Below are 144,179 nucleotides of genomic sequence, written 5' to 3' on the forward strand. Positions count from 1 at the left end.
ATTCCGAATGATCCCCTCTGGGAAAAGTTTATTCTTTTCCCGGCAGAAAACTTTGCAACGAGAGAATTGAAATGTTCTGCAGCATTATTGTTAACGTCAAGGATCAAGCTGCTATCATTGTTTGCCAAACGACTCATCGCTACAAGGATTTCATTGAAAAGTCTGCATTTCCTTAGCTCTGGGACGTGATTGACTTCCCCTTCTTTTGTACCACTGCAAAAGTAACCCGCACATTTTGCGTGGTCGCTGAACACATGGAGTGGCCCATTACGGATATCAGCCACCAGGTTCCGAATCTGATCTTGTTTGCTGAACTGAGCCTGCTCTTTGCGATAGTGAATTGTTGCCTAGCAACTCGAACTCTTAGTCGAACAGCATTATCCAGAAGTAGCTTCTTCAGCGATGGGGGAATGGGGGTTGTTCTCTTTGCCAAAGCAACATCTCGAAGACGACTTACATAGTTTCGAAGAAGGTGGTTGCGACATTCTATGTTCTGAACTACCTGATGCTGGTACGGTGCAGCTTCAAGAATTGACTTGTATGTGCTCGAATCACCGTCAGCGATCAACTGCAAGTACTTTACCCCGTGCAACTCAATGCTGCGCCTGAAGCCTTCCACGACGATATCCTTCTCCATACTGGTAGAGCTGCTGTCCCAGTTCTTGAAGCACAGATGCTTTTTTGGGCTCGACCCTGCCTTGCAACTTGCGCACAGTGTACAAAATTTGTTCCGGCCGCCTAGGAACAGTACTTTCTTTGTGCGGTAAACAACAATTACAGCCTGCAAAAACGAAAAAATATGAGGATTGTATTCCACAAAACTCTACCCGCAATGACAATGTTTCCAGGAATTATGCATCTGTATGCGTATCGTACAAACTCATGCCACAGGACGTATACCACTCTAGTAAGTGTGTTTACCAAATGACAGCAGTGCCACTAATAGCACCAGAGGGGTCAACTTTTTCCTCCAAATAAATGCTCATAGTGTTCTTTCCGCAAATGGTGGGCACAGACTTCCTGTATATCCCGTACGTCTGCCAAGCGGTGTGCAAGATAAATCCTCCGTCTTCGGGCACCTTTATTTAGAGTAGATAAAAATATTTACTTACCAAGCCAGAAAGAGCGTCGTACTTGTTCTTGTATGAACGTTTGCACCAAGCACCATCGGCAACGACCGTAATTATAGGAAAACCGTCAGCATCGACGTCCCCAGCCTCCCTAGCTAACCGAGCTTCCTCAATGCCTGCTTTTCTTATTTCTTCCCAAGCTGTTTTATCGATTCCTTTAGCATCAATATCCTGATACTTACTGTACGTGCTACTAGCCATGCCGGGTATGTCCAGAGCACCTAGGAGCTCGAGAAGGCCTGAGAAACCAGAACCTATAGACACGATACCGTTCACTGCTGAGGAATTGACGTCCATGCGTTGTTGAACAAGTTGATCAACTGGTGCCTCCGTTATGACTACATCTTTCCTCAGACACAACCTGCACTTCAAACTGAAAGAGCTACACAGACCTCGCCGATGTTCTGATACAATTTCCATGCCAGCCAGGCCGCAACCAAACGGACTATGTACCGACAAACTTTGCAAAGACAAGAAGAAGTGATCAATCTCCACTATACGCCGACCATTCACACTGCTTGTGCGCTGACTCTGTGTCTGGTGAACATTGCCAGTATCGAAAGATGGAGATCGACGGGGTGTAACAGCGGCAGTGGTTGCAACGGGACTTGCTCTGGAACCGGCAAGCTCGTCACAACCTGAACTGCAGGGGACTACATTATCTACCTCAGGCGAATCAGCAAATGACGAATTTGAAGGACGAATTTCGCTTGTGCTCGAAGCGAAACAAGCATTCCGACCGGCATCACTTACAGTTTGAGGAACAACACTACCACCAAAGGTTGAGCCTACAACGGTATCTGCGCGATGTGGAGTCGTCGAAGTGCAACGAGCACTCGGAACAGCACGGCTGGAGCATCCTGCATTACCAAAATCTCTCAAATCCGCAGGTTCCGTCACATGCCTGCCTCTACCACGTAAATTCGCAAAGTCCTTCTTCTTACGTTTCCGTTGTCCGTAGAGGTGACTTCGAGGCATAATGGGTAAATACTATGAACACGCAGAAAACACAGAAGGACAGACAGCAAATGAACAGGACAATAAAGTGAAAAAAAACGCGTAACTTAGCCACAAATTGGTCACTCCAGGACGAACCGAAACCACGGACGCCGATCAGCTGCTGCGCAATACGCGGAGGTGTACAGGCGGACTACGTTCGGGCGCTGCGAGCGGGCGCTGCGAGTGGACGGCGCCATCTTCCGGAATCAGTGGTAAACGCCTGGGATGCATGCCTGTACTCACTTTTAATTCTTTTTCGGAAAAACAGAATGCTAAACACACACAAAAAACGCGTAATTTGAATCCTGAAACATGTCCCCGGTTAACCTCAGAAGCGGATTGTTTTTATTTGCTTTCATTTATTTATTTTGAAGCTGGTAGCGACAAAATTCGTTTCTTTTTCTTTTAAAAAAACATTACAACGCTAGAGAGATATTTCAGTTCCCAGAGTTAAGAGATCTTGACGTCACCTTTCCAATGAAAGTTTCCGCATTCCGATCTGTCTCGTAGTTCAGCCACAAAACCTATGCAAAGTTCACATAGAAAACAGGGGGTGGTATGTCCTCTTAATCAGCTTCGCAGCAACAATTGAGAGTAAGTCATCTGGTACCACATGAAAGAGACTGGGATGATTGCGATCGGCCGATCGCGTCAATTGGTACGCCGTAATGGGCGCAGTAACTGCCGCGATTAACTGTAGAAGGTCCTGTACCCGCTAAATAAAATACAGATCCCCTTACTACCGTGCCCTATGCACAAAAACGGCGCTAGAATCCCCGGTTGATGGTCTGAAGATAGGAGACTCGCGACAATACATACGTGCCACTCGAAGTGATCGGCAGCAGCTTTCCGCATAAAATAAAGCCGAACAAAAAACGATTATTCCGTTATAGTTGCTGCAACGTAGCAGGAAGCCATCGCAACAAATCATTTTGTCGTAGGATGTTTGGAAAAGCGCAAAAACAACACTGCATCTGGCGTTCCCATGACTGGCCCGAGCGGGCGATTCTACCAGTGCCACCACCCGGCTCCCGTTGTCCCTAGGCCAACTTTTTGACGGAGCTGCATGACCAGAAAGTTATCACGGGACCGTGCTAGTATTCAGGCACCCTAAATCTATGGCTTCGGCGCCATAGACGACTTGATCAATCATGAATGATTGATTACGTAACGCCACCGCGCAAAGCATGCGGGTGGGTTCTATCCGCTTTATCAGTCTATCAGCCGTATGGAACCTCACGTATATGGAACATCAACCGTGATTTGTGACCCACTAATTTCTGTGAAGAGAGCCACATATGGCCAAAACCTAGTGGATAACACAACATTAAATCGGTGGATAATTACGATTCAGTCTAACTCATGTTACGATTCATGATCGTAAGCTGCAACATCAGATCTAGTCTGTTTGTTTGCAAGGAAAAAAACAGGCCGAATTGAACTCGTCTCCAGGCTTGTTCTGCTACTCCTAACATAACTTCTCACCCCACCCCCCACGCCTCACCCCAAATTAATTCTCATATGCTCTACTCGCAAGTTCTGCATTATGAATAAAATTTTAATTTCCTTGTCGCTTTCACACTGCGGCTATATTGACATCATGGATAACGGCTTTTCCGGACGAAGCATTGCGTTCCCAATCTGTTTATCAAGATCGGGAACTGTATGTGATTCATCTGCCATCAAATATACGCATTAGGGCCAGTTGTCACTTGGCGACGCCCGACGCGGCGTCGTGAGCGGGCGGCGGAAGTAGAGGTGCATTTCCCCCGCACCGTCAGCTCGCACGATTTTCATGTTCCCATCACAGTGCCATTCCGTTGTCCAAAGCAGACGAAAAATCAGGGGGCGTGGCCTTCCTGTGTCACCTAATTGGTCGCCAGCTGTCGTTCTCGGCAGCTCTCGCCGACGTCGTGAAAGAAGGTCGGCATGGCAGTTTTTTGGCTCGACGTCTCTCCTCTCCCGACTCCGGAAATGCGCGTCTCTTTCCGCCATAGAGTTAATATAGGAAGACTCTAGAGAACGTACTTCGCGCGCCGTCAATGGGATTCTCCTATTCCCGAGCGTGACCGCCCAGGCGCAGCCATCCGTTGGTCATGGGCAGTGTTAGCGGACGAATTTCAGCCCCCTAACTACAGCGGAGCTCCCCCGTTTGTTGCCAACACTATGCCGTCACGTGGGATGACAAACTGTGGAACGAGCCGATGGAGGCAACGGCGTCCACCGTAGGAAGCGAGGCGGTGGGGCCCGCCGTGTAATTGCGTTGAGAACGCACGAATCTTCGGGATACGTACAGAATTGAGTAGTGCTATCGCAATCACAAGGTAAACGTTGCCATATCAAACGTGAATCATATCTTATCTATGAGATTACCTGCAACACCGCCAACCCTTTGCTTTCCACCGACACGGATGAAGATGTTTACCGCCTATGACGTGTTGAAGTGGCGTTTGTATGCTTTGCGAGCGAATCGTCACCCATCGTAACAAATGTAGGCATGTATTTCCGAAGGCAACAGAATTCCAAAGATGAATACACACAGTAAACCGCCATTTTCATGCTGCTCTGCAAACCAACGGGAACCGGAAATGGCAAAACCGAAACCACCCGCCAGTCCACGCTCTGGTCTGTCGAGTTTCGTGATAATAAAGTGGTGAATGAACGGCAGCACACAAGCAAGTGATGTAGTTGGAAAATATCCCCTGCTTATTTGCTTAACGAATACATATGAGATACGCCCATAGTACGCGGAATTTAGATAGCAAGTGATGAATTTTGGAAAAGGAGCACGTCAAATTTAGCGGGATGAAGCAGCCAACGGAAGGCAACACCTTCCATGACCAACGGATGGCAGCTCCCGTATGGTCACGCTCTTTTGAGCGAGTCCGACCCCCCTGATTTCCGCCGCCCGCTCACGACGCCGCGTCGGGCGCGGCCAAGTGGGAACTGGCCCTAAGGAAGAGATATGCTCAGACGAACACCGCCCCCGCATGACGTTCAGTCTTGATCAAGGCTACAAACACCTTTTGTTATCAAGTAACTCCCTTGTACATTTCTGTGTGCGATCCTTTACATTATCGCGTGAGTGCACTAATAAATCGTAACCGATATTGCGTGTGTTTTCGTTTCTTGATTTTGTGATCGTGAAAGTGCGATCAGTCATAATCACTCATGTGAGATCCGTCTGGCGGCGGCGTTGTCTACGATCAGCAGCTTTTATCAACTCGATTCGTTTCATAATATTAAGCTGCTCAAAATATTGTGATCATGAATACGATATGCAGGGCGCGATATCGACGTTCGCCTGAGTTCACAGTGAGAGTGAGGTCGATACGCCTTATCAGATTATTGTGATCGTGAGTTATCTTGAGCCAAAATGCCGACCTCAGTCTTATAGCTGGCAGTGGCGATTATAACTGAGGTAGCGCTGCACATACTGTCCGTATCTTACAGTGATGCTGAACGAAGAGATAGAAAGCAAGCTATAGGTTATAATTTATTCCTATAATAAGAATTATATGTCAGTTTGATAGATTTGACACGAAAAACAAATATCTGAATCGGGCAACAGCACACAGGTCGCTGCAGACTATGGAAGTTGAACTTGGAAGAAATAAAGAAGTCAAGTAAAATGAAACGGAATAAAGCAATATTAAAACATTTCAAAACTAGTTTTCATGCAGAGCTGCACTTCATCATGTGACAAATCACCGTTACACTGTTTGAAACCACAAGTTTTCACCGGATGAACTGCAGACGGACCAGGAAAGCGTGTTATAATCTTTTGGGAGTGTTTTATTGGTACTTTGTCCGTTTTTATTTATATTCAAATTCAAATTCGTTTATTTACCATTGTACAATGAACGGAGCCACGGAAAAAAGCTGCATAAAGCAACTTGACGTGTCCATGGCCCCCGAAGTTGGTGGCGGTTGTGTCAAGAGGAAAACAAGTATAGACTATACATACAAGGCAGTATAACAATTCCAATAAGAAACGAATAAAAATCTGTCCAATTAACAAACAATATCAATATCAATAATGAAACAATCATATCAATATCAATCAACATATCACATCAATATCACAACAATCATATCAATATCAATCAATGAAACAATATCAATGGGCGTATCTATACATTTCTATGCAATAAACCACTCACCACTATAAACCAACAAACACTGAAGCTGACATAATGAATAACAGCATAGCGGAAGATTACCATAATAAGCATTAAATTTCACTAAACAAGTTTATATTAAACACACTTTAGCTTTTAGCTGTTGAAAGGAAATTCGAAATAAATCAACATTAAGGGTGGCTAGCCTATTTAGAGCGCGAGGCAACGTGTTACTTATACTATGCAGCCCGTATGAAGTACGAGGGGTTAGTACCTTCCAGTGTTCCGCGTACCTGCTGGGGTATGCGTCTATTTTAGGTAGAAGACCAGCTAGCATGCACAAATTGTCAGCATTCTATAAAATTTCTTTCCTATAACACTGCAAAAGCCGCATGTTATATAAATCTGATATTCTAATTGTATTGTATTTCGGGAAGAGCTCACTTGTGTGGTCTGTATAGCTCACACTACATATGGCACGTACAGCCCTTTTTTGTAAACCAAGGATAGTGTCGACGTTATGTTAAGTGGTCGTGCCCCACACCAATCTACCATAACTCAAATACGAAAGAAACAGAGTATTATAGAGCAACAACTTAACTCCAACAGGTAGCAGATAACGGTAACGACTTATAATTCCGGCAACCCGAGCCAGCTTAGTAGCCAGCGATGGTCGTCCCAGCTCAGCTGACTATTAAAAATAATGCCTAATACCTTGATATTTTGAACAAACTCAATCTTGTCAGGGCCTAAATTCAGGTTTTGTGGCACTACTACCCGTTTTTTTTTTTAAACATGATAGCCGTTGTTTTTGTGGCATTGACTTTCAACTGATTGACTAGCGACCAACACTGCAAATCAGCGAGTGCAGTATTTGCCTGTTCAACTACATCATCAACTCGGTGATTCGACATTCAGAATGCACATTCAACACGTGGATTTTCGTCACATTCCTTTGTTTCGTCTGCTCTTCTAGCAATTGGAGTTATATATTATCATGAATTATAGGTTGGAGGAAAACCTATCGCAGAAACTGAGGTGTTGTTTCTTACTCGATGGTTTGCGCTGTCCGTGGGCGTAACAAAAGCGTCGACTAAAAGCTGAACGGCATGGAGCAATTTTTCCCGCGCAAAAACGCGACTTGCGATAAACTCCGTCCCCAACGCGACCCGGTACTCCCGCATGCAACAAGAGAAAAACGACGTGCTCGGCGTGCTCCCAGTGTTCCATGAACACAGGGGCGTCAGTGTGCGCACCGATGTTACATCCGAAAATATAACGAGATGACCGCCAAAGTAACAAATACATACTTAAAGCAACCTTTGCAGGTGATAGCCAATGTGATACGTATTTTGGGGGTTGACTATTACGGTCTCGATACGATAAACTTGTTTCCGTACACGAAACGGCATGCCCAAATGAACTGTGTCGGATCAGACCTCTGGCTAGCATTTTTTATGGTCATCCGAACGAACCTCTCAAAACACTCCTTTTGGTATCATGAGGACAAATCAGAATCCCGGAAGAACAGGGAAGGTCATCGCTGGCCTGGCCGAGAACTGGCATGTTTTTCTCCATCTATGCGTCCATCAGCAATTGTCGGCATGCACTTCGGTCTACTCCACCAGGCAAGATGGCTCTTCGAATCACGTGGTCGTTCTACTAGCTCTCATTGCAAAAGAGTCTTCCCAACTTCCGGAGACGTCGTGATGCCGAGCGTTTTTTTCTTTTTTTTTTATGTTCTCTTCTTCGTAGCGCATATACTGCGAAAATCTGGCGCGGGTCAAAACATTGTCACGCCGATGCATGCAACTCACGAACAAAAACGTTTCGTGCAGATCTTGTTTGAGATAGTGGCATAATCGTGAGAGAATCGACATATGCTCTACACACACATATTCTTTGGGGAAAGTGCCGCTACACACACTGCACCTGCAGAATGTTTCATAACGTAAATCGTACATCGAGCGCTCACTTTCAACAACTTTACTGACATGAGACATGGAAGGTGCTTATAATCATTGCAACAGGAACTCACTTTCCCGTTCAGATAACAAAATACTTTCCGAGCTAACACACGTGTTGCCCGCTTTCTTTCTTCTTGTGTTTGTCCTGTTTTTAGCGCTTTTACGTTATGAAAGTGTGTCACCAACAAGCCCATAGGGATGTTTTAATGCAGAATGTTGTTTAGCGTCTTGCACGATTTGGACCTCAGGGAGTTTTTTTTTTATCTGTAAAACTGGAGAAGCGCTCAGCATCTAGTGCACCAGCAGGTGCACTCCACTCAAAGGGACAAAGGTTGGTAAGAAAGAATTCCCTGACGTCCAACTTGTGCAGGACGCCAGACAACATTCTGTGATTGACATTAATTCGCATTCTGTGTTTCATATTGATTTAAATTGTGTCACTGCTCCAATGAACACCTGTAATAGCTGATATAACTCTGATACTCACCATTTACCGTTTTCCTTGTACCCGAGCGAGAACTCTGTGGGGAACATTGTCCCATACGGACGAGCAACTTCATACAAACAGGATTTTCGATCTTTGTACGTCGATTTCATGAGATAAAACTTCCCGCCGGTGGGTACAATGACGCTCTAAATTAGAGATCAAGGACAAAAGTGAGCGAAACACATCCCTTTACCAGGTCCAAGCAACACAGTAAGCAAAAACGTTATCACGTCAACGGTAATGTCTTCAAACTAGACGACAGCGCTCTAACTAGAGAATAATATCTTTCCAAGGGCTCAGCAACTATGCTAACCTAGAAACTGTGACATGCATTAGCATACATCCTGGGCTCTACTCACATGGACAAAGTCTTGCGTTTAGTTCGCATAGATCAGATTGCTCCTGTTTGTATGCCTGCAATGAACCTAAACGCAGACGAGATCAGGTTCCCGTTGCCCAGATATTATCGCCTTTGAGTCAGAAAGCAGTTTAGCTAGTAGTGAGTGACACTACCGTTTGTAGGAATTTGTAAAAAGCTATGTTGTCTCCAAAGCTTTCAAGATGTAGTAAAGTATCTTCGAATGAGTCTTTAAGCTGAGCACAAGTCATGCCGCGAAGTCCGAGCTTCTACCGACAGTCATCAATAATAATAACCTTCTCTGAAGAACAGTCGCTTTTCGCAATATACGTTCTCTGCCTGAGGCTCTGCCCGTGAATAAGCAGCGTAAGATAAATTATCCAGTATTGGTCGACCGTCGGTCCATCGTCCATAATGGTCCGGCGTTGTGGTGTCTTTTGTCTCTCGTCCGTGTTTTACCGCTGGTTCTTTACCTTCCATGTACCAACAAGACCAACTACGCACCATTCTCTGAAAAATTATCCGCTTTTGGCGTCCGCGCTTTGTGCAAAAAGTCGGATGTGTTCTCGCGCAAGTAGGATGATCCCAGCAGCTGTAGCGCGCGTGAGAGGACTTCATTCTGTGCACACTCTAGAAAGTCCTTCCCTTCTTCAAGGAGCACGCAAGTGAATGGGCACGTTAAGTAGCAGCTCCAGAGTACTGGGAGTGCGGTCCTTCTTTACTATACGGCGTCACTCGTTCTCCGCGAGGTGGCCCTCTTAATTAACTCTAACACTCCAGCTTGCATGTCGAAGCGGCCATGGAGGAAGGAAACACAGGAGCGGCCCTTCCAACTTTTTTTTTTCCATTGGGACGAGCGTGCCAGCCTTGGCATTGCATTCTGGGATACTCTTGTCCACCACGTGACCGTTCACGTGACCCCAAGAGCATGCGCACGCCAGCTGCCAAAGCAGACGACGGGAGTCTTGGTTCTCTTGGAGTGGAGTCATGGTTTATTCTTGGTTTACTCTATCTATTACAAGACCAGTCACGGTCTGCAGGACAAGCACGGAGAACTAGCGAGATCATTCAGCGACGTTTGTGTGACGGCCTGGCCACGTTTTGTGTGTCTCTTGCTGAAGTGCTAATGAATGCCATTAATCAAACTTGTACAACGTTGGAAGAAATCAAATGAACCTGAAGCTGTAGCACAGCGCCAGCACGCAAACGAACGATTCAAGATGTCCCTCACACACACTGGGGGCACTAAACAACCGATCAAGTACGAACGTACGAATGAAACGTTATTCCCGTGACAGAGCTGCTTTCCGTTGAACGACAGCCACAGCCGTGGTAAGAACACGTTAACACAACGTTGTTTCCGCAATGGTGCTCACATTTTAAACGTAGATGACTTTGGAAAGACATAAACGCGCGGAAAGCAGCGCGAGCAACAAAGCGTTGCTAAATCGATACCTTAGAGAGGATCACGTGGTGAAGAGGAAGTGATGACGGTTTTGACACGAGCGAGCGCCAGAGGGGTCCCAAGGAAATCTGTTCGAAACAGCCGCTGCTGTGCTTTCTTCCTCCATGGAGCGGCTATGTGCTGCTCCTGCTGCGTGACGTATGGAGTAAGCGGAGGCCAGAAAACCAATGAGCGGCCTTGGGGAGTTCGCTGCGCGCGTATCGCTCTCGTGGCTCTGAAAGACAGTTTAGTAGACGCACCGGAGTACGACTGACAGAGTAGACTGAGCGCTTTGGTGGAGCCCCTAATTACCGCGACCAATGAATGATGCTGATATTACTTTATGACGTAGAGTGTCTGCCGCAACTAGCGGCACGCCTTGTTCGTAGCAGACGAATTTCCCTTGCGAAATTAAACCTCGCGGCTGCGCGCTACAGTGCTGTTACGTTATACGGAGAGTGTTTGGTTTGGACACACGGATAATGCTTGACAGTCAGGTTGTAGGGCAGTTCTGCGAAGGCAGCCTTGTACAGTAACGGTAAATGAGCTAGGGCACAGGCCTAGCTACATAATCCAAACGATAAAAACCCGAGACAAGGAAGGAAAAGTCAAGGATGCCACGTTCGCTGATAGAGCTGAACATTTGATGACAGTACACGACTACATAGACAATAATCTCTGGGTAGGTGGTAAGGCAGAAACGGACGGAAGAGTGACACAATTGGACAGTAACTTGAGTAGAGTATTTAAGTTACATATCATAAATACTTCTGCGAGCGACTTGGAACCTTGCAAATACTTTCAAAGGTCAGTATCTAACTAAAATACTTTTTGAATAACTCCTACTAATTTTCCAAGTTACCTTGAAGATACGTACTTCTCTGTGCGTGACACGGAGCGAGTAGTAAAGGGGAACTTAGTAGTAGTAAGTTTCGTAGAGTAGAGAAGTTGGGAAGAGTAGAGAAGTAGTAAAGGGACAGCCTGAAGAGTGTTTTGCTCATGCGATAGTACCCGGTTTAGCTGTACTGTGCATGTCCTGACATGCCCAGGTCTGTCGCCATTATGATGCCCCTTAAACGTAGTCTTTGCTCTGTCTTAAGAATCTACGTGCTCAGGTGTCTTGCCTGCGCATGCTTTCCTTTATTGACACGTCTAGCACCCTCATTGTTCTAGCTTTGCAGCGTATTTACCTAGCCTTTGCTGTATTTTCCTGCCCGCGCCTATAAGTGTAGTAATTACTGTGTTTTCTGCACTTGCATGGACGCTATGAGAAGTGTGTTTTTGACGTTTGTTTAACCTACATGTCGGACGTTTTTCGTTATTGTTGAGCGTTGCAATTCTTCTGCGTGCATGGCCGTACATGCACCCCCCCCCCCCCGCTAGCATTTCGTGTGTGTGTGTGTTCCATGAAAGCATGATTGCCGCTATGATGCAGAGCCATTTATAGGGAGAGTTTGGCCATTCTCTAATCTTTTGCCGCCTCATGGGTGGAGCCTATTTTGACGTCAGAGTCGTCGTTGCGCCGCCCTAACAGCATGAATCTAAGGAGTATCCACTTATCAGCCATCTGATGCGCGCCCATTTTGACGCTGTCCGCCAGCTGGTCGACAGCTTTGTTGTCTCAGTGAATGTAATCTACAGGAATAACCGGCTTCTGACCCACAGCCGCCTGTGATAAGAGGGGCCTTGTTGCCAAACTGAAAGAGTTCAAGGACGAAGGGCTTTCGAAGGACGATGTACGCACGTGTCATCCCTCCTTGCATCGTAAACAACGATCAACGTCAATATGGCGTCGGCGACCGGTTGACGACGGGACAACAATAGAGCACGGCGGGGGAGGTCGCTCAGCCGTGACGTCGCATGACGCGCTTCAAGTTAGGCTCCTCCTATTGGCCAAACTCTCCCTATAAACGGCTCTGAGATGACGAGGATGCTGCCTGATGGTGGCGCCGATTCCGGGAAGGGAGTGCTGCTACTACTGGGTCATTAATGAGTTAAGTGTAGGATAATAATTACACGAATCATTAAATGAGTTTCGAAACTGCATTCTCGTGTACGTGCATTTTACGTGTATTTCAAATGTCACTTCCAACTATATAATTGGAGTATTTGGAGATGCATAATGGTGTGCTATTAATGGATTAATAGGCAACTGCAATAGTCGTCCGGAGACGTTTTAGAATGCGTGAGAACAGAAAAAATCCGAATTTTTTTCATTGGAATTTTTCTGAAATTCCCAATTAATTTTACCGAATATAAATTCAGCACGCCCAATTGCTGCCACGATATAATTGGCCGCCTACTACTACTGCTTCATTATTAGTAAGCTCGCGAGGAATGCACCTTTGGCCAATACGTCAATTGACCTAAATCTAGGGGCGGCTTGGGGGACAGGAAGAAAGGAAAAGTAACCCGATTACACCCGATTGCATCAATAACATTCATTTCGAACCGAATTTATGATTTTAAAAGAGGCCATACACATGCTAGGCGCAACGATGGAATAAAAACGGCGTTCCGTTTAACTTTCACTGAATTGTGGTAGTTGTTGTTAACGGGGTAATACCGACACATTAGTGATGCGTGAATGAACAAGACGCGTCGAAACTGCAGAGAAAACTAGCCATTGATTTCCACATGCAAATAACTGAAGTCATTTGAGACCTGATCTTGTTTTTGCTGACAAGTAGAGATGGGACGAATCCAGAATTTTAGAAGTCGAGTCCGAATCCAAGGAAGGCTCTGCGTATCCATGAATCGTTCGAATACTTTCTTAAAACATAGTTTTGAAACTCTTTTTTTTTTTAACGGATCCCTGGAAAGCCAGGGAAAAAGCACTTCTACTGCAAAGTGTTTTGAAGCAGAATTGGATATCTTTGTTTAATGAAAAACAAATTACAAAACAGTCCACTTTCAAGAGAAAATGCACCCATATAGTTGTTCCTAGGTGTAAATTATTTAACATGTTGTTCATCGACTACAGGAACTACATAAACTCTCGATTCTGAATTCTTTCCAGGAAACTAAGAAACGATCAAAAGCAAAGCCGTGTTACTTTTAAGCCTGCAATGTCGGAGCTTTACGCTGTGATTTTGGAGCTCGAGCTTGGTGCGATTTTGGCCCGCCGGCCAATCAGGGTTTCGGCGGAGACTGGGGGCACCGAATTTAAAAATAAACAGACAAACGTGGTTACTGGATTTGAAAGATTCGATTCGCTGTTTTCAGCACTGGGATTCTGATTCGCGTATTCCGTTCGCCCATCCCAATTGAAAAGCCACTAAGATCGCAGGAACGCCAGACAGCTCGCCGACTTACTTTCTTGGCGTCGAAAGGGGCCCATCTTACAACCAGCAGCACGAGCTGTTGCCACAAAACAGCAGCCAATGAGGAAAACTGCAAGTTGAGGCATCTGGTGCGTTCTTGTTGGTCGATGATTGTAGAACCTGGGGCCTCACTACACTCTTAGAAATGAACTTCACCACCATGCACGCTCCTAGCCAACCATCACCCCGAATGACAACGTTCTCGCCCCAGATTTGTTGAAAACGGGAGGAGGAGCCTATTTTGTGCCGTGCATAATGGCCACAAAATAGGCTCCTCCTCCCGTTTTCAACAAATCAGGGGTAAGAACGTTGTCATTCGGGGTGATGGTTGGCTAGGAGCGTGCTATGTGGTGAAGTTCATTTTTAAGAGTGTAGTAATACTGACTGCACCGATAAACAAAGCCTTATTTACCGTGTCATGACAATGGGTTCCCACCTCAGTTGGTATTAAGCGAAAATAGTTAATCTCATAAGGCGTTCGATTACGCTGTCGGACCAAAAAGAAAATTACATGACGCTGTGGGAAACGATTATGGTAAACGAAACTCCAGACGGGTTCATTTGGTTTCCTACTTTGCCGCCTATCAACAGATGGCTCACGTCTGAGAAATAGTTTTCGTCTAGACAGTCAGCATTGTGACGATTGTGATGATACCCATGTCAGACGGCGCATTAAATGTCCGTTAAGAAACTGACATTTCGTAAGTGTCTAACTGCCGTTTCCAACGTTTGTTTGAACGTTTGCTTTGACAACTTGTTAGAACAGGAGTATAACGATGAATTACCGGTTAGGTTGACTATCCCCGCACGTAGCCCATGTCGCGGTGGTTCACTAACCCACCAGGTTGTTCGCAAAATTTCGGCAGGAATATAGCAGTCAACCAAGTCTGCTACCTTGGCCTAAGTAATTTAAAGGGACCATGAAATGATTTTCGCGAATTCCGAGTGATCTGCAAGAAACGGTTCTCATGATCCCTCACACACGTCGACTTTTAACCGTATTCGGTGCAAAGGAGACGCAGTTGCCACGCAAAAATAGCGGGCCATGACCGCCGAATCCATCCCTTTGAGTCGGGCTTACGTCATCAGCGTCCAGTCCCCTCCGCGAAAGGACGACCTGGACGACCGGAAGCACACACCCCGCGGGAGCACGAGGGTGCAAGGTTTTCGGTTTGGACAACAGCGACGCCGTATACCTACCGTCGAACTCGGTAGAAATCTGGCGAAAAGCAAATTGTCACTGATGGAGGAAGAGATTATTCGACGCACACAACATCAAATTAAAAAAAAAAAAAATTAAAACACAGTTCATGGCGAAGTTTGCAAGCTTGCTTGAAAATTTTGCAATTCGCTCGCAAAAGACCGTCCGCGAGTCGTCAATATACCCTGCGTGTAATATGACGGCCAGTTCGCCTCGCAGGTGGGTCTTAGCAGACGCCGTTCACGGCCGTGGGTAATATCGAATGTTTTCCCTATTTGAACGAATTTGAACTTCATAATTCACAGGGTGAAAGCGTAATTACGGAGGAACAAATTGAAAAAGATTGTAGGCCTGTCAAATATCATTTCATGGTGGCTTTAAGTCATTGAAATTATTGGTTAGCAGTCAGGAGGCGCGGATACATATTGATCAGAAAATGACGCTTGAGACTAATCGGATTGGAATGGTGCGATTTTGAGCTCTGGGTCTTTATACAAAAGCCGCTTTAATGTGTCATCACTGGCCGCCGCAATTTTGCCATGTCGCCGTTAAAGTGAAGTGTCCGTGGAACAGTGACAGAGTAAGCGCAAACAGAGACTTCGCTTATGTAAGTTGACACACGCATGTTGGGAGGTTAGCCTGCAGCGTCGTACACACGGACGCATGCTGTAGTTGAGCTCAGATAGTTTGCTTTCGCAATGCATTGTACAAAAAAGAACAGAGGAAGGAAAAACAAAACGAAGAATAGAAAATTGGAAAGACCGAAAGTACACAGCTGACGACATATCCATCGGTTGGTCCGCGTACTCGCATTTATACGGTGTGTCTCACTTAATTCCCCGGGGCTAAATAATTCGCGAACGGGTGCACCAATCAAATAGATTTCTGTTTTACAAGTATCTGTCCGATACCACCTACAAGTTGTGCACTCTGTGAATGAGTGGAAGGCGCTCATTATTTAATAAAGATTCAAATGTATTTCATGAAAAAAACGTAACTTCTAAAGCAAGCCGCCGTCGGCATTAAAAGGGGTGCTACCCCTTTTGGGACCTTCAGTGGACACCTTTTAGGGAAAAATCGAAGCGTGTAATTTGTTGCAGTAATTTATTGATCCCGGTTTACATATGTTTATCACGGCTGGTCGTGGCAAAGCGCAAAAGGACGTAATTCATTGGTGGGTAATGGAGTGGAAGAGCGTCCTTTTGCGCTTCACCGCCACCAGCCGCGACAAAAATTTGCGCACTCGTTCGCGAATAGAGATGCGAAGCCCCGGCAAAAAAAAAAACGTAAATTTTGGGGGAAAAAAAGTTTTTTTTCGGTTTTCCGGAAAAATTGACCAAAATTTCCAGTTGACAAAATTCAAAAATGTAAATTTCCGTGCATTCGATGCGTTCCTGCCCGCCAACAGTGCCTTAGGTGCCTCTAACCCGCCAACAACCACCAACTTAGAGCTCCCTCTGGCTGCTCCAAGCGATCGCCATCGCGTTTACATAATGTCGGAATTCTGGTCGGAGTGGATGGATTGTTCCAATTACCTATCGCTAAGTAGACAGCAGTCTCACGGGATGCTCTGCTCTGCGTTTATGCCTCGAAGTCGTCACAGATGGACAGATCGACAGATGGAGAGAGGACAGCAGGAAGGAGTGGGGGAGAGGAGGGTTAGTGTGCGTCCTGGGCCTACTTCAGGGGGAACTGTGCCGACATTCGTCTGGAAAGTCCTCGGAAAACCCAGGGAAAACCTCGGACAGCACAGCCGGTGACAGGATACGAACCCATGTCACCTCCTATATTTTTCTGTTGAGCCGTTTTTTTTTTTTTTTACAAAGGTCAAGTTACGAGTACACGTTACGTGACGCACGCTGTATGTCACTTCATGAATGGTACCCAAAACTGTCGTTGATCCCTAATTCTTATACAGGGTGTCCCAGAAATCATTCACTATCCCAGATCCCAGAAATGTCACTGAATTATAATTAAAAAAAACTACACCACTTAGAGTCATGCGGTCAACGGCATTTGTTCTTACTGGGTTTTTACCACCTCCTGATGTGAGTGTCGTGTTATGTAAGTTTAATTATGTAAATTTTTGCGAGCTTAAGAAGGAAATTTGCCAACTAAAGGTCACTTTTTCACCCCACCAATGTGAAGAGTGTGTCTAATTTACTGAAATAATGATAATTGACAGGGATATTCACGAGCTATGTCATCGGAAATAATAGCCGAACATCATGCTCTATGCGGAGCTCCCGCAGGATAGCGCACAATGATTTTTTTTTTTTTGCGCAATCTTTGTCAGTCCGAGGAAACGAGGTCGGAAACCCAGCCCACCCTGGCATCGCAAAAAGAGATAACGCAGGCATGGCTTATCGCGTCCGACTTTCGCTGGGATAGTGCTTTCCCTCTCCCAATTTTAGGAGAGCTCTGTTACTTTTTCCACTATCACTCTGTGGGCTGGCTTGGGAACCTCCATTCGTCGGACTGGGAGCGATTGCGCTCAAAAAGTCATCGCGCGTTCTGATCCGGTGCTCCGAAAAGCATGATGTTCGGCTATATTTTCCGGTGGGATAGCTCGTGAATATCACTCCCAATTATCACGAATTTGAGTGAATTCGGCACGCTCTTCATATTGGTGTGGTAAAAAGTGACCTTTACTTTGCACATTTCCGAGTTCAGTTCGCAAATATTTACATAATTAAACTTACGATACATGACATTCACATCGGGGGTGGCAAAAACGTAATAAAAACAAATGCCGTTAACCGCATGATTCTAGGTGGCGTAGTTTTTTTTATTATAATTCAACGACACGTTTTCTGAGACACCCTGTATACAGGGTGTTCATGAAAATCCCCCAGTAATAACTCGAAAACGGCAACACCTTATAGGGAAACTTTTTTTAGGTTAGTATCCTTGATGCGCCGGCCAAAAACTAGTCGTTCAGTTTCTCAATTGCGAGCGCTGTTAATTAAATAAACATCCTGACTTTTTTTTTTTACTTCGCTGGGCTTTAGTACCTGCGCCGTAGCAATGGTCATCCTGGGACAGTGCCAATCCAGTAAAAAATAGCTTCGACTTTTAGTGATTTTTTCGAGTAATTAACTGGTTTCGGTTTACGAATTTCTTGCGCGGAGCAGTGCAGGAAGGCGCTCTTTCACTGAACTATCCTGCGCTCAAATTCGTGTTGATCCGCTTCCATTGTTTGCGGGGGAACCGCAAGATAAGGACCAGCCACGAGTGAGCGTTTCATATGGCTTCTCGTTTTCTACTGAACTCGTAAACAGGATTGCGGTCGTGTCATTCGACGGGGCAGACAGTTCGTCTTTATTGCAATAATGACAAGCACTTGCCAATGATTGAGTTGATCCAGAATAGAAGCTCGAGCGTAAGCTTCCAGCGTGTTGCAGTCACGAGCGATGTCCTTGGTTTCTTCCTCTTAGTATATCTGTGACGTTGTCTTTTCTTTTTATAAATTCACCTATAAAGTTGTTTGATAATCTCTAAAAACGCATAAGTCACGACTGGAAATGCTAGGCCGGGCTCTATTCGCTCAGTCAACGGGCCGGGCCGGGCTCGACTGAATTGGCCACCGGGTCAGGCTGGGCCGCATAAAAACAGGAAGGCGCTCGCCCGGGCCGTTCAGAGCTCTAATGTGAGTACAGTTCAACCTGAAGTCGGCCCAGGGGGCGTACTAACACCCTGCTCTCCTATGAACTCCTGCTGTCCTCTCTACACCTGCCCACGTCTCTACGTCGCTTATAGCCACAGTTGCTTCGCTGCGCTAACACGGAATTTAATATACATATATATATATATATATATATATGTTTACAATTTGATCGTGCCCTCCCAGCCAAGGACAGCTGTTTCGGTCTACTTGGACCTCGTCAGCCTGGCGCAGGAAAGTGACACGATCTTGGATCGGCGCAACAGTGCGTCTCGTCGAGACGTCAATGTTCCACGGTGACGGCGTCACCTGTGGAGGCCGCAGTGCAAGCCAGCAAGTACATATACAAAGGAAAAATAGCCGAAGCTCTGTAGCTGCACGTTGAGCACATGTTTACAATTTGATCGTGCCCTCCCAGCCAAGGACAGCTGTTTCGGTCTACTTGGACCTCGTCAGCCTGGCGCAGGGAAGTGACACGATCTTGGATCGGCGCAACAGTGCGTCTCGTCGAGACGTCAATGTTCCACGGGTGACGCCGTCAATGTTCCACAGGTGACGCCGTCACCGTGGAACATTGACGTCTCGACGAGACGCACTATTGCGCCGATCCAAGATCGTGTCACTTCCCTGCGCTAGGCTGACGAGGTCCAAGTGGACCGAAACAGCTGTCCTTGGCTGGGAGGGCACGATCAAATTCTAAACATGTGCTCAACGTGCAGCTACAGAGCTTCGGCTATTTTTCCTTTGTATATGTACTTGCTGGCTTGCACTGCGGCCTCCACAGGTGACGCCGTCACCGTGGAACATTGACGTCTCGACGAGACGCACTGTTGCGCCGATCCAAGATCGTGTCACTTCCCTGCGCCAGGCTGACGAGGTCCAAGTAGACCGAAACAGCTGTCCTTGGCTGGGAGGGCACGATCAAATTGTAAACGTGCAACTACAGAGCTTCGGCTATTTTTCCTTTGTATATGTACTTGCTGGCTTGCACTGCGGCCTCCACAGGTGACGCCGTCACCGTGGAACATTGACGTCTCGACGAGACGCACTGTTGCGCCGATCCAAGATCGTGTCACTTCCCTGCGCCAGGCTGACGAGGTCCAAGTAGACCGAAACAGCTGTCCCTGGCTGGGAGGGCACGATCAAATTGTAAACATGTGCTCAACGTGCAGCTACAGAGCTTCGGCTATTTTTCCTTTGTATATGTACTTGCTGGCTTGCACTGCGGCCTCCACAGGTGACGCCGTCACCGTGGAACATTGACGTCTCGACGAGACGCACTGTTGCGCCGATCCAAGATCGTGTCACTTCCCTGCGCCAGGCTGACGAGGTCCAAGTAGACCGAAACAGCTGTCCTTGGCTGGGAGGGCACGATCAAATTGTAAACATGTGCTCAACGTGCAGCTACAGAGCTTCGGCTATTTTTCCTTTGTATATGTACTTGCTGGCTTGCACTGCGGCCTCCACAGGTGACGCCGTCATCGTGGAACATTGACGTCTCGACGAGACGCACTGTTGCGCCGATCCAAGATCGTGTCACTTCCCTGCGCCAGGCTGACGAGGTCCAAGTAGACCGAAACAGCTGTCCCTGGCTGGGAGGGCACGATCAAATTGTAAACATGTGCTCAACGTGCAGCTACAGAGCTTCGGCTATTTTTCCTTTGTATATGTACTTGCTGGCTTGCACTGCGGCCTCCACAGGTGACGCCGTCACCGTGGAACATTGACGTCTCGACGAGACGCACTGTTGCGCCGATCCAAGATCGTGTCACTTCCCTGCGCTAGGCTGACGAGGTCCAAGTAGACCGAAACAGCTGTCCTTGGCTGGGAGGGCACGATCAAATTGTAAACATGTGCTCAACGTGCAGCTACAGAGCTTTGGCTATTTTTCCTTTGTATATGTACTTGCTGGCTTGCACTGCGGCCTCCACAGGTGACGCCGTCACCGTGGAACATTGACGTCTCGACGAGACGCACTGTTGCGCCGATCCAAGATCGTGTCACTTCCCTGCGCCAGGCTGACGAGGTCCAAGTAGACCGAAACAGCTGTCCTTGGCTGGGAGGGCACGATCAAATTGTAAACATGTGCTCAACGTGCAGCTACAGAGCTTCGGCTATTTTTCCTTTGTATATGTACTTGCTGGCTTGCACTGCGGCCTCCACAGGTGACGCCGTCACCGTGGAACTTTGACGTCTCGACGAGACGCACTGTTGCGCCGATCCAAGATCGTGTCACTTCCCTGCGCCAGGCTGACGAGGTCCAAGTAGACCGAAACAGCTGTCCCTGGCTGGGAGGGCACGATCAAATTGTAAACATGTGCTCAACGTGCAGCTACAGAGCTTCGGCTATTTTTCCTTTGTATATGTACTTGCTGGCTTGCACTGCGGCCTCCACAGGTGACGCCGTCACCGTGGAACATTGACGTCTCGACGAGACGCACTGTTGCGCCGATCCAAGATCGTGTCACTTCCCTGCGCCAGGCTGACGAGGTCCAAGTAGACCGAAACAGCTGTCCTTGGCTGGGAGGGCACGATCAAATTGTAAACATGTGCTCAACGTGCAGCTACAGAGCTTCGGCTATTTTTCCTTTGTATATGTACTTGCTGGCTTGCACTGCGGCCTCCACAGGTGACGCCGTCACCGTGGAACATTGACGTCTCGACGAGACGCACTGTTGCGCCGATCCAAGATCGTGTCACTTCCCTGCGCCAGGCTGACGAGGTCCAAGTAGACCGAAACAGCTGTCCCTGGCTGGGAGGGCACGATCAAATTGTAAACATGTGCTCAACGTGCAGCTACAGAGCTTCGGCTATTTTTCCTTTGTATATGTACTTGCTGGCTTGCACTGCGGCCTCCACAGGTGACGCCGTCACCGTGGAACATTGACGTCTCGACGAGACGCACTGTTGCGCCGATCCAAGATCGTGTCACTTCCCTGCGCCAGGCTGACGAGGTCCAAGTAGACCGAAACAGCTGTCCTTGGCTGGGAGGGCACGATCAAATTGTAAACATGTGCTCAACGTGCAGCTACAGAGCTTCGGCTATTTTTCCTTTGTATATGTACTTGCTGGCTTGCACTGCGGCCTCCACAGGTGACGCCGTCACCGTGGAACATTGACGTCTCGACGAGACGCACTGTTGCGCCGATCCAAGATCGTGTCACTTCCCTGCGCCAGGCTGACGAGGTCCAAGTAGACCGAAACAGCTGTCCTTGGCTGGGAGGGCACGATCAAATTGTAAACATGTGCTCAACGTGCAGCTACAGAGCTTCGGCTATTTTTCCTTTGTATATGTACTTGCTGGCTTGCACTGCGGCCTCCACAGGTGACGCCGTCACCGTGGAACATTGACGTCTCGACGAGACGCACTGTTGCGCCGATCCAAGATCGTGTCACTTCCCTGCGCCAGGCTGACGAGGTCCAAGTAGACCGAAACAGCTGTCCTTGGCTGGGAGGGCACGATCAAATTGTAAACATGTGCTCAACGTGCAGCTACAGAGCTTCGGCTATTTTTCCTTTGTATATGTACTTGCTGGCTTGCACTGCGGCCTCCACAGGTGACGCCGTCACCGTGGAACATTGACGTCTCGACGAGACGCACTGTTGCGCCGATCCAAGATCGTGTCACTTCCCTGCGTCAGGCTGACGAGGTCCAAGCAGACCGAAACAGCTGTCCTTGGCTGGGAGGGCACGATCAAATTGTAAACATGTGCTCAACGTGCAGCTACAGAGCTTCGGCTATTTTTCCTTTGTATATGTACTTGCTGGCTTGCACTGCGGCCTCCACAGGTGACGCCGTCACCGTGGAATATTGACGTCTCGACGAGACGCACTGTTGCGCCGATCCAAGATCGTGTCACTTCCCTGCGCCAGGCTGACGAGGTCCAAGTAGACCGAAACAGCTGTCCTTGGCTGGGAGGGCACGATCAAATTGTAAACATGTGCTCAACGTGCAGCTACAGAGCTTTGGCTATTTTTCCTTTGTATATGTACTTGCTGGCTTGCACTGCGGCCTCCACAGGTGACGCCGTCACCGTGGAACATTGACGTCTCGACGAGACGCACTGTTGCGCCGATCCAAGATCGTGTCACTTCCCTGCGCCAGGCTGACGAGGTCCAAGTAGACCGAAACAGCTGTCCTTGGCTGGGAGGGCACGATCAAATTGTAAACATGTGCTCAACGTGCAGCTACAGAGCTTCGGCTATTTTTCCTTTGTATATGTACTTGCTGGCTTGCACTGCGGCCTCCACAGGTGACGCCGTCACCGTGGAACATTGACGTCTCGACGAGACGCACTGTTGCGCCGATCCAAGATCGTGTCACTTCCCTGCGTCAGGCTGACGAGGTCCAAGCAGACCGAAACAGCTGTCCTTGGCTGGGAGGGCACGATCAAATTGTAAACATGTGCTCAACGTGCAGCTACAGAGCTTCGGCTATTTTTCCTTTGTATATGTACTTGCTGGCTTGCACTGCGGCCTCCACAGGTGACGCCGTCACCGTGGAATATTGACGTCTCGACGAGACGCACTGTTGCGCCGATCCAAGATCGTGTCACTTCCCTGCGCCAGGCTGACGAGGTCCAAGTAGACCGAAACAGCTGTCCTTGGCTGGGAGGGCACGATCAAATTGTAAACATGTGCTCAACGTGCAGCTACAGAGCTTTGGCTATTTTTCCTTTGTATATGTACTTGCTGGCTTGCACTGCGGCCTCCACAGGTGACGCCGTCACCGTGGAACATTGACGTCTCGACGAGACGCACTGTTGCGCCGATCCAAGATCGTGTCACTTCCCTGCGCCAGGCTGACGAGGTCCAAGTAGACCGAAACAGCTGTCCTTGGCTGGGAGGGCACGATCAAATTGTAAACATGTGCTCAACGTGCAGCTACAGAGCTTCGGCTATTTTTCCTTTGTATATGTACTTGCTGGCTTGCACTGCGACCTCCACAGGTGACGCCGTCACCGTGGAACATTGACGTCTCGACGAGACGCACTGTTGCGCCGATCCAAGATCGTGTCACTTCCCTGCGCCAGGCTGACGAGGTCCAAGTAGACCAAAACAGCTGTCCTTGGCTGGGAGGGCACGATCAAATTGTAAACATGTGCTCAACGTGCAGCTACAGAGCTTCGGCTATTTTTCCTTTGTATATGTATTTGCTGGCTTGCACTGCGGCCTCCACAGGTGACGCCGTCACCGTGGAACTTTGACGTCTCGGCGAGACGCACTGTTGCGCCGATCCAAGATCGTGTCACTTCCCTGCGCCAGGCTGACGAGGTCCAAGTAGACCGAAACAGCTGTCCCTGGCTGGGAGGGCACGATCAAATTGTAAACATGTGCTCAACGTGCAGCTACAGAGCTTCGGCTATTTTTCCTTTGTATATGTACTTGCTGGCTTGCACTGCGGCCTCCACAGGTGACGCCGTCCCCGTGGAACATTAACGTCTCGACGAGACGCACTGTTGCGCCGATCCAAGATCGTGTCACTTCCCTGCGCCAGGCTGACGAGGTCCAAGTAGACCGAAACAGCTGTCCCTGGCTGGGAGGGCACGATCAAATTGTAAACATGTGCTCAACGTGCAGCTACAGAGCTTCGGCTATTTTTCCTTTGTATATGTACTTGCTGGCTTGCACTGCGGCCTCCACAGGTGACGCCGTCACCGTGGAACATTGACGTCTCGACGAGACGCACTGTTGCGCCGATCCAAGATCGTGTCACTTCCCTGCGCCAGGCTGACGAGGTCCAAGTAGACCGAAACAGCTGTCCTTGGCTGGGAGGGCACGATCAAATTGTAAACATGTGCTCAACGTGCAGCTACAGAGCTTCGGCTATTTTTCCTTTGTATATGTACCTGCTGGCTTGCACTGCGGCCTCCACAGGTGACGCCGTCACCGTGGAACATTGACGTCTCGACGAGACGCACTGTTGCGCCGATCCAAGATCGTGTCACTTTCCTGCGCCAGGCTGACGAGGTCCAAGTAGACCGAAACAGCTGTCCTTGGCTGGGAGGGCACGATCAAATTGTAAACATGTGCTCAACGTGCAGCTACAGAGCTTCGGCTATTTTTCCTTTGTATATGTACTTGCTGGCTTGCACTGCGGCCTCCACAGGTGACGCCGTCACCGTGGAACATTGACGTCTCGACGAGACGCACTGTTGCGCCGATCCAAGATCGTGTCACTTCCCTGCGCCAGGCTGACGAGGTCCAAGTAGACCGAAACAGCTGTCCTTGGCTGGGAGGGCACGATCAAATTGTAAACATGTGCTCAACGTGCAGCTACAGAGCTTCGGCTATTTTTCCTTTGTATATGTACTTGCTGGCTTGCACTGCGGCCTCCACAGGTGACGCCGTCACCGTGGAACATTGACGTCTCGACGAGACGCACTGTTGCGCCGATCCAAGATCGTGTCACTTCCCTGCGCCAGGCTGACGAAGTCCAAGTAGACCGAAACAGCTGTCCTTGGCTGGGAGGGCACGATCAAATTGTAAACATGTGCTCAACGTGCAGCTACAGAGCTTCGGCTATTTTTCCTTTGTATATGTACTTGCTGGCTTGCACTGCGGCCTCCACAGGTGACGCCGTCACCGTGGAACATTGACGTCTCGACGAGACGCACTGTTGCGCCGATCCAAGATCGTGTCACTTCCCTGCGCCAGGCTGACGAGGTCCAAGTAGACCGAAACAGCTGTCCTTGGCTGGGAGGGCACGATCAAATTGTAAACATGTGCTCAACGTGCAGCTACAGAGCTTCGGCTATTTTTCCTTTGTATATGTACTTGCTGGCTTGCACTGCGGCCTCCACAGGTGACGCCGTCACCGTGGAACATTGACGTCTCGACGAGACGCACTGTTGCGCCGATCCAAGATCGTGTCACTTCCCTGCGCCAGGCTGACGAGGTCCAAGTAGACCGAAACAGCTGTCCTTGGCTGGGAGGGCACGATCAAATTGTAAACATGTGCTCAACGTGCAGCTACAGAGCTTCGGCTCTTTTTCCTTTGTATATGTACTTGCTGGCTTGCACTGCGGCCTCCACAGGTGACGCCGTCACCGTGGAACATTGACGTCTCGACGAGACGCACTGTTGCGCCGATCCAAGATCGTGTCACTTCCCTGCGTCAGGCTGACGAGGTCCAAGCAGACCGAAACAGCTGTCCTTGGCTGGGAGGGCACGATCAAATTGTAAACATGTGCTCAACGTGCAGCTACAGAGCTTCGGCTATTTTTCCTTTGTATATGTACTTGCTGGCTTGCACTGCGGCCTCCACAGGTGACGCCGTCACCGTGGAACATTGACGTCTCGACGAGACGCACTGTTGCGCCGATCCAAGATCGTGTCACTTCCCTGCGCCAGGCTGACGAGGTCCAAGTAGACCGAAACAGCTGTCCTTGGCTGGGAGGGCACGATCAAATTGTAAACATGTGCTCAACGTGCAGCTACAGAGCTTTGGCTATTTTTCCTTTGTATATGTACTTGCTGGCTTGCACTGCGGCCTCCACAGGTGACGCCGTCACCGTGGAACATTGACGTCTCGACGAGACGCACTGTTGCGCCGATCCAAGATCGTGTCACTTCCCTGCGCCAGGCTGACGAGGTCCAAGTAGACCGAAACAGCTGTCCTTGGCTGGGAGGGCACGATCAAATTGTAAACATGTGCTCAACGTGCAGCTACAGAGCTTCGGCTATTTTTCCTTTGTATATGTACTTGCTGGCTTGCACTGCGGCCTCCACAGGTGACGCCGTCACCGTGGAACATTGACGTCTCGACGAGACGCACTGTTGCGCCGATCCAAGATCGTGTCACTTCCCTGCGCCAGGCTGACGAGGTCCAAGTAGACCGAAACAGCTGTCCTTGGCTGGGAGGGCACGATCAAATTGTAAACATGTGCTCAACGTGCAGCTACAGAGCTTCGGCTATTTTTCCTTTGTATATGTACTTGCTGGCTTGCACTGCGGCCTCCACAGGTGACGCCGTCACCGTGGAACTTTGACGTCTCGACGAGACGCACTGTTGCGCCGATCCAGGATCGTGTCACTTCCCTGCGCCAGGCTGACGAGGTCCAAGTAGACCGAAACAGCTGTCCCTGGCTGGGAGGGCACGATCAAATTGTAAACATGTGCTCAACGTACAGCTACAGAGCTTCGGCTATTTTTCCTTTGTATATGTACTTGCTGGCTTGCACTGCGGCCTCCACAGGTGACGCCGTCCCCGTGGAACATTGACGTCTCGACGAGACGCACTGTTGCGCCGATCCAAGATCGTGTCACTTCCCTGCGCCAGGCTGACGAGGTCCAAGTAGACCGAAACAGCTGTCCCTGGCTGGGAGGGCACGATCAAATTGTAAACATGTGCTCAACGTGCAGCTACAGAGCTTCGGCTATTTTTCCTTTGTATATGTACTTGCTGGCTTGCACTGCGGCCTCCACAGGTGACGCCGTCACCGTGGAACATTGACGTCTCGACGAGACGCACTGTTGCGCCGATCCAAGATCGTGTCACTTCCCTGCGCTAGGCTGACGAGGTCCAAGTAGACCGAAACAGCTGTCCTTGGCTGGGAGGGCACGATCAAATTGTAAACATGTGCTCAACGTGCAGCTACAGAGCTTTGGCTATTTTTCCTTTGTATATGTACTTGCTGGCTTGCACTGCGGCCTCCACAGGTGACGCCGTCACCGTGGAACATTGACGTCTCGACGAGACGCACTGTTGCGCCGATCCAAGATCGTGTCACTTCCCTGCGCCAGGCTGACGAGGTCCAAGTAGACCGAAACAGCTGTCCTTGGCTGGGAGGGCACGATCAAATTGTAAACATGTGCTCAACGTGCAGCTACAGAGCTTCGGCTATTTTTCCTTTGTATATGTACTTGCTGGCTTGCACTGCGGCCTCCACAGGTGACGCCGTCACCGTGGAACTTTGACGTCTCGACGAGACGCACTGTTGCGCCGATCCAAGATCGTGTCACTTCCCTGCGCCAGGCTGACGAGGTCCAAGTAGACCGAAACAGCTGTCCCTGGCTGGGAGGGCACGATCAAATTGTAAACATGTGCTCAACGTGCAGCTACAGAGCTTCGGCTATTTTTCCTTTGTATATGTACTTGCTGGCTTGCACTGCGGCCTCCACAGGTGACGCCGTCACCGTGGAACATTGACGTCTCGACGAGACGCACTGTTGCGCCGATCCAAGATCGTGTCACTTCCCTGCGCCAGGCTGACGAGGTCCAAGTAGACCGAAACAGCTGTCCTTGGCTGGGAGGGCACGATCAAATTGTAAACATGTGCTCAACGTGCAGCTACAGAGCTTCGGCTATTTTTCCTTTGTATATGTACTTGCTGGCTTGCACTGCGGCCTCCACAGGTGACGCCGTCACCGTGGAACATTGACGTCTCGACGAGACGCACTGTTGCGCCGATCCAAGATCGTGTCACTTCCCTGCGCCAGGCTGACGAGGTCCAAGTAGACCGAAACAGCTGTCCCTGGCTGGGAGGGCACGATCAAATTGTAAACATGTGCTCAACGTGCAGCTACAGAGCTTCGGCTATTTTTCCTTTGTATATGTACTTGCTGGCTTGCACTGCGGCCTCCACAGGTGACGCCGTCACCGTGGAACATTGACGTCTCGACGAGACGCACTCTTGCGCCGATCCAAGATCGTGTCACTTCCCTGCGCCAGGCTGACGAGGTCCAAGTAGACCGAAACAGCTGTCCTTGGCTGGGAGGGCACGATCAAATTGTAAACATGTGCTCAACGTGCAGCTACAGAGCTTCGGCTATTTTTCCTTTGTATATGTACTTGCTGGCTTGCACTGCGGCCTCCACAGGTGACGCCGTCACCGTGGAACATTGACGTCTCGACGAGACGCACTGTTGCGCCGATCCAAGATCGTGTCACTTCCCTGCGCCAGGCTGACGAGGTCCAAGTAGACCGAAACAGCTGTCCTTGGCTGGGAGGGCACGATCAAATTGTAAACATGTGCTCAACGTGCAGCTACAGAGCTTCGGCTATTTTTCCTTTGTATATGTACTTGCTGGCTTGCACTGCGGCCTCCACAGGTGACGCCGTCACCGTGGAACATTGACGTCTCGACGAGACGCACTGTTGCGCCGATCCAAGATCGTGTCACTTCCCTGCGCCAGGCTGACGAGGTCCAAGTAGACCGAAACAGCTGTCCCTGGCTGGGAGGGCACGATCAAATTGTAAACATGTGCTCAACGTGCAGCTACAGAGCTTCGGCTATTTTTCCTTTGTATATGTACTTGCTGGCTTGCACTGCGGCCTCCACAGGTGACGCCGTCACCGTGGAACATTGACGTCTCGACGAGACGCACTGTTGCGCCGATCCAAGATCGTGTCACTTCCCTGCGCTAGGCTGACGAGGTCCAAGTAGACCGAAACAGCTGTCCTTGGCTGGGAGGGCACGATCAAATTGTAAACATGTGCTCAACGTGCAGCTACAGAGCTTTGGCTATTTTTCCTTTGTATATGTACTTGCTGGCTTGCACTGCGGCCTCCACAGGTGACGCCGTCACCGTGGAACATTGACGTCTCGACGAGACGCACTGTTGCGCCGATCCAAGATCGTGTCACTTCCCTGCGCCAGGCTGACGAGGTCCAAGTAGACCGAAACAGCTGTCCTTGGCTGGGAGGGCACGATCAAATTGTAAACATGTGCTCAACGTGCAGCTACAGAGCTTCGGCTATTTTTCCTTTGTATATGTACTTGCTGGCTTGCACTGCGGCCTCCACAGGTGACGCCGTCACCGTGGAACTTTGACGTCTCGACGAGACGCACTGTTGCGCCGATCCAAGATCGTGTCACTTCCCTGCGCCAGGCTGACGAGGTCCAAGTAGACCGAAACAGCTGTCCCTGGCTGGGAGGGCACGATCAAATTGTAAACATGTGCTCAACGTGCAGCTACAGAGCTTCGGCTATTTTTCCTTTGTATATGTACTTGCTGGCTTGCACTGCGGCCTCCACAGGTGACGCCGTCACCGTGGAACATTGACGTCTCGACGAGACGCACTGTTGCGCCGATCCAAGATCGTGTCACTTCCCTGCGCCAGGCTGACGAGGTCCAAGTAGACCGAAACAGCTGTCCTTGGCTGGGAGGGCACGATCAAATTGTAAACATGTGCTCAACGTGCAGCTACAGAGCTTCGGCTATTTTTCCTTTGTATATGTACTTGCTGGCTTGCACTGCGGCCTCCACAGGTGACGCCGTCACCGTGGAACATTGACGTCTCGACGAGACGCACTGTTGCGCCGATCCAAGATCGTGTCACTTCCCTGCGCCAGGCTGACGAGGTCCAAGTAGACCGAAACAGCTGTCCCTGGCTGGGAGGGCACGATCAAATTGTAAACATGTGCTCAACGTGCAGCTACAGAGCTTCGGCTATTTTTCCTTTGTATATGTACTTGCTGGCTTGCACTGCGGCCTCCACAGGTGACGCCGTCACCGTGGAACATTGACGTCTCGACGAGACGCACTGTTGCGCCGATCCAAGATCGTGTCACTTCCCTGCGCCAGGCTGACGAGGTCCAAGTAGACCGAAACAGCTGTCCTTGGCTGGGAGGGCACGATCAAATTGTAAACATGTGCTCAACGTGCAGCTACAGAGCTTCGGCTATTTTTCCTTTGTATATGTACTTGCTGGCTTGCACTGCGGCCTCCACAGGTGACGCCGTCACCGTGGAACATTGACGTCTCGACGAGACGCACTGTTGCGCCGATCCAAGATCGTGTCACTTCCCTGCGCCAGGCTGACGAGGTCCAAGTAGACCGAAACAGCTGTCCTTGGCTGGGAGGGCACGATCAAATTGTAAACATGTGCTCAACGTGCAGCTACAGAGCTTCGGCTATTTTTCCTTTGTATATGTACTTGCTGGCTTGCACTGCGGCCTCCACAGGTGACGCCGTCACCGTGGAACATTGACGTCTCGACGAGACGCACTGTTGCGCCGATCCAAGATCGTGTCACTTCCCTGCGCCAGGCTGACGAGGTCCAAGTAGACCGAAACAGCTGTCCTTGGCTGGGAGGGCACGATCAAATTGTAAACATGTGCTCAACGTGCAGCTACAGAGCTTCGGCTATTTTTCCTTTGTATATGTACTTGCTGGCTTGCACTGCGGCCTCCACAGGTGACGCCGTCACCGTGGAACATTGACGTCTCGACGAGACGCACTGTTGCGCCGATCCAAGATCGTGTCACTTCCCTGCGTCAGGCTGACGAGGTCCAAGCAGACCGAAACAGCTGTCCTTGGCTGGGAGGGCACGATCAAATTGTAAACATGTGCTCAACGTGCAGCTACAGAGCTTCGGCTATTTTTCCTTTGTATATGTACTTGCTGGCTTGCACTGCGGCCTCCACAGGTGACGCCGTCACCGTGGAATATTGACGTCTCGACGAGACGCACTGTTGCGCCGATCCAAGATCGTGTCACTTCCCTGCGCCAGGCTGACGAGGTCCAAGTAGACCGAAACAGCTGTCCTTGGCTGGGAGGGCACGATCAAATTGTAAACATGTGCTCAACGTGCAGCTACAGAGCTTTGGCTATTTTTCCTTTGTATATGTACTTGCTGGCTTGCACTGCGGCCTCCACAGGTGACGCCGTCACCGTGGAACATTGACGTCTCGACGAGACGCACTGTTGCGCCGATCCAAGATCGTGTCACTTCCCTGCGCCAGGCTGACGAGGTCCAAGTAGACCGAAACAGCTGTCCTTGGCTGGGAGGGCACGATCAAATTGTAAACATGTGCTCAACGTGCAGCTACAGAGCTTCGGCTATTTTTCCTTTGTATATGTACTTGCTGGCTTGCACTGCGGCCTCCACAGGTGACGCCGTCACCGTGGAACATTGACGTCTCGACGAGACGCACTGTTGCGCCGATCCAAGATCGTGTCACTTCCCTGCGTCAGGCTGACGAGGTCCAAGCAGACCGAAACAGCTGTCCTTGGCTGGGAGGGCACGATCAAATTGTAAACATGTGCTCAACGTGCAGCTACAGAGCTTCGGCTATTTTTCCTTTGTATATGTACTTGCTGGCTTGCACTGCGGCCTCCACAGGTGACGCCGTCACCGTGGAATATTGACGTCTCGACGAGACGCACTGTTGCGCCGATCCAAGATCGTGTCACTTCCCTGCGCCAGGCTGACGAGGTCCAAGTAGACCGAAACAGCTGTCCTTGGCTGGGAGGGCACGATCAAATTGTAAACATGTGCTCAACGTGCAGCTACAGAGCTTCGGCTATTTTTCCTTTGTATATGTACTTGCTGGCTTGCACTGCGGCCTCCACAGGTGACGCCGTCACCGTGGAACATTGACGTCTCGACGAGACGCACTGTTGCGCCGATCCAAGATCGTGTCACTTCCCTGCGCCAGGCTGACGAGGTCCAAGTAGACCGAAACAGCTGTCCTTGGCTGGGAGGGCACGATCAAATTGTAAACATGTGCTCAACGTGCAGCTACAGAGCTTCGGCTATTTTTCCTTTGTATATGTACTTGCTGGCTTGCACTGCGGCCTCCACAGGTGACGCCGTCACCGTGGAACATTGACGTCTCGACGAGACGCACTGTTGCGCCGATCCAAGATCGTGTCACTTCCCTGCGCCAGGCTGACGAAGTCCAAGTAGACCGAAACAGCTGTCCTTGGCTGGGAGGGCACGATCAAATTGTAAACATGTGCTCAACGTGCAGCTACAGAGCTTCGGCTATTTTTCCTTTGTATATGTACTTGCTGGCTTGCACTGCGGCCTCCACAGGTGACGCCGTCACCGTGGAACATTGACGTCTCGACGAGACGCACTGTTGCGCCGATCCAAGATCGTGTCACTTCCCTGCGCCAGGCTGACGAGGTCCAAGTAGACCGAAACAGCTGTCCTTGGCTGGGAGGGCACGATCAAATTGTAAACATGTGCTCAACGTGCAGCTACAGAGCTTCGGCTATTTTTCCTTTGTATATGTACTTGCTGGCTTGCACTGCGGCCTCCACAGGTGACGCCGTCACCGTGGAACATTGACGTCTCGACGAGACGCACTGTTGCGCCGATCCAAGATCGTGTCACTTCCCTGCGCCAGGCTGACGAGGTCCAAGTAGACCGAAACAGCTGTCCTTGGCTGGGAGGGCACGATCAAATTGTAAACATGTGCTCAACGTGCAGCTACAGAGCTTCGGCTCTTTTTCCTTTGTATATGTACTTGCTGGCTTGCACTGCGGCCTCCACAGGTGACGCCGTCACCGTGGAACATTGACGTCTCGACGAGACGCACTGTTGCGCCGATCCAAGATCGTGTCACTTCCCTGCGTCAGGCTGACGAGGTCCAAGCAGACCGAAACAGCTGTCCTTGGCTGGGAGGGCACGATCAAATTGTAAACATGTGCTCAACGTGCAGCTACAGAGCTTCGGCTATTTTTCCTTTGTATATGTACTTGCTGGCTTGCACTGCGGCCTCCACAGGTGACGCCGTCACCGTGGAACATTGACGTCTCGACGAGACGCACTGTTGCGCCGATCCAAGATCGTGTCACTTCCCTGCGCCAGGCTGACGAGGTCCAAGTAGACCGAAACAGCTGTCCTTGGCTGGGAGGGCACGATCAAATTGTAAACATGTGCTCAACGTGCAGCTACAGAGCTTTGGCTATTTTTCCTTTGTATATGTACTTGCTGGCTTGCACTGCGGCCTCCACAGGTGACGCCGTCACCGTGGAACATTGACGTCTCGACGAGACGCACTGTTGCGCCGATCCAAGATCGTGTCACTTCCCTGCGCCAGGCTGACGAGGTCCAAGTAGACCGAAACAGCTGTCCTTGGCTGGGAGGGCACGATCAAATTGTAAACATGTGCTCAACGTGCAGCTACAGAGCTTCGGCTATTTTTCCTTTGTATATGTACTTGCTGGCTTGCACTGCGGCCTCCACAGGTGACGCCGTCACCGTGGAACATTGACGTCTCGACGAGACGCACTGTTGCGCCGATCCAAGATCGTGTCACTTCCCTGCGCCAGGCTGACGAGGTCCAAGTAGACCGAAACAGCTGTCCTTGGCTGGGAGGGCACGATCAAATTGTAAACATGTGCTCAACGTGCAGCTACAGAGCTTCGGCTATTTTTCCTTTGTATATGTACTTGCTGGCTTGCACTGCGGCCTCCACAGGTGACGCCGTCACCGTGGAACTTTGACGTCTCGACGAGACGCACTGTTGCGCCGATCCAGGATCGTGTCACTTCCCTGCGCCAGGCTGACGAGGTCCAAGTAGACCGAAACAGCTGTCCCTGGCTGGGAGGGCACGATCAAATTGTAAACATGTGCTCAACGTACAGCTACAGAGCTTCGGCTATTTTTCCTTTGTATATGTACTTGCTGGCTTGCACTGCGGCCTCCACAGGTGACGCCGTCCCCGTGGAACATTGACGTCTCGACGAGACGCACTGTTGCGCCGATCCAAGATCGTGTCACTTCCCTGCGCCAGGCTGACGAGGTCCAAGTAGACCGAAACAGCTGTCCCTGGCTGGGAGGGCACGATCAAATTGTAAACATGTGCTCAACGTGCAGCTACAGAGCTTCGGCTATTTTTCCTTTGTATATGTACTTGCTGGCTTGCACTGCGGCCTCCGCAGGTGACGCCGTCACCGTGGAACATTGACGTCTCGACGAGACGCACTGTTGCGCCGATCCAAGATCGTGTCACTTCCCTGCGCCAGGCTGACGAGGTCCAAGTAGACCGAAACAGCTGTCCTTGGCTGGGAGGGCACGATCAAATTGTAAACATGTGCTCAACGTGCAGCTACAGAGCTTCGGCTATTTTTCCTTTGTATATGTACCTGCTGGCTTGCACTGCGGCCTCCACAGGTGACGCCGTCACCGTGGAACATTGACGTCTCGACGAGACGCACTGTTGCGCCGATCCAAGATCGTGTCACTTCCCTGCGCCAGGCTGACGAGGTCCAAGTAGACCGAAACAGCTGTCCTTGGCTGGGAGGGCACGATCAAATTGTAAACATGTGCTCAACGTGCAGCTACAGAGCTTCGGCTATTTTTCCTTTGTATATGTACTTGCTGGCTTGCACTGCGGCCTCCACAGGTGACGCCGTCACCGTGGAACATTGACGTCTCGACGAGACGCACTGTTGCGCCGATCCAAGATCGTGTCACTTCCCTGCGCCAGGCTGACGAGGTCCAAGTAGACCGAAACAGCTGTCCTTGGCTGGGAGGGCACGATCAAATTGTAAACATGTGCTCAACGTGCAGCTACAGAGCTTCGGCTATTTTTCCTTTGTATATGTACTTGCTGGCTTGCACTGCGGCCTCCACAGGTGACGCCGTCACCGTGGAACATTGACGTCTCGACGAGACGCACTGTTGCGCCGATCCAAGATCGTGTCACTTCCCTGCGCCAGGCTGACGAAGTCCAAGTAGACCGAAACAGCTGTCCTTGGCTGGGAGGGCACGATCAAATTGTAAACATGTGCTCAACGTGCAGCTACAGAGCTTCGGCTATTTTTCCTTTGTATATGTACTTGCTGGCTTGCACTGCGGCCTCCACAGGTGACGCCGTCACCGTGGAACATTGACGTCTCGACGAGACGCACTGTTGCGCCGATCCAAGATCGTGTCACTTCCCTGCGCCAGGCTGACGAGGTCCAAGTAGACCGAAACAGCTGTCCTTGGCTGGGAGGGCACGATCAAATTGTAAACATGTGCTCAACGTGCAGCTACAGAGCTTCGGCTATTTTTCCTTTGTATATGTACTTGCTGGCTTGCACTGCGGCCTCCACAGGTGACGCCGTCACCGTGGAACATTGACGTCTCGACGAGACGCACTGTTGCGCCGATCCAAGATCGTGTCACTTCCCTGCGCCAGGCTGACGAGGTCCAAGTAGACCGAAACAGCTGTCCTTGGCTGGGAGGGCACGATCAAATTGTAAACATGTGCTCAACGCGCAGCTACAGAGCTTCGGCTATTTTTCCTTTGTATATGTACTTGCTGGCTTGCACTGCGGCCTCCACAGGTGACGCCGTCACCGTGGAACATTGACGTCTCGACGAGACGCACTGTTGCGCCGATCCAAGATCGTGTCACTTCCCTGCGCCAGGCTGACGAGGTCCAAGTAGACCGAAACAGCTGTCCTTGGCTGGGAGGGCACGATCAAATTGTAAACATGTGCTCAACGTGCAGCTACAGAGCTTCGGCTATTTTTCCTTTGTATATGTACTTGCTGGCTTGCACTGCGGCCTCCACAGGTGACGCCGTCACCGGGGAACATTGACGTCTCGACGAGACGCACTGTTGCGCCGATCCAAGATCGTGTCACTTCCCTGCGCCAGGCTGACGAGGTCCAAGTAGACCGAAACAGCTGTCCTTGGCTGGGAGGGCACGATCAAATTGTAAACATGTGCTCAACGTGCAGCTACAGAGCTTCGGCTATTTTTCCTTTGTATATGTACTTGCTGGCTTGCACTGCGGCCTCCACAGGTGACGCCGTCACCGTGGAACATTGACGTCTCGACGAGACACACTGTTGCGCCGATCCAAGATCGTGTCACTTCCCTGCGCCAGGCTGACGAAGTCCAAGTAGACCGAAACAGCTGTCCTTGGCTGGGAGGGCACGATCAAATTGTAAACATGTGCTCAACGTGCAGCTACAGAGCTTCGGCTATTTTTCCTTTGTATATGTACTTGCTGGCTTGCACTGCGGCCTCCACAGGTGACGCCGTCACCGTGGAACATTGACGTCTCGACGAGACGCACTGTTGCGCCGATCCAAGATCGTGTCACTTCCCTGCGCCAGGCTGACGAGGTCCAAGTAGACCGAAACAGCTGTCCTTGGCTGGGAGGGCACGATCAAATTGTAAACACGTGCTCAACGTGCAGCTACAGAGCTTCGGCTATTTTTCCTTTGTATATGTACTTGCTCGCTTGCACTGCGGCCTCCACAGGTGACGCCGTCACCGTGGAACATTGACGTCTCGACGAGACTCACTGTTGCGCCGATCCAAGATCGTGTCACTTCCCTGCGCCAGGCTGACGAGGTCCAAGTAGACCGAAACAGCTGTCCTTGGCTGGGAGGGCACGATCAAATTGTAAACATGTGCTCAACGTGCAGCTACAGAGCTTCGGCTATTTTTCCTTTGTATATGTACTTGCTCGCTTGCACTGCGGCCTCCACAGGTGACGCCGTCACCGTGGAACATTGACGTCTCGACGAGACTCACTGTTGCGCCGATCCAAGATCGTGTCACTTCCCTGCGCCAGGCTGACGAGGTCCAAGTAGACCGAAACAGCTGTCCTTGGCTGGGAGGGCACGATCAAATTGTAAACATGTGCTCAACGTGCAGCTACAGAGCTTCGGCTATTTTTCCTTTGTATATATATATATATATGTCAGAGCTGCTAAGCTTCATCATATTTTTCCAGGGACGTCTGCAGTTCTTATGCTACTTAGCAAAACACTAAACTAATGCCGACAGCCGGGGCAGCTGGTGGCTGTTATTCATGATGTAATGAGCGCAAATATAACAAGCACCGAGACAGACAGACAGTCCCTGACTCTGTCGCGCATAATGATACGTGCGCTGATTGCTCATAACATTTTAGTAAATTGTCTGAGTGGCAGAGGACCAGCTGTTTTGACCGAGAGTTTGAGAAAACGGTTGGGTTATTGGCGCGCGGAGGCTCTGCGTTACCATGACGTATCCTCCTGCGTCAGTATGACGAATTTCTTTTCGGTAAAGATCCTTGGGTCGTCGACCATGAACTGATTAGTGAGCGGCTCATTTGCATACGCTCGCTAATTGAATAAACATCCTAATTTTCAAATTTTGCTTCGAACGCTTGCCGAACATCTGTTTTACGCATAGGGAACTTCAGCGAAAGATATTCCCAGAAAAAAACCGCGTCGACACTGAGTGATTTTATCGAGTAATTAGTCGGTTTCGGTTTACACATTCCTTGCGCGGAGCAGTGCACCAATGCGCTCTTTGGATCAGCTGTGTGACTGTCAATATCGTGTGCATCCGCCTGGTTCACGCACGGGGGCTACGGAAGATTAGGAACAGCACTTCTGTTCAGCAACTCGGTGCACCCGCAACTTCTGACGATTTCGCCCGACAAGCGATTTCCAGCAACTCCAGTGCCGTGTATGCCAAAGGGAGTCTGGCCATTAATGGGACCTGCCTATACCTGGAGCTCCACCCACTTTTTGAGCTCTCTGGCCAATCACGAGCCAAAATACAGTTCGCTATTAATCCCGGGCTATCCAAGCTATACAGGGTGTTTCAGTTAAATCCCCGGGCTAAATAATTCGCGAACCGGTGCACCAATCGAATAACTTTCTTTTTTACAAGTATCTGTCCAATACCGCCTACAAGATGCGCACCGCGTGAATGAGCGGGAGGCGCTCATTATTTAAATAAAAATACAAATGAGTTTCGTAAAAAAGCGTAACTTCTAAAGCAGGGCGCTGTCGGTATTAAAATGGGTACTACCACTTTTGGGACCTTCAGTGGACACCTTTCAGAGAAAAATCTGCCACCGAAGCGGGTCATTTGTTGCAGTAATTAATTGGTTTCGGTTTACGTATTTTTGTCGCGGCTGGTCGCGGCGAAGCGCAAAAAGACGCTCTTTCACTCCCTTATCCATCAATGAATTACGTCGTTACACCAATGAATTACACCAATGAATTACACCAATGAATTACGTCCTTTTGCGCTTCGCCGCGACCAGCCGCGACAAAAATACGTAAACCGAAACCAATATAATTACTGCAACAAATGTCCCGCTTCGGTGGCAGATTTTTCTCTGAAAGGTGTCCACTGAAGGTCCCAAAAGGGGTAGTACCCATTTTAATACCGACAGCGCCCTGCTTTAGAAGTTACGCTTTTTTACGAAACTCATTTGCATTTTTATTTAAATAATGAGCGCCTCCCGCTCATTCACGCGGTGCGCATCTTGTAGGCGGTATTGGACAGATACTTGTAAAAAAGAAAGTTATTCGATTGGTGCACCGGTTCGCGAATTATTTAGCCCGGGGATTTAACTGAAACACCCTGTATATTACCTGTATTCACTGGGTGCCGACACTTTCGGGAAACTGGATTGAATTAGATTGAATAGGATATTCCCTGACGACCTAGCAACATAATGAATTTTGCGTCCACTTTTAACGGCGCCATCTGGATGGAGAGGGGCATGTCGGGAAGACTCAGAATAGCAGAAGGGCAGAGAAGTAGCAGAAGCAGAAGCGCTTGCTAGCAGAACTGATTGGCCAGCAGAATCGCTACTTGGAACAGACTGCCGGTATTATACGTATTTTAACTATGAAATATAACAAAATTGAATCAAGAACGGGCAAAGGTGTGTATCCGTAGCGTTTTTCTTACTATTTGCCTGTGATCGCAGATAATTGCAACACAATGTACACTTACAGAATAAAATTGACGTAATTTGTCATGAAATCCTCGCTTCGCCGTTCCAAGCTACGCCGCCATTTTCGGGAAAATTTTGGTGTCATGGCGGCCCGCATAGAAAACAGCAACCAATGAAAAACGCTCAATTTGATTGACAGGTCGAGCCTCTTTTTTAGGCTCCTCCTAATGGCCAGACTCCGTTTGGCATACACGGCACTGAGCAACTCGAGTTGCTGGAGGTTCCTGGTGTCGGCGAGCGACTCCAAAATTGCTCACAGTTGCTGGAAAAAGTTTCCCCGTGTGAACCCAGTCTAAGAAGACTCCTCCAGTGCGCAGAACTCCCTGTCCCTAAGGAGGCAAATAAGGAAGGCCTTCGAGATATTGTTTCCTGGCCTTTTCGTAAAATATCAAGATGCCTTCCTGCTCACCCGAGCATTCTCTGCGGGTCTCGTTTAGGCTTTTGCACAAAATGTGTACAACTTCCCTTGCCTAAACAGATGCTCGTTGCCAAACATTTTGTTTCTTTCTTTCATAGCGCGTTTTGTTATTTCGTTTCAATTATGGCTGCCAAGAAAGACTGTATGGTTGACCTCCCAGTTTTCTTTATGTTTCCTTTCAAGGCGGACTCATGTAATATACTTACTTGCGCTTCCGGCGAGAGACAGTCTCACCGTCCGAGAATCGTTTTCTTTGTGTCGCCTTCTTCCTGCGCTCCAAGGAAGCACGGAATGCGCCGGTGTCTCGAGTTTGTTGCCATCAATTCCTACACTGCTTCTGTAGGGAATGATATCATTCTGGCCCAGATATCGCGCCAGTACGTGCCGAGAGAAGTGATTTTGTTGCATCTGCCATAGACTCCTATGTATTCTAAACTTTACAAACTTTAATTCGCCAAAAATCAGTGTATCGATTCAGGCCTTCAAAAAAGTGGCATTCTCTAGATAAGCGTCGTCAAGTCAAGCTACGTTCCCACAGCCGGGCGTGTGCTCTTGCAGCGGGGAGTGGCGAACGGCGAGAGTGTCCACACCGAGGTTCGCTGTACTTTCGAGATAATCTGACGAGGGCGAGAGAACCGAGGCTCCCACGCGCGCTACGAGGCAATCGTTTGATTTCATACGCCGTGGACCTTGGTCTTGTTCTTCGCCTTGACTGGTTGGTCACTGCCATCCGCCGTTGTCAGTCGCGCAAGGAGCGACTGCTTAGACGGCGCCAGAGAGCGGGCCTCCGGCGTCCTCCAAGTGATATTTCTGCCGTTGAGGGCGCCGTTACGGGCTCCCACCTGGCAGTGGGAACGCGCCTTTACGATATACAGCCGTTCGGTTGGGAAAAGGGTCTTACAATCCTGAGGTAGCCATAAGTCCGGTAGGAAATGGGATCGGCAGCTGTGATATACGTTGCAGGTTCGTGGATACGACTCGACAAGTGGATTACGCGGCAATCTCCCAATAGTACTGCAGTGAACAAACTGCGTGTCGTCATAAGACCTTCCCGGCGACATTGCGGGAGGACCAAAAGTCCTAGGCCCACTTCATATGCAACTGCGCTGGCATTTTGCCTTACAGCGGCTGAGATGATGAACGCAGAAAAACACTCAGACAGATTTCAGGTAATATGCCAGCTTCGGCGACGCAGACGGTTGCATTACCACTCAGCTATAGCAGCATGCATGACCTGCTGGCTTTCCTTATTTTGTTTCTTGCAAACCATTTACCATTGGCGATAGGAGCCCTTGCAACTCATCCGGTCGGAAGGAGAAGTTGGCGACAATTTGCATTTTACGCTCCCAAGCAAAGTACAACACTACGCAGTAATTCAATTCTGAACATCGGCTCACTCTTGTACCGCTTTTATTTGCAACACGCAGGGCGGAACAAGCATCGTTTTCGGACTTCAGATGAGTTCCAAAGCAGCAACATCTAACGAACAGTTAAAAATGTGTGTATAGTTGTAAGGCGCCAGATTCATATGCCTCTAAAAAATCCCAGGATCCTCCCGAAGAATGCTGCAATGTAACGAAGAATTCGCGAAACGAATGGGTTATCCTCAACGATGTCATCTGCTAGTTTTTGCTTGTCTTCCTGAGGAAACAGATAGAAAAAGAAGGCGTAATAAATATATCGCCATATCGGTATATTCCACATCATCATCAACTTCGTAACGATCAGTGTGTGTAAGGAAGAGCATACAGACTGGGTTCTACAGACAAGCACAATTTACTCTGCTGTGAAACACCTATCGCTGGAAGCCATGCATATATAACAAGCAGGTCTCAGGTTGAAATAATTTTGTTTTATTTTTATTTTTTTATTCTGAATATTAGCACTAGTGTCCTTATCAATCATTAGGGGCAGCCAACAGTATCCGACCCCGTCCGTCCGTTCACCTTTCATCTTTCCTCTTCCCTTTTTTTTTTCTGCTAATAAATCCCACACCAACCACACGCGCAAACCAGCATGTTTGACTGGAAGAATACCTGATAAAAACTGATTGCTCGACAATTAAGATATGGCATAACGATGCTCACGGACACCAGAATGAGTTTTTTACAAATGGTCTTGCCGCTAATCACGAGCGCTGGCATTTTTTTTATGATCACGAGTATTAAAGAGATTATCACACCCATCCCGGTCGATTCCCGGACTGTAGTGCGGATTTATTTCGCGTTCATCACTAATAACAGGAGATTTTAGTGCCATCGGAAGCTGTTCACGATAACGATTCCGAAAACATGATTTAGCCAATAATCCCCTTTCTTTGGATCGAGTGACATCACAGTGCTAAGCTTCGATTTCATAACTTCCTTGATGGTATCGTCTTCGTAGGATAATTCTCATGTACTCAAGCTCGCTAATAATGCCGAAAATCTGACACGAATTGGTGGCGTTGTACCTGAGAAGATTGACATAACGCATGGCAAGAGCAGACGACGCTTATTCAGAGTGCTCCTGGATTCCCTATCTGGGAACCCCTCCCGGACAAGGCCAATCAGAGATGCGCCCTTTGGCGCGAAAGAGACCAATCAGGAGGCGGTTGGAGGGACATTGGTAGCCCTGACGGGCGACCTACCGACAGGCGGGCGGCCGAGACGCACTAGGGCACGCAGACTAAGGCACGGCGTCTGCTCTGTGATTGACTTGCGGAGTGTTGTTTCTGGATAGCGCCGGACGCCGAGCCAGGAGCGTAACACCGTGTTCCACGCAACATGGTCACGTGATAACTCGCGCTCGTATGCGAAAGTCAGAGTATTTACCGACGACTTTTCAATTAGCGGTTATACTGGGTCGGGAACGCCAAGAAGACGACCTCGGAGAGAGTCGCTTGCGCTGCGCTCCCATTTGTGTGCCTGGCTTATGTCATCATGTTGTGAGCTGCAGAGGGAATGAGAATCTTTAGAACTGGTCTAATTGATACGTTTTCCGAAGAGAAACTTGACCAAGTTAACTGTGAAGCGATGAGGAACCGTATTGGTTACCTACATACGTTGCCGGATGTGATAGTCCCCTTAAGACGTCCGCGATGGCGCGCGGTCACGACCAGAACGCAAATCGAGTACGATTACTTCGCATGAAGCAATATAATGCAGGGCATCTCTGTGCTAGGAATCATGCAATAAGCTCATCCTTTACCTCCTCCAGGTGAACGCCTTGGCTTTCCATACATCTCATGACGACTCCCCTCAATCGCCTTCGGTACTCCTCCACGTCCTGAAATAGTAAAGAGACAAACGATACATAAAACCGAAAACTGTGTGATGGCCCGTGGAAGACAATAAAGACGTGCCTCTGCTGGCGCGCGTCACTGCGCTTGCCAGCCAGGAGGTTTCGGATTCACAAAAAGCTCGTGCAACGGAACCTGTCGTAACTCCGTCGTACGGGAAAGATACGACGAAGTGTAGATTCACGAAGGGCACGCGTGCAAAATCTTCGCAGCTTGCGGCGGAATCCTGCGAGAGCTCCCGAGCTGTCATACGAAGAAAGATGCCGGCGTATTTGGCAGCGGTGCATTTAGAGACGGCAAACAAAGACTCCATAATACGCGCCCACTTTGCCACATAACCTTCTAGATAATCCCCGAAGTGTCAATGACGTACTTTTTTGCTTGATAACCTTCAACAAATGCTTCAATTTTGTGCTCCGTAAAATTGGGTCCCACGTATTTTTCAAGCATCCCCTACACCCCGCTAAGACCCCCCCCCCCAAATATTGTAACACCCCTCCAAACTGTCTGCAAGAAAGGCCAAAAAAGCCAGAAAAACTGCAAATATGGGTGCACACAGCCCCTACAAAACACCCCCCCCCCGCCCCCCGTGGGGAACATACTGGGAACATCCCTGCTGGGTCGTCGAACGCGTTTCGCCTGTGATTGCCTGGCATTCATTATGGCTACCGAAAAACCGAGGGCACGTGTGCTAACAACGCCGATTGTTGACAGACGACTTCTTCTGCTTCTAACGGGACGACTATTATTCGTACGATTGCAAATTTCTGTCATCGTTACCATAGCGAAAACATAGTCTCGCACCCGTTGGCTGTTTCTCTCCGTGTTGCCCGTGACAGGAAATGAGCAACTTCCTCTTCCTCTAGAAAAGGCGTACGCTGTCCACTACGATAGCTTTGTGAATCGTGCTGACGGCGCCATCGTACGCGCTTCGTAGGCTGCGACGTCTTAGCGCATCTTAGCGTTACTTACGATCGCGTTTGTGAATCCGACCCCAGTTCTACCGGCACCGTCCTATAGCGTGAGGCCACGACCATCTGCCCGCAGGGATATTCCGTCATCACCGGTAAGGACTCATGTAGAGGGACACCACCTCCTCTACAACTGCACTTCACTCTGGGTACCTAAGTGACAATTAGTGCAAGGCCAATGTTCAAAAAGGAACAGCGGACACCGTCAGCGAACCGAGCCCGGGTCATCGTCCGTGTTCAGAAGGGGGAATCCCCGTGGATGTAAGCTATGTCTGTGCGGGTTTCAACCTGGTCGAAAACGCCATCGATTTGGTAGCAGGGCAGAGGTTGATTTGATGCGCCGTCTTCCGCGTGGGACGTCAAGTACAGTGTGCCTGGTGTTGAGATTATTTCAGGGGCCGTTAAAGTACCCCGAAGTGGCCAAAATTAATCTACAGATCCATCACTGGCGTCGCTCATGATCACAGCTCTCTCCCGAAGTAAAGCCACGCATTATCGCATTTTTGGCGTTCCAATGCGTGCGAATGCGGGTTGCCGTGGTAACCGACTTGCACGTGACCCCACAGAAGACAAGGAGATGCGTATCATAGGCCCACTCCAGGCAGAAGAAGAAGAAGAAGGATGTCAACGCGTACCTCTTAATGTACAAGCCTGAGTCAGTGCACACAGAGGGACGACACGACACGCTGAGTACGACACATTGAGTCTTGTGTCCGTGTATTCCCTCTCCACAAAGCACAACATCTTGGCCCAATATTGGACCAAGATTGGGCCAATATTGGGCTTCTATTGCCAATATTGGACCAATATTGGGCCAAGATGTTGTGCTGCCTGGGTTTGTGTGCCGAGACTCAGGCTTTTACATTATGGAGTTCATCCACCAGCTGGCCTGCATGTACGCCATCTTCTCAACGAATGTGCTATTTCCAGGCACGAATTGGAACGCAACAGTGTGAACTGGGAGCCGCCCAGTTCACACCATACGCTGTGCTAGTGCGTCTCTACGCATGAGAGGAGGTAGTGAGAGGGAAGAGGGAGGGCGCCGCCGTAGCCAATGAGGCTTTCCGAGTGGAGTAACAGGGAAAGGAGATATGCGCAGAACGCTCGGTTACTTGCAGAGCGTATTCCGTTTCAATTCGTGCGCGTGCGGGTTGCCGTGGTAACCAACCTGTGCGTAACCCCGAGTATCATAGGTCGCGCTCCAGGAGAAGGAAAGAAAAGAACGTCAGCGCATGCGCAGCAGCGCGCACGCACTGGACGCAATTGCGTGAACCAGGCTTTGTCATCATTGTTAGTAAGCTACGTGTATGAGTTCACGGATGACTCAAAATATGGGGCAAACAGTGGCCCTCATCAATCGTGCTGATGGTGATGCCATTTGTAGTGATTAAGCTGCCTCATATGATACATACTGATTGGAAGGATCGTCTCCTTTCACGAGTGCAAGTCAACGAAAGAATGTCAATGTTTGAGTCTGTTCCAGGCAGTGGCCGATCTAGACCCTCGGTTTGGTGGGGACGGATTCCTTGTCGAAGTGCGTAGTGAGAAGGGGAGAGAAATTAAACAGGGAAGGGTAACGGTAATGGTAACGGAAACAGAAACGGTATATTACCGAAATTGGAGATGGTAACGATAACAGAAACGGAAACGCATACCACGGTCCTCCATTACCGGAACAGAAACGGAAACAGAAACGGAAACGAATTTATCGTCCGGTGTTGAATTCGGGTAATGGCTATTACTGTTGTGCGATGACATTTGAGTGACCTTTCATTTTTTGTTTTCGTTTTGATGACTCCATTCCCTGTAATGCTCTAAATACTACACGAGAGCGCGCAATACTGGATCTCGAGGGTGCCTCCGTCGCTTACCTCGTCCCAGCCCGACCTCATAACTCATGACATCAACACCATACTCCACCATAGCACGAGGAGCAGGCACTACGATTTTTAGTTACTTTATTTTGTAGTTTTTTCTTTTATTTTTTTCATTTCACCGTGGCCATGGCAGTGTTATTTACTACTGATAGTGTCCACTTATGAATGCGACATTGGATGAGGGTTACGTCCGTCTTGAGTTGCTAGACTCCGAGTGACTGAAGACGTAAAATTACTTGTGTAGTGTGTACGCGTGACACCGAAGCAGCACTTGGGCAAAACAGCGCGCTGGTAGAGCTGGACAGGCTGTCATCCCGCAGATCTGCACTCTTAAAAATGAACTTCACCGCATAGCACGCTCCTAGCCAACCATCATCTCGAATGATATCGCTATCTGCCCTGATTTGTTGAAAACGGGAGGCGTGCGCCTTTTTTGTGACACTTATGCTGTTCATAATTGTCACAGAAAAGGCGTACGCCTCCCGTTTTCAACAAATGAGGGCAGGTAACGATATCATTCGAGATAATGGTTGGCTAGGAGCGTGCTATGCGGTAAAGTTCATTTTCAAGAGTGTGTAACAACCGGACCATTACTCTCTGGAGCCAACCATTACCGGAACCAGTAACGGAAACGTAACAGAAACGAAATTGAAAGGCCGGTATCAGAAACGGACAACGGAAACGAAAATATAGCAGTATCGAAAAATGAAAACGGTAACCAAAATACGTCCGTTATCCTTCCCTGAAATTAAATGTAAAAGCTGACGTTTTGGCGACTATCGCCGAACCGCCACCAAGGGATCCGCCACTGATTCCAGGGGGCATCATCACAAATAATACGAAAAACATTGAAGCTCCATTTGGTTCCCTGAGATTTATTAAACGGCAACACTAGTACGCTATTACACTATTTAGAATTCATTACGGTGAGAAATGCACAAGCTTTCGTGGAACAGTATGCAGTTCCTCAAGGACGAGAGAACAAAAAGGCAGCTTGCGCTATATATTACCCTATTCAAATGAGTCGAAACTAGAAATACGAGCTTTTCGAGCGCGGGAACGACGCGATCTTCACTTTACCTGCATCGCAGAGAGGTCTATCTGACCAACACATTAGCGCCTCCTCCAATCAGCTCCATCGCTTCAAACCACGTGACCCTTTTTTTACCAGGCCTAACTATGACAAAACATGTACTTTTCACGTAAATGTCGCTACTTGAGATACCTTAAATATGATTTCCGAGATAGTTAGAATAGAATATATATTTGCCTTACGAAGTTTACGTTATCTGTAAAAGAAGTTCATGCAATTCTCGCTTCCCCGTTCCAAGCTACGCCGCCATTTTGTGGAAACATTGGATCCTAGAGGCCCACAGAGGAAGGAGAGAGAGGAGGAGCCCTATTGCTCTGAGAAATGAATCCGATATTGGGAGCCACTCCAGTGGCATCACCGCTCGCCTCCCCCCCGGTTTCGGTTACATACATCTCTATGGGAGCCGCCAACGCATAGTTTCGGAATAATTGGAGATGTGTGGTGGTAGCGCGCCGAAGTGGCCTCCAAAGTGACGTGTGCAAAACGACCTCACTGGGCTATTCAGGTAACGTGACCCCCGCGTATTTCCAAAGAAGCTACAGCTCATCTCCTATCCTTTCGTCAATTGCCCCACGCTTCTCTCTTCTGTCGAAGAGCCGTTGCTGCGCCTCCTTTTCTCCTTTCCTCCATGTAGAGGCCCCATAGAAAAACAGGAACCAATTAAACGGCCCCAGGCTTGGTTGATACGTCGAAACTCTTTTTAGCCTCCTCCCAATGGTTAGACCTCCTTTTCTATAAATGTACGCTGCTCTCTACGGCGTGGTATCATACCGCCACATGTCAGTAGCCCTTCACGCGAACAGCAGCACTGATGTCAATTCACAGGGCAACGAAACAGAGTTACGAATGTATTAGCAGTTTTAAGGTTTGCACTTTGCTTACCCTCGTACAAGGAGACTTCCATAAGATCTCTAGCTTGCAAGTTCACCACAGGATACTTTCATGGTATGTACCTGGGGCCATTCTGCACATTCTACACACACGCTTCCACAGAAATGCAAATTACAGCCACCGTAGCGTTGACTACCTGTTTCGCTTCGCTTCTTCAGCACGTCTGTTCTTTGACGCTGACAACGCATGAATACGAGTATGATTGCCCAGATTCATTTATTCATTTATTCTTTTCGTAATTTCAATTTACCATTCGTACTCGCGTTTTTCGCCAAATCGACGGCGCGCAGCGGTGAAACTCGGGACTAGCCAAACCAGGTACAACCGGCCGACCCCGCGTATACACTTGCGGAGAAGTTGCTGCTTTTCGCATGAATCGCTGAGCTGCACCCGTATTTTGCTGTTGAAATCATGGATGAAGTAAACATTGCAGACAACGACCAGCGAACTAAACCAAACTAGTTTTGTTCTGTGTCACAATGCGACTCTGCTCGCTGAGGGGATAACAGTTTGTCTTTCCGCATTTTCTTCTTTCCGCACATAGAATACCGCCTACTTCGACGCATCCTCGGAAGAGATGGATTGAGCGACAAAAAAAGATCAGCAACCCTGTTACACTAGCAATGCGTGGGTGTGTCTGGCACAGCTCTTGGAGCGGTACTGACTACATATCCCATGAACGTTCTTTCTTTTCTTTTCTTTTTTATTTTTTTTTTCTGATGCACACTTCTGTGCAACTGACGACAGGAAGGGAAGCAAAAACTTATCTAGACAAAACAGAACAAGTTTGTTTCAAGCTTGAATAGTCATTATGTATAAGAAAGCGCAATAGATAGCGTGAAAACGTATACCAAGTCAGTTTTATATTTATATATAAATATATTTCGGTATATACCGCTTTCAAAAATGGGTTCCAGGATGCGGCCGTCCCTTTAAGCAAAAACAGGAAATACAGCATTCGAATAATACAAACCTCTCCCTCCTTAAATGACATCTCTTTTTTCTCCTCTTCCAACTCCGCACGCTGTGCCCGTACCTGTAATGAGGAAGAAACAATTCAATGTTAGGCAACGACGAATAGCTTCCGTACAAGGATCAATTATACCCCAGTTAGAGAGAGGTGGAGAGGTACTTTTACTTTGAAGTGTATTGCCATTACAGTTTTGGAGACTAACATATTGCATTTACATTCATTTTTTTGCGTTGTCTAGTGCATTGCTAAACATTGTCTTTAGATTTTCCCAAAATTCTCTAGCAGAGAAGCGCGTACTGCAGACAGACGTGATTAGGCTTACGTGTGTGTTTCTGCTACCTGTGAATGATATCGTCCGGATGAGAGCGGTATGCATTACCTAAATCAGCAATCACATGCAAGAGTTATTGAAGGGTACAGGGGTTTGCGTTGCGAGGCTGCATTTTTGCTCTCCTCTCCGTCTTGGTGACCTGGTCGGTGACGAAGGTAGCCTCAACTAGGCAGAATTCGTCACTGCCGACTCTCAGCTAAAGAGCAAGGCCACTACACATTAATTGGCCAACATCGGCATTACATTAGACATTAGTCCACACAAAATGTCATTCATTTGCCTTACTCATTACTGAGATATAATGCAACACTGGTCGATTACTGCCGTCCCTGTAGTGGGGACATATTCGAGGTCAAGTATCACAGGGTGTCTACCAAACTGCAGCCTTCAAATTCCCTGTCTTTTCCAGGTTTTCCCTGATTATTTCAAGCGAATTCCCTGACAAAATCCAAAGGGAACTTGGTTCCTGCTCCTACGTTTTAAAACGTCATAAAAAAGACCATTTATTAAAGGTACTGTAAAGCAGTAGACAAGCATGATATGCCGGTGATGTGAATTTGTTGCTTCTCAATACCATATGCGGAACCATACGACCGACAACGCGCTATAAATATTTTTAATTTGCCATGAAAGATGCGGCGTAGTGGAGCGGTGCGATGCCTGGTGTCAAACAACCCCCTGTACAGCCGGCAACACTGAAAATTTGTATTACAAACAATGACATCTGAACTTCGTTATTTTAGTAACCATATTATTAGTTTTCCTGTTTACCTATGCATTCTGAAACCCCTTGTTTTTGCGAAGTAATCCAGTGCTGGCCGCTGTTCGATGGGGGCTCTCCCTACTTCTCTGCTGCGCCTGCGCGCTCCTTTTGTTCGCGGCCTCTTTCAAACGAACAAACTCTCTCTGTGAACCTCTGTGAACAAACAAGTCCCGACGCTGTCTGGCTTCTTGAACGTCTGGCACATTTTTTTTCAACGGCTCAGCATTTCATTTCAGTTCGCTTATCCGTTTATCCTCAGATGTGGATCGTTGTGTGGATTGCAGGGGCGGATTTTATGGTGGATTGTGGTGGATTGTTATGTCGGGCCTAGTGTTATACGCATGCAATGTGGCTGCCGCCGTATGTGTCAGAAGTACGGATTCATTTCGAATACCTAGTACAGTGTTGCCCCTAATCTTTAATTGTAATTTTCTAATTAACTGCACCGTCGATTGGAATGAAACTTGCGCAGTTTTTGTCCTGGTGGCTTGGACTATCGAATAGCCACACTAAATGACATTTGATCGGTGCTGCTTTACAGTACCTTTAAGTATTAGTGAGGCTATCCTACTTTTCTGGCCTCAGAACTTGTCGTACTGGCAAACTGCAACTCGCGGTAACGTTGCTGCGGCATCGCCGCTCAACCACCGGTCGGCACTTGCGAATTCGCCGTGCATCATCGTGGTACTTGTCCGCGATTTTCCCTGACTTCACCTGCTTTTTGGCCAAATTCCCTGACAATCCCCTGACTTTTCCAGTCACATCAAAATTCCCTGACAATTCCCTGTTTTCCAGGTTTTCCAGGTTGGTAGACACACTGGTATCATCGTCGAGACGTGCGGCGGTCCGTGGACAACAACAAAGCCACCCCGCTACGGACACGAGCTGCCAGTAGCAGCTTCAGATCTACCGGCACCGTCCTAGCGTGAGACCACGAACATCTGCTCGCTGGGACAGTCCATCCCCGCCGGCCCGGACTCATGTAGGGGAAGACCATTTCCCCTGCATCTGATGGTCCGGACTACGAACACCTCAGTCTGGCGAATAATTCGACTCTTTTACCATCGCTACTTCAAATTTTGCATCGGCTTCGATGGCGTGCTGCCGGACATCGAACGTTGGAAGCCATCCAACCCGACCAAGCCCTACTCCCGTGCGACGACCTGGCAAGTCAACTGCGGGAACCTCTCGAGCTCATCGCTCCCGTACCGGTCTCGGTACCGTCGCTGTATCTGAACTCAACTGCTATCCGACACCTTCAAGTCCCTCAAACCGGCTCATTCCTAGGTGGACCTGGGCACATTTTGCGACGGCTACCTGAACTCGGTAAGACGACCGCTGTGCTATTGATGCCATATTACGAAGTACATCCCTCAGGTACACAGGCCCCTTCACAGCTTCTTCCGCGTTCACGCTGAACGTGGTTAGTGACTGGGACTCTTTTGCGCAAAAGATCATGAACACTTGCATTAAAGAGCATGCTTTTCATTACCGTGTTAGATAGGTTCTTGCCCCCGAACCCATGCAAGTCAGGCTTTTTGGTACGGGAGTTTTAGTACAAACGCAAACTAAAGTCCAAAGGGGGAAGGCCCTGCGGTCCGGTTTCGTGTAGTGCTTGCAGCAACAGCACCTTCGTCCAGCTTAGCGCCCTAAAGTGACTAATCGCCATTGCATAGCTTCCTCGTCAGGAGCGCTGTATTACCTTGTTCGACAAGCCCATTGCTGGTGGCGTGATATTCTATTGAGAAATGGGGCGTGCACATGCATGAAGCTTTTAAACTGGTGTGAGTCAGATGACTTGGCATTGTCACAGAGGCAGACGCCCGGTATTCCAAAGCTGTGAGATGGTGAATGGAGATGTTTCCTGAATGAGAATTAGATCCCTGTCAAAGCTGTGGGCACAGCTGCTGGGACTATGTGATACCGGGTGACGAATTCCTTGACTTTTCTTCATTTGGGCCCATTGTGATTTTACGACGTATATCACTGTAAGGCGTTTCTGTCGCGGGCACGAAACACATCGGGACAGCTGACAGGGCCCGTTGTGCACTTGGAAACTCGGACGTATTCTGCTGTTGCAGCAGCCATCTTTCGGCTCTAATAGCGGTCCTTCACTTTATCGGAGCACGGGTGTGTCCACCACCACCATGAACCAATTCAAGGGCAATGTTGTTGTGTCTTCACTGGGACAACAGCTGTGTACAGTACAGGAAGCACAACCTCATACCGTAGGGGTCATGGACGCCATCAAAGTTCCGGGTATCCTGTCCTGACTCCAGTCTTGCACAAATAGCCTCTAACGACTCATCTTCAGCTTGCCTCGTGATGAGCGGTGTCAAACTAGGATACAGTTGCACATCAGTATCGCGACAACATATCAGCCACACGATTTCGACGTCGTGGCCGATGTTCTATCGAGAAGTCAAACTCCACTAGGTCAAGCACCATGCCTGTAAGGCGACGAAAGCTCTTCAACTCTGTAGTCAAACAGGCAACTGACCAGTTCTCAGTCAAGAGATAAAATGGTCTGCCAAGTAGGCGATCTCTAAACTTCACCGTTATCGCCCGAACAGCTAAAGCTTGCCAAACGTTGCTGTGTAGCCTACTTCCGGTCTCTGTAAGCGATCAGTTAGCACGATCAACTAAGTCTCGTTTCCTTCTTCTTTCTGGGTGCACACTGCTGCGAGGACAGTGGCTGATGCGCCGCAGGTAATCGTCGGAGGTGCGTTGACGTCCAGGAGACCAAAAAGCGGCGCTGATTTGAGTACAAATCGAATGGCTTCGAACGCTTAGAGGCATACAGGACAAGCCTTTTCAACACAAAAGGCGTTCGTGTCCACATGAAGGCACTTCGATGCGTGATAAATGTTGCTTTCTCTTGGTGGCCACAGTTGTCGACAAAAGAATTACGAAGTACAGTAGGCCCTCGTTATAGCAAAGTCAACGGGACCGGAAAAAATCGTTATACGCGGTAACTCGCTAAAAGCGGGAATGGGCAAGGACTGTAAGAACAGCCCTGGAACTGCGCAGACCTTCCGCGGCGTCAAAATAAACATTCGTGACAGTTTTCCTTTCGGTGCGAAAACCGTCGTGATCTCATGCTACGAAGCAGTTTTATCAGGTAGCAGGGTCGCATTCTCCAGCGTACGGCTTTTGACCCTGGGTTCGCCTTTGTTACGCAGTAACTGAGAGATGTTATGGTCTTCCGCTGTCCACTGAATATCCGGTGGTCTCCCTCTGCCATGTCTTCATTTGCACCTTGCCCACGTAACGCAATGTTCACGATGTCGGCATCCGTGGCACGATCAACGACGTCCGCATCGACAAGTGCGAATCAATCAACCTCCTTTTTAGCTGCTTGTGAATCTTTCTGTACGAGTTCGTTCTCGTCCCAGGGTAAATGGTTGTCTTCTGTGTCGTCGAGCGCGCAGGCGAGGCTGGTTCCGACGCGCGGGAAGCAAATGACTGTTTTCATCAGGATGGTTGACGCAAGAATCACAGAAATATTGAAAGCCTTCGCAGTGCCAGCCTTGAACCTCCATTCTTTTCCACCTTTCGAATGAGAGCGGCTTCCTGCTCTAGGGCCGTTACGACAACGAAAAGAAAAGCAACGCCGAACAGATGTGACATGCTTCTTTCTCTCACCCTCTTCCTCTTCCCCTTTCTGAACGAAAACAGCGGTGCGGTAAGAGTACGTACGTCACAGTCTTGTTACTTCTGACCCCAGATCACTGTCCACATTGGCTTCCCCCGGTTCTCTCTTCGAACAGGTACCGGTGAAGCATTACGGATCGCGCTAGCGGAGTACTTCTCCCTCAGCACGACGACCTCACGGTGGAAGGAAGCTGGCCCGTTGTTGCCTCGCGTTATTATTTTGTTGTTACCGCCGTGTTCGCTAGGTCTAGCAACGAGGACAAATCGTTATTATTTTCGCTTAGGCCCTTTTACTACACAGCTGAAAATATCAAGCAACCGTTTCTCACACAGTACACCAGCCCTGTTCGCGCCAACGAGATGGCAATGTGCCCGAAATTTGATTCAACGGCGAAGATTGTGCTCGTGCTACAATTTTCACAGACTGTACAGATTACCATTTGTCACGGCGACAATGACTAGCCCAGAGTTATACTTTCTCTTTTTGTCTCGATCACTTCTTCAGATTGGGTGATACGGTGCACATATGCCGTAAAACCGGAATTACAGGCTCTATTTAAAGACCATCCAGAAAAAGAACCACCCACGTCTTATGTGTATAGTTTTAAACATCAACGACCAACGCAATGCCGCCGACATTTTCCTTATGTTTGTCGCTTTTGCTGCTTGCTCTTCTCTTTGCCGCCTTCTCGGTCCTATAGCATCGACGTTAGTTGGCATTCCTTTGATACGAAAACCTTTTCCCAGTTCGCTAGTCGGGAAACGTTTTCCGTTTATCGGTTCTTGTGGCTCCTATGTTGTCCTGCCGTGCTTTCCACCCTTCCTAATTTACTCCGTACCTTTTCCAGTTCAGCCTTGTATTCCTCTTCACGATTACCTCTGGCTCGTGCCGACTGCAACATGAAGCAATAACTGATTATCACATATACCTCTACTCTGTCCCTATAATCACCCACACGTCAACACATCACTCTTAAAGGTACCGTAAAGTAGCAGATAAAAGTAGCATTTATGTCGGCGAAGATGTTCCAAAAGTCGGGTGATCATCGCACAAGGAAAAAATAATCACCGGCTTAACCTAACATAAAAAACAAATGGCGGCTTAGTTTGGCAGTTTGTTATTTATTGCCATTGTTATTATTATTGCTTGTAAATACGGTACAAGAACTAATGCACGTGACAGGAAACGCTAAATATTTTTAATGTGCTAGTGAAAGGGCGGTGAAGGCCGAAACGCATGGAGCGTTTTTCCAACGTTTTCAACGTGTATGTGACCTCGGAAAAACCAGTTTTCCAACGCGCGCGGATGGTGTACGTCGGAGTCCACAGGGCTAGCCTCCAACGTATTGCTTCATAGATGAAAGCGTGCTGGACGAGCGCAGTGCATTCTGGACAGGTCCTGGTCGCTCGTCACAGCAAACGTCAACGCACACGTGACCTTAAAGATGGCCGCGCCCGTATTCGGCGGCAAAATTGTTTATGTGCGCCGTTTTGTGCGTCTTTCGACCTCGGTAATCATTTTCACCCGATAATCTCGCATTAAACGGGCAGTTTTGTACGCCAGACCTTGTACTGTTGACCACCTCCAAAGATGTGATGACGACCCTGCATTATGACACACTGAACTGATGAGATCTACTTACACTAAGGAGAAATGGGCCACGTATAATTTACGCTGGCAGAGTACGTTCATCTCTTGGCTTTATGCCGACGGGAATATCTCGTCAAGCACTACAACGCGAAGTAAGCAAAGTCACATGACCTCAGAATGCTGTTTTCTATGACGTTTGACCAGGACAAGATGGTGGTTTTGCGACAATAACCCGCTTGACGGTAGTTACAAAAATGGCGGGTTTATGTCACCCCTGTGCCGGAATCTTGCGACCACAGATATTCGCGCGCGTTTTCCAAGGAGTGGACAGAACCATGGCCTCCGTGCTGTTGACGAGGCTGCATGTGAGGAGCTCGCATAACTTTTTGGGACACTATGCACCACATTAAATTTACTTCTACATTTCAGTTTGCATCTGAAATGAATGAACGCAGGAAACCGTGGGAAAGAAGAGCATCGGCACATTCTACCAGACATTTTTGGTCGACGATTACACTCTTAAAAATGAACTTCACCCCATAGCACGCTCCTAGCCAACCATAATCTCAAATGATATCGTTATCTGCCCTGATTTGTTGAAAACAGGAGGCGTACGCCTTTTCTGTGACGCTTATGCTGTTCATAATTGTCACAAAAAAGGCGTACGCCTCCCGCTTTCAACAAATCAGGGCAGATAACGGTATCATTAGAGATTATGGTTCGATAGGAGCGTGCTTTGCGGTGAAGTTCATTTCTAAGAGTGTAGAGCAACATTGGCGCGCGCGTCACTTGCTTTGTACGCGTCCCAAACATTTCGGGTTGTCGCTCGCTGACGTTTCTTCCATACGTGTGCAAGGCCATTATGTACGCGCGACGTTTTGACGCTGGGAAAGCGTCCCATGCGTTTACGGCATAAAACGACTCGGGGCGACGTCTGGAGGGAAACAATCGCCAATCTGCCAAGCAATAGAGAACAAGCCAATATTTCCGACTGGCTTGCTGCTCATCGCGACTACGTATCCGACACGTAGCCGACTTTTCTTGTTTCACACGCAGTGTTATGTGCATGCCATGGAGTTCTACCGGCGTACTTGACGAGCAGTATATGCAATTGGTGCGACATAGTGTTGTGCGTAATTTTCATTAATTTTCTAAAAAATATATTTGAACGAAATTGGAACCAAAACTATGACGTGAGCGTACTGAGGGCTCAGGTTACCGACTAGATAAAAATTTCCTGCGCTCTACTATTCTACAGTACCTCTAAAATCAACTTAGAGTACCCCATTACGCACCTCGACTTCCTTTAAGGCGCTGCAAAATGTCATTCTGCAGCTTGTCCAGCAGCAGTCAATCATCTGGAAGAGTGAAAGAGACATGTTAACTGACTTCTCAACGAGCTGAGCCTTGTATTCGACATGTCTATGCAACCTGTACAGCGAATCAGAAATACATACATATTGACGTGCCCAGTTGAAGAGTCTCGCTCCAAATTATGCCGGATAAACGCGAAAAACAATTGTTTATTTTATTCTATGACTTTGCCTAACTATATGGTGCACAAACACAAGTAAGCAAGTAGAAGACATAGATAAATTTAACTGTTAGTTAACGTTGCCCTTGGACCTTAAAAGAGGCAAAAATGTCAAAGTCACCAGTTTCCATCCTGTTATAAATACTTTGCTTACGGTTTACAGAACTAAGACTTGTAAGAAAAATGGACGTGCCTAAAACTACAGGACTTAAACTAAAGGACAGGACTACAGCAGCATAGAAATTAACGGATTCAACCACCTGTGAACAGTTGAATAGACCATGCACACATTTATAAAAAAAAAAGAGGCGAGGTCACGCTTCTTACATCCTATTTCAAGTGACACCATTTTGCATATCCCAATAATTTTATAGTACACCTAATAGGGCCGCCGCGCTATATGCCTATCAAACCGAACATCTACAAACCTGCGTCGTACAGTTTCAATATGGGAAGACAGCACCAGTCCATATTGAAAGTGTGCAACGCGGGTTTGTAGGTGTTTATTTTGATGGGTGTCTAGGCCGGCGGTGCCATTACGAATACAATACAATTCTTGGTAGATGTAAAATGGAGACCCTGGAAATAAGACTGAAGAAGGCGTGACCTAGCATCATGCGTCTTATTTCAAGGATCTCCATTTTACATCTCCCAAGAATTCCAGGGATGCCAAGCTGCATTCTCATTTTTACAGGGAAGCGGCGTGACTAGTGGTCTCGCAGAGAATTAGACACCGAGAAATTACCGACACTCATCCGGCTAAGACAATAGAGACTTTTAGTAGACCGTTTTTGTATCTCCGACACGACACTCCCTACGGTGTATGTACTTTGGAAGTATCGCTTGTGGCGATGAACCTCCCCCCTCTCCAAAGTCAAAAATAAAGTTGTTGTTGTTGTTTTTACGGTGTTGGTCTCATGGCGCATGCGCGACGCTAGCGGAGCTTCTCTAGCGTACCGCCGGTACGGATCTCTCCGAGGAATGGCGTCCCGTGTTATCGGAGACGTCACGCGGGTTGCGGGGCTCCCCGAGGAGAAGAAGAAGAAATTAGAGAGTTTTAGTACATCGTACGCTGTCCCCTTTGAGTACGTACAGGATAGTGTTGATTGCTCTGCGCACGCCCATAGCAGAAAGAGAACTTCGTGCAGTGCACAGAACCACAAGCGCTATTCCTTGCGTACGCAAATGCGATAGCGTAAGATGTACTGCAACTCTCTAATGAGAGCAACTAAGCGAGAAGCAAGATGGCGGTGCGGACTCCCGTACCATTTTTATGGATACCCTTGGATGTCCCTACGGATATCCCTTTCATGGGTGCAACAAACTGGATCGCAATAACAGAACTCCCAAATACCCCAACATCGGAAAGCTTCACGTTTCGGGGCTCGGGATTGGTCATGCCGGAGCACTAAGACGTTAATTAGCTGTACAGTCTTCTTCCACCGTGTACTAAAACGTCAACAGCGTCAGTCTCACGCATCGTGGTATTGTTTTGGATTATCGTACTGTGTATCGTACCGAGACGTTGCAAAGTGCTTTACTAAAACTCAGTATGATGACAGGCCATTGAGGCGGCACGCGCGAGATCACGTGATTTATGAAGACTAACCAACACAAGACGAACTATGGCAGTCGTCGAAAAAGCAAGAGAAACGGCGGGATTTGAGCTCCGCATCTCTCGATCACGGTTCGAACGCCTTGACCAATTCTACCATGCTGGCATCTGCTTTCCAACGACTTGCGTAGGAGCCTCACTTGAATGATAAGACACGCATTCACTCTCATCACACTCTCTCCCACATTTCTTCACACACACACAAACAGATACGTATATACACACATACATACATACTTACATATATACGAGTAGCGGTACCTGGTGAACATGATGGAAAGTAATTGTTCTGAGGCTGTCCCATTAGATTTACTTAACTAATTTACTTTCCATCATTTTCACCAGACATACTCTGAAATAATCGGAAAATACATATAGATAACCAAGCATGGCTCACGTCGGAAAGCTGCACTTGAATAGCCTCCATGTTCCTCCCCATAATCGGAGCTTTCTCCAGCTTTGACATACATTCTGATTTCAGACAGCTGTGTACCGCTTCCAGTGCTTCTAGGCCTCCTCCACTCTCCAATACCTTTGGGAACTCCTGCAAGGCGTCAGTCAGTCAAACGTGAGTTGGAAGTGAGTGAGTCCTCAGTATCGTGTTGTCCTGTCTTCGTTGCACTCGTATTCATGTATTGCTCAGCCCTTGGTGTCATTTAATAGGGAGCCGAGACTGAACGCACTGTATACGAGAACGTCAATATTTAATTGAAATAACTCCACTCTTGAATCATGATTTCCTTCGTAGGCGTAAGAGGCATTATTTTTTTAGAGTTTAGAGTATATTTGCGTGGCTATTTCAGGTGCACCTAGGGCATCCTTATTGATTCCTCAGTCCAAATAAACTGGGATCAGCGTTCGCAGCCGACAAAGCTTCGCAAAGATAGGTATATATAGTTCACAGATGAACGAGCACTTACGTCATGCAAGGCTGATGCATAGTCATTCTGTATGTCCCGCAATATCTTGTTGTTGTGCACGAACGCAGTTACCTGCAACAGAACACGATGATGTGCTTGATAAAGTGCGCCATCTCAAGTAGGAGCGAGTAAGTGCTATCAAACCGGTGTAGAAATTTTAAGGCAAGACATTGAACGAGAGTAGTATATCATACTGAGCTTGAACTGAGAACTTAGTGAGCTGAACTGAACTGAGAACTTGACGTTGGCAACATGGTCCCTGAGGTTGAAAAGGACGGAGGAGGGAAAGGACGACAGACAAAGCACAAGAACAAGCAGCACAAGACGAGGCTCTCAATGTTCTTTTTTGTGTGTGTTTTGTCTTTTATCCTCCTCCCAGAGCTCAGGGACATGTTGCCAACGTCAAGTATACACGAGCTCGCTTGCATTTTACTTCTGTGTTCAACTGTTCATCTTTAGAATAAAAACTCTCCGTCGTACTTGAAACCTGAGTCTGGGCAACACATACAACGACACAGACGAGAAACTAGCACAGGAGGTGCTGGTGTCGTTGTTCTTGTCCTTGTGTGTGGACGTTTATCTTGCCCAGACTCAGACTTCAATTATGATGGAATTCGTCCCCCAACTAGCTCACGTATATGCCACCCTCACTGGAAAGTAGTCTCTTCTCAACACGTCTCTTTCCTTAATGGGACAGTTACATCCGGAGAGCCATCTACGAAACGGATACTACTATGTTTGGCGTCGGACGACAATCTTGTTTGTCTTTTTTTTTTCTCTGCCAAAGAGGGTGAAAGCAGGAGAAAGAAAGGTAAAAAAAAAGAGGCTGGCACACTTCCTTCTCTCCGCACACTTTCCGTGGGCTGTTCTTTGCGACAATCAAGCAGGAGGGTCTAAAGTGTAATTTTTCGACGATATCTGTTGCGACACTCTGCATAGTCAATGGAGGACTTCATATTTGTGTGTTTAAAAAAAAAGTGGGGTTCCCTTGGCAATTTTCAAAGTTCCATTGAAAAAAATATATTTCCTTCCATTAAAAATTGTCCAAAGCCTTCCCAGATGACGGGAAAACTTTCCAGAAGGAACCTGCCGAAAATCCCACAGTCCTCCGGCGAGTACATAGCCAGTTAGAATTTTTTATCACTTTAGGTGAAACACTCTGTATGTAATGCATACTTACGTTATACACGGACTGCACTTCTGGCAATTTTCCTTCTTTGCATATCATGAAGTAGGTCTGGAAAAAAAAAAGGAATTACAAGGTCTACATTTAAATCACTTTGGGTGTATCGGTAGAATACACTGACTTCACATGACGGGAGAAACAATGTTGGAAGTTAGACCTTCGATGTCTGTATGCAGACATCATCCTATAAGTTCAGCAACGGCAAATGTGTATTTGCACTGTTTGCGGCTGAAGTCTCTTTGTGAAGCATGCATGAATCATGTCTTATAAAGGTGATACTCTGCTTTAAAAGGCTCTCAAATGATTTAAACGATCTCCTTTAGTTTTCGAGAGGACGTGTGGTCGATTGTTAACGTGCAGTCGTGTTGCATGTAAACAGACGTACGTCGTTATTTGCGTCTTGACTTTGGCTCCCAGTCTGTCATTCATCACAAGGTGTCGGTACAGTCGGGAGTTTTGGCTCTCGCTTACACAGCCACAACTGGGCCCTCACAGGGGAACTTCCCGCACGGCATACATTAGCAGATGGGTTCGACACTAGCTAACAGAGCACATGCAGCGCCGCCAGTGACGACACGAGCACGAGCGTGCAACCAGTTGAAGGTGACGTAACCGCTTTACCGAATAAACCGTTGCCGAGAGGGCACAACTGTGTGCCGGTTCCTAGTCACAAACGCGATGGCTGACGCACCACAAAGCTGACGTCTGCCCGGGGTACCGGGGACGTACCCTCGATGTTTCTATTTAGGGATATGCAGAAGGGCTCCAAAGAGAGTAGAAATTGGGATTACAAGCCCTGGGATACATATCTGTACAGTATGCAGAGTATCCCGACGATGAACCGACGAAACTCCCCATTCACCACCTTAAAAATAAAGTTGTCGTTGCGCAGAGTGTAAGAATACAGACCCGGTTCTAGCGAGGCTTTCAATCTCAAGTGTTCGAAATATTCCATCCCTCGGATATCCTGTCTGTGGCATCACGTCTTGTGTTTAATAGTGAGGCCTGCCGCATGCGCCTCCTTTAAATAAACGAGAAATAAATAAATACGTCCGAAAAACTAACAAAAAACACACGGCTTTTCAGCAAAGGACTGCTGAGCAACGGTTGGGCCGACTTCAATTTTGAAAACGGCAATGGCATCAGGAGAACGAGATCTACCAATGTTACACTTCAACCCAGCCTCTATCTCTAATACCTGAAAAGTTAACTAGCGCAAATTAATTAATACGACGACCAAGGAATTTTCGGATGCCCTCATAAGGTCGGCCCACCGCCGTAGATCGCGTCACCATTGGTGGCATTATCGAAATCTAATTTGAATATAGTTAAAAAAATGTTCGAAGTTAGCTGGGACACACCGCATGTGGGCACGGGCCCCAACAGACAGCATTTCTCGGTATTTCGCTCGCAACATGTGCGTTCCTGTCGTTGAATCCCGCCAGGCTTCAAGATTCGCCGCTACAAACGCGATGTGGCTTACCTTCAACAAAACAGCGAATTCCTTGCAAGTTAGTTTTCCTCCGTTGACCAGTTTCGGTGCCAGGTTGTTTGGGGAGAAAAGGAAACGAACAAGTGCCGTCAGGTGGTGCTTAAATTCTTCTGACAAGTCTGAAAGCACGAGAGGAATGGTCAAAGCTACGCCGCACAGCACAGGCAAATAGTAACACTGCTACTACCAGAGGGCTGTCATCCAATGTATTGATCTATGGACGAAAGCGTGCAGGGCGAACGCAACGCATCCTGGACAGGTCCTGGTCGCACGTCACAGCAAACGTCAACGCACACGTGACCTTAAAGATGGCCGCGCCGTCATCGGCGGCCACACCGCTTCTAAACAACTCGTTTGTTGTTTCTACGTAGTAGTCTTGTATAGTAGTCCTGTACGTAGCAGTCAGGTATTACTGTAGTCCTTGGACTACAGTAATTATTCTTATCGGATAATCTTGCAGTAAAATGTGCAGTTTTGTACATAAGGCCTTGTACTATTCACGACTAAAAAAATGCATTCAATGCATTCAGACAGCGCAGTGGTGTTACCCCTTGAGGCAAGTTGAATCTCCCCAATGCTGTTACTGCGGTGCTGTAGAAGATCTAGAGCACATTCTTCTCCATTGCCCACACTACCAACCTTCCAGAACCGTACTCTCCGGATCCCTTAACGAGCTGGACTCTCGCCCCTCTCTCTCACAAAATTGCTTGGTCCCTGGCCACATCCTGCCCACCAAAGCTCTCCCCTCAAAGCTCCCATCACCTTTCCGAATACCATAGGCCCTCGATCCTTATTGTGAAGGGGCTCATTATTTCATTCCCCGCATCACCACCAGCGATGGGGTAGACTATATCGCCCCCTTCGATGACAATCCCCGTCCATCATCTCACAATAAAGTTGTTCCAAAAATGTGATGAAAATCGCGCGTTAAGACACACTGAGCCGAGGCGACGGGCTACCACGTCGCGGAAGAAGCACCGCATAGTTTACGCTGGTAAAATACGTTTATCTCTCGTCCTTATGGCGACAGGAATATGTCTGTAAGCGGTAAAACGACATGTAAACAAAGTCACGTGATCTCAAATGACGTTTTTATGACGTGTGACCAGGACAAGGTGGCGATTTTGCAAAAAGCACCCCTTTGAGAGTAGTTACAAAAATGGCGGATTTATGTCACCCATGTGGCTGGTACGCTATGGAGCAATGCATGCACAGGGAACGAGTGTTTCTTTGTGTTATAGATGCAAGCTAGGATGTGCGAATTCAGTTAAAGGTGTGCTGACACCAGGCTCGGGTAAATTACGTCAGGTAAACCTAAAAGCCGGTTATTTGCGCCGATGTGAACCTGCGATTAAATACGATTTACACACAAGGGGGCAACAGAAAATCGACATCACGGCAGGCATCTCCACCAGAGAAGGGCAACATCATCCAGCGAGAAGGCCTGGTCGCATGAACGACATGACGTAACACTTAAAGGGAGACTCCGCACCAAAAACGTGTTGTGATAACAGTGCGACATCAATCGGTACCATATAATATCTTAGTTAATAAAATTTATCATCCCAAAGTGGCACAGATAATTAGAAAAAGTTTTTTTTTTCCTTCGAGAGATTGGGCGCTCCTCCATGGAAAACCAGTTCAGCAACACTGGGCTTTACCTCGTCGGTATTTCTCGTGTACGGCTTCCTGTTGGTTTTGCTTTTTATGGCTGGCGAATATTTTAGAACGAAATCGAGGAAGCGAATGACTGGTGATCCATGTGGCACGAAGCAGCCGTCAAGCGCGTGCCCGGAAAACAGCCGGTGCCCCACACGAGACTACCGGTGGCGTCACGCAGCGTACAAAAGGAAGGAGAGGAAAGCTTCAGAAGTTTCGGTTTCGTTTTGAGCTTCCCAGCACTTTTGGCAACTAACGAGTCTCAGACAGCCAAACGAACTTTATTTCTTATTTCGGAAGAATGTATATGAAATTTATTTACAACGCCGTTATACTTTATTCGGATTGTCCCGGAGTCTCCCTTTAAGAGTCCACCAATCACGACCGTGCTGCTTTCGGCGGCTGATGTTGTGGTCGATTTACAGAACGCTATGACTTCGTTCAGCAACTAACTAAGCTGCAGAAAACAGGCTCCTCTCACACGGTGCTGAGCAACTCACCACATTGTAGTGATGAACACACTCGTGAGATGCCGAGAGAAAATATCATCAAAATATTACCAAATATAGGTTACTTCAGTACTAGCTCCCTCTGCATACACACAGGGAGCTAGTATTCAGGCACGCTATCGTCATCACCTTCCTTCGTCCAATCGCACGAGAGCGAGCACTGAAAATATGGCGTGGCGTTCTTTGATCATAATATCGTCCAACACACCCTTCATCTCTTAGCTATGTCGGCACAGTTCCCCCTGAAGTCGGCCCAGGACGCATACTAACCCCCCTGTCCCCCACTCCTTCCTGCTATCCTCTCTCCGTCTGTCCACATCTGTACGTCGCTCATAGCCACAGTTGCTTCGCGGCGCTAACACCCAATCAAAAAAAAAAAAAAAACATCTCTTAGCTGAAAACGGCAAACAAGCAGCAGGCGACGTAGTTTAACACTGAGCAGAGCATTAAGGGGACCATGAAATGATTTTCGCGAATTCCTAGTGTTGTGTATTGTTGCGTGGTGTATCATTCAGCCAGGTGCGACGGCGCCGCTTTGGCGCGAGAAGATCATGTATCGCGGGGAAGCGCGTCTTCTCTAGTTTCGGGGATCACGCGATGCGTTCAGTCTGATGCGCCAGTTGGGCGTATCCCTTCTTACAGAACAGATGTAGTCCAGAAAGCAATAAAGTTCGAGTTCATCGTGATCAATGGAGTCTAAATCTTCCCAAACTCAACACCTAGTACTCTGCAGGAAACCGTTCTAATGATCCCTCACTATCGTACACACTAAGCCCTGCACGGACCCAGGCCCCCGACCGCACCCCAAGCCCGACCTGACCCACGGGCCGGGCCGTGCTTGTTATTGGTTGTGTGCTTCGGGCCGGGCCGAGCCCAGGCCGACAAATTACGCCGGCACCGGGGACCGGGCTCGGCCCGACAAACATGTTTCCGAGAGTCAGACTCGGCCGGGTCACGCAGCTAATTCCTAACAATGGAGGACTATTAGTTCATATCATCACGCGCTTGCGTCATTCCTGTGCATATACAGGGTGTTTACTCTAAGGTGTCCAGAAATTATATTTAAAGCGAGCGATAAAGGAAAGCAAGTGGTACTTTTCTGCTGCTTGAGTAAGAAACTGCAGACAAAGAAAAGGTACTGCTTCACTAGTAGCACCTGTTTCTTAGTCAGGTAGCTGAAAATTAGCGCTCGTTTCTCTTTTATCGCTCGCTTTACATACAATTTCTGAACACGTCAGAGCAAACACCCTGTATTTGCAAAGACAAGCAAAGACACTGCATTATGCGTATGATTCGACCCTCTAGAGCATTCTCAAAGCAACTTCACATTGCTGCTCACTCCTCACATATTTCACAATCACGTTGGCAAAGCTTGGTGAGAGGGGTAGGGACAGGGAGAAGGAGTTTGTCGACGGTATCCTCTACCTCCGCAAAAACCCGACAGTGTAACGATGATGCACATGCCCGCGTGCGTTCTGGATTTAATTTGGTCTCGTGCTATTAAAGTGTTAAACCGCCAGCACTATGTTTGTGGCGTTGCCTTGCCTTCTTATAAATTTGTTTGATAAGCGCCAGAAACGCGTATATCACGGCTCGAAATACTAGGCCGGGATCTACTCGCCGAGTCACCGGGCCGGGCCGTGCCGTGCTGAGCCGCATAAAAATATGAAGGTCCGGGCGGGGTCGGCCCGGGCCCTTTCTCGATGCGCCCGGGCCGGATCGGGCCAGGAAAAGTCGGCCCGTGCAGGGCTGTAGTACACACATCGAATTTTAACTGTATTCAGTACAACGGGGACGCAGCTATCAGTCAAAAATAGCAGGGCGTGACCGCTGGATATATGCCTTCGAAGCGGGATTACGTCATCGCCATCCAGTTCTCTCAGCCAACTGTGAACGACGAGGATGACACACCCCGCGGGACCATGTGGGTGGAGGGTTTCGGTTTGGACAACAACGACGTCGTATATCTGCCGTCGAAATGACTTAAAATATGGCGAAAGGCAAATCGTCAGCGATGGGGAAAGAGATACGACACACACAGCGGCTATGGAGCATTCGGTAGTCAGCAGCTCGTAAAATGTCACCGACGGAGGTATGTTCCGACGAAGAAGAAGTTCAAAGAGGAAAACGTGCTCCGGTAGCCAGGCTGACAGCCAACGGATATACTACATTTCTCGTAGGATGCTGTGTCAACGGTTAGGTACAATCTTGTGTCCAGGTCAAATTAAAACATATTTCACGGCGAAATATGCAAGCCTGTTTGCAAATTTTGCAGTTTGTTCGCAAAAGCCCGTCCACGAATCGGCAAGATGTTCTGTGTATGATGTCACGGCCAGTTCGTCACGGAGGCAGGCCGTAGCAGCTGCCGTTCACGCCCGTGGTTAATATAGAATATCTTCGGTATCTGAACCATTTTTAACTTCATATTTCACAGAGTGAATGCTTTAGTACAGGGGCACAAATGAAAAATGATCGTGGGCTTGTCAAATATCCTTTCATGGTCCCTTTAACATGCAAGCAAGCTGGTGTATCAATGTGGTAGGTATCATTTGCTTGAGCATCAGGAGGTGGTACATGGACAGAGAGACAGCGCCGTTTCATCGAACGCCATTTCATCGAATGCCGCTTCATTCAACACATTACCATGTCGCTTGCGCGTGGCATGCAGATACATTTCAGGGTCCTCAGTAAGCAGAAAATGTTCGTGTTTCCGCACGATAACTTTGGTATTTGACAGTCTATTGCCGATTCAGTTGAACAGTGTCATAAAGATGGGAAAAAAATGCGGGTATTTTGAAAATAGACTAAAGTCTACGGCGTAAGCTAATGAAGAACGTTGAGTATTACGTATAAGTACTTGGGTGTCATTATTAGAAACGATCTAAAGTTGGATAGCCACATGAAACACACGCGTACTAAAGCTGCTCGACCACATTCGATATGAAAGAAGAAATTTCGCATTGGAGCAACGAAATAAATTAGGAGCATATGAGTCATATATCTTCCTTATAGAATATATGTAACAGCAGTCTGGCACCCATAAAACAGCGCGCTGTCCAAAAATATAAAGAAAATACAAAGGTCTACTGAACTGTCCCTACCGTCCAGATGCACAAGCACTCCCTCGGTAACATCTATTCGGGAATTAGAATTATATGTTTAAAAAGAATGACTAAGCCAAAGACAGAAGAAGAACGCGTCTCCGTTGGAAATATCGGCGATTCTCGTCCTGAGGCAATTCCTTTTCAATTTCCCGTTCACTGGATTTCTACCCGTCTAAGGCCGATTAACACTTGAACCGAGATCACCGGTCCCTTAACTTGAATTGAACGCTTAACTCTGCCTCACAAAAGGCAGTTATTATTACTGAAACATTCATCACGTCACCAACTAGCGTCTGCAAAAAAAGAATTGAGCGTTAACTGAAAGTTTTAGTGTTGCATAACTTAGAGGAGGACGATGGGCGACCAGGTGCATGGGATTGCGATGAGCGCGCGGCGCCTGGCTCGAGTTGGGATTCTGGGCACTTGTTGATTAAAGCTTGTTGGGGTTAGTCATCTGGAGCCTCGGTCCGTCTGTCTCATTTACGTAACATTTAGTAACGCTCGATCTCGGTTCAAAGTTAACCAGCGTTGGTCAAACCGCGCCTAAGCAAAATCTTTGTTTCATTTGCAGGTTGAGTGCCCCATGGATTGTCTCCGAAAAGCTTAGGTTCAGTATACTGCTATCAAAAAAAAGCGTCACCAGATCTATCCACGGAGACAACAACTGGTATCTAGGTATGGTTCACTGACATCGTTACCTGTGATACGGGAAAATGAAAAGATTGCTAAAGAATGATTGGATTCGCCAGCAGACGCCATCAAAAAACCGGACTAACAGTAAAATTTAATATTTTTCCTGAATGCTACGATACGCGTATGTCTGTATATTACATACGTGTATTTGTGCGTAGTACACAAATTATCCGCACCACTCCAAAAACACTACAGCTGAATCTTGCTGTCATTTCGTCCTCTCTATCACGTTCTCGCTATCGCTATCGAGCTCATAGCATTACCTCTACATTACCTTCATTCAGCTTACCACTGAACTCACTAAAAACAAAGGTGTTGACCTTCACGAAAACAACGTCGCCCATGGCGTTCACATGCCCCACTGATGGAGTAGTGTTACCTCCTGTGGTTTCGCCCCGGGATCTTGGTGTCGTTCTTGATAGCAGACTTACGTTTAATCCTCATGTCGCTGGCATCGTCAAAAAAAGCCTACTCGGTTCTTGGAGGAATTTATAAGGTTGCCTAGCAGTTTCAAGTGTCCCTCTTGCTCGCTCGTTCTATACAAATCGCTTGGTGTCCCTATTCTGGAGTTCGCATCTGTGGCATGCAACTCAGCTTGTAAGACTAGCTCGGAGAAACTACAGAGCGTGTAGCGCGAATCTTTGAGAACTCGTAAGTAGTGCTTTCTAACGAACGGTTTTTCTACGACCCGATCAGGTGATCACGTTCTGATGGCACTTCCCCTTATGATTGGTCATCCGCCAAAACGTTCACAAACCGTTCTAGGAAGTACGATCAGAACCCGAAACGAAAACCAAGTTCAAGGGTGGAAGCAGAAACGGAACCCGAATTCACTTAACGTAATACTCCTTCTCCGTCTTTCTAAATTTAATTTAATTTATGTTAATGTAATAAATCGCGGACGTCTTTAATCGTCATTAACGTCTTCGGTGTCTCTTTACAATAGTACTGTCCCTCTACTGACATCGTGTTGCTGCAAGATTGTGGTGCCGACAGGGTGAACACTGCAATGCCGAGAGCGATACGGAACGATCTCAAGAAAACAGAAATGGAAGCCGACATCGAGAGTAGCTCGGAAACAGGAACAAAATTATCTTACTGTAACGTAAACCGCAACCAAAAATCATCTGCAAACGGAATCGAAAACGCTATTATTTCCGGTAACCGACCCTGGTTGTACAAATGCAATGTAAAATTTTGCTCCGCGCTTGACCAGCGGTGCGCAGTTGCTGACAACTTAGACACAGTGTTGCCCGAGGTTTAAACTTAAATTTGCTAAGCAGCTCTGGGTATAGTTATGACGAGAACTGTAGCGTAAGGGTGCTGGATACTGACGTAAGGGTTTGGCGAATTACGCCCTAAGGGTACTGGGGTAAGGGTATGGCATAGGGGTAAGGGTATGGCATAGGGTAAGGGTACGAGAATTATCGCGTAACGGTACTGAGGGCTCAGGCTAACGAATAGATCAATTTTCTGAGATTGCACATGTACTGGTTTCGGTACCCATTTAGTGTCTTCACCATCAGCTGATGGTGAGTCTGAAGTTGGTCTTCTATAACACGTAAAGGGTTTGTGTCGCATCATAGGTAGCTTTGTTCCACTCACCGCTGACTCTTCCGTCGAAGCTTGCAGATCTGAGTTTCTTCCCCGGGTACGGCATTAAGAAGCAGTCCATGTCTGTGATGTTGGCCGTCACATTAGCTCGCATCTCGTTCACCTTAGCATCCACCTCTTCGTCGAAATGGAGCCATTCGTGAACTACTTTGCGATCGACGTCCAGACCGTACGGAATGTCATCGGCGAAATCCCAGTCACGGACAAGGAAGAGTAGCTTTTGAAAGGCTTGGTTGCTTTGGTCGTTTTCACGGCCTTCCATGTTCTTGATCATGCTGGCGTAGTTGGCGCAAAACTGCACGGGTGAAGATGTGCTTTCAACAGCATTGTCTTACTACTGACATGGTGTTTGAAAGGTAAGGAAACGCTCGTATCAAACGAAGAGTAATCCAATAGACGAGTTTAGAAAATCCCAGAGTCCTTAGCGTCGCTTTGAACTGTGGGAGTTTACTAATCCGAAAGAAACGGGTGGCCTCCAAACTGTTTCGATGTTTCCCCTACCGGTCGATTGTCCACGACCTGCCAAGGCCAGCGAAAGCGAAATGTGAAGGATTATTCTTCGTTCCCCGGCTCAGCAATCGCACAGGATGCAATGCGGAATGGCATTGGAATGGACTGGTCTGGGTGCCACACGGTCAAGGGCGAAATAACTTTGTCTTTTTGCTTTTTCCGTGATGGGTAATGTGAATCTCCTCTATAGCACTGCTAGCTGCGCTACCCAGCACGGTTACCGGTCCCTTTTCTTTTATTGATGGAATTCGAGGAATGGAATGAGGATGCCCAGCCATTCCAGGAGTGGGAATTGGCCATACCTTTTCATTCCGAGGATTTGAAAGGAATGAAATTCGAATTGAATTGGTGATTTCCATTCCACAACCATGCTCTTTACCCCTATATAGTGACTCTAGCAAAGACCACCTCGTGTAGATTCATCAGTGATCTAACAGTTACTCGTTGCGTGAACTCATGTGAGTGCGCAAAACTTCAGAACCTAATACCGTCTGGCCTCTCTTGTGTCACGAATGACGCAATATAAGAAAGCATTACGGCTTTAAATATCTCACCTGTAAGTTTTCCACAATGCTTTGGTTGAGGTTTTTCATGACGTTGTAGATGAGCACTGAACTCAGGAGCATGCTGAGAGAAAACAGTGTCGTGTTGGCCGCAAGGGTAGAGGTGTTGTCGCAACTCCCTTCAGTATCCATCAAGACGACAGCCACGGTGCCGGACGGGGTGTTGACTTTGAAAATTTTCTCCCAGAACAATATGCCACGTGTGTGTTTCTTCCGTCCATACTTCCAAGAGAAGCCATCCAGCGGCTGGTTGGGATCTCCCATCCAGTTCTCTGTGTTCCCATGGCTCTCGATGTGTTCCAAATATCTGTGTGTGGGAGAGATTTACTGAACGGATTTCACGGGGTACTATACAACAAGCACAACACACACACAAGATCAACGATACAGGACGATGCAAAATGCGGCTATTAACAAATGAGAGGCAATGAATGATAAATGATCGTGGATGGGGAAAAATATGTACAAAATATGATTACGCTTATGACGGGTCACCAGTGACGGCCCCAACGGCGCACAAAACCACCCTCCCCTAGCGCAAACAGTTCCCTCTGGAGGACGCTGACGACGCGTACCTGCAAATATCTGCGAGCAAACGGCACAACCTTCCCATCTGATGGGGCTCTCAGTTTTCAAAACAACGAGAAAAAAAAAATGCCTACCTGATCAAGTAGTCGAGAAGGAAGGACTTTCCAGTACGGAAGACACCAGCGACCGACACGACAACCACGGGCAGGTGCTCAACCTCTTTCCACGCTTTGTTCTCAAATACTTCGCGCTTCAGCAGGTACTGGTTCTCTTCCATGTCCGAAGGCACGATTACGTGCAGCGGCTGTGGCTTCGAGTGCATTATCTGGAAGGTAACGCAGCAACGTGATGAAATGCGCATAGTTACATATTTTCTACCATGTCTATCGACGCGTTGAGCATGTCAAAGGGGTTGTGAAACTATTTCGAAAGATTTGAAGATGATAAATAGTGGATAAAGGAAGTCCAGAGCAAAAATGTCTTGAAATCTTCTGGACAAATGTCAAAAGGAAGTCTGTCCCAGATAACCATTAGTTGTTCAAAGCAATTCCAAAGGATTTTCTATATAAAATCTATATAATTCCAATATGATGTCTATTTATTCGTTGGACTTATTCCTATAAAATTTCTATAACAAGGACAGATATTTTTTCCATAAGGGATACGGAGAGATTGAATTCGGCACCCGGCCGATTCGGCAACTAAAAAAAGAAAAACAAATGCAACAACAAAAGAGAAAGAGAGAAAGAACAGAGACGTGTCGTAACACACGCACCCACGAAAGCGTAGTCGCGAGGTCACAATTACATACAATGCGCATAATCAACCATAGAGCAATAACAACACCAAGGATATACACTGCAGCGACAGCGATCACAACCTCACACACCAACAGTGCACAAAGCCTAATGGAGGGATTCCAGAGAACAGTGTGCAATAAAATTTACAAGCGCAGTCAGAGCTGCATCCCTTTTACTGGAGGCACACACGCCTAGCACCTTTAAAATGTCAAAAGGTATACCGTTCGGTCCGCCGAGAGCGGCCTTCAATAAGGGACGTTGGCAAAGCATATCTACTACAATGGATAACGGTATCCTCCGCAACGGCGCACGTTAAGCAGTCCGAAGAGTAGGATCCCCCAATTTTGTGAAGAAACTGACGCCCGTACGGCACGTTTAATCGAACTCGGTGAAGAGGTTACAGCGCCGGGAGAGGAAGGCTTTGTGGGACGCTCAACTTCAACTCCGGATCTATTCGGCGAAGAAGACGAGTAGACGAAGAGGAAGTAGAAAGACAGGGCAGATGACTTTTGAAGAAATAATGTTGTAAATCTTGATTTACGTGTACTAACCACGCACATCAAAACGTTATGTTTCTCTCATCCAGGGTTGCGGACCTATTACACCGTCTCCTTGCGGACGTAGCCATGTTAAAGCGCAGCGCCGTCTAGCCGGAGGAGCACGTTGACAACTGTTTACCACCCAACCCAGACAGAAGGAAAGCACACGGGTCGTATGCTTCCTCCATGGGACCGCTTTCCTCCTTTCCGGCTCGTGCTGGCTGCAAAAGCGCTGGGTGTGATGCTGGCCAGAAAGCGGTGCATAGGGCGGCCCGTATGGTGCGTATATCACGCGTAAAAGCTGCGTTTTTACGCACAGCTCAAAATTCCTACGTGGCAGCTTCTCGTACACTCCTATATCGTTATCTGCACTGATTTGTTGAAAACGGGAGGCATACGCCTTTTTGTGACAATTATGAACAGCGTAAGTCTCACGGCTAGGCGCGTACTATGTGCTGAAGTTAATTTTTAAGAGTGTACAAACCGATTTTCTTCTGGGGGATATATCTCCGGCGCGACGGCAAAACATCGCAGCACAGAAATGGAGCAATCGACTTACTGCGTCTTTGGCAGCAGACAGCCCGTCGACGACTTTTCGTTTCGCCTTGCCAAAATACGATATCTGCGTGCATAAAAGCATAGGATTTCATCAAGACAGCCCATTTTAAATAGAACCATCACAGTTTCGCAATGACATCTAGCCAATGACAGTCAAAGAGTGGCATCTCGACGATGAATAAACGAAGCAGGAGACGAAGGTTAGAAGAAAGTAATACGTTCGTTATCTGTTGAAGAAAACTCCAAAATGGTAATGGCTAGTAATTCTAGGAAGACAGCGACGTTTCGGAGGGAACTCTTCTTTATTCGGATGCTGATGAAAGTGGGCCTTGTTCTGCAACGTTGGTTATAATGATGACGTTTTTATTGTTGGTGTCCGCCTCTGAGTTATCTTTACGGTTCCGCGCTTTCGACATTTATACCCGGGTAGAGTCGGCGGGAATTTTCGGCATTTATATGTCTTGTCAAATTTGAGTATTTTCGGCATTTTAAAACGTTTGCGTCAGAAATAGCTGCCGATAAATCGGGAGATATCACCATTCGGGAGAAGGACTATAAGGGGGAAGCTTAGAAGGAGGACGTTGAGAACGCAAATAATTTCGTTTGCTGGAGGGTTCCACGCGTACTTGAACCCGTTCGACCCACTGACCAAAGTGTTGCAGAGGAGGGTTTTTCCCTCACGTAGATGCTAGCGGCTCCGCGGGGTAAGTATTCCCAGATTCCACCTAGAAGGGAGGTGAACGAAAAACGAAAATGTGATGCCGCTGGAGAAGAAAAGTGAAATCGCGTACGGGCATTTTCAGCATGTAGCACCATATGCAAGAGTGTTATTCACAGGTTTTCGGAACAAGCCGAAATTAAAAAAAAAAAATAGGCGGCGGGGATTTGCGGGTATGCCGAGAACGGGGAACCCTAGATGTTTTATTTACACATTTATGTCCAGTCAAGTGTATCAGATAACCGGTCACGCGTATCACCAGGGTGTCCCATGATTGAACATGAGATAACTGATGTTCTGAGGCTGAAAGGTGGAGGGCTGGAGGCTTTCATCGTGTCTCATGATACCTGAAGCAAACTTCGAAATTTTACAGTACTGAGGTACCCGAAAAATTTCTAAATTGGACTCACTGAGTGGTAATCAGGTACACTGAATGGTAAATTCTATATAACTGCGTAATTAAGTGTCCCGTGCTAATTACCCTCCTTGATAATCCGTACAGTGAACTTGATCCCAAGTGCAGAGGAGCAGCATGATTTGGGACCTTTCCCCCTCTCCCTCACTCGTCAACAGGACATCCGTCGTTTCCAACGTAGAAGTCTCGAAGAGGCGACGCGAGATGAAATCAACACAAGACCTTGCCGCGTTGAAAAATTTTAAGGTGTCGCGAGCTGGCCAACTCCAGGGTTGCTCGTTTTTGGACTCAGATTTAGAATCAGACATTTGACGAATATCGGGGAATGTGTATATACTATTTCGTTTTCAGTTGCTGGTAAATTTTAAGCCTTTCGGGGGTCATGTTAAAAGTCCGGAAAACTCCAAATTACTAGTTCTTGGAAACCATGGCAGACCCCCCCCCCCATTTTCCCACAAATCGAAACTCTAGGAAATCTGAACCCTAAGTATCCCTTTTGCTTCGTAACTAATAACTCTGGCACTAGAGTCACTAAATAAGCTTCGCTTCAGGGTATCGACACTGAGTTCCAAGAACGAGCATGCGCCATCTTGTTTCCGCGTTACGGTAGCACGCGCACGCGCACTTTAGCACACGATGCCATCTGTCGTGCGCGGGTGAAATGACCATTTCTCTTCCAAGCAGCTCATCAAGGTTGACGGCCTTGAGATCACCTCGACATCCTCGGGACACTCTGGTGGACAATACATGGATTATCGCAGGACAATCATACACGCTTCTCTATCCCACAGGGAGCATTATGTCACCTGTTTTTGGTCCTCAACTGGGGATAGTACCGGTGTGGTGCGGAAACAAGATGGCGCTCCTGCTCTCCCTTGGACCTCAGTGTCGATACTCTGAAGCGAAGCTTATTTAGTGACTATCTGGCGCGACAGACGCCGGAACTCTCGCAACGGCGTATCGAAAGCTAAAAAAAAAAAAAAAAAGAAGAAGAAAGGAAAACATGTAAAAAATGCTCAGCTTCTAGGTTTCTTCCCGTAAATTATCCAATATTAAAAAACGACACTTCCTACACATTGTTAATGTCGTATTACGCTATGATGCTTTAGCTGTGGAAAATCCTTTTTTTTTTCGGGGGGGGGGGTGAGGAAGGGTAACGTTTGGTAGACGAGCCTTCTGCCTGCCTAGACCTGTCGGCACGTTGCTCAGGGGAGAGTGAAGTGGGAGAAAGTGGAGGGGAGATATACATTTATTAGAAGGAAAGGTCTGCCAGACCAAGGTCGGCATGCTATTCCATTCCAATTGGAGGGGGAAGCGGATATGGCAACGGTTTCTGAAAATGTCAATATGGCATATGTTTTTTTCATGTATACAACATTCCCACAAAGAAGTGCATTCTTATGTAACTTTTTAGGGCATGATACATCTTTCAAGGCGTAGTTTCGCTCCCAAACGGTCTCTTTATTCGTTCCATCTACTTTACAAGCACCGTACTTTATCTTGGCTAACCCTGTAAGTTTCAAAAGAGAACTACTTCACGTGACACCCTCGAGGCCAATATCGCGTAGTATGATATCTATATCACTCCCGATCTAGGAGACAGCAAATGGTACAACTTTCTATCATCGTCATCATAAATGGAAAGACCAGCGGCATGGCCGAGTGGGATAAGGCATCTCGCTCGTTGGTGTCGTGCTGAGTGGGAGGTGCCGGGTTCGAATCCTACCACTGCCTATGTTGTCTGAGGTTTTCCCTGGATTTTCCGAAGACTTTCCAGACGAATGTCGACAGAGTTCCCCCTGAAATCGGCCCAGGACGCATAGTGACCATTTGTCCCCCACTCCTTCCTGCTGTCCTCTCTTCATCTGTCCTCTTTTACCCACAGTTGCTTCGCGGCGCTAACACGAAAGTAAAAAAAAAAAAGGAAAGTGGCAGGAAAGTACTTCCGTTCTCAAAAAAAAGAAAAGGAAAACCAATAGCGAGACCCATATCATTTGGAACGACAGCTAACTAAGAGAGTGTAATACCCCCTGCCGTGCGGTACAGTTTTCAATAGTCATTGAAAACAATGGCCATCGAACAGAGTCGTATATTAATAGGGTCACCTCGAATACCTTCTGTCTCTGAGGCATTATAGAAGGAGAATACTTGACAGCAACCAGAAAAAGGTTGAGTTTGAGATCAGGTGCAAAACAAAAGAGGGAGAAATTGAATTCCTCACCCGACGAATTCTGCTACTCCAATAACTTTTGTTTTTTCTGTATGCAATATTTTTCTTAGAAAAAAAAAAACCGCACCGGAATCTCGACGCGTGCGTTGTCGCTCAACTCGCTCCACACGGTGAAACGAGGAAAAGGAGGATTGTAAATCTCTGGTGCATGACGGAGGTACATTCGAACAAGAAATTGATGAAGAGGCCACGGAATGAACGTGTCTCTTTCAACCGTACCTTTTCGAATTCCTCCGAGAGTTGCTCCCCACCTGGTTCTGCCACACCATCTTTTAACTGTAACATTAGACATGAATAGCTTACGACACACCTTACAACATATATACTGATCTCCACAGACTCACCTCTGGTTCCTTCAGAGCTCTACTGAGAGTCATGCAACAGTTGGTGTAGTAACACTCAATCATCTGCAACAGACAAACATTCCCTAATTATGTGCCTGCTTAACTGGCACGATTAATCTATGAATGCGTCCCAATACAAACGCAATTAGAATAACCAAGGCGTCGTCGTTGGTTGAGCCTCACCATTGGACCAACCAGGACAACGTTTCCGACCGCCGACGGATAGAAATGAGCCGCCTTCAGTCCGAAAGCGGGTACGGACCTCACTCTGGGTGAGGGGAGGGCGGTTTCTTTCTCAAATCGCGTAGTTGAGGAGGAGTGAGAGGGAAACCCAGTGTTTAAAGCAGGGTTGGTTACCGAAAATATTATTGTTTCCGGATCCGTTTCTGCTAACTGAAAAACTAGGCTTCTCGTTTCCGTTTCCGTTTGAGGACGATTTTCTGTAGCGGTTTCTGTTTCCGTTTCCTTTTAACAATTTCGTTTGCGTTTCCGAGGTAGTTTCGGTAGTGGTTTCTGTTTCTCATCCGGAACTCGTGCTGTCTGGTTTTGGCTTTTTCGTGTCAGATATTCTAGTTACATAATGGATGCAAAAGGTCAGCCACACCAAGCACGAACACTAAAGACTTTAATGCAAAGTTTGTCACGAATCTTATACACCGCAAGTAGATGCCTCTCTAGGTTGCGGAAGTGCATGCCTTTAAGTTTCAAAAGTATCCGCTCGTGCGCAAAAATAACACGTCATCCCAAACTTTCCCGTCCATGAACCACGAATGAAACACGAACACGACAGAAAGTCCAGAAAATAAACGGATGAATGAATGAATGGATGAATGATGACTGGAAAAATAGTGCGGATATATATAATTTTCATATTAACGCGAAAACCCTGAGGGAAACGTCCTGCGAATTTGGCTTCCGTTAACGTTACTACTTTTGGATTTAGTTTCCGTTTCGGTTTCTGGTAGTGGAAACTAAAACTATTTTATTTTCGTTTCCATTTTCGTTTCTTGTTGAATTTCGGTAATTACCGTTTCTCGTTTCCGTTAGCCAACCCTGGTTTAAAGTAACGTTTTCGATCCCCCTTTCGAACCGCTACTGCTTCGACCGCATGGCAGGCCGCTCGTGTTGGAGGTCCTTTGTGTTGCAAGTCGTGTGCGGTTATTGAACCAAATACCAGACGACAGTGCGGGTCTGTACGACTACGTCCACTGAACACTTTTTATTGGCTCTCAAGAATCATCTGCTGGCGTGAGCGACCAGTCGTGACGCGAGACGCAAAGTACAACTGCGTGGAGAAAGAAAGAAAAAGAGAAGGCGCCTAGCCTTACTTTTGGGCAGAAGACCGGCGACGTCATAGACTGCCAGCGGAGGGAAGGAGCTTTTTCTCAACCTAATGCTACACTCAACGCAAGTGTGTGCCTGTGTCCTATTCGTTATGTTTATTCGCGTACATTATTTATCGTAATATTTATATATTGGCAATATTAAACACGAAGGTAGTGGAGGCGGCATTCCAGAAACTGCGCACTCCATTCCCTCATGGAACATGCGTTGCTAAGCGACAGAGTCGTTCTGTGCAGGATCTCCACCAAACTGGGGAAGAAAGCGGCGTGCATGGCTTTCTGCCTCACGAACTGAGATTTTTGAAAAGCGAATAATTTAGCCTCCAACCAGCATGGATTCTGCTTAATCAGAGACTTGTAATGAGACTTGCGTCTTGTGTTGTGTGTTGTGTTCGTCTGTTTGTGCTTCAGCCGCAACGGTCATATTTGGGGTAGTTGGTATTTAGACAATGTAGGCCTGGCGCAGTATTATACACGAGGGACGGAAACAACAGAGAGAAGGAAAAAAACACACATACATACGTATACACTCGTACGTACACGCATACATACGTATATGTGTATTTGCTGCGCTGTTTGTGTCCCTCGCCTTTGTTACTGTGTCATGCCTACAATGTGTTTCAGCCTCAGACAAGCAGGCAGGCAAATCGCTCGGAAATACTGCGCTACCACCACCGCTTCAGACAAAGCCTCCTATACACAACATGCCTTCCCAATGATCTCCAAACAATTTGACCCCGGTCGTCCTCATTGATGGCGCTAGTTTGCTAGGATCGTGCTAGTTATATCGATACGATAACCGCAGAATCGGTCATGACGCCGTCCTCCTACACACACGGTCTAGATCCATGGTCTACACCATGACCGGTAGCGTATGTTACTCGGGTACTTGATGTGACACTAAAATACATCGTATCAAAGTTAAAGCTATGTGCCCATTGGCGGGAATGCGCACTCGGAGCGGGGGGCCCGCGAATGGGGAACTGAGAGAGTGGAGAGTTCTAGTAGGCCGTTACGCAGCGAACGGAAGGAACGCTATTTTCCACGTGAGCGAGAGCGCGTGCGCGAGAACGGAAACGTGGCTTCCGTGTTTGATGTTGGAACGATTGGAACTCATCTTTTTGCGTTCCGTCCTCTACGTTGTTTTCGTTGCACAAAACCACATGGCTGCCTGCAACACCTCGTCGACTGTGTCCGAAGTGACGGCTACGAGACTGCGCTTCAGTACGAGGGACTACATCTTCTTATAAGAAGCAGTATACGTTGTACCATTCGAAAACACGGGCTTCTGGTCTCTGAATGCTGCCAACCAAGTCCGACTGAGCAGCAGCGTCCGCCATAACGGCGGGTGATATCGATGAACTAACCGGCAGGGGGTGCCAGTTGTCCTTTCGCTTGTTGGTGGAACAACAAATTAATTTTCAAACGCAAAGAAAACAAAAACAGAGCATGGAAACGTAGTTATATTAGGCAATTCGTTCAGAAAGAGATGCCTAGACAGCTTGGGAAGGGTAGTTCATGTTATCGCCGTTGGATGGCAACACAGTTCTTACCGTACCGTTCGTAGCGTTGCCTCACGATCTGCTAAATCTCTCTTGCTATCAGTTTCGCGGTAGAGAAATACGTACTCTGCGTTAACGTTCCGTGCGTTACGGAACGGTCTACTAAAACTCTCTAGTGTCCACACAGAGGTTCGCCGTCGAGATAACGGACGGGGGCAAGGGAAGCGAGACTTCCACGCGCGCTACGAGGCTGTCGTTTGTTCTCATACGCCACGGGCCCTCATCCTGTTCTTCGCGTTGATTGGTTCGTCGCTGCCGTCCGCCGACGTCAGTCGCGTAAAGGGCGATTGCTTTGACGGCGCCAGAGAACTGGCCTCCGGCGTCGACCAATTCATGTTTCTGCCGTTGCGGACGCCGTTCAAGGCTACCGCGCGGCAGTGGGAACCGGCCTTAACTGGGGCGTCGTCTTTACGATAACGACAGGCGTGTCGAGCGATGACGGACGCCTGCACAGGACACTTATCTTGCCAAGCGCTGAAGAGCAGCGTATGCATAGAGCATAGAGCAGCGTACACTTACGGGGACGGTAAAGGCTGTCACTGCTCTATCTACAGTAGTGATTCCGTTGATCCAAGGAAACTGGCGCCCCCACACGGTAGCGTGAACGTCCTATTTTGCCTCATCCGGCAGGCGTGCTGTGTATAGGAGACTATGTCTATGCTGAAATGCGGAAACAGACGAACACAACACGAGCCTCACGTCTCATCACGCTTCAATCTCGCCTCGTGTTCCCGTCATGTAGCCCAACTAGCACCACCATGATCACCGGGTGCCACTGCCACGTCCTTGTGTTGCATAATGTGTGCGTATTCACGCTTTAGCCAGTTAGCTCATATGCGTGACACGGCGTGGCGCCACTGTAGACGTTAATGCGGGAAACCCTGGCAACAACAACAACAACAACTTTATTTTCGGCCTTGGAGAGTGGGGAGTTTCATCGCAACAGGCGATACTCTACCCCATTGCTGGGTGGAATGGGGGGAATAAAATAACGAGCCCCTTCACAATAACGATCGAAGTCCGATGGTGTCCAGAAATGTCAGAAGAGCTTTCAGCGCAGAGCGTTGCTGGGCTGGATTGGGCCAGGGACCAAGCAAACCCTGGGACCCTGGCCCCAGGCCAGGGACCCTGGCAAACTTTCGGTTGTGCCTGCTGTTTTTAAACAATGAAAGGGTGAATAAGAAAAAAAATGGGGGAGAGAACGTGAATAGAGTGAGTCCGTGTCCCGTTAGTTGAATGCAGATGCGTCGGAAAGCAGATGCAGCATAGCATAGCGATTAATACCCCTGTCACACGATAAATTGAATGTCATTCCCAGCGAATGATATTCGCACTGAATGACATTCGTTTCGTGCCACACGGTGAAATCAAATGGCAATACATGCGAATGATATTCGCCTAGCGAATGACTTCGGGGAACTCATTCGCTTTCCCCTCTCGCACTGACAGCGTACCCTTGCAGTAGAGAAGTAGCAAAAACAACAACGATAAACCGTTCGAAGAAATGAAGGACGAATGAAAGGTTGTACTTCAATATTTTATCACGAATTTGATAACTTTTGACGCGAAGGAAGGAAGGCTAAACACTGTTTTTCGGAGAACTACCCTGGTTCCCAGTCGCCACGTTGCCAAGTGTGGTGCGATAGGCTTCTTAGTTGTCTTTGCTTATGGAAATTAGCCAATTAGGTGTCTTTGAAAAGGCAACGATTCTGTGAAAGAATCTAATGTTTCGCTAGTTTCAAGCAAATTAAATAATAATGCTTCATATGTTTGGACCTGGTGTCTTAATTATAGACATTTACATTATTTGCGAATGACATTCTGTTTCTTCGTGTAGCTCGATGTAAGACAAACGAATGACATTCGGTGCGATTGTCATTCGCTGGGAATGTCATTCGGTTTACAGTGTGACATTGGTATTACACGCTGGACCGGTAACCCGGTTACCGGATCGGTTCCACCCAACCTGCTGTCTGGGTCTTTCGACAACTGTCATATTTCAATTTCTGGGCTATAGTTGACAAATTGGAATGACTCACGTTTGACAGCTGTTCTTGAAGAGCTTTTATATTCGTCTGCATCGTGGGATCGCTTTCGAGGCTCAACAACGACTGTTGCTTCAGCCTCTTGTGTGCTGCGTCCAGGGCTCCGATTCCATTTTTTCTCTCTAGTGCCTCCAGCAGCTCCTGTAAGAGGCATCGTAGAATACACTTAACATTTGCCGCATACAAATGACTCATATCATGCTGCTCTTAGTGATTTTCATTCAATACGTTATTTTTAATTCGGCAAATAACACTCTTTTATTCCGCGCTCTTAAAAACGAATTTCACACTATAACACGCTCAAAGAGGTTGGGACACTTTCACAGATATGGTTATTACATCATGGACGTATCGCACTGCGCGCCAGAATACTGAGGAAAACAATAATTCTTCTTCTTCTACGTGTCGTACATAGTCAGGTACAAGCCCTCGACCACACTCCCTAGCATAAGCGGAGACGCCACAGAGCTAAGGGCTACGGCCATCCCCATTAGCAGCCGTAAACACGTGACCTCTCGTGCGCTGCCTCAATGGCGGCGGCGAGGGCTGTGGTGTCACAGCCGGAGGAGTTTCGGTATTCGCGGAGCCCATTTTCTCCGCTTCTGTTACCGTCCTCACTGTGAAACTTAAAATGCAGTTTTACAGCGATGTGAAGAACCATCTTTTACATTCATCCGAGATGACGTGGGATGACCTGTCGTAACCCCTCTAATCCCAACCACTGTATACGGGATTATCACTCGTTATCCTTGAAAGCCCGATAACATTAGGGTTGGCGACTGCTTGCCGTACACTGTAGGTACGTTCGATTAGGCCTGCACTGCTTGAACCAGTTCCCGTGGTGCTGCACTCGCCTGTTCGTTTCGCCTGTGCAGCCGAGCGCCCCTGTACCGACTCGTTCGTTTCAAACCAGAGCACGCCAAGTGTAGCCCTAGTGTAAGGAAACTCTGGACTCCTGCAGGGGTCAGTTCAACGGTAGTGCAGAGTAATGGCAGCACTGCCAGCAGAGGACACAAGGCAAATAATAGTTAATGTACATTCTCCGACGTATCCCGTGAGAGCCGGAAGAGACGTTTGAATTCGAAGTCGAAATAACGATTCGCTGCAGTCTCGGTGTACATTGGTACACGGCTCCTGTCAGTTCGCGGAAGATTCAACGCTATCACGGTTACCAGGTCGTTGGAATTCTTCGTCCTCGCTGTTAGAGTCCAGAAGTTCCATGGCTGTTTGCACAATTGTTGAACAGTTCGTTGTGTTCGAAATTAAAAGTAGCAATGCACATGTGATTGAAATGTCACACGCGTTCTTACAATCCGTAGCGGTGTTAAAGGGACTCTGACCAGAAGTTCGACAAATATTTCGTTTGCATCTATTACGAAGGTATAATATGCCTCCAAGCCACACGCGAAATATTTTGGCTGTGCGCGGAGGCAAAGTTTGCCAAACAGGGAGCTGAAAACCGGCTTCGCTTTTCCCCCTCAACTCGCGCAATCGGGGCCGAAATCTAGCCTCTTTGCAGTGGACATCCGCCAATTTCCGTGTGCGTGACGAAGTCACGAGGGCCACGTTTCATTGGGCGCCCGGACCGGAAGTTCTGTTGTTAGTGAGTTTGTGAGAGCGCCGGCATCCGTCCGGAAAGCGATCTTCAATATGGACGTCGAAGGCAGAAATGCGGAGACTTCGAGCCCGGAACTTCTTTCTGACCTTTCTGCGATCGAGACATCGAGAAGAAAATTCTGCGTGCTGAACAGCTCGGTAGGCTTTCGAAACGTCGCCGATGCCGCGAATGCGAGACGAAGTTAGAGCTCTACGAACATCAGTTACAGATGAAGCAAACAGCATGAGTCGCCTGTCTTCAGGTAAGCGATGAGCTTTTTAACGCACACTGTGATCGAACATGTAAACGTTCGCAGAAATTTCGTGTTCTGATATCAAATGCGCACTTGCTGTTCATGGTGCCGGTGTGGCTGGTGTGTCATAATGCCGAAGGAGATCGAATGCTTGTGCTGCAAGGAGCTCGAAAACACTGCCGAATGACTGCAGTATGAGTGCATTACAACCCACAAAGATTTCCAACTTCTACTCTTCAATATGACTGTCCTGAAGGTCGCATATTGAACTCCGTGGGCACGCGAACCTATGAGCGACTGTATTCACAAGTAAGTCACATGTGTCCTTGTCGAACGATGTTAAAATTTGGGCGCCCAAAACTGGTTTGGTCCTGCAATAGAGTCGTTAAAAACTCCAGTGCAGGGCGCAGCACATAAAAAGGCTATACAGTACACGACTCTGAACTGGAGAAAACCAATATAGGCAATTTTGTAATTGTCAGTGTGCTGTGTCCTGAGTCACGTTTTTATGTATTGCCCTGTGCGTAAGGTTTTAGCGTAGGTTTTTAGCGATATTGAGTGTTCTTGATTGTCGATTCAGTGAAAAGTAAAACAATTTTGGGTTCCAAAAGAACACAGCATGTGTAGTAATGTACAAGGTGTGGGCAGGTAAACTGCAGTTACTCTCAGGTACATGTAGAAATGACAATGCACACACACTGTACTGTAACCGGTTACCTATTTGCCTAAACTATATTTTATGTAAATCTGTGTAGACGATGCAGATACACTGCGTATCGCCAGTTTGCAAGGTGAGTATGGCACAAGCTTGGAAAAAACAAGATCATGGTCATCCCAGCCTGTGCAGTGAAGAGGGTCTGGCAAGCCTTTCCCACAGAAAATGCCACAGGCTTCAAGTACCCAAGATCCTAACTGGGGGTACCTCTTCGCACAGCTCGTCTATCACATTTAAAATAATTCAGCATCTGTATTTAGGATGATCTATAGCTCTCAGGATGATGCATGGTTCATGAGTTCAACATGTTGTGTTGAAACACAACACTAGTCCTTTTTAATGAGTCTTGCGGAATGATAGATGAGCACTCCTTTCGTGACATTGTGTACCATTGCTACAGTGAACAATTTCTTGAGCAAGACTGATGAACAAACAAAAAATAGAGTCTTGTCTTCCAAATATGTATGTTCCTTGTAACTTCATGTATGTTCCTTGTAATTTGTTAAGTGACCCATGTTGATGTCCCCCCTCATGTAATGCCTGCAATGGCCTTTGAGATATATTCATAAATAAATAAATATCAAAACTGGAAAAAGATGTAACACGTATCCTCTCTTTGTGTGAATGATACATAGACATTCTCAGAAGATTTGTACATAGTCACACTTTGCCTCATTTTGCATAAAGCCTAGTTCCACCTCTTATATCATCTCCGCATCTTCAATCTCCAAAGCAGTACAAGGCTAAAGTAATCAGTTACTACATAAAAAGGAGGGGAGGAAAACAAATGCTGGCACATCTAAAATTCGAAGAAACCCTGGTACTTTCACGGGGCTACTCACGGCTCAGTGCTGGATCAGATCCCGATGGAAAACAGCTTTTCTGAGCCTCAGTGATAGATTCCCTTGATTGCACTGACTGTGAGGCACATCTCATTGGCTTGGTGGCAAGTGGGCTTGCGTCTGATAGTAAGATTTGGAAGAAAGGGAGCAAGGACCATCTCTCTACGGTCTTAAGAAGGATATCAACGTTTCCTGTCAAGGTACAGCATTTCATATTGCTTTCAGTAAGTACAACACTCCTCATAGCAGTTACCATTCGTGTTGGGAAAGCATGCTGAAGTTAGCTCAGGCAGTGCATCCAGAACTGTGAATCGGGTTCATAGAGAGCACCTGGTGAGAGGGACAGCAACAGTGTCCAGTAAAGACTCTCCAGGAATTTTGTGCAAGTTTGGGGGTCACACCTTTTAATAGTGTTGATGGAAAGCAGGGTGTGTGAAACACTGACTTCTGGTAGATGAATTCTTGTTATTTATAACCAGGTACCCATGTTCTAGTAATCTAGAAAAAGCCTTGGCTCTATTGGAGGAAATTGCTAATGAATCTGAGTGTCTTTTGTGGAAACAGGTCGTAACTGCCTTTCTATCCACCCTTCTTAGTTGCCCTAGCAAAAGCAAATATGTAATGCTGTGCACCATATCTGATGTTAGCACACTAATTGCTTTGAGTGTTCTCAGGCTTCTGAAATGGAGCTACCTCGTACATACGCTGTGCCATGTCGGCAAGAACATAAATCAGACTGCCTTTACTTTTTAAATTGGCCCTTCAGTGCTTCATGTGACTGCAAGAATGGCACCCCCAAAACAATAGGCAACAAGAATGATTTCTGCAATGTATTGAGCTTTGTAAAACAACAACTTTATTTGAAAATATATTCCAGAAGCCGGGTGACAACCTCATAATGTAGCGTCCCTTACTGCAAACACCGCTCAACACAACGAATAAAAACAGAGCGTAAATGTTTTGTCGCCTATCCGGGTGGCATCATCAGTACAACAGAGGCCAAAGATGAGCACATCAGCCTATCTAAGAGGGAATCTTACACATCCGATAGGGGGCCACGGTATGTACAGGTATTACAGGCTGAAGCATCACGCCTGATAAAGCAGGATTCTAAGAACTTTCTAGGGTCCCATCGCTAGTAATGAGCAAAGGTTACTACACGATCAAAATATATGTCCCTTAGGACAGCAGTGGTAGACTGATTCGGTCCTGTTTAGTTAAGCTAAGCATTAGTAGCCCTGGCTCTTTTAGTCTTGTCCCACGTCTTTTGTCTATCTCGCCAATGTAGGTTGTATCAGATTCTATGCACTCAACTTGATATGCACAGTCAAAATGCCTGATGGGCACAGTGCCCTCCAAACAGCGTATGAAATACATTGGATGAAAGGAATGCGGACCACCGATTTGACTCCTTTGATGTTGTTTTTGATTGTTCTCTGTTGGAGGGATGATGCCACCTGGATAGGCAATGAAACTCTCTTTATTCTTAATTGTTGTGTTAAGCCAGTGTTCTGAGTAAAGCATTTTACATTATGAACTTTGTTTGAATGATGATTAGTGGCGAGCTTCATACCCTGGGCCACTACTCTAACAATTGCTTGTGGTAGTGTGGCGAAATGGAATAACGAGCCTTGTAGACAATTTACTTGGCAATATATTTATTTCTCTCTCATAGGTTGAAGAACCCAGTGTGGTGTTACATAACGGAGGGGCACGTAATTATACAAGACCGATCACCAAAAGGCCTTGCTTTTGACTAGATTAAAATGTGAAGCGATTGTAATATAACAAATGCTGCATGGTGGCGATATGATAGGTTCTCCTCACGAGTTGTCGCCACAGTTACGGTTAGTTGAGAAACTGCATATCCAGGTAGCAGGATCAAATTTTAATTAGGCTACTTTGGCCAACACGCGAGCGTAGAGCACAGTGTCAAAAGCCCTTACAAAATAAAAAGAATACTGCATCTACATGGACCCATAAATCAAGACAGTTTGAAATGCTGTGAACGAATTCCACTACGTTAGTTTTGCATGAATACCCTTTTCTAAAGCCATGCTGGAATTTAAAAAAAAGAAATTGACAGAGTCAACTTGGTTGACAACGTGGTAGTACATGATGTGCTCCATTAGTTTACAGGGAACCCTAAAAAGTGGAGCTGGTTAATAGATAGAAGGAAGTCACCTCTTCTGGAGACAGGAATAAGCTTGAGACCTATGTCCTCGACTCGCACACATACTAAGAACCTTTGACACAGATTAACGTATCTTCATTCCAGCTCTTTCACTTTCAGATGTTCATCTCTGTTGAGTGGTCTGTCATTCTTGTAATACAGATTGGAATTGAAATGCAGGTGCATAAGGGATGCTCTGAAAGAAAAAGTGTTTGGTTTTAGTCCTCTTAATGTTTCTGAAAACGAAAACAAACTTCACGGTGACTACTCTTCTGAAATTAGCAATTCCAGGATGACAGCAAAAAAAATATCTTGCCATATCATTATATCCACCTGGCACTTCAATTGAATAATGGCAGTTGAAGATGACGATGATTCAATTTAATGACGCATAAGTAACTCGGGCTATAGTGTGCCAAAACCATGGTAAAACTGTGACTTGTTAAATGTCAGATGATTATACTAAAATAATATACTTGGTTGGTTGGTAAATTGAGATATAGACAAAAACATGATATGATAAAAATAAGCAATTGAAGAAAAGGCAATTGTTGGCTTTGTGTGACTGATGTCGAGTTTGCCACACTACGTGTTGAATAATAGTGTACGCTGATACGCTGTAGCATATAAAGTACAATCATACACACGCTCAATATGTGGTGGATATGTGAAACCAATACACACATACTTACATTTCAAACTTTCTTGAAAAAGGCAGTCCAAGTCTGTCGGATTTGCCAGACTCTATACAAAGCCAGTAAGCACAGTGTGGAATGACTGATTCATCTTTCGAAGGCAGAGGTGCAGCTACCACGACGCTTCGTCATCTCAATGCTTCGGAGCGGCATAGCCTAGTAAGAAGCCATCAGAAGGATCTCATAACCATATCTTGGTCGAAAAAGTGGAGGGTTCTGTGGGATATGTAAGAAAGCATACGCGTTACACAACAGCTACGAGAATGATCGACTGCACCTGCATGGTTTTCAGTACGTAGACTTGGAACTGAAAAATAAATGTGCTAACCTTGTTGATACCACTTTTCCGTCAGGACCACACGAGAGCACATTTGGTTTTTTTAGTTGAAGGTATCATCAGGTCCCCATGCTCCTTTGAGATGCAGCAGACAGAAGTTCGCTGAGGCGAGTGACTGCCGTTGCGGTTCGTCGCTTCGCAGCAGATCAAGAACAGTACACCGCAACGATAGGTGAAACGTTCAGAATATGGTGACCAACTCCAACACCAACCCAATGACCCGAACAAAGAGGATGAACCGGGAGTCACACAAGTTCGCAGTTCGCAAGCTCGGCATACGGCATCCATTACAGCTGACCGGATACGGAAGCATATATCGAACGCCGTGTACAGATTGAAAAGAAAATCGTAGAAACTGTTGCAGGTGATAAATGCAGGGTATATTTTTCTTCTTGAGGCTCTGTAACAAAAACATATTAACGTAGAAATGCCATTTCACGAAGGAAATTGACAGATATTGCGTGACCACGTGACGCGTTTGAGCCAATTGTGGGTGTTGCGAGTGGCCCCCGTGTTGACGTCATCTTGATGGTGGGCCGGGGTGGATATTCTATATAAACGTATCTTTTCTCGGTTTGACGCTAGGCGTGCTGCACTCGGATGAAGTCGAATGTTTAAAATTCGAGTTTAGAGAAACCGTGGGGTTTTAATGCGTGAATTTTCGCATGGAGAGTCCTTGTTGGGTGCTTTATCGACTACAAGTACGAAAGAGCTCCCACAGTTTCTGGTCAGAGTCCCTTTAAGATTCGCGGAGAGCAGAAGGCCTGCACTAGCGCTGCACTTCGATATTCGTTTTGCGGCGGCACTGGTGTTGCACCGTTGGACTGGAGCTGGCCTGTTCTGTCATGTATGCCTGTTCTGTGTATTGAAAACGGGAGGCGTACGTCTCCCGTTTTCAACAAATCGGGGGAGATAACGATATCATTCGAGATTATTGTTGGCTAGGAGCGTGCTATGCGGTGAAGTTCATTTTTAAGAGTGCAGATGTCTGTTTTTTTTACGATTGATTTATAGGCGGATATTCTTTCGACGAAAGTATGGAACTACAAGATGACTAGTTACCTAAATTCATTACTGTACCTGATTCTTTAATTTGGCTATTTTGGGCAAAAGCGAGATAGGAGAATCAGAAACTGTCCACGTTGAAAGCCATGCTATGTCTAACAATTCCTGAAACACGCACATGCGATAAAGTATCTAAGCTCGCATTTCGATATGCAAATGAGCATAAAACCGAAACCGCGACGAGTGGGAACTCAGGGAGCACCGCGCTCATTCCACGTCACAGGGCCACGTGATTTAGAGCTATGGAGATGTATGGAGTAGGTGCCCATCTGCTGGCAAGATAATCCGCCTTTCGGCCCAGATAAGCCTCCGTCGGCGTAGATAATGCGCTGCTTTGGCGCGCTTTTTCGGTTACGGCTGCTTTGCATAGCAAATATCCATATCTTATCTATATAATACTATCTTATTATATAAATATCGTATCTTAAGCATCGAAACATTTCGAAATCGCTGACAGCTGTTATAGCTTTCGACTACGATTCTCTTTAGTCCTGCCATCTGAGTTTTTCATAAAACTCGTTATTTAATAACTTGGTAACCGGATTCTAGTTAATATACCTCTACCTGTTTGTACACAAATGACGTCATAGTGTTCGACGGCGCCACGAATTTGGTAGAGTTGAACTACGTTCAAAGCTAGTGGCGAACAAGGTCGCGCCCGAAACCCAGGGTCTTGAGGGGATTACGATGGTCTCTGAAAGGAACACGACCTTCGGTCCTGCACTCTTAGAAATGAACTTCACCACATAGCACGCTCCTAGCCAACCATCATCCCGAATGACAACGTTCTCGCCCCTGCTTTGTTGAAAACGGGAGGAGAAGCCTATTTTGTGCCATTATGCACGGCACAAAATAGGCTCCTCCTCCCGTTTTCAACAAATCTAGGGCGAGAACGTTGTCATTCGGGGTGATGATTGGCTAGGAGCGTGGTATGTGGTGAAGTTCATTTTTAAGAGTGTAGAAAGGCTCAAGGGAAGACAGCATTGGGTGGAAATCGAAATTGCTATAGGGACACCGGTGCCATTCCATTCCCATTCAATTCCGGTTCAAAAATGGGGGCTCATTCCATTCCCGTCCCATCCCTAAGAAGGCCGGCCCATTCCAGGTTCTGATAAAGCTGGAATGGTTCCGGAATGATTCTAACTCCAGAGTGGCAACGCTGTGCGCCAACCGTTGCCACGAATGATGGGGTTATCGCTCATGATTCGAAGAGAGAAGGGGGCGTACGTTTTCTTCTGGCAATTCTCATATATTCAAATCGTGACAAAAAGGCGTGCGCCCCGTCTGCCTTCCAATCACAAGCGTTAATCCAATCAGTAGTAGCATTGGTTGGAGCATAGCGTGCCGTGTGGCAAAGTTCCCTTTTTAGACTGTACGCTGTTCAAAGCCACAGTTACTCCACGGCGCTAACACGAAATACCAATGTTCTCAGTGCAGCGTGTGACTCCATATTTCAATTTCGAACCCAGAGTGAACATCGTACCGAAATTGTAACTGATAAGCGCCTGCTTGTCTCACTGAATTTTGCAGGATACTTAGTCGCGCTCCAACCCCGGGACATCATCAACATCATCAACAAGAAAGGATTTCACGTACCATTTTCAAAGCTGAAGCATACTCATCCCTTGCACGTTCCAACATGGCGGTGTCGCGAAGATAGGCTGCTGCCTGGGGATATAAAGGAAAGAAATGGAAGCGTTGATGAAGCATGATCAAATAAGTATTGAAGTAATTTATTTCGGTGAAGAAGAGGTGTTTCATCGCATTATGTGACACCCTAGGCCAGTGTTTCTCATCCGGGATTCAGCGAGTTGTTACACAAACAGCATTCTGCTCAGCACAGTCGTAGCGAGGCAAGTTTGCGCCCAGGGCAGGGTAAGTGTGGAGCGCCCTCCCTCCCCTCTCTTCCACTGCCGTCTGAGGCCCTGTACACGAAGGTATGAAAACGCCCATTTGCACTACCGATACCGTACATTGAAATTTTCTGCGTTCCCGCTTTATTCTGTCCAGACAACCTGTCAGGGCCCGCCGTTCGGCGCCCGGGGCGGCTGCCCCTCTCGCCCCTCCCCACTACCCCCGTCGCTACGGCTCTGCTGTTCAGCGTGGTTCAGTACTCGCGAGTGTAACGTAACCGGGTACCAAGGCTCGCTCTCAAACAGTCGAGCTCTTTCCTGCATGCAGGGACTTATACACTCTTAAAAATGAACTTCACCGCATAGCACGCTGCTAGCCAACCATCATCTCGAATGATATCGTTATCTGCCCTGTTTTGTTGAAAACGGGGGGCGTACGCCTTTTTTGTGACAATTATGAACAGCACAAGCGTCACAAAAAGGCGTACGCCCCCCGTTTTCAACAAATCAAGGCAGATAACGATATCATTCGAGATGATGGTTGGCTAGGAGCGTGCTATGCGGTGAAGTTCATTTTTAAGAGTGTAGGATTCACGTGCTGGCAACCCACAACGCGTTATCTGGAGGGAGGTATTGTGAAGCATTTGAATGAATTCGGCGAACCTCTAGAGACATCTTGCGACGAAGGAACGTACAATTAAATAAATTATAATAGCGTAATTAAATAATCAGCTAAACCGAACAGAAATGTGCTCCTTGTACAACATCTTCGTAGCTCGCCTCACCCAACTTTACACAGTTGCCCACGTGTGAGTAGGTGTAGTGAGTTCGTGATAGCACTGGTCCCTTAAATAAAATTAGTCGAGAACCACTGCTCTGACTTTTTCCAGGATGCGACTTGGTGAAGAAAAAAGAAAGACCTCAACCTCACAGAAAGACCTCACCTCACCTGAAGCTCACAGTGGTGACAGAGATCTTATACCCTAGTCAGACGGCAAACCTAAGGCCGTTAGCGGAACGGCGATTACTTCACCAGTTGTCCAACCATCTTGTCGAATGACATCGTTTTCTGCCCTGATTTGTTGAAAACATGAGGCGTACGCCTTTTTTGTGTCAATTATGAACTGCATAATTGTGACAAAAAAGGTGTACGCCTCCCATTTTCAACAAATCAAGGCAAATAACGATATCATTCGAAATGATGGTTGGACAACAGGTGAAGTAATCGCCGTTCCGCTAACGGCCTTAGGTTTGCCGTCTGACTAGGGCATAAATCTTGTCAAGAATACGGCATTGCGCCGGTCGATGATAAAAGAGTGCGAAGCATTGACGTTTTTCCTTTTTGTTTTTTCCCATATTGTTATAGACCACATCCCCTGATGGTGTTGACACTGATGGCTGATGTACGTATGTTAGAACTGTAGGCGTGCTATTGTTCGCCAAGTGTATGCCCCGTGTACTTCACCAGGGGACAGTTTTAACAGGGTGCCGTGTGTTACAAGGAGCACAAGTTCCCTCGAATAACACAAGTTGAGAATCTGGCAATCGTGTTCGGGAGGCAACGGTCACGTGATCCAGCGCGGGCGCCAGACTAGCAACTTCCGGGTGCTAGGCCTCGTTGCCACGAAATGGCCACCTGAATTAGCCATCGGCAATCTCTCTTTCCCCGCTATTTCAATGCAGTGCGTGAGGACAAATAATGTGTCTTCTTCCAATCTATGACATTTTCTTAACCCGCATAGCATGTCGACAGTCTGTCGTACAGCTGGAAGCGGAGTTAACGGGAACGCCACTTCGACCAGCAGAGCGGGAAGAGAGGCACCCTACCCTGTTAAAACAGAACTTCACCACATAGCTCGCTCATAGCCAACCACCGTTCCGAATGATATCATTCTCTGTATTGATTTGTTGAATCTGGGAGGAGGAGCCTATGAGGGACACATTATCTTGTCCCAGATAGGCGCCTCCCATCTGTTTTGAACATTAGTCAAGACACAGAATGATATTATTCGGAATTATGGTTGGCTAGGAGAGTGCTATATGGTGAAGAATCTGTTTTAACAGTGTTGACACATAGGCTAAGGAAATAGAAAGAGAGTTTGGACTATCCCACTTGTGCTGCTGGTGTGTCCGCCTTGCCATGAGCTATTTACCCGGCATTACCGCCAGCTGTGCACTCGAAAAACGGGGGGAGGGGGGGGGGTAATGGCAGGATAGGCTCGCCGTTGTCGGCCACACAGAAGTGGGCGTCGTCACGACTATAACAAAAGAAAATGAAAGGAAAAGAACACAAAACACAAAGAAAGGACGGACGGATGGAGGATATAGGAGGGTGAAGGGTGAGGATGTGGTGAGGGTGCACGAGTTTGCGGGGAGAGCAAAGTATTAGATGGGTCGTTGAGCAAGGCTGTGGTGTCGCGCAGAGACGACAGCGCGCGAGTGTAGGAAGCACCATGGGAATCGCTATCAATAGAGGATTCTGGAATGGGATGTCTGGCTGAGCGGACACAACAAAGGCCTGCCTCGAAACCTCGAAAAACAGGACTTCACCGCATAGCATGCTGTGCGCCAATCATTGTGCGGTTATCATCATGACATTTGTCTGGGTTTGTGGCGATTATGTAAAAGTGTATGCTGACACATACGGCAAGCATAGGACGCCGTAATCTCATTGATACACGCGAAGGTGGTCACGTTCGCTGATTGCAGAATTTTCAGCATTGTGATAAAACAAATGAGCATGCACGCGGTCTGGTGGCAAATTTATCGGATTTGCTGTCCACCTTCGCGTGTATCAGTAAGATAACGGCATCGCATTCGCGCGATATCGGCCAGCAAACCCGAAGAAACGTCACGCTGATAATCACAAGTGAAGGTAATGCCGAGTCAACGGCTCATGGCAAGACGGACACCCCGCAACACACATGGAACAGTCGAAACACGCTTTCCCTTTATTTATCCTAGACACCGCTAGGGTAATTTCTCTTCAAGCTCCGCCGGTCGAAGCGGCGCTCCAGTTAACTATACTTCGAGCTGTACATTGTTAGAAATGAAGTCATCCACTTACCGTCCCTTGCAAGGCACTCTCCCCCGAAGCCATTTTCCATCCGCTCCCGAGAAAGCTTCAGAGCTGCGTTCACAAAGGATCAACTTTTGTCAAACTGTTCACACTAATGCGTGACGCAGTAAGTGCTCTTTAAGTATGCGGCACGATCACTGTCACAAAACACGGCCGGTCACATTATGTGATGGCAATAATTCAGACTTGTTTCGTTAAATGCCTGGGATCTGGAAACAATTCTCGGATTCCGGACAAAAACACATGTCATCGTGTCACGGTGTATGGTGGCAGTGAGAGGGAAATGACACCCCTGTTCTTGCCGCGGATAGTCGAGGGGGATATGGACAACGTAAATACATTCGAAAGCACCGAAGTGTTGGATTTCTCAACCCTGGCCCTTGCTCATGGATCCGAGGCAGACAGAGGAAACAATAAATTTGGGAACCTCGAAGATGTCGTGACAAACCGAACGAATAACTGTGACTGTGTGCTCTTACTCTGTCTGGTCCGGGGTACAAATGTAGACACTACAGGAGGGGTGTGTCGCTGGGGGCTAAGAAACAGCTCAAAGAACTGCGGAGTGGTGCGGGTGGGTACGCGTTTTTTGTACTATTATCTCTACATAATGGTTACAAAAAGGCGTACGTCTCCAGTTTTCAACATCAGGGGACAGAACGGTGTCATTCGGGTTGATGGTTGGATGGGAGTGGCGAAATTCGTTGTCACATCATCTCGTCTCATCCTGGCTACAATCGTGACGCAGCCCACATTCGTGAGGTCAACAACGGCAGGCCGGTTTTCGTCACCACCACCACTATCACCGCCATCCTTTTAAATTATCTATAATTAATTAGTTTTAATTAATGAAATTGTTAAAATTATGGGTATTTAAATACCCCTCATAAATATTTTTCAATATGAGTACTTAAATACCGTAACTACTACCATAAATACTGTGAGGAAGATGGCATCTGGAATTACAGAAATAACGATTGATCATGACAACCAATCAGCAAGGGACAATAACATTTACTTCTTAGATAATCGTGGCGATTTTCATGTTATAAGTTTCTGGAAGTCGGCATCTTTTAGGCATCTTCTGTTCGGCCGTACAATCAGATTCGCAAAGGAGAGCAGCATCTCCACAGGTGCCGATGAACAAATGCTTGTACTAAATTTGACGAAGCTGCTTCGTACAACAAGATAATGGGTATAGTCGCAACCGTTGTCCGCAACAGCAGTGTAAACTCTTCATCTACAGGGTGTCCCAGAAAACGTGTCATTGAATTATAATTTAAAAAAAAGTACGCCACCTAGAATCATGCGGTCAACGGCATTTGTTCTTATTAGGTTTTTGCCACCTCCTAATGTGAATGTCATGTATCGTAAGTTTAATTATGTAATTTTTTTATTACGTATTTGTAATTGGTATTTTAAATTTGTATTTTTCTAATTATGTAATTTTTTATGTTAACGTTTAATTATGTAAATATTTGCGAACTGAACTCGGAAAATTGCCGAGCAAAGGTCACTTTTTTACCCCATCAATATGAAGAGCGTGTCGTATTCACTCAAATTCATCATAATTGACAGTGATATTCACGAGCTATCCCATCGGAAAAAATCATTTTTCCAGTCTGTATTTAAACACGACTACATGTATTTATGTTTTAAATACTGTTTTAATTACAATGTAATACTGCCGATCCCTGCTCAGGGGTACGCTCAAGGAACCGTGCTCAGCTGATCTGTACAACGCGGGCATTGGAATGAACAGCAAGATGCTGACTCATCGGGCAACCAGGAACGAAGTTGGTCCCCTAGTTTCTTCAGGATAAGAAAAGGGGAGAGGGAGATAGAGCACCTGGGTTAGATGTTTCTCGCCAAGCTTCGGCATTCTTTAAAGAATAGTCCGACTTCATCATGAGGTGTGAAAATACCAAACATGCCCGTCGAAACTCCTTCACTCCGCGCTCCGGCGTCACGAAGTTAAGGCGTTCTGAATATAATGAGATATTTTCACTCATGGCTCGCCTCCTCCTCGCCCGATCTCGGTATGACGTAGTACCGAGAGCGCGACGAAGGCGCGTAGTTCCCGTCCTCAGACGATGGCTGCAAACAGGGACGCGGCGAACGGTGGGACCATAGAGATCAGTGGCTGCGACTAGCCGCAGCGAAGTGCGGAACCGAAGCGGAAATTAGCGGAAGCGTTATGACGTAAAGCCATAGAGCAACCCGTCAAAGCATCACTTCCCGCCTATTTCGTGGAGCTGCTCGGCACCGCTTGGCGCCACGGTCGGCGGGGTGTGTGGGTGGGGGTATCGTTTATTGAAAGAAGGAAAAAAGTAAGAGAGGGCGGTCTCCCTGTCCAGACGGGCGGCAAGTTGCCACAGAGAGAGAGAAAAAAAGACAAGAAGAAAAAAGAAAGGGAAACACGAAAGCGGGACACACCAACAAGACACACGACACATAGCGATGGCACGTTCAGTGCAAAGTTCGGTGGCTCTGCCATCTGGTAGTCACCTTCGGTTCACACCATACAGTTCACCATAATGGTTTTCAGTTGGTCACATTTATTACAACAGGTCACATATTTGTTGGTCGCATACCAGTTGGTCACAGGTTCATTGTTTACAGTGGATCACAGGTTGTTGGTCACTCAGTTCACAGCGCTGTCTACTTCTTCTTTGCTGTCAGAGAATACCAAGGAGGTTACTCTCCTTCATGAAATCGAAGACTATGCTTTATGTTGCCCACCGCGTTGACATTGGTCCAATAGGGCAAATTAATGACTCCAGAATGAGTGACTGGGTGGCCTAGGTTCGTTCCATTAGACGTTCCCTCTGGTGTTTGTAAGTTATGCAGTGAAGCAAGATATGTTCTATATTTTCTCCGACAGATGTTGCGCAGTGCATCTTTACTTTATCCTGTGATGCAGAGGACGTTCTTAGTCTTGGCGCTTCGAATTCGCAATGTCATTAGAAGCGAAGATTCTTCCCTTGTGAAACCACTTGGGATGCTGCGGGAGTAGGGGGGGGGGGGACTGTTTGCATCGTTGTCCTGGAATTGGGGTGAGAGCGCCATGTATCTTCATTTGTATCAGTTTAGAATAGCGGGGAGTGTAGGAGGAAGCTAGTGTGTCGGCTCTTTCGCTTCCGGGGAGGCCCTTGTGCAATGGTACCCATTGCAAGGCGATTATATTGCTCCTGATCTCTAGGTCTTTTATGATTTCGAGAATTTGAAATGCGACATGGTGGTCTTCGATCACCACCACGATCACGATCACGATCGCCATCGCCGCTCCGGTCATCACCGTAATCTTTCATCATCGTCATCACTTACATTAGACCCCCTAGCTATGGGGTAGCGTTCCACTCCTAGAGATGAGAACCTTCCCACTTCATCGTCGCAATATAATTGTCATTGTTGTTGTTCGTAGCCTTTGAAGGGCGGCTTTTGAGTCTGATAGAATTACCACGGGGCCAGATTGTCGACTCATTTCTTTCGTTTTCATTGGTGCAGCCAGGATAGCTGTCATTTCAGCATCTCTAGTCGACGTCGTCCCATGGATCGCTTCTGCCAATCTACTTTCTACTTTCAGAGCTCGAATGCAGAATGCTGCTGCACTGGTTCCAGCATTTCTGTCAATTGATCCGTCCGTGAATATTTGTAGTGAAGCATGGTGGTGTTCATGCATGTAGTCTCTGGTTCACTTCCGAGAAACTATGTCAGGCGTATTTCCTTTTCCAGTGGCGGGGGACTCGAAAATGGGAGACATTTAAAACTCGGTAGCATAGAAAGTAATAGAATGTGGGAGGTGGAATTTTGCGCAGGAAGTGCGTGGAGTAAGAGGTACAGACACTGTCAGAGACAAAGTTCTATCCGTGTGGTTTCTCAACCCCTTCAAGAGAGACATAGAGGCATATACTACACTGTAAGGACAGGGACTGCCTGCCTTCTCATCAAGTTTCCCTCCTCTGCATTTCCCTACCCCTGCCGTAACTTTGAGATCGATGAAGTCGTCCTCAGTATCATGCTCGGGGAGACAGATGGCAGACAAGCACGAAAAAGACGACACAACACCCGGCGCCAACAAAAGATTTATTTTCTGGCGGAACGAGTGCATGTATACCACTATCCCTCTCTCCCTCTTCTTTGGAGCCAGTTCGATTATCATCCTCGCATTTCTTTTTGGGGAAATTCCGATCGTCCTGACATGAATCTTCCTATTTCTTCATCTTTTTCTTGCGATTATTATCTGTTATTTTTATTTTTCTCATGCGTGGCACAGGCTGTCGTGCGTGTCTTCAACTTTGGAAACATTCGGTCCCCATTGTGATAGTGAGCCTAGAAAGCACATTTTGTATTGTCCTGTGATTACAACGGGCAACCGTTGCCAGTGTACGTAAACTCACTCGTTACATATCCACATGCCACTATCGTCTTGCATGGTCCCCTGTGGCACTCGCTCCGGTGGGAACGGGCCACCAGACAAGGACCATTTGAAACTATAAGGAAGCCGAATAACCTCGGGAGCTGCAACATGTGTCCCAGCTTTGTGGGAGCTCGACCTTAGGATTAGAAGGGTGGGATAATGAAAAACATAAATCAGGATACACAGGTCCCCTCCTGGATTCGTGCTGGATGATAGCATGATTTGAAGGCCTGCCGCGGCACCCGAACCTTGAGGACCTCGGGGATTCCTAGTTTACATTGGGTTGCACCCGAATTTCATTTCATTTCTATTTTTCACCTGAAAACGTCTGTATGCTCGGTTTGGAGTCGGGTGGAAATTTACAATGAAAAAATGGCTAGGAAGCAAGCGAGCTGGTGAAGATGATGCATAAAAACCCCGAGACCAGGGAACACGAAGGGACAGACACAACACGAAGTCTCAAATGAGACTTCGTGTTGTGTCTGTCCCTTCGTGTTCCCTAGTCTTTGTGATCAATGGAGTCTCAAATGAGACTTTGTGTTGTGTCTGTCCCTTCATGTTCCCTAGTCTCGGGGTTTTTACATTATGGAAATTTACGATGCAACGAAATTATGCTGAATTTTATGACGCGATAACTCGGTGAGTAATAAATCGATAGTAACCAACCGGCTAAATCCAGACAAGTTACACGTGTACAAATTTAGCTAACAAGGTTACGGCGACGGCTTATCGAATCTCTAGGTGTCGCGGGCGCGTGAGAAAGCGACGGAAATACAGGAGTCCGTGTCTCTTGCGGACAAATCTATCTCGCGAACGCTTGAAGCTAGGACGCCGAAAGAGATGTCGTTGGAAAACGCCTGAGAGGTTCTACCTAGACACTATGCGATAGCGGCTTCAACAACAACAACCAAAATTTTATAAATAAAGCTTGTATTTATTTCATTAAGATCCTGCGAAAGATCAAAGGAATTGGAGATCGTGACGTTTTTATGTAAAAACAGTACGAGCTCGGACGCGACTGAGCCTGCCCCAAATTTTCTTCGTCTTCTTTCTTTTTTATTTTTCTTTTTTTGCTTGAAGTTAAATTAGACAGAAACTTGATTGTGGGGGCATCGTGAGGGTAATAGTCTTAAAAGCATTATCAAAGCACAATGAGCTTATATCATATTCTTTGTCTGTGTACGCTGCATAAATATTTCACGCCGTCGCGTGTGTGAGTCCCATTCTTTTTGCCACAAGAGCCATTGTGCATCGGAAACCCCCTATACACGGTATTCTTCTATTCATTACAGATATTTCTTTAAGATGCTCTGAGAGCAGCGCTGATGCCATTTTTGCAGGCGGGCTTTGCGGCCATGCGGGCATCCTGTAGGGCAATATATATACCGGGCGTTTCAGTTAAATCCCCGGGCTAAATATTTCGCGAACGGGTGCACCAATCGAAGGACTTTCTTTTTCACAAATATCTGTCCGACGCCATCTACAGGCTGCGCACCGTGTGAATGAGTGGGAAGCGCTCATTATTTAAATAAAAATCCAAATGAGTTTCGTGAACAACCTAACACCTACAGCAGCGCGCCGTCAGCAATAAAATAGGTACTACTCCTTTTGGGACCTTCATTGGACACAATTTATAGACAAATCTGTCACCGAAGCGGGACATGATTAATTGTTGCAGTGATTAATTGCTTCCGATTTACATAATCTTTTTGCGACTGGTCGCGGTGAAGCGCAAAAGCAGGCTCTTCCAGTCCCTTATGCACCAATGAATTACGTGTTCTTGAGCTTACTTCGCCACAGGGCGTTCTGAAGACAAGGTAACATCGTCCGACAGGCTTCGTCACTACACCTCTCCCCTCGCTTATCTGACTGATATGCGATCATAACCGAGAAAGGGCGCATATCAACACTACTATAGGACTATGAAATGCGCAGTTACGCGCGGAAAACTGCCAGCAGTGAAGTTAGACTAGCTTGGCCTCAAAATGCAAACGCCAAATTTGAGGCAACAATTAAAAAAAGCCAAACTGAATGAGCACGTTCCCGAACAATACTCCGATCTCCTTAAATAGCGACCGGTTGTGCATTCTCTCATTCAGTTTGGCACTGATGATGTCCGTCGCGTGACGGACGAAACGTGTGAGTAAACCTTGTTATTTTGTTACGCTAAGTCGAAGTTTCTCTACTTTTTGGACCAAACTTGAGGCTTGATTTGTTGCTTTGTATGTATTTGTCCTTTCTGTGGGTTTCCAGCCTCAGAACATCATGTCATGACCAAACTTGGTCTTACCAATTAGTAAACCAACCAACATGCTGCTCCGTCGCGTTCACCGTGATAAGCCTAACGGCTGCTAAAATGTGGCTTCGCTAAAACGACTTGGACAGCATGGGAAACCCGATAATTTTTGAGCGATGAAATAGCGATGGTCGTATTTTTAAACACGGCCCATCACCTTACGAAGCAGTCGAGCATTGTTCATGAGAGATCGAGGATTTCGCAACCGGGAATATCAAACTCCTCCCCAGTTGCGCACGATCGCAATTTTGGCAATAGAATTTTGCAATACTTATTTATATGTCGAATGAACCGCGCTTTGAATAGTGCATTTTATTAGTCAGTTTAACGGCTTGATTTAAAAAAAAAACGGTTGTGGTAGTGCTACTGAAAGAGCTCGCCCAGGACGCACATTCCCCCAGGGCGTCAGTCGTGACCAGCACGGTAACGGCTGTACGCCGAAATAAATCTTTTAAAATAAAACATTAAAAATTCACGCTTAAAATTCCACCCTTCGAAATCCATTTTCGGAAATAAACCGTTTAAAAATACACGTCCTCAAAATAAACGCTGTTAAAATAAATCATGGTTAGGCTTAGGAAGCTAACGCTCCGTATCAAAGTAGTGATAGCCGTATGGGCGACACGATGTTCTTTTCGGCGAAACATGCTATTATGATGTTTCTTACTCATGTTTGTATTGTTATCAATTACATAACAACTTAGGATTTCGAAATATCCAGCTTAAAAGTGATGACGACGATGCGCGTATGAATACAGGACACGCACACTTGATCATACCTGGGTAGTAATAGCATTACTGTAATGAAATTACAGTAATAAATTACTTTTTCTGGTAATTTGTAATGTAATGCATTACTTTTGATATTAGGTAATTTGTAATGTAATTTAATTACATTTGGGCTGTAATTTTAATGGCATTACTCATTACTTTTTTCAAAAGAATCGAGTGTGTGTTCTGTGTTGGCACTTGGCAGAAACAGAGTTGGGGGACTGGCGAGTGAAAAGAATTCCAACGGCACTATGAACGGTGACGCACTCAATCGACATGTGAAACGTCAATTCCCTTCGACGAGCCAGTTGCCTTAGGCAGGGCACCCACAAACAAACGTTGTTAGGTCAACGGTTTGTAGCCCTGGAGAACCATTTTTTGCGGGCCCCATCCTCCTGACAATCTTCCTGTTGTTGTGATACACCGTGTCTCCTTCGTCTCTACATTGTGGAACGATACGTCATACGTGGCACACTAGCATGACATGTAGAAGAGACAAATAGAAGAGTACAAGCTAACTGTTGATACATTATAAGCATACATTTTCCTCCTCAAATTTCGGGGAAATGCAAGTTTCGTCAACTTGTGTGTCCCTTATGCCTTCCACAAACTCGGGAACATGTATGCCAATAATGGTAAAGTAATAACATTGTAATGTCATTGCTTTTTCGTAGTAATTGTAATGTAATTTTATTACGTTTCAATTGCAGTAATGAGTAATGTAATTCAATTAAATTCTAACTGGAGTAATGTAATTTAATTACATTTTAGAAGTAATTTACCCAGGTATGCTCTTGATCCTTGAGCCAGCTGAGCACTGTGGACGGATTGCGCGGCGACGGTCATTCGCACTGGTAAAAGAAAGGCCAAGAAAACGCGCACGCACACGAAAAAGAGAAACGCAAAACCAGAAAACATACCAAAGAATGGCCAAACTCTCCTGATAGTCGGCTCTATATTAGACTATATTACACCGATGTCGTGCGTTAGTTGCACTGCTAAAATAGAACTTCACCGAATAATACGCTCCTGGGCATCCGTCATTCCGAATTATATCAGCCCCCCCACCCCACCCCTCCCCCTACTTGGCAAAACTGGTCACCGATCACATACAGACAGGAAACCTACTTCCGGTGTACCGAAATCCTCTTTCTCAGTTATAGCCCTGGCTAGCGCCAAGCGCGAGGAGGGTACTATTTTCCGCGGCGGACGTACAGCCGTCGGCTGTCCACCAATCAGGGACGATGGATGCTAAAAGATTTATTTCGAAGCATTTATTCTTCAAAGTTCATTTTTCGGGGTTTATTTCGGCGGCGTGGATTTTCTCATGATTTATATTGAAGAGTTTATTTTGCAAATTTGATATTTAAGAGATTTATTTTTGAACGTTTTATTTTACATGATTTATTTCGGCGTCATCCCACGGTAACCGCTGAGTCACGCGAGGTTTTCTTCTTTTTTATTTTGAAGGGTAGTGACTGAAATGCTTTTTGTCCTGCGTAATGATAATAATAATAATAATAATAATAATAATTTGTTTTTGATAAGGTGCCCGTAAACAACCTGGCAAATGGTGCACCAAGCATGAATGAATTCAAAAATACAAAGATAAACATAAATACACATAAATACCAAGAAGCTACACACCAAAATAAAGTAGACGAGACAGGAAATGTTAACGTCAGTCGTTGAAAAAGCGAAACAGCTCTGGCGAACACTACATAAACTATACACGAAAGATTAAATTTGTAACATCAGCGAATATGTCATCACAATATGCATCCGTGTGATGTAAAACGCTTCGTAAAACGCCAATGATGAGGATGACGCCCAAAATAAAGGAACCTCTGTGTTTGAAATATTCCCGGCTTTCTTCCTGGTGGTCTACGGCCCTCCCGGCTCTTCGCTTTCGCTCGGCTCCATGCCGGCGAGACGGGGAATATCGACCCAAGGTCACATTAGTCATCGTTGCCCTGGTGGTGCATGGCACACCGCGCTTTTCCGCGTATTCGTTTCTTACAATCCCTTGTGAAATCGGGGGCACCAACACCGTGTGGCGCAGGTCCGCATTTCACGCGGAAAGCGCAACACAGCGCAACACGACGCGTATTAAACCGTGGAATCCCCGTAACATCCCACGCGATATCTGGACAATATGCTGCATGCGTGCTGTGTAGCGGGGGGATGACGCCGAAATAAATCGGTTAAAAATAAAACGTTGAAAATAAACCACGTAGAAATTCATTTTTGAAAATAACTTTTCAATAATGAGCTCCGTCCACATCCACGGGGGGAAAATCAAGTCGTATGCACACACGTCACGAAATTAACTCTACACTCTTCAAAATGAACTTCACAGCAGAGCACGCTCCTCGCCAACTGTGATCTCGAATGATATCGTTGTTGAAAACGGGAGGCGTACGCCTTTTTACGCCCTGGGCGTACACTCTTAAAAATGAACTTCACCACATAGCACGCTCCTCGCCAACCATCATTTCAAATGATATCGTTATCTGCCCTGATTTGTTGAAAACGGGGGGCGTACGCCTTTTCTGTGACACTTATGTTGTTCATAATTGTCACAAAAAAGGCGTACGCCCCCCGTTTTGAACAAATCAGGGCAGATAACGATATCGTTTGAGGTGATGGTTGGCTAGGAGCGTGAAATGTGGTGAAGTTCATTTTTAAGAGTGTACGCCCGGGAGGCGTACGCTCTGCAGAGCGTGAGGCGTGGGTGGCTGGTACGCTCGGCCGAACATCCCTGCGTCCGCCTCCAAAAATACACTCTGAACACGGTACTTTTATTGTGACTTTTAACAGCGTGTAACCTTAACATACCCGTAGATTCCAAAATATCATAGAGGTTACACGCCCGATACCTCTATTTTGAGGTTAAAACGGACTTTCTATGAGCAATAGACGTTACTTTTGAATATACACTCTTAAAAATGAACTTCAGCATATATATATAGCACGCTCCTAGCCAACCATCATCCCGAATGACAACGTTCTCGCCCCTGATTTGTTGAAAACGGGAGGCGGAGCCTACTTTGTTGCCATTATGCACGGCACAGAAAAGGCTCCGCATCCCGTTTTCAACAAATCAGGGGAGGGAACGTTGTCATTCGGGATGAAGATTGGCTAGGAGCGCGCTATGTGGTGAAGTTCATTTCTAAGAGAGTAACCCAAATACAGTCGTCGTAACTTATAAATGTACCCTTCATAGGGGCGCTGTAACTTCTAAACGACATGGACAGACGGCGAAAGAGCAGAAGGAAGAAGTGGCGAAATACTAATAAATAAATGTTAAACAATTTAACTAAATTGATTTAGGACGCTTCACGTTATGGTCGGTCCCACGCAGACCATTTCTGTGCATCCTAATAACGGAAGCGCATAACATGCTGTGCGCCATCCACTGCCACGAATGATAGGGTTATCGCTTCGGCTTCGAAGAAAGAGAGGGGGTGGTGTCTGCCTTTTTTTTTTATGTCAATTTGAATTCGTGATAATTAACACGAAAAGACACAACGTGCTATACGCTTCTGTCTTTAGGGTGACACATAGCGACTACGTGGCAGCGGCAATACCAGATGTTCATTTTAGTTACTTACTAGATTTTCCAGCGCGTAACAGAGCCATAGAAATTCTCTTTTTAGTGTGTGCACTCTTAAAAATGAACTTCACCTCATAGCACACTCCTAGCCAACCATCATCTCGAATGATATCATTATCTGCCCTGATTTGTTGAAAACGGGAGGCGTACGCCTTTCTGTGACGCTTATGCTGTTCATAATTGTCACAAAAAAGGCGTACACATACCATTTTCAACAAATCAGGGCAGATAATGATATCATTCGAGATGATGGTTGGCTAGGAGTGTGCTATGAGGTGAAGTTCATTTTTAAGAGTGTAGAGTGCAGCGACAGCAGGTCGATATGCGCCCAATCGGAATCGGGCCCACCCCGTTTTGCCACGCCCTTTCCGTCTGACACTTATGATACAAGTTCCCATTTGTTCGGTGGATCCACTAGCAACGCAAGGGCTTACACCCTGTTAAAACAGAACTTCACCACATAGCACGCTCTTAGCCAACCATCATTCCGAATAATATCATTCGGTGTCATGATTTGTTCAAAAGAGGGGGGAGGCGCCTAGCTGGGACAAGATAATCTGTCCCAGGTAGGCGCCTCCTCCCATTTTTAACAAATCAATGCACATAATGATATCATTCGGAATGCTGGTTGGCTAGGAGCGTGCTATGTGGTGAAGTTCTGTTTTTGGCAGTGTAGTTTTTAGCCAAATGACGGCGACGGTTTCTTTCTCTTTTTTTCAGCGTCGTCATGATCGAAATATATGGCACATATGTACACTGCCGCAAGCGGGAGGAAGCCTCTCTACAATTGTGTGATGCCGCACGGGAAAGGGGAATACACACGTCCGCGTTGTTGATCTCGTGTAATGAGACCGAGGTTGTCGGCGCAATGAAGATGAGCCAAATTACGCGCGGTCCCGTCTCTGCACCACCGCGTCGTACATCGAGGCACCTCAGTCGTCGTGACACGATCAAGTCAGATCGACGCAGTGTCACCTCCGTGTACGATGTAAGATTGGAGACTTAGTCATGCGCTTACCTTTCTCCGCGAAGGTTAGACACGAACAGTCGCTCTTTTCCCGTTGTCCGGCAGGAAACGGTTCCCGCCTTTCCAGATGGCTGCAGACTGCTGCGCTCCACGAATACTGGTTTCCGACGAGGGATGGCGGCACCGTCGAAAAATTGATTTCTTTATTTTGCTTTCCTCGCGGCGCTGTTTTGAGAAGCGGTCATCGCCGCCTCGTCTGCTCGTCTGACTCAGTAGCCTTGAAGTAAATCGGGTACCCTTCAAAGACGGGTGCACGGCTGCCTTTCAGGCCGGTCTCGCATAGATTTCTTCTTCTTCTTTTTTCAGGCGCGCGCTTCTTCCCCATTCAATCTGTTAACAGTGGCGACGTCCCCACAGAAAATTCTAGTAGAAGAAAACCCAACAATCTGCCCAAGTTCAGTCGCGTGTTATGTTGGTATTCGCACCGTTCCAAACTATATTCTTTGCTGCTAACATTGCCTTGAGCCTGAGGGAAAACATCGGACGAGGAGAACACACGACAGACTCAAAAGAGGGGAGGAAGCATTGTGTTATGCCGCACGGGAAAGAGGAATACGTTCGCGCTGTTGATCTCGTGAAATGAGACCGAGGTTGTCGGCCAAGGTGAGTCAAAATGGACCATTTCCGACAACGCGTATGCGCATGCCCAACCCTTGAGTCCGCCATCTCTGAGTGGAAAACATCGCTATATGGACCCACCTGTGGGAGACTGTCATGTTCATTGTGGGGAGATAATCGGTTTCAAGGTTAGCGGACGTGTGAGGTTTGGTAACGAGTACAATGTGCTTTCACTCTTTCCGTAAACTGTCTTGATTGTCATGTCGTGTGTTGTTCTCGTCCTGTGTTTCCCCACAAACTCAACGCAATGTTAACATCAGGTCGTCACCCGCTTGGCTTGCCTATTTATGTTATGAGTATTCTGGGCAATGTCACTTGTGCGAATACCTGATTCCATGTATCTTGTTCCTTTCCGTTTCTGTCCCTCCATAGCAATTCTTGTGTTCTTGTTTGGAGTGGCCGAGTCTACGTGGTTTTACTGTAGGTACTGGAAAGGATATTTCTACGTTTCTGCTTTTACCCTTAACATTGGTCCTATGCCTTACTTCTGCTTTACTTAAACGTTACGAAAGTGTGAAATACGCGTATTCATCCTCGAACGTTCTACACACTAAAAACCGAACTTTACCGCAATGCAGACTCGCCGTAATAAAGTTGTTGTTGTTGTTAAACGCTGCGGTGCACCAGAGAGGGAGGCGTACGCGTTTTTGTGTCACTTATCTTATATCCAAATTGACACAAAAAGGCATCTCTTCGAATCAGGAACGAAAACCCTTCGTGGCTACACTCTCAAAAATGAACTTCACCGCATAGCACGCTCCTAGCCAACCGTCATCTCGAATGATAACGTTATCTGCCTTGATTTGTTGAGAACGGGAGTCGTACGCCTTTTTTGTGACACTTGTGCTGTTCATAATTGTCACAAAAAAGGCGCGACCAGCTGTGCAATCTCTGATTCAGTTTAGCACTGATGATGTCTGTCGCATGACGAACGAAACGTCTGAGTAAACCTTGTTGAACAAGATGTGGGTTCGAAGATGTGGGTTCGATCCCTACAGCTGGCTAACCTTTTCAGTGACTTTCATCTTTCATCGTAAACCTTGCTATTTTGTTATGTTAAGTCGGGTTCTCTACTCTTTTTTTTTTTTGTCTAGTTACGTCGTCTCCCGGTTTTTGGAGTGTTTTTGCATAAAGATGCAGGTTGTGAGAGGCACATAAACACTGTTTACATTGCTACCCTGTCTATCACAAGACATGTGAAAGGATTGCCAAATTAAAATTCAATAATACAAAAATGATTCTGAGATACATAATTCCAATAGAAGGGAGAGTAAACATTGGTATAACAGGTAAGGGTAAAGCACTGAAGTGTTGGCATTCTTCTGGTGTGTATGATATTCTGCTCTATTCAACCCATGACATATATGTGTTGTCAAACATTAACTTCTTGCATTCAACATCAAGGTGCTATGCCTATTCAATCTAAGCGACTTGTCTTTACACGGACACGTGGCACACCATTTTGGCACAAAGATTTGATATCTCTGCTTGTTGGACCATATCAAGCAAATACTCTGCCGAAATTGTGTTACCCGGCTAGATGCCATGCCGCACTTGCTGAGATATGTTACGGGAGAAATACTCCAGAAGCGATTAAAGGAAGTGCATACGAGTACATATGCTTTGCAAACAAGTTGTTCTAAAGTATAATTAGGTTCTTGTTGAATTGGCAAAGCATTAGTCATCTCATAACAAAATGATGAAAGAAACTAGTGAGATATGCAAAGCCGCAAGCACTCTTGCATGGCCATGTTCACAATGGGCAATGACGCGTTTCACTTTCCGTACCGCGGACTGACTATGCTCAATGAGTGGTTTGCAGTGTTTACGATTGATGTAGGCCATGGCAATTACCGATGAACTTTGCAGATTGTGCAATGATATATTTTGGGAACAAGACAAACCTCAATATATTCCCATGTTTTTTTGATCCTACAATTAATTGAGTTGAGAGTTTCAGGTACTTAGGTGTGCACTTCTCTTCTGATACTTAGTGGAAATCACACGTAAGTTTCGCATCCTCTAAGCCTCTTAAAAAAATTGTCTTCTTGAAGTTGGACACGAAAACTACCTTTCACAGACAGTACACTGCTGGCATACAAAACCCTTGTACAACGTGCCTTGGAAACGGTTTGGAAACGGTACAAATGACATCATACTGTTCATCATAAAAACAAATGACATCGTACTGTTCAACCGAGCCACCATTTTGGTACAATTTAGCTACGCTCAAAGCTAGGGGTTACGAGTTTGCGTCTAAAACGCACGGTCTTGAGGGGAGTACGGTGGTCCCTGAAAGAGCACGCGACTTTCGGTCCTACTTTTCTTTCAAGAGGAGGCAGCGAACAAGTGCCCATTCGTGGAACCAGCCCTCTCCTTCCGATTTGTTTCGGTAATAGTCTGTCTACCAACGTCGTGATGACATTTATGTTCTGTTGAGTTTCTTAGGTGCTGTCCGGAACATGTATGTAGGTAGGTATGCCAAGAGATTTTTTGTTATTAGCCTTTTTTGTAGTTGGAATCCCTTGAAAAACCATTGCACAGCACCAGAACACAAAGGCTACATTATGACCCAGTTTCACCAACCTTTTCAGCATCTGAACTAAGATGAACGGTCATTAAACTATCTGCTTCACTAAAGGAGTTATTATTACTGAAATATTCCCCAAATCACCGATGAAAAAAAAGAAGTGCCTGTTAAGTTCAAGAACTCGCAACCCTTGATCTTGGTTCCGTTAACCAGAGTTGGTGAAACCGGGCCTATGGAAGTCACCGAGACATTCATCACATCACGAACCAAAGTTTGTAAAAAGAATTGAGTGCTAGCATGAAGTTTTGGCAATTATGAGTAGCATTTTAACTGTTGCCTATGTAGCTGCAGAATAATTGCAACTAATTCAGAAAAAGTAGTACAGAATTTGAGCGTACTCCACTCTACCTTCCTCTGAATGGTACTAAAAACTGTGATGATTCCAAGTGCTCATCGTCTTGGCCCAGATTCTGTAGCAGATTTATCAGCCATTTCTGTTCCTATTGGTGGTACTGTGGCAAACTAGCCACTCCACCCACATAGTGCACCTCTCACCTGCAGGGTGACTCCGTCCCATCAGTATCGGTCATCCTGCCTATGCATCACTTTGAAGTCATCTACTCCCCTTCCCCATTTCTTTTGGCTATAGTCGTGACGATGCCCACTTGAGTGCGGCCAACAACAGCAAGCTACCTCGACCCCCCCCCCCCCCTCCACGCACCCACCCACATATCAGCATTCCTACGTAACACATAACATGTAGTTATAAGAGTGGTTTAAACCACCTCGCAGAAGTTGCGGATGCTGTTCATCAACTTTGTTTTGAGGTGGACAGGGAGTTTCTTTCCCTGGGGCGATACTCTACCCCATAGCTGCTTGTGGTGTGAGGAAGGAAATAATGTCCCATGGAGTCCAAAATTGCCAAAAGAGCTGTGAGGGCAGGCATTCGTGGACTCGATTTAGCCATAGGCCAAGCAATTTTAGAGAGAGGGGCAGGAGTTCAGATTATTGAGAGATCCGAAAATGGCAGTTTGGAAAGCTCGGTAGTGTGGGCAATGACAAAGAATGTACTCTGAGTCTTCTACAGCACTGCAGTGACAGCATCTGAGAGAGTCAACTTGCCTCATGTGGTAATGACACTGAGCTGTAAATGCCCCATTGAGTCACAGTCCATGAGTCACAGTGCAAAATCTTGCCGAGAAGTGTTTTGCGGCATCCAGAAACCAAGCTCTGGGTCAACATTGCTCAGTATAGACGTGAGGAAAATGACAGTTGTCCATTGAGAGGAAGACTATTTACACAAACCATTGATGTGTTGGTCAACGAGATCTGCTTTCTACGTGACCAGTAACAATCCTTTGCTATCTTTCAATGTGGTTTAATTGAACACGTCCCTCATGTGACGGTGTTCCCGCCACAGTTCTACCTTGCTGAACCACTTTTCGCGGCTCTTATCAAATATAACATTAGCGGTTCTTCGTATGCTGAGGCTGAGGCCGAGGAAAGCAAGAGACGTTTACATGATGTTTACGTGATTACCGTCGTGACAAATGGTCGACACAGCAGGTTTGCGGTACGTTTTATATGTTGCTCATCCTGGACATTTTTCACTACCCGATTTCCTGTCCAAAACAGCTACGACTGCATCAATCTGACTTCATCCACGAATTCCTTCATGAGTTGCACGTGCGTGTTAGCACACCAAGTCGTTACACGTCTGAAAAATACCTGACGAAATCGGCAGAAGAAACATATGCTTTATTATAGCTTGTCGTGATTATCCTTTTCATGCAGCACATCTCGCAACACCATACGGCTCCGTCGTTACTTCATTTTGTCAAATAGCCTCGTCCCCAATGGTAGCCGAACCGCTGAAGCGTTGTTTTCCTAGTATTCATAAGCGTAGTTATTTACGCCGGTAACTTAATTAAATTAATGAATAATTGAGAGATACATGCTGAATACGACACAGGACTGCATAAAGACTGGTTATTCTGGAGTGTGACCTTCTTAGACACTGATTTTCTCACGTAAAACCATGCTTAACACTGGACTACGAAGACCCATTGTGATTTAATTTGACAGCGTGAATTTCAAAGGGTTGGATTTTGAATGGTGGATTTCTTAGCGTGGGTTTCAAAAGTTTTATTATTAAGAGTGGGTAACAGGGTACACCCCCGTAGAAGTGTGCGGGGGGGGGGGGGCAGTACATAGCCAAAAATAAATCAGACAAACTCACACAAAATCAAATCACGCCACGCGCAATGAATATCATCAGCACGTTAAGAACACATAACCGACACTGCCGAAAAAAAAAGTAGACGAGATTCATTGAACTGAAATGTAGGAGAGAAATGAAGACACAGTGTCACACATGACAGCCTCATTAAGAAACGCCAACTTACCAATCTTCTCATACGAGTTACATCGAGTTACATCGTTTTTTTACACCTTATTCGCTTGTCTACCACGTTAGAAAGATGTCATTTTTTTTTTCGTCTAAACAACCTCCACCTTTTCGAAATAATGCAAGAAAGTGACGTTTACGGGGGCACATGTGGGATACAAGACTTCTTCCACTGCATCCTACCGTCAGCTGCTCATTTGTTAAAGTTCACGTCTCTCATTTTCATTTCAACTTGTGGATAAGAATAGTGGTAGAAGAGAATGGTGTGTTTCCTGTGTGCCCATTCTATACCGTCCGCATGCGAGGCATGTTCGCCGTTGAGGTTGAGACCATTAAGGTTTGATTGGTGGCACTGTCCGTACCACCAGCCTCCTTTATACAGAACGGCGCAGTTGTCCGAGTAATTGTCGTGGTCTTGGTCCTCCGTGCTGAACATGAACCCATTTGTGTAACCGAAAGAATCTGACTCTGGAAGTTACAACGACTTCCATTAGTCCTCGAAATCTTGGCACGATAAGAAGGATCAATGAAAGTAACGAAGCATAGCTTTTCAGAACAATGTAACGCAAACATTTAAGCGAATTGACAGGTATTTGAAAAGTCAAAATTACCTTCTTCCCCTGTGTATCCGCTCACTCTAATCTTGAAGTGTTCTTCTTCATCAGAAACTTTGAAAACTGAATAGTCGGCTGTGAGTGTTTCACCCGTGTGGTTCTTGAGTTGAATTCGTAGCCTCATTGCTTTGCTTGAGGTCAGAGCGTGAAGGACGTTGTTACCTGCCAAAAATTTAAATCCCATACTCCTGTGTTCACACATTCATAACAATCGTATGGAAAACGAAACACACGGACAACGGTTAGAAATAAACGGAATCAGAAGAAGGATACTGCATACTCGCAGCCCTTTTTTGATTCTGTTCGTTCCTAGCCCTTATCCTAACCTCTCTGGTCTCCAACACGATTGTTATGAACCAGCACTAACTGCCCCATCTTGCTCCCGTGTTTCAAATATCCACTTTATGACACTTACCTAACCAGTACTCCTCAGCAGGGTTTCCGAAACCACGGGCGTATTCATCCCATTTTCTGTGAAAGTAGAATACGGGATTTCCAAACTGTCCTCGCCTCTGAAAGACCTGAAGAAAAAAAAAATCGTTTACGTGAAAGCCTTTGCACGAAAATGGTTGAGCCCCCTTGAGTTCGGAAGACATTGTTCCAAGGCTCCCAAGGCTGAGCAACGTTCATATACTGAGGTTCAAATCATGTATAACAGACGAAGTGAAGGAAAGCATTAAAAAATCAATATAATGGAAACGGTGCGGAGACGTCCACTGTGTGATAATGATAACCTCCCATCGGGTCCGCTTTTCATTTAGAATCCACCGTAGAACGCTATGTGTCGTCCTAACGCCTACAGAATGGAAAATCGTCCATCTGTCCCACCGATGTCCTATAGGGTCGTGCCCAAGAACAGCTCAGCTATCCCACAATGTTAAACAGCGTTATACCTTTTTCGGTGTAGTTCAGTGCTAACCTAACACTACACTTTAGGTGTACATCAATACCCTGACATCATCCCGAAAGGTTGTTTACTGTAAAATTTTAACAGCTTCAGAACATAATTCAGGAGTGCTCTCACTGACTCCTTTTTATGGACACTCTCAGATAAGAGTACGCCCTTCCAAAAGGGAGTCCTATAATGCTGGTGTCCTAACAGTGCAGCTGATTGCACAAGTACTGTAATTCTGTTCTCGGTGATTAATTACTCACAGGATTACTTTTGATATTACGTAATTGTAACTGTAACTTGACTACCTTTGGAGTGTATGTAGGTAACCAATACGCTGTCAGAATCTTGTATAGGCATTACACCGGCAATAACAACGCCACCATTTTCGGGGTGCGATTTTGAGAACTTTAGATATCTATTAAAGATCGCAACAGACATCAACAAAATATGTTTATCCGGGATCTTGTAGCTAATTTGTAATAAAGATCTCAATACTGTACACGTCTGGACAGGTACGTCAAGGTACTGGACGTCTACTAGCCCACTATGGGCTGCCTTTGCTGTAAACTTGTGAATACCTATCAAAAATGTCTGAGTGCGTTAGATGCTTACACCCTTACTATACAAACATCTGTTACTTTGACACTCAATTAACATCCCACATGCAATGTTTTTTTTCCCTTTTTTTTTGGGGGGGGGAGGGTTCCTAATAGGCAGACCACGGATTTGCATGTTTTGCATGTTTCTTTCCGGGGCATGCAGAGCTTCGAACGCAATATATTTGCATGTTTTCAGGCCATATGAATGCATTCGTGAAGGTTTTAAAATGCATGAAAATGCATGTTTCGGACGTTAGTGCATGTTTGTAAGAATACTTCATGTTTGTGCATAAATGTGTTGTTCAGCGGGGCGCGTCGCGCTGCAGCGACCTTCTCGGACGCCGGGCACGTGAAGACGCGCGGAAGGCTGCGTTCGCTACAGACGCATGCGAAACCAGCATTGGAGTCGACTCAGACGTGTACGTATCTTGAGTACGTACTCCAAATACAGTATTTTCACTACTTTTTTCTTGTATTTTGGTAGTCTACTCAATACTTTTTGCGACAAGTATTTTTAAAGAATTTAAAATACTTTTTTCAGTATTTGCTACTCAGTACTCAAAACACTTTTCTTCCTCGCCAAGCCGTATCCAGCACACTTCCCCGTCGTGTCCAGATTTTCAGCTCAGTGGAACTTAACCCCCTTTTTTCTTTATTTTTGGGGGAATTCGCGCATCTGGTCATCTGGTACAATAGGCTGGTCCCACCCTTCGCCTTGCTTGTCAATAGCCCGACCCCTTCGTCAGAAAACGATTCCATTTCATATTGGAAGGTGAATCCCCAGGGGATTAGGTACAAGAGAATCCCAGCATTTATCTCCTTGGTCACCAAAGCAATGTTGTTGAGAGGAGCTTTTCAACATACAAGCTTATGCTTACAGAGAGGTGCCAAAGTTTCAGCCACGAAATCTTGGAACAGTATAGAATAGAATAGAATAGAAACAGAAAGAAAAAAATGGAAACGTAGGTCGCACTGGCGCGACCAGATGTGGAGCAGTATATCGTGGTCTATTGTCACCAGAACTACAAGTAGGTGATCGTGGTGTAACATACGACCTTGTAGTCACTTTTGATGTTGCAAATCTAGACTGTACCCTGAAGTTCTCTACAACACGCATGAAAATAAATCTTGCGCATATTGCATATTTCTGCACTTTTTGCCGCATTTGCTGCATGTTTAATGCTTGCTTTGCCACTTTAGCTGCATGTTTATGCATGTTTCGCCGTTTTTTGCTGCATGATTGCATGCATATTTAGTGGCTTTTTAGTGCGTATAAATCCGCGGTCTGTTAATAGGGGTGTATCCAAGGGAATACGTCCTATAGTTACTCCATAATTACACCTGAGCAGGTCTAAAAAAAATAACAGTGGTTAGTGACACTGCAGTGTCACCTACACATGCCTGGTGTCAAAATGGGAAACCACTAGCCCTGGTAACGTGCAGCCTTGTGATCCGGAGACCGGAATACGGGTCCGAACCCGGCCAATGACGGTCGCATTTTCGTGATATGTCACTAATTGCTCAGACACTTTCGCGACACAGCTTACGCACACTACTCGGAGGGGAACCAATAGACCCCTCCCTGTTCGTAAACAAATGATGTCATCGTGTTCGACAGCGCCACCAATTCGGTAGAGTTGAACTACGCTCAAAGCTAGGGGCGAACAAGGTCGCGCCCGAAAGCCACGGTACTGAGGGGATTACGATGGTCCCTGAAAGGGATGCGATCCTACTTTACTTTCAGTACGAGGCAAAGCAGGCGAACAAGTGCCCATTGGTGAAACACAACCCTCCACTTCCGATCTGTTTCGGATTCAGTTCGTTTACCGTCATGATGACGTTTCTCGGGTAGAGGTCTATACGCCGACATGCGGAGATGTATGTTATGTTAACACCGCAAAACAGTGACGTGCGGGATGGCTGCATTGAAATATACAGGTTCGGACCATCACGGAAAAGAATGTATCGCGAATGGGACTCGAGGTGTATCGATAACCATACGGGGTCTGCCCCTTACGTAGTGCGTATCGGCAATCCGCAGATACGTGGTTCATGAACGTTTATTTTTTCATTAGTCCCGTCAATGTGAACCAGTGTTGTTTTGCAACATTACGTGCACATACGGCACTGACACGCACGAAAAAAAAATTCAGAAAACAGGTGTTTTCGACGTTGAGAGACAGTCTCATTGTTTTCGTTGTATGGATGGTATGCTTTCTGTTATGAAAAAGAGTGAAACGACGCATTCCTTTTCTCTCTCTCTCTCTCTCCCTCCCTCTCGTGCACTTGATCAATTTCAACAACTCACAGTCCATCCTCCGCCGTCTGACTCCATATCGCAGTATGCTGAGACAGCTACTGATGAATCTTCGTAAGGGTAAATGTTGTAGACACCGCTGTGGTTTTGCCCAGCCAGGTAGAGATCGCCGCAGTCTCTCGGGAGGCCTAATGGATTATACGAGCTTTTGCAATGTGCAGTATATAGCAATCCTTCAATAGACCGACGAATTAACAACTGCCCCTTCATATTTAAAAACCTCGGAGCACAAGGCTGCTAGAAGCAACTTGTTGTCTATTGATCACAAGCATACATGCCATGCACTCTGCCTCGTACTAATCTATACTCATAACTGCACGCAGGGAAATATGTTTGCATTTCACGATGCCTTACCCTGGAGCATCCTCTTCAGTTGTGCTACGGACCGTTCAAAATCGGTCAGGGCTTCCTTGAAGGTTGGTGCACATTGAGATGTTCCGGCAACGACGAGCAGTATCAGCGCGGGAGTCACGTCGAACATTTTCTTGGCTGTATTGAAGAGCTACACGTAGCCCACAGTGAGTGAAAGTGCTCTTTTAACTGTGCCTGTATTCGTTCAGAGTCTGGTTCTAGGTTCGCTCGGCTAAGCAAGGTTTTTAAAAGGCGGGGTAACATGTATAGGTGGCTTCCCGGATATTAGAGTGAGTGTAGTTCCGTTGCGAATCATGGGAGAACCATGTGTCTGCCTGTCAGACGAGGAAGTTGTTTGAAATCACGTGTACATTGGTGTTCTTCCTTTAACTCTGAGAGCAACAGGAAAGCAAGCGTCTCAAACTGCGTCGCCAATGCGGCGTGGCGAAATATCTGGAGTCAGTGGGCTCGTTGTTAACTCCACGGCCTCAATCTTCAACTTTCACACAGATATTGTTATCCTTACATTTGAAGATCGCGCGCTCCTAGGCCGTTGTGGTAGGCTCGCGCAAGAGCTCTTGGCGAATCAGGGGCCGACAGCAACAATGACAACTTTATTGTGAGATGATGGATGGTGAGTTTCATCGCCAGGGGGCGATACTTTACCCCATTGCTGGTGGTGATGCGGGGAATGAAATAATGAGCCCCTTCACAATCAGGATCAAAGTCCCATGGTATCCTGAAAGATGAAGGGAGCTTTGAGGACAGAGCGTTGGTGGGCTGGATATGGCCAGGGACCAAGCAATTTTTGGAGAACGAGGGGGCGAGAGTCCAGCTTGTTAAGCGATCCGGACAGGACGGTTCGGGAAGGTTGGTAGTATGGGCAATGGAGAGACGGCCACGGGCCGGGTGGGCAATGGGGCAACGGGCAGAAGTGATGCATTTAAAGCCGTTATGGAATAACGAAAAGTTGAAGATCGGGCCCCAGGTCCTTTATGTACGTTAGTACTGAGCAGCAACGACGATAACCGTCGTTGTGAAGTGGAACAGCCTTTAGCCTTTAGGCCTTTTCAGAGCCGTTCAAAAAAGAAATCTAACCATCACGGACCTCCCGCCGTAATCTGGACGGGAGGTCCAACGTCTCTATGACACCTACCACAGGTCAACAGGTCCCCGTCAGCCCTGCCAAACGCCAACGGGTGGGGAGCCCTTCCTCTGGTGACCCCAACAACCCACAGATCGTGAATGTTCCCAATAACACCATGGACACTTCGGCACCGCCAGCTCCTCAGCAGACAGATGCGATGAACGATGGCAACCTTGCCACTTCACTTCATGACCCATTCACCACTGTCACCTACAAGAAGAACCGAGCCGGCGGTATTCCCATACTGTTTCGACCAGCAACTACTGACTACTCCTTCTGGAAGGTGAATCCTAATGCGGTCGCTAGTGAGATACGCCTGCTAACCCAACAACAGGTTATGCACCACCGTTTCCACCGAGATGGTTCTCTCTTCGTCTCCGTACGGTCCGAAGCAGCCGCCCGCAACCTTTTGTCTGCTAAGTGCTTAGCTGGGATTCCGGTGATACCATCAATACCCCAATCGTACGCCAGAAATATGGGCAAGATATATGATGTTCCAAGACAGTATTCGAACGACGACCTCGTGCTCTACCTTAAAGACGCAGGGGTTTTATCTGCACGGCGACAGGTTCGGCATTCCATAGCAGAAGATGGCAGTGATGTGTTTACCCCGTTACGGAGCGTTATCCTGACTTTTGAACCTACAATCCGTCTTCCTCCCCGAATTGCCCTTGGGTTTCAGACCTTCACAGTCCAAGAGTACATAGAAGGCCCCATACAGTGTTATAACTGCCAACGATTTGGCCATATTGCACGGAATTGCCGAGGTTCTACACGGTGTGGCATCTGCGCAGGACCTCACCGGAGAACAGACTGCAACAATAAAAGAGAGCCAAAGTGTGCTAACTGCAAATCCAGCCATCCCGCATCATTTTCTTTATGTCCTGTCAAGACCGCCGCCACCAAGAGGCACCAAGACCGGACCCTACGACTTCCGTCTGACGCTCCTAGGGATGCTAGTGCCACAGTCGCGTCTCGTACAAATGCACAAGAATTTCCTGCACTACCCCCTCGATCTGCACCAGCTGAACGAGGGTCGCTGAACACAGTCGCGGCTACGCCTATCACAAACCCACCGCCTCCTCGTCCAACAAGACAGATTACAAACACTTACGCCAGTGTGACGGAACCAGCACGCTCGAGGCGACATCCACAGTTACCCTCATCAGCCTCTCAATATATGCCTTCTCTAGGACTCTTCTCAGCGGTACTCGCTGCCCTTAAGGCAATTGTCTCTGCTTTTCCTGGTGCGTCGCAACTGCCCGAGGTTCAAGCGCTTCTGGCACTGGAGGCATTATCTTCGCATCAGCATGACGGAATTGTATAAAAAGGCCCTGACTATGCAGTGGAATCCTCGAAGCCTGCGTAACAAGCTCCCAGATTTTAAATTACATCTACAACAGTACAAGTTCCCTTTCATAGCTATATGCGAACACTGCATGGATTGTACACATCGTGTTAATGGATACAGAATCTATCGCTCTCATGATTCCCCTGAGAGCAGAGCAGCACTATACGTTCGCAATGACCTCGTTGCTGCACCCATCGGCTCAGTTTGTCATCGCTCTTATGATTACGTCACCTGCAGGATCCGCCTTGGCCCCATGCTGCTAACGGTCGTCAGTATCGATATCCGTCCCGCGGTACAGGTCCCGTGGAGTGACTTCGAACGCTTACTTGGTTCTCTGGAAGCCCCGGCGCTTGTGCTAGGGGACTTCAATGCACATCACTCGGCCTGGGGAAGCCGAAGGACGGACAGTAGCGGAAGGAGGTTGTTGGAGGCAATGGAGAATAATAACATGTGCCTGCTGAACAACCGCGAGCCCACTTACATGCGATCCCCAACATCACTTGATGTATTGGACCTCTCGTGGTGCTCAAGCGACATAATTCGCCACTTGTGGTGCGCTACGGACGTCGACACTAGAGGTAGCGATCATTTTCCTCTATATATTTCGCACGACAGACTGCCCCTCTCAGCCACTGCTGGACTGATTTCTTTCACAAACTGGAGACGTTTTCGTGCGGGCCTCAGAACATCTGTGCACACCGGTATGTCCCCAGAGGCTCTCTCTCAAGCAATTACCCGCGGTATTCAGGACGCGGTGGTCATGTCTAAAAGGGTAACAGGCCATGTCGGCCATTCCCCAGCCATTAATCACCTTAGAGCATTACGTCGCCGAGCAGAAAGAACGGCTCGTCGGACAGGGCAACTTACGGACATTGTGGAATACCGCCGGATGAAAGCTAAAATAACACGAGAACTTAAAAACGAGGACAGGAAGCGTTGGCGTAAGTTTTGCCACCACCTTTCACCGTTTGATCCGGCCACGAAGATCTGGCGGACAATCCGATCTCTGAAGGACGCGCCCCCTCAAAAGAATCCTCTCGCGGCCTTGGCTATCGTTCAGCGTGTAGACGAAAACACGCTTGCGACGGACTTCTGTGTGGTACTAACGACTCCGGCGGCTGCCTCGACCACGCCCCTACACCGCACTTTTGTCCACAGTTTGACGGCTGAACTTCACCACGGCTGGCCCCGTCCCCCGGAAGTTATGAACCGCGACTTCACACTAATCGAGCTAAAGGCAGCGTTGAAGCTTGTGAACGCCGCCTCGTCCCCTGGGCCCGATAAAATCACCTATGCCGCCCTACGAAACCTTGACGCGCGGTCACTCCAAGCTCTCCTTCATGTCTATAATACGTCTTGGCAACAAGGATCTTTACCACATACATGGAAGGAGGCATTGGTTGTTCCCATCCTGAAACCAGGCAAGCCCCCAAATTCCCTATCCTCCTTTCGCCCGGTGAGCCTGACAAGCTGTATGGGGAAACTGATGGAGAGAATGGTTTTGCATCGCCTCGACTGGTGGCTTGAAAAACAACGTGCGTTCCCTCACGAAATGGCTGGATTTCGTCGCCACCGAAGCTCCATGGATCCAGTTCTCGACCTAGTCTCCACAGTTCAACATGCTCGAGCCCATCGACGGATCGTCCGATCGGTCTTCCTTGACATCAAGCGCGCATATGATACCGTCTCGCACATTTGTGTGCTGCACGCCTTGCGCTCGTTTGGAGTATCCGGTCGGCTCTTCATCTGGCTCCAAGACTTCCTTACGGACCGAACTGTCGCTGTCCGTACGTCCCAAGGCCAAAGCCCTCAGCATCCTGTTCCTCAAGCAGTCCCCCAAGGAAGCATTCTCAGCCCGACACTCTTTAACGTGGTGATGGCCGGCCTACAATCAGTAATTCCTCGCAAAGTGTCGTTCTCCGTCTATGCAGATGACGTCGCCCTTTGGACAGTAGGAAAATCACGCCCGGCTCTCTAGCGCCGCCTGCAGCTCGCTTTCAACAATATCCATACGTACCTCACGCACCTCGGGATGGACCTTTCACCCGAAAAGTGTGTCGAGCTCCCTTTCACGCGTAAAGCTATGGCCAATTTCCCTCTTTGGCTTGGCTTAAAGAAGCTTGACCCGGTACGCTTTCACCGCTTCCTTGGCGTGGTAATCGACTAGGACTTGCGCTGGGCTCGGCACATTAAACATCTTGAAACTAAAGTGCAGCGATGGCTCCCCGCAATTCAACATCTTTCTGGCTCAGGATGGGGCTGTGATCAGCGTTCCCTGCTCGCGGTTCACGCGGCATTGGTGAGGGCAACTGTGCTTTACAGCCTTCCTATTCTGCACAGGATATCAACAACTTCATTAAATACACTTCGGTCCCTGTTTGCTCGAAGCTTTCGTCGATGCCTCGGAGTTCCCAGAATGGCTGAAACACGGCAAGTACTGGCTGCAGCTGGTGAGCTCCCGATTGAAGTTCTCCGTGAACGGGAAACGGCTCGGCACTACCTCCGTTTGCGTGCTCACATTCCCCGCCACCCGCTACTCAGGAAAATTCGATACCGCCCTGAAAGCGACTTCTATCGAGTAGCGAAGAGGACACGCCAGACTCTCACAGGCTTCATAACTAAGGACACTATACCGCCGGAAGCCCCCTGGTCTCTACCGGTACCGCCCACTTTTGTACGCCTCCCAAACCTTCTGGAAAGAAGAGATCAGGTCCCCCCTCAAGTCCTCCGAGCCCATTTTCATGCTCTGGTAGACGCGAAGTTTTCTACGTTTACGGCAGCATATACTGATGGCGCATCCCGAAACAACAAGTCCGCCTCAGCCTTCGTCATTCCATCCGAAGGCGTCGTGCACGGAAGACGCCTCTCACATCCAACCTCCTCCACAGCTGCGGAACTCTATGCCATTCTTTTCTTTCTACAACACATCGCTGATTTTCCACCCCGGGAATGGGCAATCTTTAAAGACTCCAAATCTGCCCTTCAAGCGATTGAAAATTCTGGCATACGAGGCCCATCCGCACCCCTAGTCACAGACGTGCTAATGGCTTACCACACTATCTACGCCGCAGGCCACAGGCTAGTTCTCCAGTGGGTTCCAGCCCACTGTGGTGTCGTGGGGAACGAGCAGGCCGACAGCGCCGCAGAAGCAGCACTCTCGTATCGGAAACGGACCCGTATTGTTCTGCTGAGAGGAGACCGCCGTTCCATTCTGCGACGCCTAGTGACACCCCTGGCTTCCCGCCAACGGACAACCGACATTCTTCCCCCCTCTATGTCCCCGAATACAGGTTCACATGGATGCAAATAACCTTCCTTTACATTTATGCGGCACAACTTGGGGAAAATCGTCGAAGCCCATTTGAAGTGTCCTCGTCTTAAAGCATACGTAACCAGTACTCCTCTGAGATTGCAACGGATCTCGTTAGCTTCCCTATAAGTCAGCATCATCCCCACCAGCAACGGGGTAGAGTTTCGCCTCTGGCGATGAACCTCCCCACTCTCCAAAGTCAAAATAAAGTTGTTGTTCTTGTCCCTGTAAGTCACGTACAAGCCGCACGGGGAGAGGCTAGTCTAAACAGAGATAGAGAGAGAAATGGGGGTAAGGAAATAATTGTAAGAAGGCTGTGCCCTTTTCGAGAGCGGTTGAATTCAAAAGCCGCCGTGATGGATACTATTACCATCAGTGCTGAAGCTTTAGATTTGGGCCGCTAAAATTAGCGGACCTTGTATACTTGTATAATAATTGTATACTCGTAAGAAAGTTAGCGTTTCGGAATACATACCACGCTCTAACACACAGTTATCCTCCATCCTTCTTTTTTCCCTCTTCTTTCTTTTTTCATCGTATGTTAGCGCCGCGAAGCAGCTGCGGCTATGAGGGGCGTATAGTTGTGGACAGATGGAGAGATGACAGCAGGAATAAGTGGGTGATAGAGGGGTTAGTATGCGTCCTGGACGGACCCTTTTGTCTCCATATCACTGTAAGCTCAGACAGGTCTTGTTGAGTTCTTGTAAGGGAAGATGTCGTAGATACCACTGCGGTATACTTGCCAGTGACGAAGATGCTCGTGCAATCACTCGGCCGTTCTAATGGCCCAAAGCAAAAGTGCGTCTTTAAAGAATTTAGCGCACACGTTAGCTGGACGATTCATCGCCGTTTCAACTATTTAGCACCAGCTTGGTATGCTCGAAAATAAAAGCTAGCACTTTGTATAAGTTCGTGGATCGTGCACAGTGGCGTATCTAGGGTGTGGCAGGTGTGGACAGGTGCCATGGGCGCCAGGTGAACAGGGGCGCCATTATGTGGTCGGGTGTGAATGTGCCAGGTCGGGCACTCAACCTGGCACATTCATAAATGATCTAAAGCACCCGCCATTAGAGAGGTTGTAGTGTGAAACATAGTGCGGACCACACGAAAACGCATCCCCAAGGACATCATGTTAACCACGAGGTAGCTAAACTGGGCGCGTGCCGTATTTGACGAGAAAGGGGCACCGTGAGCAAACCGAACCAGCTCAGTGAGCGACTGTCACGGCGGTGACCAAAGCAGCCTAAACAAAAGGGAGATCCCACTCGAGACGTGACAGCAGCATTTGAGGATCTTTAGGTAGCAAGCCGATCGAGCCGGGGACTTTGAGAGAGATATCCGAGCAAGAAAATCGGCCCGACGAAAAGAGGTGTTCGTATCGGGCGGACCAACAAGAGGATCGACCTGAACCCGTGTGTCGTGCTGGGGCAGGTGTAAAGGTGTAGGGGCGATTTCAGCAAATTTTACACTTCCGATGTTGACGGCAACGAGCTGTACGAAGAAATCTTGGACTGCAGAATGTTGCTCGCGAGGCGCACAGAAAACAAAATATCGAGACCCGAAGAGCTTCTTGAATTTATTGTTCACTATGGAGATGAGAATGTCTTCTCGAACCTTCGGGTTGCGGTCCAGATAATGCTTACGATCGCGGTTTCAATTGCCAGCTGTGAGCGGTCATTTAGCAAGCTTATACTTTACAAGCAAGCTTAGCAAGCTTATACTTAGCAAGCTGATACTTTCGTATTTAAGAGTATCAATGGGCCAGGACAGGCTTTCCGACCTTGCTGTCCTAAGTGTTGAAGGAGAAGAAACAGAAAAAATTGGTTTCAGTGACATTATCGACAAATTTGCAGCAGCAAAAGCCAGAAAGGCTATCATGTGACATTAGTGGGCCATTTGCATGTGTAGTAGTTATGTGGACTTCATTAAAGTATTTACAAAACATGACCAACTGTGTCCTCGATATGTGCCTGAACAGGGGTGCAGACTCATTGGTTGCCATGGGCGCAGGTAGCTCTAGATACGCCACTGATCGTGCAACATTGCTTACCCGTTGAGATGAGTTCCCTCAGTGTCGCGATACATTCCTCAATACTTCCCACTGTCCGCCAGCGAGGTAGTGCACATTAAATCGGTGAGGCAACAATAAGCCTAGTTAACGCAGAAGCAATCATCTTACGAACCACAGGGGTGGCACTCAGTGCATTGCTTTGTAGACGAAAGCGTGCTGGGCGAACAATGCATCCTGAACAGGTGCTGGTCGCACGTCATAGCAAACGTCGAGGCACATGTGACCTTAAAGATGGCGGCGCCCGTTATAGGCGGCCAAACCGTTTGTAAACAATGCGGTTGCTGTTTCTGCGCGACGTTTTGGATGTCTTTCGATCACGGTAATAATTTTTATCCGATAGTCTCGCTGTAAAACGCACAGTTTTGGCCTCGTACTGTTGACAAAGATGTAATGACGACCACGCATTAAGGCTCACTGAGTCCGTGCGATGTACTTAACCTAACGAGAAATGAGCTAGTTACGGAAGAAGTACCGCGTAGTTTACGCTGGCAATAAATGTTCATCTCTTGGCTTTATGACGACGGAGGTATGTCGGTAGGCGGCCGAACGACATATAAACAAAGTCACATGACCTCAAAATGACATTTTCTATTTCGTGCGACCAGGGCAAGATGGCAGTCTTGCCAAGGGCACCCGCTTGAGGATACTTACAACAATGGCGGGTTTCTGTCACCCCTGTGTTACGAACCTGCAGGCATTCCCAACATGCAGTGGATACAACAACTAAAATCGGATCACACTTTTAAAATCAAGCCACTGTGGTGTGTGTTTTCTACAGCATGGTGAGAAGAGCGTCTCCGTAGAATTGCAAGAGGCGGGTTCAACCCTTTTGTTTACGCTATTATGGTATAGGATAAGGGAAACGTGTAACAAAGATTATGCGGAAATGTTAGTCCCCCCCCCAAAAAAAAAGACTACTCTGCATTCAATTATTAGTTGCTAAGGAATGGTACGAAGTCAGCGTCACCTATAGAGTAAACAAAGCGTGATCGCTTAAACAACGTGACGTCGTCATTAAAGGAACACCAAAGTGTACAAATTTCTCCTTCGGGAACGAAAGATTATGCTACTTTGAAACCAGGGGAAAAGGAACAGATTCATCTACTGTGTCGTTCGAAATTTATGTTACGTTTGTCAGGGCTTCCTCGACAGTGGATGCACATTGAGATGTTCCGGTAACGATGAGCAGTACCAGTGCGGGAGTCACGTCGATCATATTCTTTACCGTATTGCATAACAACGCTCAGCCCAGAGTGAGTGAGAGTGCGGTTTCAACTGTGCCTGTATTCGTTCTGAGCCTGGAACGTGAGGAAGCGTTAATGCCTATGATGTGACTGTGTGTTCTAGGTTCACTCGGCTAAACAAGGTTTCAAAACGCGGGGTAACATGTAGGCGACTTCCCGGATACTAGAGTGACTGTGGTTCCGTTGCGCATCATGAGACAACCATGTGTTTGCATGTCAGACGAGGAAATTGTAGAAAACACAAGTGCGGAAAGCTCGGAATCGCTATAGAGTATTCTACGAATGCTGAAAAAGGCCTGCGAAATGTGAATCTTATACCCTGTGTTTCACGGAGGTCCCTCGGCTGAATAATTCGTAATCAGGTAGAGACATTGAAGAAATTTTGAGAAAGATTGAGAATTTTGATAAAGATCCTTCGGACATCAGGCCAGAACTCAGTAGTGAGCGTCTCGTTTATATACCGTAATTTCACGCGTATTAGCCGCGGCTTATGAGCGATTTATTCTTCTCTCGGGCGCTCTGCGGCTTATTCACCGGTGCGGCTTATCTCATGACTATTTTGCCCTGGTATTTTCCCCATACGCCGGTTTTAACGAAAGGGCCGACCGTGTGCTTGGAACAGCAACACCCTGCCAACGCACAAGCAATGCGTAACAGGGGCGCGTCCACATTCAAGTAGACTTACTTTCCTGGTGTCATCCCCAAGCAGCCTCAACGAAAGTGGTGACAGTGATGACAGTGATTCGTGTCTTCTGGAAGGCCACTGACCAGTCCATCCACGAAAAACAGGCAACAAGGGTACAATCCGACATTGGTAGAACATTAGTTGTACACCATGCCGACACCCGAATATGGACCACAGGGTTTATGGCCTTCTCTATGGTGTGCTTTGTCGCACAAATCAGTTGCGTCGTATTGCCCGCGGCTTATCTGCTCTAAAATTTTCAGAGCATTCCTAAAAACGGGTCCTGCGGCTTATCTGCGGTGCGGCTTATACGCGTGAAATTACGGTAATGCTCATATTAATTAAATAAAATCCTTGATCGTAAATTTTTTACATGTTCTTGTTGAGCCCTCTATCTGTCGTAGGCTCCTCTTACCCGCTTTGCGCCTCTGAAACAATGTAAGGAACAAGAACAACAACTACTATCACATTAATGACGATGGGATGAGGTGATTCACCGCAACAATTGCGGTACCATACCTCAGTGCATGTGGGCTACTATACGAGTGGGATTAGGATGAAAAAGATGAGTCATACACACTCGCACACGCACATGATACACGCAAATGAGATACCACACACGCGGGTGCGTCGTAACTGATGGGTATAGTAGTTCATCCGGTGGGCCACCGGAGATGTAGTGCCGTGAAGATCACATCTCCGTATTCATTGTAAAAGCTCTGAGGTCAGAGGAGTGCAAGCAGGCTAGTAGAAGTCAAGAACAGATAGAATACGTGCAGGCAGATACTTTACTGCGCAGGGTTAGAAGAAGGACCCAAGATTGCGGCAAGGCTGAGGGGCTGGATGTTTATACGTGTCAGTTGAGACTGGAGGCAGGGCCAGTGCTAGAAGTGTGCGGGGCCTGAGACAAAGTCACATCGTAGGACTTGTTTCAAACCAGCAGTAATGAAAAGATAAGAAATTATAAGATTTTCGCAGTGGGAGATTTTAGCAGTACGGGAAATGGCAGCAGGAGAGAAGGGTGCGAAATCCTCGGTATAGCTTGCAGGGTTCACGTTTTTTTCTTAAAGGGTCTCTGACCAGAAGCTGGAGAGACTTTTCCGCAGTGGCTACCAATAGAATACACAAAAGCAACTTCACATACAAAAATGCATGCCTCAACACCTCGCAGTTTTTGTGAACTCGAATTTTGAATATCGCGGTTCACGCCGACGCTGGCACACCTAGCGTCAAACCAAGAAAACGTACGCATATATAGAAAACTCATCTGCTCATCCCATTGGGATGACGTCAATCGCCCATGCAATCAGCGCGCAGAATGCATCCACGTGATCGAGCACTACAACAACAACTTTCAGCAAGAATCAACATTTTTAAGCCGATATACTGTTGTCACAATGTGTGGAAATAAAAAGTATGTATATACTTCGAAATCTGCGACCTGTTTTATAACTGCGATAATCCAATTAGCGACTTCCGTGGAAAGAGGAACTGGCTACGAGGATACGAGCTACGACGACTGTCGGGATCCGGCGCGCTGTTTCACAGCGTTAGTGTAGTGTGTGTATTTCCAAGTTTTCTTTATTTATATCTTTTGGGACAACGACCAATTTATCGAGGTACAAAGACTTCGTTGACATGCCTCGGTTGTGTCGTCAAAGCGAGATTTCTCGGCGGGCATTCAGTTCCGTACGATACTGCGCGTTCAACCGCAGCGGCAGCTATGGTTGGCAGCGGATTTTGCCAATCGTGTTTGAAGAATGTAGACTATGAGACGGACCCCTCATTTTGTGTACAAAGGCCTCTGCCTACAGCAGTCCGCAGTGCTTTCCTTGAATCGATCTTCCAAGACTGTTGCATCTGTACGTGACGAGGTTAGTGTCTTCTGTATAATTTATACAGTGTTTACTCTCCTTGTGAGAATTACGTTGTGGCACGCAGATGTTAGGAGAGCATTTACGCAACAAAGAACAATAAAGATTAAAGAAAATTGACGTTTACGCACTAAATCAAAAGATACACTGTACATTCCGAGTGTTGTTCAGAATGCAGCCATGCCAATGCAGTAAGTAACATCCACAGTACGTAAAATGAAGCTGTGTATTCCGCATCTATAGGTGTAACATTTTAATTGTTACAGCAATGTGCACCAATGTAGTTCGTGAATTCCTTGGACAAGATATAGAACCAAATGTTGGAAATACAGAGGGAGGGATCAGGCACAAGTTTTCTTCTGTTTGTTTTCCTTATAATATGCAGGATACTGCCCATAGTAAAGAAGGGCTCTGGATTCTAAACCAACGCAGTTGAAATCCTTAGTTTACCTCAAGCTGTACTATTGTTGTCTAATCTGGGGAACCGCCACAGATGGGAACTACGAGAAAAAATTGCAGTGCACAAAAAAAAGAAAGAAAGAGAGAAAGCCTGGTGTACGACAACCATGTCTACAGGTGCAATGTGCTGGACCCTCGTTGCAAAGAGGCCCACCAGGGGTGCCACTACAATCCATCCATCCATACAGCCAATCAGCTCCTTCAAGACATGCAAAATACAGTAGACAAAGTGTTCACTTGGAAATCAGACACTCACACAAAATTGTCTTGCAAATTCAGGATCTTTTAGCGCCATCCCAAACGCTTGCCATTATGGTATGAAATCCATCACTGTACCACCTTACAAGGTTGCACTGCTACGGACCAACTACGGAAATCAGCAGAAACCGTTCCTTTTCCGATCAAATTTTTTCAGCTGATTGGAAATGGCCTTCCTGTGTCCAGTTTCAAAACAGAGTTACACAAACTTGTTGAAGTCTTATTAGAGACAGGCCACTCTGTTATGTATTTGTGTGTGAAAATGTGCACAGCTCGGTGCAATTGTATTTTAACAATTTTAGGGTGATGACTTCATGGAAGTGGAAGGAACAAGAGAGGAAGAGATCTGGCAATGGTCATGACAGTTGTCCGTCAGGTACGGGACCAATTTCTTTTATAAATGTGGTATGTAGCATGAAGTTGTTACTAACAAAAAGTTTTTGTTCCCTTGAAAGGAATCTACAGGTGGTGAGCACGCGTAAGGACTTGACATACCTCAACACAACTTAAACCTGCCTGCTGCACAATAGATGTGTCACTCTACTTACACACACAAGCTTCTGCAGGTTCGATGCATGTATATTTTGAAACATGAAAGACAGAGTGCTAAAAATATATCTGAGGTGAAAAATTGAGCAGTTCATTACAGTAATTCTATCAATTTATCCTCAGCATTTTGGGAAGTATATAGTCATGGCAAGATTACCTGTGTTGTATTGCCAGACCATCTGCTATTGGAGTTCCATGTCCAAGTTATTATATGTAATAGCTGTTTGAGGCTATTACATATTTATTATGCAAGTTTTGTGCCTGTGAGTTCTTGCAAATGTGCTCTGCGGTGATCATACTGGACAGAGAGCTATGCCCGTATAATAACAGTGACTAATCTTCTCCTGCTCATAAACCTATTCCTAGGGTACATCCGCACCCTTGGAAGTCACTGGAGAGGCGTGTTAGCTTAGCTGAATTGGTAAGAGCGCTGGATCGGTAATACAGAAGATGTGGGTTCAAGTCCTAGTACTGGCTAACCGTTCCACTGACTGCCTTCTTTCATCATTCATTTCTTAGGCACTTGATGCTTTGTATGTATTTGTCCTTTCTATGTGTTCCAGTCACAGGCCATCAACTGCCATGTTCAAAAGAACTGGAATATGCCTCTGCAATCAGGAACCCATCCCAACATCTATTAATGGACAAAGTAGAATTTGTACAGAACACGGTTTGTTGCTCGTGATTATCATCCTTTTTTCAGCGTCTCAGCCATTAAAGCCCAACTCTTTCCTAGTCCTTTGATTACCAGATGAAAGGTATCAAGCCCGACATTCTTTCATAAGTTATATTACGGTCATCCTCCTCCCCACCCCACTTACTGTCAATCCCCTCACAAGTTACTTCCAAGACTTGATGACCCGCACAAAGTACTTGCTCCACCCTACACAAACAAACAAATTCCTCTACTCTGCGCACCAGCTGATGGTGTCAAACTGGAATGACCTTCCTGCCCACATAGCATCAGAACAAAATATATCGTCATTTATTTCCAAGTGCTATGATTATTTTCAGATCGAATGAACTTTTGCGGTGAGTGAACGAATTTTGTGCATTTTTGTGTACATCATTTTGGTATGTCTTTTTCGAATACAAACTTCCCCCCTTTATGTAAATCCCTTCACAAGGGTTTTTAAAGTAAACAAATGAAATGAAGAACTTCGTGATACCTTCACAGGAGCATTTTTAATGTATATTTTACAACAGTGGCTGCTAAAAATGTCTCAGACACCATTACAAAGGCTGCCGTCTGTATCAGGTGGATCGGATTTTCCCCAGAAGCCCAATAATGTATGACGCTGCATCACATATGCTATTTTGGAACAATCTCTGCAGACATATTATGAAGATATTATATAAGAATATATAATAATAAGAATATATAATATACAGGGTGTCCCAGAAAACGTGTCATTGAATTATAATAAAAAAGCTACGCCACCCAGAATCATGCGGTCAACAGCATTTGTTCTTATTAGGTTTTTGCCACCTCCTAATGTGAATGTCATGTAGTCCAAGTTTAATTATGTAAATATTTGCGAGCTGAGCTCGGAAATTTGCTAAGTAAAGGGCACTTTTTTACCCCACCAATATGAAGAGCATGCCGAATTCACTAATATTCATGTTAATTCACAGTGATATTCACGAGCTATCGCATCAGAAAAAAAAGCCGATTATAATGCTTTTCGGAGCACCGGACCATAGCGCGCGATGACTTTTTCAGCGCAATCGGTCTCAGAGCGACGAAAGGAGGTTCCGAAGCCAGCCCACAGAGTGATAGTAGAAAAAGTAACAGTTCCTAAAATTGGGACAGGGAAAGCGTTAGCCCAGCGAAAGTGAGACGTGATAAGCCGTGCCTGTTTTATCTCTTTCTGCGATGTCGGGGAGGGCTGGGTTTCCAACCTCCTTTCGTAGGACTGACAAAGATTGCGCTGAAAAATTCATCATGCGCTATTCTGTGCGACCGCCGTAGACCATGATGTTCGGCTATTTTTTCCGATGGGATAGCTCCTGAATATTCCTGTCAATTATCATTAATTTGACTAAATTAGACACGCTCTTCACATTGGTGGGGTAAAAAAGTGACTTTTACTAGGCAAATTTCCGACTTAAGCTCGCAAAAATTTACATAATTAAACTTACGTTACACGAGATTCACATGAGGAGGTGGCAAAAACCCAGTAAGAACAAATGCCACTGACCGCATGACTGTAGGTGGTGTAGTTTTTTTATTATAATTCAATGACACGTTTTCTGGGACACCCCGTATATGTATAATATGGCTATTAACCCTTTGTATATGTACCTGCTAGCTTGCACTGCGGCCTCCACAGGTGGCGCCGTCACCGTGGAACATTGACGTCTCGCCGAGACGCACTGTTAGCGCCGACTTAAGATCGTGTCACTTCCCTACGCCAGGCTGACGAGTCCCAAGTAGGACGAAACAGCTGTACTTGGCTGGGAGTGCACGATCAAATTGTAAACATATGCTCAACGTGCAGCTACAGAGCTTCGGCTATTTACCCTTTGTATATGTACTTGCTAGCTTGCACTGCGGCCTCCACAGGTGACGCCGTCACCGTGGAACATTGATGTCTCGCCGAGACGCACTGTTAGCGCCGAGCCAAGATCGTGTCACTTCCCTACGCCAGGCTGACGAGTCCCAAGTAGGACGAAACAGCTGTACTTGGCTGGGAGTGCACGATCAAATTGTAAACATATGCTCAACGTTCAGCTACAGAGTTTCGGCTATTTACCCTTTGTATAAGTACTTGCTAGCTTGCACTGCGGCCTCCACAGGTGGCGCCGTCACCGTGGAACATTGACGTCTCGCCGAGACGCACTGCTGGCGCCGACCCAAGATCGTGTCACTTCCCTACGCCAGGCTGACGAGTCCTAAGTAGGACGAAACAGCTGTACTTGGTTGGGAGTGCACGATCAAATTGTAAACATATCCTCAACGTTCAGCTACAGAGCTTCGGCTATTTACCCTTTGTATATGTACTTGCTAGCTTGCACTGCGGCCTCCACAGGTGGCGCCGTCACCGTGGAACATTGACGTCTCGCCGAGACGCACTGCTGGCGCCGACCCAAGATCGTGTCACTTCCCTACGCCAGGCTGACGAGTCCCAAGTAGGACGAAACAGCTGTACTTGGCTGGGAGTGCACGATCAAATTGTAAACATATGCTCAACGTGCAGCTACAGAGCTTCGGCTATTTACCCTTTGTATATGTACTTGCTAGCTTCCACTGCGGCCTCCACAGGTGGCGCCGTCACCGTGGAACATTGACGTCTCGCCGAGACGCACTGTTAGCGCCGACCCAAGATCGTATCACTTCCCTACGCCAGGCTGACGAGTCCCAAGTAGGACGAAACAGCTGTACTTGGCTAGGAGTGCACGATCAAATTGTAAACATATGCTCAACGTGCAGCTACAGAGCTTCGGATATTTACCCTTTGTATATGTACTTGCTAGCTTGCACTGCGGCCTCCACAGGTGGCGCCGTCACCGTGGAACATTGACGTCTCGCCGAGACGCACTGTTAGTGCCGACCCAAGATCGTGTCACTTCCCTACGCCAGGCTGACGAGTCCCAAGTAGGACGGAACAGCTGTACTTGGTTGGGAGTGCACGATCAAATTGTAAACATATGCTCAACGTGCAGCTACAGAGCTTCTGCTATTTACCCTTTGTATATGTACTTGCTAGCTTGCACTGCGGCCTCCACAGGTGGCGCCGTCACCGTGGAACATCGATGTCTCGCTGAGACGCCCTGTTATTGCCGACCCAAGATGGTGTCACTTCCCTACGCCAGGCTGACGAGTCCCAAGTAGGAACGGTAGACGAGGAAGGCTTGAGCAGCCACCTTGTTTTGTCGCTTTGTTGTGAGTTCACCTTTCCTACAATCGAAATCGAAGTTGCAGGGGCCGCGTTTCGGCGCGGACTTCCTAGCTCGCCGACATGAGCTCATCTCCGCCACTTCGGGAGTGGTGCTGCGGTGTCCGCGTGCCGGACTCTGCCACTATGGACGAAGTCGTCGATGCAGTGTTCCATGTCGTCGGCAGCGGAAATTTTTACGGGATTTCACATCGAGGTGGAAACCTGTACGAAATAGGTTTGTCTACGCGGTCAGCAATAGACCGTGTCTTAGAGTACGGCCTCAAGGTCGCCGATGAGAAATGCACCATTCAACTATTTGGTCCTCGGACTGTCACGGTCACTTGCAAAATGGTTCCACTGTACATGAGGGACGAAAACCTCGTTCGGGCCTTATCCAAATACGGAAAGATTCTAAAGATAGACGACGTCACCTTCGAAGACCACAAAGGACGCGGCGTTCTGCGAAGTGGGAATAAAAAAGTGGTCATGCAAATGGGTGAAAAAACGCCCCTTCCGAACTTTATCCGTGTTGCGGAGGCATTGATTCAATGTGTCTACCCGGGAGCGAAGCGCGTATGTCGCAGGTGCAAGCAGGAGGGCCATTTTCGGTCAGCCTGCAAAGTGCCCTTGTGCGAACGTTGTTCGATGTCCACAGCACCGAGGATTGCGGCTCCCGATGTCGTCGGTGCCGCATCAAACACCCACAAGGACCATGTCCTGCACAAACTTCGTACGCTAGCATCACCAGTGCTGACTTTCCGGTCTTACCCCCTGTGCAAGACCCAACAGATACCCCAACAGCTCCTTAAGTTACGAAGACCGTGCACCTCTGTCCTCAGGGTCCAGTTACTGAGCAAGGCTGTCCACCGTTATTGAGCGCAGCAAACGCGCCTAACGCAATCGAAGAGCAAGACAACGCCTCTCGTTCACATACTCTCGTGTGCGACCCTGACGTATCGTCTGTGTCCTCTGTAAAAGAAAACGTGAATTGTGCAGTGCCCGCTGTGCCCTCGGCGGACACAAACTCGCGTCCAGAACCTGGGAGCGACCAGACTATGTCAGACAATTCAACGATAAGCGCTGCGACACCGGACCCTTCTAGACCAGCCCACCGACGGACCAAGAGGAAGAAGACCACGAACCCACTCATGCGTGAGGTCTTCGGTTCCGGAAGGGACAGTTCTTCGGACTTTTTTGAGTGAAGTCGCGTGAGCTGCACTTTTTCACGTTATCAAAAATGTACTGTGGATGCCATGTGTCTATTACTACTTCTCACAATGCGCATAAAAATAGCCACGCTAAACGTAAACGGACTCCGCAATGTTGAGAAACAAGCCGATGTTGTTGCTTTTGGCCGAAGACTGGGTACCGATATTCTATTGTTATAGGAAACCCACTTCTCTTCTTTACAAGATGAGTCCCAATTTAAGGCGCGCTTCAATGTTCATGCGCACGCTAGCTTGGGATCTGCACAAGCCTGTGGAATGGCCGTGGTAGTTTTTAACCGTGCACTGTTGAACAAGTTTTTTTGCACGTACGACGCAGACGGTCGTGTGATATGTTTTGATTTTCATATTGGAGATGTAAAACACAGAATAATTAATCTGTATGCACCAGCCAAGACCAACCGTACGAACGCTTTTTTCCGTTCGGTGGAATCGAGTCTTGTTTCAGCTGACAATGTTTTCGTCGCAGGCGATTTCAACTGTGTAAATGATTCACAGGTGGATGTCATTGGACGAGGTCAAGGGCGTTCTGTATGGAATGCGCGTGAACTAACGCGAATTATCAACCAGTTCTGCCTCGTCGACGCCTGGCGCGCAGTTCACGGGCCGCACGCGATAAACGTCACGTGGCAACGTGGGACATCAGGTTCACGTATTGACCGCATATATCTCCCCGTCAACCTGAGTGATAAGGTTATATCCTGCAATCATCACAGCATTCCGTCCACAATTAAATATAAGTTTGATCATTCCGCAGTACTCTTGTCAATCGACCTGGATTATCCACCTGTGCTACACCGTCCCTTTTGGCGGTTAGATAAGACTTTGCTTGCTGATGACGATGTTGACAGTGCAGTTCGTAGTCTGCTTTCTGAGCCCATCGCGTCATCTTTGCGGCACTGGCAGAAACGCAAACACGAACTACGTGCACTTTTCACGGACTGGGGAAAACGTAAGGCTAGAGCCAGAACGCAGGAATTTAATCGCCTTTGCGATAAAATCCGGGTTGTCAGGAGAGGCGGATCGTTAACGACGCAAGCTCAGGAATACCTTAACAGCTTGATCGCCAAACGCAATCTTTTGTTAAGCTCCTCAACCTGCATAGCACGCACGGAAAGATCATGCAGCCGCTCTGTTTCCGGCATTCAGGTATACCGTTTTTTACAACACCGCAAAAAACAGACGAATACATTCCTCTCCTCGTGTGTTCTTCCGGACGGATCCGTAACACACAACCCTGCCCAGGTGTTTGAGACCTTCATCGAATATCACTCACGAGATCTTTCCGTAGGATGCCCCCCGTGTGACTTTGAAGACACCTTCTTTGACGTTCTCCCTCATTTGTCGGCTGAAGATCAGGAATCACTTTGTGCACCCTTGTCATCAGAAGAACTAGATGTTGCCCTCAGGCGTATGCGGCACGGCACGGCTCCTGGCCCAGATGGGTTGACGGTCGACTTCTACCGAAAGTTTTGGGCTGTACTGCGGCCTTACTTACTGACATTGTTTGCGTCACTAATGACAAGTACAAGGGTCCCCAACTTCTTCGGCTTTGGTAGAGTCATCCTCATTCCGAAGAAAAATGTCGACTTAGCTCACCCCAGTTTGTGGCGTCCGATAACGCTGCTTAATACCGACTATAAACTTTTTATGTCGGTTCTAAACAATCGTCTCCGTAGTGTATCTGAAAGCGTCATTCACCCCGCGCAAGGGTGCTCAGTTCCTGGGAGAGGAATGTATCCGTCCTTGTCGCTGACCAGAGACATCCTGGAATACACGAACATGCGTAACATTAGCGGCAGCGTTCTGTCTCTTGACCAAAGCAAAGGCTTTGATAGAGTGTTGCATTCCTTTTTGTTTTGTGTTTTGGCAAAGTACGGTTTTCCAGCTGAGTTTCGCGCGACAGTGCAGAACATATACAACTCCTATACAAGTAGCCTAGTTTTTAACGGCCGAGAAGGTCCGACCTTCACAGTGACATGTGGTGTACGCCAACGGTGCCCGATGTCCCGTCTGCTGTTTGGTTTGACACTTGACGTTTTCGTACGCCAAGTCATTCCCCATCGATGTATTTGGGGTCTCCCGTTACCGGGCAATGACACCGTGAAGATAAGTGCTTACGCGGATGACGTTACCCTGTTTTTGCGTGACGAAATATCTCTCCGCAACGTTTCCCAAGTCTTTCAGCGTTACTCACACCTTTCGGGAGCCCAACTGAACGCCATGAAGTGCAAGATCATGTGTGTTGGTTCCTTCGTTCTACCACCCGCTTTCAGTTTTAGGAAATGTACAGCTCTACGGATTCTGGGAATCAGCTTTGATCAACGCGGTGCGCAGTTGGGTAACTGGGACGATGTGATTCTTTCTATGAAAGCAACTGTCTTAGTAGCACAACCCTTTTCATTTAGTCTGGCGGAACGCAGCTATTTTATTCGTTCCATTCTCTGTACCCCCTTGTGGCACTTAGGCCAAGTGATGCCTCCTCCGCCCTCTGTCGTGGCCCGTCTGAACTCTATAATATATTCTTTTTTTTTTGTCTCAGAAGCAGGCAGTTATCAATCGGGCAACACTACAGCTTCCCATTTCTCGGGGTGGCTGGAGCACCACCGACGTCTCCGTTGTCTGCAGATGGCTAGCCTTGAAGGCGTTGCTAACGGTACTCCGAGACGTCTGCAGTCCCGGACACACGCTCGCCATGTACTTCTGCTCTGTGCAGACACGCTTTCTGCCAGACCTTCCTTCGCTATCCGACCGAGTGCGAGCCGAACGTCCTCTCCGGGTTTACGCCTCATTGGTTGCGCTCTATCGCAGCGTTGAACCTCTCCTCCGAAACCGGGACGTTCTAGAGACGCCATCCATACGCATTTCGGAACGTTTAGCTCTTTCAAAAGAAGAAGCTCGTACTCGCCTTAGAGGACTGCGCCTCCCTTTCAGGAGTCGTATGTTCAGAGACCTCCCCCCCGGAGTCACAGGACTTCATGTGGCACGCCTGGTGGGATGTTCTCCCGTCCCTCGACCGTCTCCGACGATTGGGCATCGTGCACAACGCCTCCTGCGCTTTCTGTGACACAAGAGAAACTGTACAACACGTCTTGTACGAATGCCGTGTGTCACGAATCTTTTGGGCCTGGGTCTCGCGGTGTCTCTCGCTGCAATGCCCCTTGCTGTGGGGAGCCCTTCGGGTGGAACCGCAGACAGCAAGTGATCGTCTGCGTCGGTTGACGACTTTCTTGGGCTTTCAGACGCTGTGGAAAGCCCGCAACAGGGCAATAGTTCAACGACAGAGGTTTTTACCTACACTAGCAGCCGTAGCATCACTCCGTGAAGCTGTCAGGGATTTCCTTACATATGAGTTGCACTACACCAGCGCCACAGCGTTCTCACTGACGTGGCAGCGACACGACATATTTACAGTGAGAAGTGGCTTGATCTGTCTCACACAACAACACGGCAACACGCGATATAGCCTACTGCATGCGTAACGGCACAGACCATGTACATGTACAGCAACCGTGCACACGCCGCGTATCTTGGCATGCATTACGTAGTCCACATGTCGAGCGCAGCTTAAGCGGGAAAGCCGTCATGAGATGTGGTAGTTGGTAGTTTCTTGTTTTTAGTCATATCTTGTAACATATGTCATCATGCACTGTAGATACCATTACTGTTGTATGTAATAAATTTCCTGAAACGAAACAACTGTACTTGGCTGGGAGTGCACGATCAAATTGTAAACATATGCTCAACGTGCAGCTACATAGCTTCGGCTATTTACCCTTTGTATATGTACTTGCTAGCTTGCACTGCGGCCTCCACAGGTGGCGCCGTCACCGTGGAACATTGACGTCTCGCCGAGGCGCACTGTTAGTGCCGACCCAAGATCGTGTTATTTCCCTACGCCAGGCTGATGAGTCCCAAGTAGGACGAAACAGCTGTATTTGGTTGGGAGTGCACGATCAAATTGTAAACATACGCTCAACGTGCAGCTACATAGCTTCGGCTATTTACCCTTTGTATATGTACTTGCTAGCTTGCACTGCGGCCTCTACAGGTGGCGCCGTCACCGTGGAACATTGACGTCTCGCCGAGACACACTGTTAGCGCCGACCCAAGTACGTGTCACTTCCCTACGCCAGGCTGACGAGTCCCAAGTAGGACGAAACAGCTGTACTTGGCTGGGAGTGCACGATCAAAACATATGCTCAACGTGCAGCTACATAGCCTCGGCTATTTACCCTTTGTATATGTACTTGCTAGCTTGCACTGCGGCCTCCACAGGTGGCGCCGTCACCGTGGAACATTGACGTCTCGCCGAGACGCACTGTTAGTGCCGACCCAAGATCGTGTCACTTCCCTACGCCAGGCTGACGAGTCCCAAGTAGGACGAAACAGCTGTACTTGCTTGGGAGTGCACGATCAAATTGTAAACATACGCTCAACGTGCAGCTACAGAGCTTCGGCTATTTACCCTTTGTATATGTACTTGCTAGCTTGCACTGCGGCCTCCACAGGTGGCGCCGTCACCGTGGAACATTGACGTCTCGCCGAGACACACTGTTAGCGCCGACCCAAGTACGTGTCACTTCCCTACGCCAGGCTGACGAGTCCCAAGTAGGACGAAACAGCTGTACTTGGCTGGGAGTGCACGATCAAATTGTAAACATATGCTCAACGTGCAGCTACATAGCTTCGGCTATTTACCCTTTGTATATGTACTTGCTAGCTTGCACTGCGGCCTCCACAGGTGGCGCCGTCACCGTGGAACATTGACGTCTCGCCGAGACGCACTGTTAGTGCCGACCCAAGATCGTGTTATTTCCCTACGCCAGGCTGACGAGTCCCAAGTAGGACGAAACAGCTGTACTTGGTTAGGAGTGCACGATCAAATTGTAAACATATGCTCAACGTGCAGCTACATAGCTTCGGTTATTTACCCTTTGTATATGTACTTGCTAGCTTGCACTGCGGCCTCCACAGGTGGCGCCGTCACCGTGGAACATTGACGTCTCGCCGAGACGCACTGTTAGTGCCGAACCAAGATCGTGTCACTCCCCTACGCCAGGCTGACGAGTCCCAAGTAGGACGAAACAGCTGTACTTGGCTGGGAGTGCACGATCAAATTGTAAACATATGCTCAACGTGCAGCTACATAGCTTCGGCTATTTACCCTTTGTATATGTACTTGCTAGCTTGCACTGCGGCCTCCACAGGTGGCGCCGTCACCGTGGAACATTGACGTCTCGCCGAGACGCACTGTTAGTGCCGACCCAAGATCGTGTCACTCCCCTACGCCAGGCTGACGAGTCCGAAGTAGGACGAAACAGCTGAACTTGGTTGGGAGTGCACGATCAAATTGTAAACATATGCTCAACGTGCAGCTACATAGCTTCGGCTATTTACCCTTTGTATATGTACTTGCTAGCTTGCACTGCGGCCTCCACAGGTGTCGCCGTCACCGTGGAACATTGACGTCTCGCCGAGACACACTGTTAGCGCCGACCCAAGTACGTGTCACTTCCCTACGCCAGGCTGACGAGTCCCAAGTAGGACGAAACAGCTGTATTTGGCTGGGAGTGCACGATCAAATTGTAAACATATGCTCAACGTGCAGCTACAGAGCTTCGGCTATTTATACTTTGTATATATATTATGAAGATATATTATCTGAGTGGCACAATAAACTATATAAACCACATTTCATGTTACGTCATCTTTGACTACAACATGTCTATTTGAGCAGCCCAAGATACAAAGCTTGGTTCCTCAAGGTCTACATCCTAATCTAACTAGGTGCGCACTTTGAACACAAAAGGAAGATTGAGGTTTTCGATAGTTAACTTGTGTAGTGAGCACCTCTGGAGGACTGGGAGCAGTAACCGGAGGTCACACACAGGGTAACCTGCGTAACAGTCTGATTTACTTCCACATAACGATCATTAAAATACTTGAAGCAGGAGCCGCCGATATTTCGAACAGAGACTGTTCTTCTTCTGGGCACCGTCCTCATCTTTGGCTTGGTATTTAAAGGGTTAGGTGTGACGTGTTAAACTTTCATGCGAATTGTGGGTGAACAGCCCGGCTCCGTACGGGCTTCTACGGCCGGAGTGAATGGCTGCTTTGTTACAGTGTGGAGGGGATTATGTGACCGAAGTGATCTAGTGTCCAGACCAGTTTCAGAAATGGGAGGTTCACGCACACGGGGACGAAACGGGACAACAGGCAGGAATTGGCAAGCATTCGGAAAGGTATGGAGGTTAGTGGTTACGCGGGGGAAAATTCCAAAGCGAGCAAAGCATTTTTTTTAAAGATAGATATTCTACAATACAAAGTTGTGTCATGCAATAAAGGAAGCAAAAAGCGGTGGCCATGCAGAACATAACAGATGATAAAGGGGATAGAAGGGAAAGGTCTGAGCATATTTTATTTGTGAAGTGTTTCTAGGGTGACTTGGGATTTCTTGATACCGAACGGGTGAAGAGCGTTGAACTTTAAGACTCCCTATCACGTCTGTCACGTGTGGATCTGAACCCGGTTTCTAGAATATACATTTTATTGTTGTCAAATTTTTGACCAGGAACGTTAAAGTGTTCGGCGACTGCTTTGGAGAGTTTGTTGGACGTGTCAGTTCTGTGTCCGGTAAGGCGGTTATTCATTTGTTGGCCGGTTTCACCAATGTATTGCATAGAGCAGTTGTCGCATTCATTGCAGTATATGACATTGGAGCTTGTGCATGTGAATGCGTGGTTAACGGGGTGGGTGTAATTGCTCGTAGTGCTTTTGATGGAGTTAGCGTGTTGAACGTGCTTGCATGTTTAGCAGCGCGGGAGGTTGCAGGGGCGTGTTCCAGTGTACTGGGTGTTCATTTTGCTGATTCCGGCATTGACCAAGGAGTGTGCTAGGTTTTTTGCGCGTCAGTATGGCCACCTGTATTGGATGAGTAAATATATTGCTAAGTAGGTCACTGCTTTGGAGGAGGGGCTCGTGCTTCCGTAGAATGGCTTTGATGTTTGGAAGTGCGTTGGAATACCTTGTGATGAAGCTTATTTGGCACGCGTCAGGATCTTTTCGGTGTTCCACAGCAGTAGTATGGGATCAGCTCAAGAAGCCGGCAAGTCACATCTTCGCCTGGACGCCATTAATTAGCAATTAGAGCTAATTGGGACCCCCCCACATTAATCAGGACCCTCCAGAGAGACATCACACTAATTGGGGATCATCTAAGACACGTCCAGACGAAGATGTGAGTTGCCGACTACTTGAGCTGATAAAAAAAAAAAAAGGTAGAAAATAAAATGAAAAGATAGAAATAGAGTGGAGAGAAACAATTTATTCGAAAATCAACGATGCCGCGGCGAAGAAACGGCTCCAGGGTGACCAGTGCTTGTTGACGTCGGGTAGATGCAGAGATCGACGACAGGTGGCCACTTAGTTGCAAGGCATCACACCAGATGGCGCCACCATCATAGCTCTAGAGGAGAGAGACAGAGAACAAGATACTAGCGGCAGGTAAAAATGACAGCACTGCTAAACAAGTCTAGGCATGCGAGAGAAAAGGTCTAACCGCTCTGCTAAACAGAAAACAGTACACATCGGGGGAAAAAGGCTTACGGGGGGGACAATCGCTTAGGCCTAACCACAACACAACGCAGCTAACACAAGGCGGGAACCACACATCGCTAAACATGCGAGAAAAGGCTTAACACGAGCGCGGTCACCGCTAAACACGGGAAACATACGAGAAAAGGAGCGCGTCAAATCACTCACCTTTTCCCCCGCGGCAACTTCCAGGCAGAAACTGAGCGAGCGCGGAGAACACACACGTCTGCTCTCTACGAGAGGCAGCCAGAAACTGAGCGAGCGCGCGGAGCGCACGTCCGTCTTCCGCGACGGTGCGAGAGAAACTGAGAGAGGCGACGCGCAGCGGCACCTATGGATGCGCGCGCGCCCTCTGCTCCACCCGTCCGCGCATGCGCGCGCGCTGCTAGCTCCCTCTGCGCCGGCCGCGGGTGTTTTCGGTTTCGGCTTTCTGCTGCGCGCGCGCTCCTAGCGGCGACGGGTGGCTTTTCAGTTTCGCTTTCATTCTCCCGTCTTTGCGCGCGCGTTTATCTCTATAAAGGCAGCGCGCACCGCGCTCGCGTCATCATTCTGGCCGATACGTGAAAAACGCCATGTGTGGTTTATTCTCCTGCGCTTCTCGTCGTCGCAAGGAAAAGACAAAAAACGAAGAACTTCGCGAATTTATTCGCGGCATCGTGGAGGAAGCCTTTCAAGTCCACCACCTGGAATGGTTGCAAGCGCGTCAAGAAATGTGTCAGGACAAGATGAAGACGCTCGACCGCATCTTAGCGGCGGACAGACTGGCGAAAAAGAAGTCCAACTTTAGCCTGGACAATCTGTATTGGGAACGCAGTTCCGATGTAGAGGACGACGACGAGGATGTGTAAATAAAAGCGATACATTTCTCTTCGAGTCTCAGTCTCTTCTTTTTCTTCGTGCAACGTGTACGCACGCAACATGTCTTCCCCCGAACCTTTTCGTTTCCGTCATCCCTTTCGCTGTATCTTAAGCGGCCCCTCCATGTGCGGCAAATCTACTTTCGTTGCTACGTGTTGAGGAACCTGAACGACGTGGTAGACAAGCCTCCGTCACAAATATTCTACGTGCAGAAATATGCTTCGCCGAGCATGCAGGACGAATTCGGGGACTCCGTAAAATTTACCAAGGAGCTACCGCGAGAGTGGGACACGTCGCGCGCTACGCTGATCGTCGTCGACGATCACATGACCGACGCCGGTTCCTTGAAGGAGGTGACCGATCTTTTCATTCGGGGTTCTCACCACGCCAACGCCTCGATCTTCTTACTCGTTCAAAACATCTTTTTCGACAGTAGCCATTTTAGAACAATATCCTACAACGCCAGTTACGTCGTCCTGTGGCGCACTGTGCGCAGCGTGCACCAGATGGAACATTTCGGCCAACAGCTATTTGGCAGAAAAAGATTGGAGTATTTTCTGGACGCATATAAACAAGCGATGTCGTCGCCCCACGCATATTTACTCGTGGATCTTCACAACTATACGCACGAGGATCACAGGTTGCGTAGCAATATCTTTCCGGGAGAACGTCAATATATCTACGCTCCGAAATGAATCTCCGCCCTCACCTCACATTACTCAAAGTACTCTCCACTCTACCCCCTCCACGCCGCCGCGACGTCTTGAGACGTTCGTCCTCGTCCGACATGAAACACCTCTCCGAAATTTGCCTCAATGTATTGAACGAAAAGGTGGCTCTAGCTCCAGATACGTTCGCGCGTTTGAAGAAGCACAAACGCTTTTTACGACGGCTCGCCTACAAAAAGATTCACAAGAATCCGCAACGTTTGAAGCGTTTGAAGCTATCTGTCTCAGCAGCGAGGACAGGGCGTTCTTTCGTCGGTGGTTCCTCTCCTGCTTTCCGCCGTGTTGAACCTTTTCGCCAATGGCCAAGACAATTGAAGTGACCACCTCCTCCTCCATCGGAAACATTCTTTCCTCGAAGGAGAGTGACGACGTCAAAGTGAAACTCATACTGCAAGCACTGTATCGCATACTCAATCAGTACGGATTTGA

General features: G+C 47.6%; 2 protein-coding genes across 2 annotated transcripts; both read right to left on the reverse strand.

Moving 5' to 3' along the window:
- Positions 1-40,934: 40,934 nt before the first annotated feature.
- LOC135374440 (atlastin-3-like) lies at positions 40,935-106,288 on the reverse strand. The gene is made up of 19 exons (XM_064607404.1): positions 106,174-106,288; positions 94,044-94,106; positions 90,720-90,791; positions 81,441-81,587; positions 76,497-76,559; positions 76,372-76,428; positions 72,791-72,853; positions 71,027-71,217; positions 70,356-70,671; positions 69,283-69,586; positions 61,704-61,831; positions 60,215-60,271; positions 59,035-59,106; positions 58,512-58,658; positions 56,261-56,323; positions 54,214-54,267; positions 48,627-48,689; positions 42,731-42,808; positions 40,935-41,182 (listed from the first exon to the last, which is right to left on the reverse strand). Exons 2-19 carry the CDS (start codon positions 94,074-94,076, stop codon positions 41,066-41,068), a joined length of 2,025 nt encoding a protein of 674 aa, XP_064463474.1. The 5' UTR covers positions 94,077-94,106; positions 106,174-106,288; the 3' UTR covers positions 40,935-41,065.
- A 5,029-nt stretch (positions 106,289-111,317) lies between these two features.
- Positions 111,318-119,273, reverse strand: LOC135378890 (techylectin-5A-like). The gene is made up of 6 exons (XM_064612053.1): positions 119,243-119,273; positions 116,517-116,664; positions 116,154-116,290; positions 112,767-112,872; positions 112,349-112,513; positions 111,318-112,205 (listed from the first exon to the last, which is right to left on the reverse strand). Exons 1-6 carry the CDS (start codon positions 119,264-119,266, stop codon positions 111,931-111,933), a joined length of 855 nt encoding a protein of 284 aa, XP_064468123.1. The 5' UTR covers positions 119,267-119,273; the 3' UTR covers positions 111,318-111,930.
- Between the last annotated feature and the right edge of the window lie 24,906 nt (positions 119,274-144,179).

This window comes from Ornithodoros turicata, chromosome 1 (assembly GCF_037126465.1).
Source record: "Ornithodoros turicata isolate Travis chromosome 1, ASM3712646v1, whole genome shotgun sequence".
Taxonomy (NCBI): Eukaryota; Metazoa; Arthropoda; class Arachnida; order Ixodida; family Argasidae; genus Ornithodoros; species Ornithodoros turicata.

Bases quoted from the DNA above. Each gene is read 5' to 3' on its own strand.
- LOC135378890 (XM_064612053.1), bottom strand. From the start codon at position 119,266: ATGGGGCCAAGGCGGATCCTGCAG. The intron at 112,873-116,153 runs GTGAGTTGTTGA...TTTTTTCTTCAG, and splicing joins CAGACGGCGGAGGATGGACT to GTCTTTCAGAGGCGAGGACA. The intron at 112,206-112,348 runs GTAATTTTGACT...TGTAACTTCCAG, and splicing joins CGGATACACAGGGGAAGAAG to AGTCAGATTCTTTCGGTTAC.
- LOC135374440 (XM_064607404.1), bottom strand. From the start codon at position 94,076: ATGGCTTCGGGGGAGAGTGCCTTGCAAGGGACG. The intron at 61,832-69,282 runs GTGAGTGGAACA...TCGTGCTTTCAG, and splicing joins CTTCGACGGAAGAGTCAGCG to ACTTGTCAGAAGAATTTAAG. The intron at 48,690-54,213 runs GTACGGAGTAAA...TCCTCATTACAG, and splicing joins ACAAGGCTGAACTGGAAAAG to GTACGGGCACAGCGTGCGGA.